Source organism: Symphalangus syndactylus, chromosome 3 (assembly GCF_028878055.3).
Source record: "Symphalangus syndactylus isolate Jambi chromosome 3, NHGRI_mSymSyn1-v2.1_pri, whole genome shotgun sequence".
Lineage (NCBI taxonomy): Eukaryota > Metazoa > Chordata > Mammalia > Primates > Hylobatidae > Symphalangus > Symphalangus syndactylus.
The window spans coordinates 146,378,793-146,522,971 of record NC_072425.2 but is presented as its reverse complement, the minus strand read 5'-3'; the positions used below and the strand labels follow the sequence as shown (position 1 = coordinate 146,522,971).

Genomic DNA, 144,179 nt, shown 5'->3' with positions numbered 1-144,179 from the left:
TAATGCCTGGAGCCAGATGCCGGAGATACTACCAGTGCCACCTCTGATGAAAGAGCCACCTTCCACTAAAATGCCTACCAGTTACTTGTTCCCCCATATCTGGCCACCTCCTCACATAGCTCACTTCTTCAAGTCCTAAGAGCAAGGATCTGATTGATAGAACCTAGATTACATGACTGCAAACTTAGTTGACTTCTACCTTGGAAGAGTAGTGTTAAAATATAGGAGATCTGAAAAAATACAGGAAGGATACTTTAAAATGCTGGCTGCCAAGATAAGAAATGGCTATCCATTTTACCCTTCTTCTTGTACAACGGAGTCTAGAAAACTAAAAACATGTCTCAGATGCCGTTGCAGGTATGACTCAGGGTGTAATTTAGGATTCACCAATCCCATGCTCCTACGTAAGATCTGGAGGGCAGAATTGAGGTGGAAGCCATGCTTTTGTTATCTCTGTTGATTCTCCTAGCTAGTCTTGGTTGTGTTGAAGTTTGGGGTGTGTATCTGTGTAAGTGCTTTGTTTTTCTTGTTTTGGTTTTTATTTTTTGTTCTTTGGTTAGAGTTGGCAGGATTCCTACTATCCAATCCTTAGCTTTATTGTTGTTAAAAGGCAGAATTAAGGGAGCATATATGTTTTGCTATTTGGATTTAGGAAGCATCATTTGATTAGGGAATTAGCTATTGCATAATGGTGGCTTTCTGTGCTGTGGATGGTGGATAAAATGGTGTATTTCTAGAGTCATCATTTATAGTAGTGAATTCCTGATTCCCAATTTTCCTCCTTGTTGAAAAGGTAAGCAGGAAGCTTCCTTCTCTGACTGGCAAGTTTAGTAGTATTGTCCTAAAATTCATTTCTTCAGCCCTTCCAAGGATTTTCATAAGCACTCACTCCCTGTATTTAATGTCTTTCTGCTTAAAATAGATGATTTCTGTTATTTATCATTTAATCTTTTCTAACATAGGCATTAGTGCTATAAATTTCCCTTTATCTATTGCTTTAGCTGCATCTCACAAATTTGGTATGTTGTATTTTCATTTCTATTTAGTTTAGAATATTTTCTAGTTTCCTCTGTAGTCTCTTTTTTTACTCATGAGTTATTTACTTGTATGTTATTTAGTTTGCAAATATTTAGAAATTATCCTAGTGTCTTTTTGCTATTGGTATCTAATTTAATTCTATTGTGGACAGACAACATACTTGGATTTGAATTAAATGTATTGTGACTTGTTTTATGGCGTAGAATATACCTTATATTGGTAAATGTTCTGTACATCCTTAAAAATAATGTGTAATGTGCTGAGGGCTCTATAAATGCCAGTATGTCAGGATGCTAGTGTTGTTAAAGTTTTCTGTATTCTCATTGATTTTCTGTCTATACGCTCTATCAGTTATTGAAATAGGCACGTTAAAACCACTAACTATAATTGTGTATTTGTCTATTTTTCTGTCAGTTTTTGTTTCCTATATGTCAATGCTATGTTATATTAAATGCATGAACATTGGGGATTGTCATGTCCTCTAATGAATGGCCTATTTTATCATTATGAGCAAACCCTCTTTATCCCTGGTAATATTCTTTATTCTGAAATCTACTTAGTCTGTTAATAATATATTACTTTGGTTTTCCTTTAACTAGTGTTAGCATGGTATGTCTTTTTCTATTATTTTTACTTTGAACTTAGCTATGTCTTTGAATTTGAAGTGGGTTTCTTGTAGGCAGCATATAGTTGGATCATGCTATTTTTTTTCAATCCAATCTTAAAATCTCTGCCTTTTAATTGGGGTGCTGGAGACCATTTCCATTTAATTGTTAGGCTCGAATATTTCATCCTGCTATTTGTTTTCTATTTGTTCCACTTGTGTTTATTTTTTCCTCCTGTGATGCTCCTTTTAGATTATTTTTATATTTCCATTTGAAGTTCATCTCATAATGATAAAATGGCCTGTTCAACAGAGGATATAAAAATTCTACATGTTCATGAGCCTAATAAAATAGCTGATATACACCTACACATATATTATATTTAAATGTGTATAAATACAATTTTTATATATACAGATTAAGTATTCCTAATTTAAAAATCCAAAATGCTCCAAAATCTACAACTTTTTAAGTGTCAACATGACACTCAAAAAAATGATTATAAGAGAATTTTAGACTTCAGATTTTTGGATTATGAATGTTCAACGTGTATCATGTATATGATATGTTAATATATGTATTATTAACTATTTTAGAGATTAAGGTTTATAGTATATATCTGTAACTTATCACAGTTTATCTTCAAATAATATTATAGTACTTCACATAAACCTTACTACAATATACTTCCATTTGTCTCCTCTTACCCTTTGAGTTATTATTGTCATACGTTTTTCCTCTACATGTGTTGGAAATTCTACAATGTGTTATTATTTTTGCTTAAATAGTTACTTTTTTAAAGGTTTGTAAAATAAGAAAAAATCTTTTGTATTTATCCACATAGTTACCATTTCCAGTCTCCTTAATCATTTGTGTAGATTCAAACTTTTGTCTGGTATCTATACCTTTTATATACACATGCCATAAACACCCCTATTATTATTGTTGTTGTTGTTGTTGTTTTATTTTATTTTATATTTTATTCTATTTTTATTATGCTTTAAGTTTTAGGGTACATGTGCACAATGTGCAGGTTTGTTACATATGTATACATGTGCCATGTTGGTGTGCTGCACCCATTAACTCGTCATTTAGCATTAGGTATATCTCCTAATGCTATCCCTCCCCCCTCTCCCCACCCCACAACAGTCCCAAGAGTGTGATGTTCCCCTTCCTGTGTCCATGTGTTCTCATTGTTCAATTCCCACCTATGAGTGAAAACATGTGGTGTTTAGTTTTTGGTCCTTGCGATAGTTTACTGAGAATGATGATTTCCAGTTTCATCCATGTCCCTACAAAGGACATGAACTTATCATTTTTTATGGCTGCATAGTATTCCATGGTGTATATGTGCCACATTTTCTTAATCCAGTCTATCATTGTTGGACATTTGGGTTGGTTCCAACTCTTTGCTATTGTGAATAGTGCCACAATAAACATACGTGTGCATGTGTCTTTATAGCAGCATGATTTATAGTCCTTTGGGTATATACCCAGTAATGGGATGGCTGGGTCAAATGGTATTTTTAGTTCTAGATGCCTGAGGAATCGGACTTCCACAATGGTTGAACTAGTTTACAGTCCCACCAACAGTGTAAAAGTGTTCCTATTTCTCCACATCCTCTCCAGCACCTGTTGTTTCCTGACTTTTTAATGATCGCCATTCTAACTGGTGTGAGATGGTATCTCATTGTGGTTTTGATTTGCATTTCTCTGATGGCCAGTGATGATGAGCATTTTTTCATGTGTTTTTTGGCTGCATAAATGTCTTCTTTTGAGAAGTGTCTGTTCATGTCCTTTGCCCACTTTTTGATGGGGTTGTTTGTTTTTTTCTTGTAAATTTGTTTGAGTTCATTGTAGATTCTGGATATTAGCCCTTTGTCAGATGAGTAGGTTGTGAAAATTTTCTCCCATTCTGTAGGTTGCCTGTTCACTCTGATGGTAGTTTCTTTTGCTGTGCAGAAGCTCTTTAGTTTAATTAGATCCCATTTGTCAATTTTGGCTTTTGTTGCCATTGCTTTTGGTGTTTTAGACATGAAGTCCTTGCCCATGCCTGTGTCCTGAATGGTAATGCCTAGGTTTTCTTCTAGGGTTTTTATGGTTTTAGGTCTAACATGTAAGCCTTTAATCCATCTTGAATTAATTTTTGTATAAGGTGTAAGGAAGGGATCCAGTTTCAGCTTTCTACATATGGCTAGCCAGTTTTCCCATCACCATTTATTAAATAGGGAATCCTTTCCCCATTGCTTGTTTTTGTCAGGTTTGTCAAAGATCAGATAGTTGTAGATATGTGGCGTTATTTCTGAGGGCTGTGTTCTGGTTGTTGTTTTAGAGATGGGGTTTCACTCTGTTACCCAGGCTGGAGTGCAATGGTAATCATAGGTCACTGCAGCCTCGAACTCCTGAGCTCAAGCAATCCTCTCACCTCGACAATCTGGGTAGCTGAGACTACAGGCATGCACCACACCCAGGTAATTTTTTTATTTTTTGTAGAGATGGGGTCTCACCATGTTGCCTAGGCTGGTCTTGAACTCCTGGGCTCAAGTGCTCCTCCTGCCTTAGCCTCCCAAAATGCTGGGATTACAGGTGTAAGCCACTGTGTCTGGTCTTGAATTTCTTTTGTTACCAATGCAATTCTTAATGCTTTGGTGAAAAGAGTGGCTTACAGGCATGATATTATTTTTATATGCATTATCAATTATCTTTTAAAGATACACAAATAAAAAATATTTTGTATTCATCCATGTAGTTACCATTTACAGTGCTTTTCATTCCCTTGTGTAGAACCTGATTTCTGTCGTTTTTCTCATTTTTCTTCTGCCTGAAGAATAAATAGGTCTGCTGGTGATAAATTCTTTCTGCTTTTGAATGTCTGAGAAAGTCAATTTCACCTTCATTTTTAAAAGTTAGTTTTGAGGGGTGTAAAATTCTAAGTTGAAAGGGTTTCCTTTTCCTTTTGGTATTTCAAACATATTGCTCCATCGTCTTCTGGCTTACAATGTTTCCATCAAGAAATTGGCAGTAATTATCTTTGTTCTTCTGTATAGTAATGTATCTTTTTTCCTGGCTGCTTTTAAGATTTTCTCCTTATCATGTGTTTTAATTAATTTCACTATGATGTGACTTGTGCTGTAGTTTTCTTCATCTTTCTTAGGTTTGGGATTTGCTGAACTTGTTGGATCTGTAGACTTAACATTTTCATTAAATTTAGAAAATTTTCAGCCATTATTTTTCCTTTTTTTTTTTTTTGAGACAAAGTCTTACTCTGTCACACAGGCTGGAGTACAGTGGCCCAATCTAGGCTAACTGCAACCTGAAACCTCTGCCTCCATGGTTCAAGCAATTCTCATGCCTCAGCCTCCCAAGTAGCTGGGACTACAGGTGCACGTCACCACACCCAGCTATTTTTTGTATTTTTAGTAGAGATGGGGTTTTGTCACATTGGTTGGGCTGGTTGTGAACTCCTGACCTCAAGTGATCTGCCCACCTTGGCCTCCCAAAGTGCTGGGATTACAGGCATGAGCCACCACACCTGGCTATTATTTCTTAAATATTTTTTTTCTGTTACCCACCCACTCCTTCCTTCCTTCAGGAGCTCTGATTACATATATATTGTACTGTTTAAAGTTTTTCCACAGCTCCCTGATGCTCTTTTTTTGTTTTTCAGTCTTCTCTTATGTTTTTTCTTGGGTAGTTTCTATTGCCATGTCTAAATCTTTTCTTCCCCAGTGTTTAATTTGCTGTTAATCTGATTTAGCGAATTTCTCATCTCAGACATTATGACTGTTATAATAATTGTTTTAATAACCTTGTCTGCTAATTCCATAATTTGTGTCATTTCTGAGTTTATTTCATTTAATTGATTTTTTTATACTTTAAGTTCTAGGGTACACGTACACAACGTGCAGGTTTGTTACATAGATATACATGTGCCATGTTGGTTTGCTGCACCCATCAACTCGTCATTTACATTATGTATTTCTCCTAATGCTATCCCTCCCACAGCCCCCCAACCCCATGACAGGCCTGGGTGTATTATGTTCCCTGCCCTGTGTCCATGTGTTCTTGTTGTTCAGCTCCCACCTATGTGGTGTTTGATTTTCTGTCCTTGCAATAGTTTGCTCAGAATGATGGTTTCCAGCTTCATCCATGTCACTACAAAGGACATGAACTCATCCTTTTTTATGGCTGCATAGTATTCCATGGTGTATATGTGCCACATTTTCTTAATCCAGTCTATCATTGATGAACATTTGGGTTGGTTCCAAATCTTTGCTATTGTGAATAGTGCCACAATAAACATACATGTGCATGTGTCTTTACAGTAGAATGATTTATAATCCTTTGGGTATATACCCAGTAATGGGATTGCTGGGTCAAATGATATTTCTAGTCCTAGATCCTTGAGGAATTGCCACACTGTCTTCCACACTAATTTACACTCCCACCAACAGTGTAAAAGCCTTCCTATTTCTTCACATCCTCTCCACCGTCTGTTGTTTCCTGACTTTTTAATGATCACCATTCTAACTGGCATGAGATGGTATCTCATTGTGGTTTTGATTTGCATTTCTCTGATAACCAGTGATGATGAGCATTTTTTCATATGCCTGTTGGCTGCATAAATGTCTTCTTTTGAGAAGTGTCTGTTCATATCCTTCACCCACTTTTTGATGGGGCTGTTTTTTTCTTGTAAATTTGTTTAAGTTCCTTGTAGATTCTGGATATTAGCCCTTTGTCAGATGAGTAGATTGCAAAGATTTTCTCCCATTCTGTAGGTTGCCTGTTCACTCTGATGGTAGTTTCTTTTGCTGTGCAGAAGCTCTTTAGTTTAATTATATTCCATTTGTCAATGTTGGCTTTTGTTGCAGTTGTTTTTTGTGTTTTAGTCATGAAGTCTTTGCCCATGCCTGTGTCCTAAATGGTGTTGCCTAGGTTTTCTTCTAGGGTTTTTATGGTGTAAGGTCTTACATTTAAGTCTTTAATCCATCTTGAGTTAATTTTTGTATCAGGTGTAAGGAAGGGATCCAGTTTCAGCTTCCTACATATGGCTAGCCAGTTTTCCCAGCACCATTCATTAAATAGGGAATCCTTTCCCCATTTCTTGTTTTTGTCAGATTTGTCAAAGATCAGATGGTTGTAGATGTGTGGTGTTATTTCTGAGGCCTCTGTTCTGTTCCATTGGTCTATATAACAGTTTTGGTACCAGTACCATGGTATTTTGGTTACTGTAGCCTTGTAGTATAGTTTAAAGTCAGGTAGCATGATGCCTCCAGCTTTGTTCTTTTGGCTTAGGATTGTCTTGGCAATGCGGGCTATTTTTTGGTTCCATATGAACTTTAAAGTAATTTTTTCCAATTCTGTGAAGGAAGTCATTGGTAGCTTGATAGGGATGGCATGAACCTATAAATTACCTTGGGTGGTATGGCCATTTTCACACTGTTGATTCTTCCTATCCATGAGCATGGAATGTTCTTCGATTTGTTTGTGTCCTTTTTTATTTCATTGAGCGATGGTTTGTAGTTCTCCTTGAAGAGGTCCTTCACATCCCTTGTAAGTTGGATTCCTAGGTATTTTATTCTCTTTGAAGCAATTGTGAATGGGAGTTCACTCATGATTTGGCTTTCTGTTTGTCTATTATTGGTGTATAGGAATGCTTGTGATTTTTGCACACTGATTTTGTATCCTGAGACTTTGCTGAAGTTGCTTATCAGCTTAAGGAGATTTTGGGCTGAGACACTGGGGTTTTCTAAATGTACAATCATATCATCTGCAAACATAGACAATTTGACTTCCTCTTTTCCTAATTGAATACCCTTTATTTCTTTCTCTTACCTGATTGCCCTAGCCAGAACTTCCAACACTATTTTGAATAGGAGTGGTGAGAGAGGGCATCCTTGTCTTGTGCCAGTTTTCAAAGGGAATGCTTCCAGTTTTTGCCCATTCAGTATAATATTGGCTGTGGGTTTATCATAAGTAGCTCTTATTATTTTGAGATACATCCCATCAATACCTAGTTTATCGAGAGTTTTCAGCATGAAGGGCCGTTGAATTTTGTTGAAGGCCGTTTCTGCATCTATTGTGATAAGCATGTGGTTTCTGTCATTGGTTCTGTTTATATGATGGATTACATTTATTGATTTGCATATGTTGAACCAGCCTTGCATCCCAGGGATGAAGCCAACCTGATGGTGGTGGATAAGCTTTTTGATGTGCTCCTGGATTCAGTTTGCCAGTATTTTATTGAGGACTTTTGCATCGATGTTTATCAGGGATATTGGCCTAAAATTCTCTTTTTTTGTTGTGTCTCTACCAGGCTTTGGTATCAGGATGGTGCTGCCTCATAAAATGAGTTACAGAGGATTCCCTCTTTTTCTATTGATTGAAATAGTTTCAGAAGAAATGGTACCAGGTCCTCCTTGCACCTCTGGTAGAATTGGGCTGTGAATCCATCTGGCCCTGGACTTTTTTTATTTGGTAGGCTAATAATTATTGCCTCAATTGTAGAACCTGTTATTGGTCTATTCAGAGATTCAACTTCTTCCTGGTTTAGTCTTGGGAGGGTGTATGTGTCCAGGAATTTATCCATTTCTTCTAGATTTTGTAGTGTATTTATGTAGAGGTGTTTATAGTATTCTCTGATAGTAGTTTGTATTTCTGTGGGATTGGTGGTGATATCCCCTTTATCATTTTTTATTGCATCTATTAGATTCTTCTCTCTTTTTTTCTTTCTTAGTCTTGCTAGCAGTCTATCCATTTTGTTGATCTTTTCAGAAAACCAGCCCCTGGATTCATTGATTTTTTGAAGGGTTTTTTTTGTGTCTCTATCTCCTTCAGTTCTGCTCTGATCTTAATTATTTCTTGTATTCAGCTAGCTTTTGAATGTAAATTTGCTCTTGCTTCTCTAGTTCTTTTAATTGTAATGTTAGGGTGTCAATTTTAGATGTTTCCTGCTTTCTCTTGTGGGCATTTAGTGCTATAAATTTCCTTCTACACACTGCTTTAAATGTGTCCCAGAGATTCTGGTATGTTGTGTCTTTCTTCTCATTGGTTTCAAAGAACATCTTTATTTCTGCCTTCATTTCATGATTTACCCAGTAGTCATTCAGGAGCAGGTTGTTGAGTTTCCATGTATTTGTGTGGTTTTGAGGGAGTTTCTTAATCCTGAGTTCTAATTTGATTGCACCGTGGTCTGAGAGACAGATTTCTGTTCTTTTACATTTTCTGAGGAGTGCTTTACTTCGAACTATGTGGTCAATTTTGAAATAAGTGCGATGTGGTGCTAAGAAGAATGTATATTCTGTTGATTTGGGGTGGAGAGTTCTGTAGATGTCTATTAGGTCCACTTGGTGCAGAGCTGAGTTCAAGTCCTGGATATCCTTGTTAACCTTCTGTCTCGTCGATCTGTCTAATATTGACAGTGGGGTGTTAAAGTCTCCCATTATTGTTGTGTGGGAGTCTAAGTCTCTTTGTAGGTCTCTAAGGACTTGCTTTATGAATCTGGGTGCTCTTGTATTTGGTGCATATATATTTAGGATAGTTAGCTCTTCTTGTTGAATTGATCCCTTTACCATTATGCAGTGGCCTTCTTTGTCTCTTTTCATCTTTGTTGGCTTAAACTCCGTTTTATCAGAGACTAGGATTGCAACCCCTACTTTTTTTTTTGCTTCCCATTTGCTTGGTAGATCTTCCTCCATCCCTTTATTTTGAGCCTATGTACATCTTTGCACGTGAGATGGGTCTCCTGTATACAACACACTGATGGCTCTTGACTCTTTATCCAGTTTGCCAGTCTGTGTCTTTTAATTGGGGCATTTAGCTCATTTATATTTAAGGTTAATATTGTTGTGTTTGAATTTGATTCTGTCATTATGATGTTAGCTGGTTATTTTGCCCGTTAATTGATGCAGTTTCTTCATAGCATTGACGGTCTTTACAATTTGGCATGTTTTTGCAATGGCTGGTACTGGTTGTTCCTTTCCATGACTAGTGCTCCCTTCAGGAGCTCTTGTATGGCATGCCTGATGGGGACAAAATCTCTCAGCATTTGCTTGTCTGTAAAGGACTTTATGTCTCCTTCACTTATGAAGCTTAGTTTGGCTGGATATGAGATTCTGGGTTGAAAATTCTTTTCCTTAAGAATGTTGAATGTTGGCCCCCACTCTCTTCTGGCTTGTAGGGTTTCTGCTGAGAGATCCGCTGTTAGTCTGATGAGCTTCCCTTTGTGGGTAACCTGACCTTTCTCTCTGGGTGCCCTTAACATTTTTTCCTTCATTTCAACCTTGGTGTATCTGATGATTTTTTGTCTTGAGGTTGCTCTTCTCGAGGAGTATTTTTGTGGCATTCTCTGTATTTCCTGAATTTGAATGTTGGCCTGCCTTTCTAGGTTAGAGAAGTTCTCCTGTATAATATCCTGAAGAGTGTTTTCTAACTTGGTTCCATTCTCCCTGTCACTTTCCGGTACACCAATCAAACATAGATTTGGCCTTTTCACATAGTCCCATATTTCTTGGAGGCTTTAATAGTTTTTTTTTTCACTCTTTTTTCTCTAATCTTGTCTTCTTGCTTTATTTCATTAATTTGATCTTTACTGATATCCTTTCTTCCACTTGATCGAATCAACTATTGAAGCTTGTGCATATGTCACAAAGTTCTCATGCTGTGGTTTTTAGCTCCATCAGGTCATTTAAGGTCTTCTCTACACTGTTTATTCTGGTTAGCTATTCATCTAACCTTTTTTTTCAAGGATTTTAGCTTTATCGCGATGGGTTAGAGCATGCTCCTTTAGCTCGGAGAAGTTCGTTATTACCGACCTTCCGAAGCCTACTTCTGTCAGCTCATCAAACTCATTCTCCATCCAGTTTTGTTCCCTTGCTGGCGAGGAGCTACGAGCCTTTGGAGAAGAGGTGCTCTGTTCTTTGAAGTTTTCCACTTTCCTGCTCTGGTTTCTCCCCATCTTTGTAGTTTTATCTACCTTTGGTCTTTGATGTTGGTGACCTACAGATGGGGTTTTGGTGTGGATGATCTTTTTGTTGATGTTGATGCTATTCCTTTCTGTTTGTTAGTTTTCCTTCTAACAGTCAGACCTCTCAGCTGCAGGTCTGTTGGAGTTTGCTGGAGGTCCACTTCAGACCCTGTTTGCCTGGGTATCACCAGTGGAGGCTACAGAACAGCAAATACTGCTGCCTGATCCTTCTTCTGGAAGTTTCATCCCAGAGGGGCACTCACCTGTTTGCGGTGTCTTTCGGCCCCTACTGGGAGGTGTTTCCCAGTCAGGCTACACGGCGGTCAGGGACCCACTTGAGGAGGCAGTCTGTCTGTTCTCGGAGCTCGAACGCCATGCTGAGAGAACCACTGCTCTCTTCAGCGCTGTCAGACAGGGACGTTTAAGTCTGCAGAAGCTGTCTGCTGCCTTTTGTTCTACTATACCCTGCCCCGAGAGGAAGAATCTATAGAGGCAGTAGGCCTTGGTGAGTTGTGGTGGGCTCCACCTAGTTCGTGCTTCTCGGCCCCTTTGTTTACACTCTGAGCTACTCAAGCCTGAGCTATTCAAGCCTCAGCAATGGCAGACGCCCCTCTCCCCTGCCGGGCTGCAGCTTCACAGGTAGATCTCAGACTGCTGCGCTAGCAGTGAGCAAGGCTCTGTGGGCATGGGACTCACCAAGCTAGGCACGGGAGGGTATCTCCTGGTCTGCCCATTGCTAAGACTATGGGAAAAGTGCAGTATTTGGTCAGGAGTGTATTCCAGGTACAGTCTGTCATGGCTTCCTGTGGCTAGGAAAGGGAAATACCCTGACCCCTTGTGCTTCCCAGGTGAGGTGATGCCCCTCCCTGCTTTAGCTTGCCCTCCGTGGGCTGCACCCACTGTCCAACCAGTCCCAATGAGATGAATCATGTACTTCAGTTGGAAATGCAGAAATCACCTGTTTTCTGCATCGATCTTGCTGGGAGCTGCAGACTAGAGCTGTTCCTATTCGGCCATCTTGGAAGTCCTCCCATTTAACTGATTTTTTTTTCATATCACAAGTCATATTTTACTGCTCATGTGTATGTCGGGTAAGTTTTGACTGTATGTTAGATGTTGTATATTTTACTTTATTTGGTGCTGAACATTTTTATAGTCCAATAAATATTCTAGGCTTTGTTCTGGAATTCAGTTAAATTGCTTGTAAACATTCTTATTCTTTTGAGTCTTGCTTTTACATTTAGTTTGATGACATCAGAGCAGCATTTAATTTAGGACTAAATTTTCTCCACTGTTGAAGCAAAGCCCTTCTGAATATTCTATCCGATGTTTCGTGAATGATGAAATTTTACACTCTGGAAGATGAGAATAGGACCTATTGTCAGCCTTGTGTGAGCTCCAAACATTGTTCACTCTAATCCTTTGATGTGATTCTTTCCCTCTCCTTAGGTAGCTTCCTCACATGCATTTACTAATCTTTTTTCTGGCAAGGACTCAAGAGGGATCCTTTGTAGATATGCAGAGGTCTTTCACTGCGTGCAGCTCTTTCTTCTTGGTCTTTTGCTCTACAAACTTGAATTTTCATGTTCTCCCTACACCTCTATCTTCATCTCCTCAACTTAGGGATGTCACCAAACACTGCTTGGGTTCCTCCTCCCTGAACCAAGTGAGAGTTCCCCAGAAACTCTCTCTAGACTGTAAGTTGGTACAATCATAGGGGCCCCTCATTTATTTCTCATCTCTTGGGGAATACATCTCTTTATTACCAGATTTTCATTTTTAAAACCATTGTTTCTTATATTCTGTTTTGTTTTTTCGATATTTTAGGTTAGAGGGTAAATTTAGTCCCTGCTATTCCATCTTGACCAGACATTAATGTCCTTATTATCTGCCATTGATCCTTGACTGATACATATGCCAACCTTGCTTCTGTTGGATAAATTCTGCTACTTGACCTCTGCTACCATAATACCTTCATCATCCTTATTCAATCAGAGAGATATTGTCAATGGTAACATCTTCCACATGCATCCCCAGTCTACAGAAAATAGCTGCTACAATACAACACCGATCCATTGGTGCTCCCTTCACTAATGTCATATCTTAGGGCTTTGGAAAATGGAGTATATTTTGGGCTGTCTCAAGGACATATTTATTGGTTATGTGAATGGACCACATATTAAATTCACTGCAACATTCTTTTTCTTTCTAAAGTCTTGGAATTTCTTCATCTCTACATTTTCTCTAACACTGTATAGCATCTCAACTTCCATTTGGTATAGATCTCTGCTGAGACTAAGTTTTAGCCAACCAAACAAGAAGTCATTAGAATTACCCCCAAGTGTTTGAGCTAGTGCACTAGTGGAGATCCAAAATCTTCACTAAGTGAACTCATAATAATGAATTTGATCCCATCGAAAATTGTTTAGATCCACTCTCATGTAGCCTATCATTTATTAAAATGCATATTTCCAAGTTTTTGACTATATAAATTAGCAAAATCTTGTTATTTTGCTTCACTTTGCCAGAATGACATTGTAATTGTCTTTGGTCATATCTTGTAATCTGACTTTAGTCACAGGTATGAGGCAATGAGAAGTGGGTAACAGTATATGAGGAAAATATTAATTTCTACTACTAAGATAATGTCCTTTAGCAAGGTAATTTCAGATATAAATCAGGGCAGGAAAAGCCTTAATAAAGAAGGAAGGAAGGGTTTCTCCTGCTGAGACTTTGGAAATTGACATGCTCTTAAATGTCCCCATACTGGCCAGACGTCAGTGGCTCACGCCTGTAATCCCAGCACTTTGGGAGGCTGAGGTGGGTGGATCATGAGGTCAAGAGATTGAGACCATCCTGGCCACCATTGTGAAACCTCGTCTCTACTAAAAATACAAAAATTAGCCGAGTGTGGTGGCGTGCACCTGTAATCCCAGCTACTCGGGAGGCTGAGGCAGGAGAATTGCTTGAACCCTTGAGGCAGAGGTTGCAGTGAGCAGAGATTGCACCACTGCACTCCAGCCTGGATGACAGTGCAAGACTCTGTCTCAAAAAAAAAAAAAAAGAAAGTCCCCATACTGATTCTCCATGCTTCACTCTTTCTCAGTCAGTACCCTAACTTCCACATAAGAATCCTCTTAAGGCTATGAATTCAACCTGTTTCATAGTTCAGCATCCCACTGTGAGTTCGATTTTTCAGCTACATCAGCCCTATGGCTGCAAAAGATAGCATAGAAACTATCTGTTTGTAGGATAGTCTAATAAACTTAAAGTTTTAACTTCTGATTTATCATTTTCTTTCTTTAAAGCCCCCACCTGAGTTAGAAGCAGCAAGTTCAGTCCATACTACTTGCATTCCTCAGCCCCTCCCGTGTCGTGGAGGCCACCAAAGCCTTAAATAGGTAGATCAGGTGACAATGTAAGTAATTATTTCATCACTCTCTGTCATGGGCTGCCAGAATCCCATCCTTCAGTACTAACTAACTAAACATGACCTTGCCTTCAAACTCAACCATGTCGGATAACCAACCACCAAGTCCCCATTTTATTGGGGATCTGTTGCTAATAACCATTCTAAGTACCAATCAGTACATCTGTCAGGGTCTTTAGATGCAATCAGCAGAATCTATTCTGACAATTTAAGCAAAAAAAAAAAAAAAAGATTTAAGAATATTAAGTAACTCCTAGAATCTCCTGGAGGCCAGAAGAGCCAAACTCTGAAGGTAAACAGCCAGAAACAGTGTCCAACTATGTGGTCTCATAACAGTTTACTGGATATGAGAAACTCCACCTCTGCCACTCCCAAAGATCCAGAGACCTCTGCTACCACACCTGCTTGAAGACTTGAGATCACTCACATGAAGCTGTTTCGTCATATTGCTTGTTTCCAAATCCAGGTCTCAGGAGGGTGTGTTTGATTGCCAGAATTTGGATCATTTGACTGTACCTAGCTCCATGAGGTCTGCCGTTGTGCATCTTCTGGCTTCTACATTGGGAAGACAGATTTCATAATATGGAAAATTACCAAAATGTAAGAAGTTTAAAGTTGTGGAATTTTTAGCCACTGTTACCCATAGTGCACATTTATAGTTTGATACACTTGTATGTATACACAGAGATGCACAATTTTAGTTGCTCCAAATCTCTGAACTTTGAAGATCAGTAAAAGCCTCCATTTGGATTTACTTTTCTCTGCTTAAATGGAAATGTGAGGGATATGAAAAGAAGCCAAAGTAGGCTGCAAAGCAGTCTTGCCTGAGACAGGAAGACTAGATGTGGTGCCAGGAGTGCCCCTCCCTCCTGGAAATTCCATCGCTCTGTCACCATGCAATATACCTGAGTGACCCTTGCTACAATATTGCATACTTGTTCCTCTATTTATAAAGCAGAATTTCTGGGTAGGAGCGCCCTGGCAAATGTCAGGCTGCCTCTGTGCCAAGATAGGATTAGGGTTCTCTGCATCTTGGTCACATCAATTGCTCCCAGAAAAGACAGAGGCCGGCTGTGGCTAAAATTACAGTAACCAGCCCCACCTGACCCCCCAGTAGCCAGCCCATCATGCCCACTTTTGGAATAGCTAATGTTCTCTGCTCCTTCTGGGGATCGGGTGGCTGAGGACTGCAGCCAGGGCTCATCTATGTGGTGATGAGGACTCCAGGGTTTGCAGCGGAAGCAATATCACCTGGGATTAAAGGATTGCTGCCTCTTTAAATCTGATCTCTCTCAGAGTTATTAGTAGGCTGTTCTTTGCCAATTTTTCTGCCATCATTCATTCAGGACTATAATTTTGCCCAGAGAAAAAGATCTCTGGATTCAGAAGTCTTTTCAAGCCAGTAGGGGTATGTGGAAAGATCATTATTAGCAAGACACATCCATCAAATCCCTTCTTACCACTTGCTCCACCAGGACTCTGGGAAAAAGAAGCAGGAGGCACAGCCTCTGCATCTGGGGCATATAACTCAACCCAGACATGGGGGCTTGGACAGGTCTTTAAAGGGCAGACATGTGACAAAGGAGAGCAGGGAGCAACTGACTCATAGGCAGACCACAAAATACAATGCTGACACCAAACCCATTGCTGTCCACCTCCACCCAGGTCCTCATTACCTCATTCTGGAGCTGTTTGAACAGCCTCATCTCTGGTGTCTCCACCTTCCACAGCGCCCTTCCTTCGTGCTCCCCAAGGACCCATTATTCTCCTGCTCAGGGACTCCCTGTGCTTCCAAGGGTGTTTCTCAACCTTTTGGTTAAAAACATTCAGAGCCTCCCACATAATAGAAATTGTACTTTTATAATCGTGACAGAAATTGTACTTTTGGTTATGAAAATAACCAAAAGCTACTTATAACTCAGGAAATCTTTTATATTAAGTCATATCTTATTAATCCAAGCAGCATCTACATCATTCTAAATAATACATATTTAAGTGGGACATTATTTGTTCTGCCCAAAGACGGTGATTGTTGCATATTAGGATGTCAGTAATTCTCTTTCTTTTGTCCCGTCTTCTGCTGGAGGGCCTACTATTTTCAGCACAAGGTTGAAATTTGTCACAATTTAGCCACCATCTACCTTCCTGACTAGAACCCCCTTGACTCCCTTTTATGAGTTGTTTATCCCATTAGGTTCACTCGCCATTCCTAAAGCTTGTTTCTCCATTTCCATTGCTCCACTTTGCTCACAATGTTCATGCTCACAGAGCCTCTTTTTGCCACCACCTCCCTGCAATTGTTATCTACCCCAAATGCTCCTGATTGTTTGAAGCATAATTTAAATTCAGTCCACCATCAGAATAATCAGCAGGTGTTTGTTAAAAACATAGATTCCCTGGGTTCTTGGGATCTCCCACTTCCTTAGTTCTGGGATAAGGCCCATGAATCTGTATTTTGATTGCCCCAAATTGTTCTTATGTCCTGCAGACTTAGGAACCACCTTCTAGACTTTTGTATTTCACAATCAATAAGGTTAACATGTGCATGTGCACGCACACACACACACACACACACAATTGAGCTCACTGTAGGCTGCCACTTCATTTTTTTGTTCAGTAAGAATACTATAAAGCATCAGAGGAAAAGGAAATTGCTCTTTATGTCTCCTGGATAAAGCTGTCACCCCTTAAGTATTACTTTGAGTCCTGTGTATGGACTCAGCCCTGGACCTGGCACTGGAGAATAGGGTAGTCACTCCTTGAGGGTCCAACAGCCTGGGAGGGGTGGGGGAACAGGGTAACAGTTATCCAGTGAAGAACAATTCAAAATCATTTTAAGGTGTGCTAAGAAGGTGGGAGGAAGAGTTGGCTGTTAGGAACAGGGGTCTGGGGGAGAACTTCACCAGGAAGGTGGAACCCCAACTGAGTCCCTGGAATGAAAACACCCAAGAAGGGGAGGAGAAGGAGCCAATTGTGAACGTAGGGGGTGGCCTAGATGAGTATTACCAGCCAAAACACAGTCTGTCTTCTCAAAAGAGAACTTAATTTGCTTTGTCCTGAGAAAGAACTTAACTAACCTGATGATGAGGGGAAACTAAAAGCAGAGATCTGCTTTATCAACCAAACTCTAAAACTGGGCTCTGTAATTCTGCTGTGTACCTATAATTGAGCAACCTGTGTAAGGTTTATGTATGGTATAAGTGTAGTAGAGCAGAAAGACACAGAGGTAGGGTCTAGGAGGTTGGGGGAAGTTCCATGTCTAACTCTGCAAGGATGAGTCACTTGGCTTCACTGAGCCTCAGTTTCTTCGTGTCAATGGTTGGAATAACATCTGCCTCTCAGAGATGTTGTTGTAATTAAACAAGTGACTCTGCTCAACCACTACCCTTTCTATAAACCTGTTCTGACCCCAACCTTGGGATCCCCTAGTTAGACATCAGCACTTTGCCCTTCATGCCCTATTCTACTGTGTAGTGATATCTAACACATTTTTTTACATACTTCTATCCTTTTACCAGACCGAGAGCTCCTTGAGAAAAGAACTATGTCTTGCTCATGTTAAGCTGTAGTGTCTAATGTACTGTATGGCTGGCACAACTAGAAGTTTAATAAATATCTGCTGGATGACTGAAAGAATTACTGTTCTTCATAATTTAGATGTATTAGATATAATGTAGATATATGTTATATAATTATATATATTTATAATTATATAAAATACATCTTTGTATATTAATTACATATATATAGCATAAATAATACTTTATATTTTTAAGTATACATACTATATAAATTATGTAACATAATATACAAGTGATATATAATTTATATAAAATATATAGTGTAAAACACTATACAAATTGTAATAAGTATTCCCACTTCTTTTTGCAGAATTTTCTTGCACTCTTTATGGCTGACTGAGTCTTTAATAACCAACTTTTTCCATGCAAAAGTTTACTAATGAGAAGTAAGAGTGAAGACCATAGTGATAAAACCTTCCCTTAAATAAGAGAAGCCCTTTGAATCTTTAGGTGGTGAAAGATGATCTTTCAATTTGTGAGACCCCTTACATTTTGTAATTACAGGTTAATATAAAGACTGCTATACTAAGGCAGGTTCCACTCATAAAGATAATAGTAATATAATGGCTAAAGATTCAGCAAAGCCTGGCAGTTAGCAAATGTATTCACTGTGCTTTAGTTTATACTTTCATTCCCAGAGGCAATTAGTCACTTAAGTAAATATTTTGGCCTAATTATAGATAATAATAAACAAAAATGTACTCACATTTTCTCGAGTTTGTCTGCATTCAAAAAGCTCCCCAAACATTTGTTATTGTCTCTAATTACAGTGAGAGCCTAACTTAGGTAACTAATTGACCTTATGAATAGAAGATCTTAAGAATAAAACAAATTTAATAAAGTTGCAGGATACAAAATTAATGCAAAAAAGCCAGTAGAGTTTCCATATACTAACAATAAACTATCTAAAAAAGAAATCAAGAAAATAATTCCATTTATAAGAGCATCCAAAAAAAACCCCCAAAATACTTGGGAATAAGTTTATGGATGTGAAAGATCTGTATACTGAACATATAAAACATTAATCTAAAAAAATGGAAGAAGACAAAAATACATGGAAAGATGTCCCATGTTCATGGATTAGAAAAATATTGTAAAAATATCGATATTACCCAAAGCTATCTACATATTCATGCAATCCCTATCAAAATTCCAACGACATTTTATATAGAAATTTTAAAATCCTAAAATTCATATGGAATGACAAAATACCACAAATAGCCAAGATAATCTTGAGGAAAAAGAACAAAGCTGGAAGCATCACACTATGTGATTTCACAATATACTACAGAAATACAATAATCAGAACAGTATGGTGCTGACATAAAAAGAGGCATCTACACCAATGGAATAGATCAGAGAGCCTATAAATAAATCCACACGTTTATGGTCAATTGATCTTTGACAAAGGCACCAAGAACACACAACGGGAAAAAGACAATTTCCTCAATAAGTTGTATAGGAAAACTGCATATCCACATGCAGAAATATGATATTGAACCCTTTCTCACAGCACATAAAAAATAAGATGGATTAAAGCCTTATATATAAGACCTGAAACTGCAAAACTACTGGAAGAAAACATAGGGGAAAAGCTTCTTGACATTGGTTTGGGCTATGATTTTTTGGATATGACCCCAAAAGCACAGATAACAAAAGCAAAAATAGATAAATGGGATTGTATGAAACTTAAAACTTGTACACAGCGAAGGAAACAACAGGGTGAGCAGACAACTTACAGAATGGTAAAAAAATATTGGCAAACCATACATCTGATAAGAGGTTAATACCCAAAATATTGTCAGGGATCTGAGGGGGAAGGAGGTGGGATGGAGTGGGGGTGGGCACTCTTGCCCTGAAGCCCCTGGAACAGGAGCTGGGATGAGAACCGCCCCTAACTTTCTCTCCTTCTCTGCAGAAGGGGCTTGTCCTAAATCACACAGGGCTAGGAGAGGGCCATCTAAATTATGAAGAACAGTAATCCTTTCAGTCATCCAGCAGATATTTATTAAACTTCTAGTTGTGCCAGCCATACAGTACATTAGACACTACAGCTTAACATGAGTAAGACATAGTTCTTTTCTCAAGGAGCTCTCGGTCTGGTAAAAGGATAGAAGTATGTAAAAAGAATGTGTTAGAAAGCATTCAATATCAACAAAACAAATACTACAATTAAATAATGGGCAAAGGAATTGAAAAGACATTTTTGTAAGGAAGACATACAAATGGCCAACAGGTATATGAAAAAATCTCACTAATCATCAGGGAAAGGCAAATTAAACCACAATAAGATATCTGTTAAAATGTCTATTATCAAGGCTGGGCATGGTGGCTCACGCCTGTAATCCCAGCACTTTGGGAGGCTGAGGCAGGCGGATCACGAGGTCAGGAGATTGAGACCATCCTGGCTAACACGGTGAAACCCCATCTCTACTAAAAATACAAAAAATTCGCCAGGCGTGGTGGCAGGCACCTGTAGTCCCAGGTACTCGGGAGGCTGAGGCAGGAGAATGGCGTGAACCCGGGAGGCGGAGCTTACAGTGAGCCAAGATCACGCCATTGCACTCCAGCCTGGGCGACAGAGCGAGACTCTGTTTCAAAAAAAGAAAAAAAAAGTGTATTATTACAAAGATGAAAGATGAGTATTGGTGAGGATGGGGAAAAAAGGGAACCCTTGCACACTGTTGGTGGGAATGCAAATTAATACAGCAGTTGTGGAAAATAGCATGGAGGTTCCTCAAAAACTTAAAAATAGAATTACCATATGACCCAGTAATCCCACTTTTGGGTATAGATATCCAAAGAAATGCGATCAGTATGTCAAAGAGATATCTGAACTCCCATGTTCATTGCAGCATTGTTGATAATAGCCAAATATGGAATCAACCTAAGTGTCTACTGAAGGATAAATGGACTACAATTCAGCTTTCGAAAAGAAAGAAATTCTGTAATTTACAACATGAATGAACTTGGAGGCTATTTTTGCTACATGAAATAAGCCAGGCACAGAGACACATGTAATGCATTTTCTCATTTATACGTGGAATCTGAAAAGTTGAACACATAGAAGCAGAGGGCAGAATGGTGGTTGCTAAGGGCTAGGAGGTGGGAGCAGGGAGATGAAGAGATGTTAGTCAAAGGTACAAAGTGTCAGTTAGACAGGAAGAATAAGTTCTGGAGATCTGTTGTACAATATGCTGACTATGATTAATAATAATTGAAATACTTGAAAATTGCTAACAGAGTAGATCTTAAACGTTCTCACCACAAAAAAGGCTAAAGTATGTGAGGTATGTGAGGTGATAGATACGTTAATTAGCTTGATTTAATTATTTCACCGTATATGTATAAATATATATATCTTAAAACATCAAGTTGTACACTCTAAATAAATACAATTTTTACTTATCAATTATACCTTAATAAAACTGAGGGAAAATAAAGTAAAACCATAGTACAGTAAAAGCTCCATTAAAAAAAGAATATGCTAGGTGCGGTGGCTCACACCTGTAATCTAAACACTCTGAGAGGCTGAGGTGGGAGGGTTGCTTGAGCCCAGGGGTTCAACATGGCGAGACCCTGAGCAACATGGTAAGACCCTGGTTTCTACAAAACATAAACAAAATTAGTCAGGCATGGTGGTGTACTCCCATAGTCCCAGCTGCTCAGGAGGCTGAGGTGGGAGGGTTGCTTGAGCCAAGGAGGTCAAGGCTGCAGTGAGCCATTTCATGCCACTGCACTCCAGCCTGGGCAGCAGACCAACACGCTGTATTAAAAAAAAAAGGTAAACAGGATCAGTATCTATGAACATGTTAATTATCTTTTCTCCATGTGGCTATTAGTTGACTTTTAGTCTTCTCTGATAATGAAGCTGGAAGGGACCTCAAAGATAATTTAATTTTTCTACCCAATACAGGGTGGATACCAAATGGATAGTTGTTGGGCCCTGAGAAGTTTCAGTGACAGCATGCCCTCATTTTCAGATAGCTAGAATTGGTAACAAAGCATCCTTGATTTGGCAGAGACTGGCTAACTGCTCAGCAAACCTATTTCCCCTTCCTGCGAACACAGCTAGATGACATTTCCCATGTTTCCATCAATTAGATGTGGCATGCGAGTAAGTTCTAGAATGTATCCCACTTGCAGGCATGGACACTAAGCTCCCCTCAGCATGTCCTCCACTGCATCCTCTGCCCTCACCTGCCAGCTGTACGCAGAGCATTCAGAGAGGATTGGGATGGCAGAGCATGGAAGAAAACCACATAGAAGAACTGCCTGACTAGGAATATACAGAATGGACTATTACAGGAGCAAGATACAGATTTCACTGTGTTAAGGCACAGGAATTTGAAGGTTGTCTCTTGGAGCAGTTAGTGTGCTTTGACGTGCACGAAACTTGGCGCCTTGAAATAGAGTACCACCATCTCAAAAAAAAAAAAAAAGGACTAAAATATGTGACATTGGCTTAGCAGTAAGATGATGGGCAGCAAAACTACTTCTGGGAAAGGTATTTGCAGTGGCAAAATATTTGGTAAAAGTATTGCCTACAATAATGTGGAAGGCAGGCCCCATGGACACTGAGTGTGTAACTTTAGGGCAAGGGTTGGAAATAATTCTAGTGTCAGTGTGTGTTGGCTACTACTGGCTGCAATGGGTACATATACAAGAAGGAGATGAGTTCAGAAAAAAAAAAAAAAAAAAGGCCTTCCAGTAAAGATGAGATTAGGAGTGTGGCCTTCCCACCCAAACCTATTAGCTTGGCTAGCTTCGAAGGAACAATAAGCTTGGTGAGGAAGCAAAGAAACATATGAAGTTTGAGAATTGTGCTTGGGAAAGAAATTAAGGTATAGTTACTTGTACATGGAACTAACTGGAAGCAAACAGATCAGAATCCCAGTAAAATTTTAAGACAATTGTATTACCGAAAGAAACCCCACAACCCCATACTAAAACATTTTTATGTATTTATGTATTTATTTATTCATTCATTCATTCATTCATTCATTCACTCATTTTGGGATGGAGTCTTGCTCTGTGGCCCAGGCTGGAGTGCAGTGGTGCGATCTCGGCTCACTGCAAGTTCTGCCTCCTGGGTTCATGCCATTTTCCTGCCTCAGCCTCCCAAGTAGCTGAGACTACAGGCACCCGCCACCACACCTGGCTAATTTTTTGTATTTTTAGTAGAGGCGGGGTTTCACCGTGTTAGCCAGGATGCTCTCGATCTCCTGACCTCATGATCCGCCCGCCTCGGCCTCCCAAAGTGCTGGGATTACAGGCGTGAGCCACCGCACCTGGCCCTAAAACATTTTTAACGTTCAAGCATCAAAATAATCCTTGGGTCCCGAAACTTACGTAAGCATGGATTAGCTACTAAGGTTGTTTGGCCCCCAAAGAGGCATACTCCAAAATACTCACTTCAATATAGTCAAATAAAGATGGAAGAACCTTACAGTGAGTGGATTCCAGGACTATAGAGAATAATGGACAAGAGGGTCTCTCCCTTAGTAGAATCAAGGTCTAATCAAAAAACTTTGCTCTCACCCTCTTCCCCGCCTTAATAGGGGGATTTTGTAACGCCTGCCCAATATGCTTTTACAAATACTATAGACCAAAGATTGCTATGTGTCCCCTGTTCTTCTCTTTGTAAATAGGATGACCTACTGAGGTTATCCAGCCACTGCTCCATCCCAGTCTGTTAGGTGTGTGTGTGAATGTTGGGGTATTGCGAGTGGGCAGACAACTTGTCTTTTTAGTTCATAGGTTTTCACACCCCAAGAAGCATCAACCGAATCTGACAGAGAGGTCTATGCAATACTCAGAAACACTGGATTTGAGCTAGACACGATCTAGTAAGTCTGGGCCAGACTTGTGGCTATTTTCCTTGAAAAGCAGGAAGTATATTCTATGTGTGGGAAGAAGAATAAAACAGTATTTGGTGTCTGTAAGGGCAGTTCATGGCAGAGATTGGGTAGAAACAGAATGAATAGATTTCCTCTCATTCCTTGGCACGCAGCTCAACTACATTTTGCAATCTCCCTTGCAACTGGGGGTTGGCCTCACAACTGTGTTCTAGCCCATAGAATGTGGTTAGAACTGATACACATCCCTGCCAAGCCTGGTCCATTAAACCTGTTATCCTCCACAGCTACACTTCTTCCTAGAGGACTCTGGAGCCCTTGGGGATACAGCCTGCTAAAGGGAAGGAGCCTGGGTCCCTCCAACTCCACGGGAGGAGAGCTGCAGTAGCAGCCTAGCCAGGGATAGCCCACTGAACTATTGCCATAACAAGAAATAAAACATATATTTATCATCAGGATACTGAAATTAAAAGGTTTATTATGCAAGTTGACCTACCCTGACTAATTCACTTCTTCATAATAAATTCACTAATTCATGAGCATCCATTTCCCTTCCACATATCAAGCCCAGATTTGCTCTCTAGAAATACACAGAAAACGTTCAGATTTTGTTTTTAACCTGACAGCTGTTCAGACATTGGAAGACAACTGTCATGCTCCCACCCACTGTCTTTCCTTTTTCAAGCTAAATATCTTAAATTTCCTCATCATATTTTTCATTCCTCATATTTTAAAACTGCCATCTTTCTATGAATATGGATGGGGAGGGGACAGGTTCCTTGGGACTGGCTAGAATTTTTCAGAATGGAAATTGTGGTTAGGTAAAATGTCTTGACAGATCATTTTCTGATTTGACATCCTCCATTTCCATTTGGAAAAAGACGTATGGGTTGATTGACACCCTCACAGCAAAATCAAAGCAAAAATGGATTCACTGGGCAAAACAGTATACAAGCTTTGGACAAATAGAATTATGTTAATTCTCTGAGGTGTTCTGCAGAAGCTTGAGTCAATTCGTTGGCAACTATGTCAGGTCAACCAACCAACCAATACACATAGTTCCTAGGTTATTCAGTGCTCTGTATAGTCAAGAAACTGTAGTATGTAAATGTGAAGAGCAAAGTCTTTGGTGTCAGGAAGATGAGAGTGGTAGTTTTTTTTCAAAATTCCTTCCACACTTCTTTCACATTAATAGAGTTTTTGGGTGTGTAGCCTCTCAGTGACCACCATTCCCCGCCTCCCTTGCAGCCAGTTATGGCAGTATGACTAAGTTTGCATCAGTCAAATGTAAGTGGAAGTAATGTGCACAACTTCTTTGACACTTGGACAGAAGAACTTTGCCTTCCATTGACTTTCTTTCCTTTCCCTGGTCTCAGGCCTTCATCAAATTTGAGTACTGTATTTCTGCATTGTGATGGTCCAGAGCAGAGGCCTTAGGAATGAGAGGCAGAACAGACAAGACTGAAAACAGCCCAGATATCCACTAGCAAGAGAATGGATAGAAGATAATAGTATATTCACATGTAGTAGTGAAAATAATTGAATTACAGTTAAGCACTACAAAATGTTCATTCAACATAGAAAAAATATGTTGAATGAAAAGGCAAGTCCCTTTTCATTTGGCCTATAGAGAGTATGATATAACTTTAATAAAACTCAAATAAAGCAAAATTTAATTATATGCTTAGGCATATATGTTTATGCATTTTTTGAAGAAAAGGAATGATAAACATAAGACTCAGGATAGTAATCTCTGGAAGAGGGTAGGGAGGAGGAAGAGAAATTAGAATAGGGGAGGAACACACAGCGGACAAAATCTACTTAGGCTAGGTGGTGAATTCATGGGTGTTTATTGTATTTTATAGTTTACATGTTACATGTTATTTTATGCACATAGCTTGGTTAGTAATAATACTTGGTTAAGAACACACTATCGTCATTGGTTCACACAATTCACTATTTAAGAAAGAAAAGGAGGTCTTGTGTCAAGGTACACATTGCAGCGAAACAGAGACTGTAGGGGCCGGATGCAGATAAAATTAGATCAATTTAACAGAGCTCAGAAAAAGGGAAGAGGGAAAGAAGCAAATGCATAAAAAGTGTGACAAACATGTGAGAAATACCTTGAAATATATTTGTAATCACAAATGTAAAATGGTTAAATTTGTATTAATGGACAAGTTTCCTATTTGTAATAGGCATAATAGGCATATATGCTTATTATGCCTGTATATATATTCTTTTTAACAAACCTACCTGAACCATAAGGCCAGAGGAAGACTACATTTAAAGTTGGCTGAAAAATATATGCTCATTTAAGTGTAGATTTCTATCAGTTTGGATTTTTACAATTATACATATAAATATATAAGAATATATAATTTCAAAAATCCAAATATATATTTTTATATACTTATATATTATATGTATTTATATTCCTGTATATATTATATATATATATGAGCACATCAGAATCACAAAGATACAAACATTAAAATTAACATTTGGCTGAAAAATATTAGGTAAATACTAAAATAAGCTTGTATAAATATGTCACTATGTATAGTAATATGTATTTACAAATATGTATTGCAAAAAATGAACTTTCTGTAAAAAAAAAAATAAGGGATGAAAGAAGTAAGGGCTTAAGAATGAAAAAGCAACTGTTCCGAAAAAAAAGTCTAACAATTCTGAGCTTCTATGAGTCTAATAATGTGTGTATTAGTTTTCTAGGGCTTCCAAAACAAAGTGTTACAGACTAGGAGGCTTAAACAACAGGAACTTAATTTCTCGCAGTTCTTGAAGTTAGAAGTCTGAGATGAAGGTATCAGCAGGTTTGGTTTCCTTTGAGACCTCTCTCCTTGGCTTGTAGATGACTCTTTTCCCTGTGTATTCACATGGTCTTCCCTCTATGTGTGTGTCTGCATCCCAATTTCCTCTTCTTATGAAGACAGCAGTCATATTAAGGCTCACCCTAATGATCTTATTTTATTTACCTGGTATCTATTTTTCAGCCAAATGTAATTAACCTTATTTTAAGTTAATTACCTCTTTAAAGGCCCTGTTTCCAATACAGTCACATTCTGAGGTACTGGGGATTAGGATTTCAACTTATGAACTTGGGAAGAACACAATTTGGCTCATCACCATGTGTTTCAAATGCATTTTTAAAAATGACAGAATTACAAGTGTTAATAGAGATATTCCTAGACACAGTGGGAGATTTTAACATAGCTGTACTGAGATCAAGTAGAAAAAGTTTTTTTTACAATTTGAGAAGTTTAGGATAACAAAATTAACAAGTTAGACATGTAAGAAATAGCACCTAACAATTAGACAAATACCTTCTTATTAATTACACACAAAATATTTCTAAAAATTGACCACCCGTATGCTATAGAGCAAATATCAACAAGTATCCAAAGAATCGATGTTATGAAAATCTTATCTGATCAGTATTTCTTTGAAATTGATAACATAACTAGAAGTATTTGTTTAATATTTCAAACGTACTTCTGAATAATTCATGTCAAAGGTGAAATAAAGATTGAAATTATAAAATATTTAAAACTAAATAATAAAAACTAGCATATTTTAAAACTTATAGGATGCTGATAAAACAGTACTTAGAAGGAAATTCGTAGCCTAACATGCATATATTTAAGTGAAAGACATTCTAGACACTAAAAAGCTAAATAGACAAAAAGTTAGAAATGGTACAAAGGATGCTGCATACACATAGGCATATACAGGAGAGAAAAAAAATTATAGTAAAGGTCAGAGCAGAAATCGATGCTATAAAAATTTTAAATACGTAAGCAATATCAGGATTTAAATGTAAAAAAACTACAAATAAAATAAACATTTAAAAAATTTTAGGAATGTACAAGAAAACCTAGGCAATACCATTCAGGACATAGGCGTGGGCAAGGACTTCATGTCTAAAACACCAAAAGCAATGGCAACAAAAGCCAAAATCGACAAATGGGATCTCATTAAACTAAAGAGCTTCTGCACAGCAAAAGAAACTATCATCAGAGTGAACAGGCAACCTACACAATGGGAGAAAATTTTTGCAACCTACTCATCTGACAAAGGGCTAATATCCAGAATCTACAATGAACTCAAACAAATTTACAAGAAAAAAACAAACAACCCCATCAAAAAGTGGGCAGAGGACATGAACAGACACTTCTCAAAAGAAGACATTTATGCAGCCAAAAAACACATGAAGAAATGCTCCTCATCACTGGCCATCAGAGAAATGCAAATCAAAACCACAGTGAGATACCATCTCACACCAGTTAGAATGGCCATCATTAAAAAATCAGGAAACAACAGGTGCTGGAGAGGATGTGGAGAAATAGGAACACTTTTACACTGTTGGTGGGACTGTAAACTAGTTCAACCATTGTGGAAGTCAGTGTGGCGATTCCTCAGGGATCTAGAACTAGAAATACCATTTGACCCAGCCATCCCATTACTGGGTATATACCCAAAGGACTATAAATCATGCTGCTATAAAGACACATGCACACGTATGTTTATTGCGGCACTATTCACAATAGCAAAGAGTTGGAACCAAGCCAAATGTCCAACAACGATAGACTGGATTAAGAAAATGTGGCACATATACACCATGGAATACTATGCAGCCATAAGAAATGATGAGTTCGTGTCCTTTGTAGAGACATGGATGAAACTGGAAAACATCATTCTCAGTAAACTATCGCAGGGACAAAAAACCAAACACCGCATGTTCTCACTCATAGGTGGGAATTGAACAATGAGAACTCATGGACACAGGAAGGGGAACATCACGCTCCGGGAACTGTTGTGGGGTGGGGGGAGGGGGGAGGGACAGCATTAGGAGATACACCTAATGCTAAATGACGAGTTAATGGGTGCAGGAAATCAACATGGCACATGGATACATATGTAACAAACCTGCACATTGTGCACATGTACCCTAAAACCCTGAAGTATAATAAAAAAAAAAATTAATTAGTTAAATTAAAATAAATTTAAAAAAAGAAAAAAAAAATTTTAGGAATGTGTTGTGGAAACTTTACACCAACAAGTTAAAAAAAACTTAGCCAAATTGGAAAATTCCCTAGGGAAATGGGATGATAAAAACTATCTCAAGACAGAGAATATGAATCAACCTATAGTTGTCAAAATTGATTCAGTGATTAGATTTTATGCACAAAAGCTTTCCAAATATTCTAGAAATAATCTCTATCTTACATAAAAATTTCTGGAGAGGAGAAAAAGTGGGAAGAAAAAGTGTTTCTGAGGCTAATATAACCTCGATTCCAAAAAATAGCAATGATTCAAAAAGATACGTAAGCTCGGCTGGGTGCTGTGGCTCACGCCTGAAATCCCAATACTTTGGGAGCCTGAGGCAGGGGGACCACTTGAGGCCAGGAGTTAGAGACCAGCGTGGCCAACATGATAAAACCCCGTCTCTACTAAAAATACAAAATATTAGCTGGGTGTGGTGGTGCACATCTGTAATCCCAGCTACTCAGGAAGCTGAGGCAGGGGAATTACTTGAACCAGGTCAGGCAGAGGTTGAAGTGAGCCGAGATTGCACCATTGCACTCCATCCTGGGGGACAGAGCAAGACTCTGTCTCAAAAAAAAAAAAAAAAAAAAAAGAAAAAGACATGTAAGCTCATGTTACTCATACATGTCACTCATGAATACAAAATTCCAAATAAGATGTTATCAAATCCAATCTATCAATGTATGTGAAAATCATATCGAGTAGGTTAATTTCTGGAATGCAAGAATGGTTTCATATTAGAAAATCTTAACAGATGAAAGGGGAAAAGTCAGAAAGTCATATGATCACACTCAGAAGTATTTGATAAAATACAGCATCCATGCATGGTTACAAAAACTACAAATTCTAAGCAAATAAGGACAGAACACAATCTTTCAATCTGCTAAAGCACATATGCCAAAAACCTACAAACACCAGCATACTTAATGCTAAAAAGTTAGAAATATTCTCTTTAAAGTCAGGAATAAAGCAAGAATTCCTAATATCACGACTTTAATACCACATTCCACTGAGATCTTATCCTTTTCACTAATACAAAAGAAGGAAGGAAAGGAGGGAGGGAGGAAATTGGAAAGCATAAAAGAAAATTGTCATTGTTCACAGAGGATATAATTGTTTACCCAAACTGCCTGAGAGTATCTGCAATTCTGATAAGACAACTTAACAAAGTTGTATATAAAATCAATACATAAAACTCATCAGTGTTTTAATAGGCCAACAATTTTAAAATAGAAAATATAATTTAAAAAAAAAGTTTTCAGAAACAATATCAACAATATAAGGTACTTAGGAATAATTCTAACAGTGACACACAAGGCATTTGGAGAGAAAATATTTTTAAATTATTAAAAGGAACTTGAAGCCTATATTCCCCCAAATTAATGTACAAATTTAATGTAATTTCAGTCAAATTACCAACAGGTTTTTTTTCCCCCACATAACTTGTTCAGCTAATCTAAATTTCATATTTAAAAATATCCAAAACAATTATGTAGATGAAGAGGCATGAAGAAGAATTAATCTCACCAGACAGACTCACTAGAAAAGCAGATAATAAAATAAGCATGGTATTTATTCACCAGAATAGACAAAAGACAAATGAAGTGAACAGAGAGGCCACCCACAGCCCTAAATATATATAGAAGCTTGGTATGTGACAGAGGTGTCATTCCAAATCTATGAAAAATGGATTGGGTATTTAACGAATGGTACCTATCCATATGGCAGAGAAAATGTATCCCTACCTCACACGATACAAAAAAAGTAGAATTCAGAGATATTAATTTTTTCAAAGGAAACATTTAAAATTTATAGAAGAAGATATAGAGAACTTTTAAAACACAAAGTGAAAAAGAAATGCCACACACTGGAAAAAAGATTTTTGCAACATATTGTAACTAAAACAAAATGTTCATTCAACATTTCCAGGCCCCAAGATAGGCTCTTGGAAAACAAAGATGAATGTTAAAAATCACTCCTACTCATTCGAGACCAGCCTGGCCAGCATGGTGAAGCCCTGTCTCTACTAAAAATACAAAAAAAATCAGCCAGGCTTGGTGGCGTGCACCTGCAGTCCCAGCTACTAGGGAGGCTGAGGCAGGAGAATGAACAATGAATAAATAAATGGGACATTCATTCTAAGTCCAGTCATGGTAGGACAAAAAAGAAGCCTGGGGCAGAGTGACAGTCAAGATACGCACCAGAATGTTAGTCCTGCTTTCACCAATCACCTGCCTACAATTGTGCCTGATATGTTATGAACTATTTTGGGGCCTCAGATTCCTTGTTTGTAAACTAAGAGGGTTGGGCCCACTAATCTCTTTGCTCCCTTCCAGCTATAACAGTTTGTTTTTCTGTAACTAGGAATCAGAATGACATGGATGGAATAAATGAGGCTCAGGTATGAACCTTCTGGAAAGGTGAAGAAATTAGAAGCGGGAGGAAGAAGAGGCATAACATGTACATATATTGATAAATGGTTGATTTGGTTCCTACAGAAAGCGAGGGAATGCTGAGGCAAGAGAAAGACATAGCATGAGCCAAGGGGAGATGGCTTTCAAAGTAGACCTATACAGGAATTTGAGATTTTGTGAAAAGGAGGTGATAGCAGTCATGTAGAAGATGGAGAAAGGGTTAAATGAGGAGACTGTATGGAAGAAAAGCCAGTTGTTTTTGGAAGGCTACTTGGTGAGAGAGTGAGTGAGGTAGCAGCAAAGACAGAATTCCCTGATGTTGTTTGTTATGGAAACAGCAAAGCTTGAAAAGAGGAACAAAAAGGTTCCTCCCTTCACTCCCCGACTGACTGTGTATGTACCATAAGTGAATAGCAAGCAGCAAGCGTAGTGTGTCCTGCACCTGCACTGGCTGCCCTCCTTGGGGTTGTCCTTTCCAACTAATGGCTGGAAGAGCACTACAGATGTTACGGAGGTAACCAGGTACAGCCAGGCTCCCGTGACCCTTGGGCCACCGTAAGTGTCGTTACTGCTTAGGGGTTGTACACTAATATAAAAGAATAAGATAACCCTAACACTCTAAAGTCAAGAGAAAAATAATACTTAACTGAGAAGAAGTTGATTGCATACAGGTCTTGAGAAAACATATTCAGTAAAGTAAGGTCACTCTTTATCTCTCTGGCCTCAGTGTCCACATCTGTCAAAATGAAGAAGTCAAATGAAATGATCTTTGGCAGTTTCTTCCTGTCCTAATGTTGGGTGAGAACTAGAGATCACTATAACTAAAATACACATTAAGAAGGGGCAGTCGGTCACTTTCAAAGTTGGCCTCTACAGACCCAAGCCTCAGGGTAGACTGGGTACCGCGAGGACTTCAGAAACTTAAGCAGGTACTGTCATCAGCTTACAGACCACCTTCATGAGGCCCTCAGAAAGTTTCGTGGTGTGTCTTTTTACCTGGTTTGTTCAGAACGGAAAGAAAAGGGATAAGATTATAAGGACTACCAAAGAGCCATAGAAGTGAACACAGTTGCAGGAGGAGAAATGAGGCCTTTTCAATTTCGAATTTTATATTTCTTAGGAATTTACTGAGAGCCATTTCACTATTTCCTTCCTCCCACCCCCCTGTGGAATTCTTTTCAAATTATACCATGATACTCGCAGGCTTAAGGCAGATTTGCAATGGAGATCAAATGAAACAGCAAAGCAGAAGGAAAAAATCAGAGCCCTATGTATTAAAAGAATCGATTCAAATCACAGCCCCAAACCAGCGGGAGACTAGTATAGAGCTGGAAAATGGAGACTCCACTGGCCTGGAGATGGTCCTTACACCTTAGGATTGCAACTGGCTTGGCCTAAGCCTCCCTCTCCCTGATTATTCTGAAGGGAGTTTCTGAAACTCCAGGTTGAGGAGGCTTTTCACTTTTCTATGAACTTCAAGCACTGGTTAGTCTGTCTCCCTGACCAGGGTGAAAGCTCTGCAGGGCAGGGATCGTGTCTGCCTCATTCAGTTTTGTGTGCTGTAAACAGAAGCTCAATAATATATGTCGAGTGATTGAAGGCAGGAAGGAATGACTGTCTTCAACTTTAGACAGGCTCTGAAATCACTGAGGAGCATGGTAAAAGCAGGTGAAACAGCCAGTTACCCCCACTGTCCAGATTAAAATTGTTGGAGGAGGAGGCTGAGATGTCTGTATTTTGTTTTTGTTTTTATTTTTATTTTTTATTATACTTTAAGTTCTGGGATACATGTGCAGAATGTGCAGGTTTGTTACATAGGTATACGCATGCCATGGTGGTTTGCTATACCCATCGGCCTGTCATCTACATTAGGTATTTCTCCTAATGCTGTCCCTCCCCTAACCTCCCACCCACCGACAGACCCCAGTGTGTGATGTTCCCCACCCTGTGTCCATGTGTTCTCATTGTTCAGTTCCCACTTATGAGTGAAAACATGCGGTGTTTGGTTTTCTGATCCTGTGCTAGTTTGCTGAGAATGATGGTTTCCAGCTTCATCCATGTCCCTGCAAAGGACATGAACTCATTCTTTTTTATGGTTGCATAATATTCCGTGGTGTATACGTGCCACATTTTCTTTATCCAGTCTAACATTGATGGGCATTTGGGTTGGTAACAAGTCTTTGCTATTGTGAATAGTGCTGCAGTAAACATACGTGCGCATGTGTCTTTATAATAGAATGATTTATAATCCTTTGGGTATATACCCAGCAATGGGATTGCTGCATCAAATGGTAGTTCTGGTTCTAGATGATTGAGGAATTGCCATGCTGTCTTCTGCAATGGTTGAACTAATTTACACTCCCACCAACAGTGCAAAAGTGTTCCTATTTCTCCACATCCTCACCAGCACCTGTTGTTTCCAGACTTTTTAATGATCGCCATTCTAACTGGCATGAGGTGGTATCTCATTGTGGTTTTCATTTGCATTTCTCTAATGACCAGTGATGATGAGCTTTTTTTCATGTTTGTTGGCTGCATAAATGTCTTCTTTTGAAAAGTGTCTGTTCATATCCTTCACCCACTTTTTTTTTTTTTTTCGAAATGGAGTCTCACACTGTTACCTGGGCTGGTGTGCAGTGGCACCATCTTGGCTCACTGCAACCTCCTCCTCCAAGGTTCAAGCAATTCTCCTGCCTCAGCCTCCCGAGTAGCTAGGATTACAGGCACCTGCCACCATGCCCAGCTAGTTTTTTGTATTTTTAGTAGAGACAGGGTTTCACTATATTGGCCAGGCTGGTGTCGAACTCCTGATCTAGTGATCCACCCATCTCAGCCTCCCAAAGTGCTGGGATTACAGGCATGAGACACCGTGCCCAGCCTCCTTCACCCACTTTTTGATGGGGTTGTTTGTGTTTTTCTTGTAAGTTTAAGTTCCTTTAGATTGTGGATATTAGCTCTTTGCTAGATGGATAGATCGCAAAAATTTTCTCCCATTCTGTAGGTTGCTTCTTCACTCTGATGATAGTTTCTTTTGCTGTGCAGAAGCTCTTTAGTTTAGATCCCATTTGCCAATTTTGGCATTTGTTGCAATTGCTTTTGGTGTTTTAGTCATGAAGTCTTTGCCCATGCCTATGTCCTGAATGGTATTGCCTAGGTATTCTTCTAGGCTTTTTATGGTTTTAGGTCTTACTTTTTAATCCATCTTGAGTTAATTTTTGTATAAGGTGTAAGGGAAGGGGTCCAGTTTCAGTTTTCTGCATATGGCTAGCCAGTTTTCCCAACACCATTTATTAAATAGGGAAACCTTTCCCCATTGCTTCTTTTTGTCAGGTTTGTCAAAGATCAGAGGGTTGTAGATGTGTGGTGTTATTTCTGAGGCCTCTGTTCTGTTCCATTGGTCTATATATCTGTTTTGGTACCAGTACCATACTATTTTGGTTACTGTAGCCTTGTAGTATAGTTTGAAGTCAGGTAGTGTGATGCCTCCAGCTTTGTTCTTTTTGCTTAGGATTGTCTTGGCTATCTGGGCTCTTTTTTTGGTTTCATATGAAATTTAGAGTGGTATTTTCTAATTCTGTGAGGAAAGTCAATGGTAGCTCGATGGGAATAGCATTGAATGTATAAATTACTTTGGGCAGTTTGGCCATTTTCATGACGTTGATTCTTCCTATCCATTAGCATGAAATTTTTTTCCATTTGTTTGTATCCTCTCTTATTTCCTTGAATAGTGGTTTGTAGTTCTCCTTGAAGAGGTCCTTCACGTCCCTTGTAAGTTGTATTCCTAGGTATTTTATTCTCTTTGTAGCAATTGTGAATGTGAGTTCACTCATGATTTGGCTTTCTGTCTATTATTGGTGTATAGGAATGCTTGTGATTTTTGCACATTGAATTTGTATCCTGAGACTTTGCTGAAGCTGCTTATCAGCTTAAGGAGTTTTGGGGCTGAGACGATGGCGTTTTCTAAATATACAATCATGTCATCTGCAAACAGACAATTTGACTTCTTCTCTTCCTATTTGAATATCCTTTATTTCTTTCTCTTGCCTGATTGCCCTGGCCAGAACTTCCAATACCGTGTTGAATAGGAGTGGTGAGAGAGGGCATCCACGTATTGTGCTGGTTTTCAAGGAGAATACTTCCAGCTTTTGCCCATTCAATATGATATTGGCTGTGGGTTTGTCATGAATGGCTCTTATTATTTTGAGATACGTTCCATCAATACCTAATTAATTGAGTGTTCTTAGCATGAAGGGGTATTGAATTTTATTGAAGGCCTTTTCTGCATCTATTGAGATAATCATGTGTTTTTTGTCATTGGTTCTGTTTATGTGATGGATTGTGTTTATTGATTTGCTTATGTTGAACCAGGCTTGCATCCCAGGGATGAAGCCGACTTGATCATGGTGGATAAGCTTTTTAATGTGCTGCTGGATTCGGTTTGCCAGTATTTTATTGAGGGTTTTTGCATCAATGTTCATCAGGGATATTGGCCTGAAATTTTTTTTTTTTGTCATGTCTCTGCGAGGTTTTGGTATCAGGATGATGCTGGCCTCATAAAATAAGTTAGGGAGGAGTCCCTCTTTTTCTATTATTTGGAATGGTTTCAGAAGTCCTCTTTGTACCTCTGGTAGAATTCGGCCATGAATCTATCTCGTCCTGGGGTTTTTTGGTTGGTAGGCTATTAATTACTACCTCAATTTCAGAACTTGTTATTAGTCTATTCAGGGATTCGACTTCTTCCTGGTTTAGTCTTGGGAAGGTGTATGTGTCCAGGAACTTATCCATTTCTTCTAGATTTCCAGTTTATTTTCGTAGAGATGTTTATAATATTCTCTGATGGTAGTTTGTATTTCTGTAGAATCAGTGGTGATTGCCCCTTCCTCATTTTTTTATTGTGTCTATTTGATTCTTCTCTCTTTTCTTCTTTATTAGTCTGGCTAATGGTATTTTATTAATGTTTTCAAAAAACCAGCTCCTGGATTCATTGATTTTGTTTTTTAATTATACTTTAAGTTCTAGGGAACATGTGCGCAACGTGCAGGTTTATTGCATATGTATACATGTGCCATGTTGGTGTGCTGCACCCATTAACTCGTCATTTACATTAGGTATATCTTCTAATGCTATCCCTCGCCCCTCCCCCGACCCCACGACAGGCCCCAGTGTGTGATGTTCCCCATCCTGTGTCCAAGTGTTCTCATTGTTCAATTCCCACCTATGAGTGAGAACATGTGGTGTTTGATTCATTGATTTTTTGAAGGGTTTTTTGTGTCTCTGTCTTCTTCAGTTCTGCTCTGATCTTAGTTATTTCTTGTCTTCTGCTAGCTTTTGAATTTGTTTGCTCTTGCTTCTCTAGTTCTTTTAATTGTGATGTTAGGGTGTTGATTTTAGATCTCTCCTGCTTTCTCCTGTGGGCATTTAGTGCTATAAATTTCCCTCTACACACTGCTTTAGCTGTGTCCCAGAGATTCTGGTATGTTGTGTCTTTGTTCTCGTTGGTTTCAAAGAACTTATTTATTTTTGCCTTAATTTCCTTATTTATCCAGTAGTCATTCAGGAGCAGGTTGTTCAGTTACCGCGTAGTTGTGCAATTTTGAGTAAGTTTGTTAATCCTGAGTTATAATGTGATTACACTGTGGTCTGAGAGACTGTTTGTTAAGATTTCCGTTCTTTTGCATTTGCCGAGGAGTGTTTTCCTTCCAATTATGTGGGAAATTATGGGATAAGTGCTATGTGGTGCTGAGAAAAATGTATATTCTGTTGATTTGGGGTGGAGAGTTCTGTAGATGTCTATTAGGTCTGCTTGGTCCAGACCTGAGTTCAAGTTCTGAATATCCTTGTTAATTTTCTGTCTCATTGATCTGTCTAATATTGACAATGGGGTGTTAAAGTCTCTCACTGTTATTGTGTGGGAGTCTAAGTCTCTTTGTATGTCTGTAAGAATTTGCTTTATGAATCTGGGTGCTCCTGTATTTGGTGCGTATATATTTAGGATAGTTAGCTTTTCTTCTTGCATTGATCCCTTTACCATTATGTAATGCCCTTGTTTGTCTTTTTTGATCTTGGTTGGTTTAAAGTCTGTTTAATCAGAGACTAGGATTGCAACCCCTGCTTTTTTTTTGCTTTCCATTTGCTTGGTAAATCTTCCTTCATCCCTTCTTTTTAAGCCTATGTGTGTCTTTGTAGGTGAGATGGGTTTCCTGAATGCAGCACACCAATGGGTCTTGACTCTATCCAATTTGTAAGTCTTTGCCTTTTAATTGGGGCATTTAGCCCATTTACATTTAAGGTTAATATTGTTATGTGTGAAACCGATCCTGTCATTATGATGCTAACTGGTTATTTTGCCCATTAGTTGATGCAGTTTATTCATAGTGTCAGTGGCCTTTACCTTTTGGTTTGTTTTTGCAGTGGCTGGTACCAGTTTTTCCTTTCCATATGTAGTGCTTCCTTCAGGAGCTCTTGTAAGGCAGGCCTGTTGTTGACAAAATCCCTCAGCATTTGCTTGTCTGTAAAGGATTTTATGTCTCCTTCACTTACAAAGCTTAGTTTGGCTAGATACGAAATTGTGAGTTGAAAATTATTTTCTTTAAGTATGTCGAATATTGGCCCCCACTCTCTTCTGGCTTATAGGATTTCTGCTGAGAAATCTGCTTCCTGATGGGCTTCCCTTCGTGGGTAACCTGACCTTTCTCTCTGGCTGTCCTTAACATTTTTTTCTTCATTTCAACCTTGGTGTATCTGATGATTTTGTGACTTGAGGTTGTTCTTTTCGAGGAGTATCTTTGTAGTGTTCTCTGTATTTCTTAAATTTGAATGTTGGCCTTTCTTGTTAGGTTGGGGAAGTTCTCCCAGATAATATTCTGAAGTGTGTTTTCCAACTTGGTTCCATTCTCCCTGTCACTTTCAGGTACACCAATCAAACGTAGGTTTGGTCTTTTCACATAGTCCCATATTTCTTGGAGGCTTTGTTTGTTCCTTTTTGTTCTTTTTTCTCTAATCTTGTCTTCATGCTTTATTTCATTAAGTTGATCTTCAATCTCTGATATTTTTTCTTCTGCTTGATCCATCTGGCTATTGATACTTGTGTATGCTTCACGAAGTTCTTGTGGTGTGTTATTCATCTCCATCAGTCATTTATGTTCTTCTCTAAAATTGTTATTCTAGTTAGCAATTCCTCTAACCTTTTATTAAGGTTCTTATTTTCCTTGCATCAGGTTACAACATGCTCCTTTAGCTTGAAGGAGTTTGTTATTACCCATCTTCTGAAGCCTACTTCTGTCAGTTCGTCAAACTTATTCTCTGTCCAGTTTTGTTCTTTTGCTGGCAAGGAGTTGTGATCCTTTGGATGAGAAGAGGCATTCTGGTCTTTGGAATTTTCAGCCTTTTTGAGCTACTTTTTCCTCAAAGTAGCTTTCCACAAAGCCTTTTTGTGGATTTATCTACCTTTGGTCTTTGCTATTGGTGACCTTCTGATGGGAGTTTTTGCGTGGTCATCCTTTTTGTTGATGTTGATGCTATTGCTTTCTGTTTGTTAGTTTTCCTTCTGACAGTCAGGCCTCTGTTCTGCAGGTCTGCTGGAGTTTGCTGGGGGTCCACTCCAGACCCTGTTTGCAAAGGTATCACCAGCAGAGGCTGCAGAACAGCAAAGATTGCTGCCTGCTCCTTCCTCTGGAAGCTTCTTTGCAGAGGGGTACCTGCCAGATGCCAGCCAGAGCTCTCCTGTATAAGGTGTCTGTTGACCCCTGTTGGGAGGTCAGGAGGCACAGGGGTCAGGGACCCACTTGAGGAGGCAGTCTGTCCCTTAGCAGAGTTCTAGCACTGTCCTGGGAGATCTGCTGCTCTCTTTATAGCTGGCAGGCAGGAACATTTAAGTCTGTTGAAGCTGTGCCCACAGCCGCCCCTTCCCCCAGCTGCTCTGTCTCAGGACTCAGGAAGATGGCAGTTTTATCTATAAGCCCATGACTGGGGCTGCTGTCTTTCTTTCAGAGATGCCCTGCCCAGAGAGAAGGAATCTAGAGAGGCAGTCTGGCTACAGTGGCTTTACCACACTGTGGTGGGTTCCACTCAGTCCGAACTTCCTGGTGGGGCTTTGTTTACACTGTGAGGGGAAAACTGCCTACTCAAGCCTCAGTAATGGCAGACACCCCTTCCCCCAACCAAGCTCAAGTGTTCCACGTCGACTTCAGACTGCTGTGCTGGCAACAAGAATTTCAAGCCAGTGGGTCTTAGCTTGCTGGGCTCCATGGGGGTGGGATCCACTGAGCAAAACCACTTGGCTCCCTGGCTTCAGCTCCCTTTCCAGGGGAGTGAATGGTTCTGTCTCGCTGGTGTTCCAGGCACCACTGGGGTACAAAATAACCGTGCTGCAGCTAGTTCAGTGTCTGCCCAAATGGCTACCCAGTTTTGTGCTTGAAACCCAGGGCCCTTGAGGTATAGGCTCCCAAGGGAATCTCCTAGTTTGTGGGTTGCAAAGACCGTGGGAAAAGCATAGCATCTGGGCCGGATAGCACCGTCCCTCACAGCAGGGTCCCTCATGGGTTCTCTTGGTTAGCGGAAGGATTTCCCTGAACCCTTGCACTTCTCAGATGAAACAATGCCCTACCCTGCTTCTGCTTGCCCTCTGTGGGCTGCACCCACTGTCTAACCAGTCCCAGTGAGATGAACCAGGTACCTCTGTTGGAAATGCAGAAATCACCCGCCTTCTCCACTGGTCTCGCTGTGAGCTGCAGACCAGAGCTGTTCATATTAGGCCATCTTGCCCTGGAAACCCCCAGGTTAGATTTTTTTTTTTTTTTTTTTGCAAGATTCCTTTGTGGTTAGTGGTGTGTACTTTTATTGGGATGTACATAATGTCTGACATCACCTAGACTCGTTAATTCAATAAGTTTCCTAGCAGTAGCATTCTAAGTCAGTAATTTCTTGTTCACTTATTGTCTTCTATAAAGAGAAACTTCCCCTCATCAATTATTTAGTTACCTGCAGGCACAGGTTGTATAGAATATATGCTTGATGCTTTCCCTTTGTCAACCTAAATTAATGACAGAGAGAGAGGCTCTCCAAAAACATACAAGTTTATTTGGGAGTGATGAGGATTACAGTTTGGATACACAAGCCATAATGGATCATAGGCATATCTGGAGAGGCTGGGTAGGGCAGACTTTTAAAGGCAAATTGAGGAGGGTTACATACATTGTTTTGAAACAATTATCCTTGGCTACGATTAATAACAAGGGTGGCATCTGTCCAAGGTTTAACAGGCAGTTGCTGGGCTGGTGTCTTTTTCTAAATGGCCTTCAGCAAGAGGATTGCAGTTCAGCAAAGTCTCCTGGGATAGTTTCTATTATCAGGCAATTGTGTGTGAGCCCTCCCCCTTCTTCATGGCCTCTTGGCTTCACTATGTTATGGTTTGAGGTAAGCAACTCTGTTTTGCTTCTGACAAGTTTCCCACCTTTATTTACTAGTTTTCAAAATCATGAGTTGGTTTCCCAGCTTCCCTCTGAAGATAAGGATTTAGTTTTATTTTTAAAATTCTGAACATATGGATTTTTACATATTTGATGTGCTACAATCCATTACAATTATTATTCTTACTGATACTTGCATTGTTCCACTTTAAGTTGACGGAAGCCTCTTCAAGTTAGTTCTTCTGTTCCCTACATCCTTTTGACATGACCTAGTAGCGTTTGATAGCTTCACTGCTTTCTGGCATGATAAGATATTCCAAGAGAAACTTACACAAGGCCTGCCCCAGATCTGGATGATCCATTCCTATAAGAAGTCTTGGTTCTTTTTAGTGGGAAGTAGAATTTAGAGACTATCATCTAGGTGCCAGGAGTTTTCATTGCCACTGAGCGAACCATGCTAGAAAACACTTTTTAAAAATGTAAGATACATCATGGGTTCATTCTGATATCAATGACTTTAAATTTCATGGGAACAATATATTCGATTTCCAAAAAATATTACAAGGTTGGGGAAAGACATGGAAGAGAAACCTGTGGATAAAAACAGACTTAAGGGAAATAGCAGCTCATAAGCTCAGGCTAAATCCTTGGCCCCGGCCAAAAGCCATCATGCTTCACTAGCCCATTTTCCAAAACTGGGAAGGCTACTTCTTGAAGTCCAGAATGGCAATAAAAGAAATCAAGACTCAAAATGTTCTTACCAAATCTATTAAATTTTACTCCTTAATTTTTTTAAATTTTACCTTTTTACAGTTTTTATTTTTTTAAATTATTACATTGTATTTGTATAAATTTCTGGAGTACATGATGTGTAATGATCAAGTTAGGGTATTTAGGATACCTATCACCTCATGTATTTATCATTTCTGTGTGTTGAAAAAACTTTAAGTCCTCTCTTCTAGCTATTTTGAAATATAAAATACATTCTCGTTAACTATAGTCATCCTACTTTGCTACTGAGCATTAGAAATTATTCCTTCTAAGTATATGTTAGTTCTGATTACCCAACCTCTCTCACCCATCCTGCCCACACACACCTATCCCCACCTCCGGTAACAATCATTCTACTTTCTACATTTATGAGATCAATTCTTTTAGTTACCACATGTAAGTGAGAACATGCAACGTTTGTCCTTTTGTTCCTGGTTTATTTCACTTTACATAAGGACCTCCAGTTCCATCCATGTTGCTGCAAATGACAGGATTTTATTCCTTTTTATAGCCAAATAGTATTCCATTGCATATATGTACCACATTTTCTTTATCTATTCATCCATCTATGGGCACTTCGGTTGATTCCACATCTTTGCTATTGTGTAAACTGCTGCAATAAACATGGGAGTGCAGGTATCATTTTGATATACTGATTTCTTTTCTTTTTGATAGATACTTGGTAGTGGAATTGCTGGATCATATAGTAGTTCTACTTTTTTGTTTTTTTGAGAAATCTCTGTACTATTTTCCATAAGAGCTATACTCATTTTCATTCCCATCAGTAGTGTGAAAGAGTTCCCTTTTCTCAGCATCTTTGTCAACATCTATTAGTTTTTGTCTTTTTGATAATAATTATTCTAACTGGATTAAGATGATATCTTATTGTGGTTTTGATTTGCATTTCCCTAATGATTAGTGATGTTGAGGATTTTTTCAGGTACCTATTAGCCATTTGTTTCTTTTGAGAAATATCTATTTAGCTACTTTGCCCACTTTTAAATGGGATTATTTGGTTTTGGCTCTTGAGTTGCTTGAGTTCCTTGTATATTCTGGATATTAGTCCCCTGCTGGATGAATAGTTTGCAAATATTTTCTCCCATTCAATAGGTTGCCTACTCAATCCATTGATTGTTTCCTTTGCTGTGTAGAAGATTTTAGTTTAATATAGTCAAATTCGTCTATTTTTATTTTTGTTGCCTGTGCTTTTAGATCTTAGTCATAAAAATCTTTGCCCAGACCAGCGTCCTGGACTGTTTCCCCTATGCTTTCTTCTAGTAGTGTTATAGTTTCAGATCTTAAATTTAAGTCTTTAATCCATTTTGAATTGTTTTTTGTATATTATGAGAGATAGGAGTCTAGTTTCATTCTTCTGTGTATGGATATCTAGTTTTCCCAGCACTATTTATTTATTGAAAAGGATGTCCTTTCCCCAATACATGTTCTTGGTGCCTTTGGAAAAAATCAGTTGGCTGTAAATGTGTGGATTTATTTCTGAGTTCTTTATTCTGTTCCATTGGTTTATGTGTCTGTTATTATACCAATACCATGCTTTGTGGTTACTATAGTCTGGTAACATATTTTGAAGTTAGGTAGTGCGATGTGTTCAGCTTTATTCATTTTGCTCAGGATTCCTTTTTGAAAAGATAAACAAAATCAACAAACCACTAGGTAGGCTAACCAAGAGAGAAGACCCAGATAAACAAAATTAGAAATGAAAAAAGAGACATTACAACTGATACTACAGAAATATAAAGGATCATCAGAGACTATTATGAACAACTACAAACTAACAAACTGGAAAACCTAGAGGAAATAAATAAATTCCTGGCCATATACAACCTACCAAGATTGAATCAGAATGAAATAGAAAACCTGAACAAATGAGTAATGATTGAATCAGTAATAAAAAGGCCTCCCTCTAAAGAAAAGCTCAGGACCAGATGAATTTAATGCCAAATTACCAAACATATAAAGAACACCAATTCTCTTCAAACTATTCCAAAAAATTAAAGAGCAGGAAATTCTCCCCAAGTCATGCTACAAGGCCAGTATTACCCGATACCAAAACCAGATGAGACACAAGAAAAAAACAAAACAAAAGAAAAACTACAGGCCAGTATCCCTGTTGGAAACAGATACAAAAATTCTCAGCAAAGTACTAGCAAACCAAATCCAACAGCACATCGAAAGATAATACACCATGATGAAGTGTGATTTATACCAGGAATGCATGGATGGTTCAACATATGTAAATAATAAATGTTATACATCACCAATAGAATGAAGGACAAAAACTCTATGATCACCTCAATATATGCAGAAAAACACTGGATAAAATTAAACATCCCTTTATGAGAAAAACTCAATGAACTAGGCATAGAAGGAATATACCTTAACATAATAAAGGCCATATATGACAAACCCATAGCAAACAACATAGTGAATGGGAAAAGCTGAAAGCCTTTCCTCTCAGAACTTGTACAAGACAGGGATGCCTACTTTCACCACTACTATTTAACAAAGTACTTGAAATCTTAGCCAGAGCAATCAGATGAGAGAAAGAAATAAAAGGCAACTGTCCGTCTTTGCAGATGACATGATCTTACATTTAGAAAAACCTAAAGACTTCACCAAAAACCTCTTATAACTGATAAACAGATTCAGTAAAGTTGTAAGATATAAAATTCACTTATAAAAATCTGTAGTATTTCTATACACCAATAATGAACTAGTTAAAAAAGAAATTAGGAAGGCAGTCCCACTTACAATACTTATAATGGCTATCAAAAAATAAAATAAAATACCTTGGAATAAATTTAAGGAGGCAAAAAAAAAATCTCTATAAGGAAAACTACAAGACATTGATGAAAGAAATTGAAGAGGACACAAACAAATGGAAAGACATCCCATGCTGATGGCTCAGAAGAATTAATGTCATTAAAATGACCACAGTACCCAAAGCAATCTATAGATTCTTCCTCAAAATACTGATGAAATTTTTCACAGAAATGGAAAAAACAATCCTAATAGTCGTTTGCTACTGAAAAAGAGCCTGGGTAGCCAAAGGAATCCTGAGCAAAAAGAACAAAGATGGAGGCGTCACACCCTTTAATTTTATTGACATAAATATGATTAGGAAAATATTGAGAATCCCAAATGTGATTGGTTTGAAGAATATCAGAGGGATTTAATTGGATGGTGGATGCCAATGATAAATCAGGCAAATGGAATTTTTCATACAAGACTGAAAGGACATGTAAATTTATTAAATATAGCTCAGGAAATTTGGACATCTAAATGCTCTGTCTTGGGAATAAAAATAAGAAGTCTTGCTTTGATCTAGAGTAAAAGAATAGGATGTGGAATGGAGATTCAGTTTTCACTTTGGCTTATGAAATCTATAAGGCTTTATAAAAGTCTTAGATAATATGAAAAGTGTCCATGTTTCATATTGTTTCGGCAATGCTAATTTAGTGCTCATGTGCTCTAAAGTTTTCCATTGCTAAGCCTTTACTGTTCTTTTGGGAACTAAATTGTCTTTTCTAGGGTTTTGCATTTAACTTGCTATAAGTAATTGACATGTGCCAGGGCAATGACGGATTGGAAGCTACTCAAAGTCTAAGGCTAGTTATTAAATCTGGTTTATGTGTTAAAAAGGTCAAAAGTTAGATATTTCCTTTCACACATCCCCATTCACCAAAAGAGGGCTGGATTCTTTTAGCTACAGGAATATGACCCCAAATAACTTTAAATTAGTGCTTTTTATTTCAACATATGTAAAATATATGTAAAATTGTAAAAGATTTAATTTTCAAAAAGTCAAAAATAAAGTAAATTGAACATTGGAAACTCACCTCCCAAAAATTCTGGTATGCTATGTCTATAAATACTTTTTTTTCACCTTTATGAATAAAGTTAGCTGTCTTTGGAGCACTGTATATCAGCTGGTGCTTTAAATAGTCAGATCCTGCCACTAAGTCTAGAATTGGCTCAATTCTGGAAAGTTTTTTACAGCTGCCTCCGAGGGCAGAAGCCTTTAGAAATATGCACCCATTGAAGTCTCTGATTCCCATGACCACTCACTGGTGTTCCAGGGCCCAGCAAGCATAGTAGCTTTGATAACAAAAGCAAATATTTGCCATCCTTAGAAAGCAATACAAAACAACCAGCTCCCACACATCCCAAGCTTCTGTACGGGTGAATGAACACTCCTTCTTGCTTCATATTTCCATGTGGAACATCTGTTTTGACTGTTCATTGTATGTGTGTAATTATGCTCTGTTCATAGTAACTCTTTCATATTATGGACTTTATTTGCATTGAAAACACACTGCAAATAAAAAGAAATGCCAAAAGAGAAACCAGAGAAGAAAAGGAGATGGGGGAGCAGCGAAAGGAAGAGTAGCTCCAGGCTTCTAAGGAGCAGAAGCCAAGTGATCCTGGGGCCAGAGCCAGGGCTCCAAGGCTCGTGAGACCTCAGAAGTCACTGCGACAACGGCTGAGAAGGGGCAGCGTCCACATCCGCAGCTTGGACAGAGGACTCAGCATTCCAGGAGCGTCTACCGAGGCTCAACTTCCACTTGTGCCCCCCCGCTCTGATGTGGGAAGCCATGTCCCCTAGCGAGGCTTGCTGCACCACAGTGAGGATGCTGTCCTGTTACTGTGCTTCAGATGGGGGCTCACCCTCCAAGTTCCTCCAGAGGCTGGCACCCCTCCCAAGGTCAGTGCACATGCCAACACACTCCAATGCCCTCAAATGTTCCTGAGCCCCTGATACACAACCAAAGAGGTGGCAGGGGACCTGGACTTGTTGCTAGTACAGGTGAGTGGATGGAGGGCTTGATCATTCACACTCGAGGGGACGACTGCACCCTGAACAGTGAGAGTAGGCTGTGAGAGATGGCCCCATTACAGCAGCGTAGGGGCAGGGGCGTCCACCCATGCTGGGGGGTGCAGGGTCAGCCTGCCTCGGTACTCTGAGATCAGACTTGGCCAACTCAGACTCCTTAAAGGTAAGCACAGGCCCAATATAAGGATAAAAAACCTCCCAGCTGTGTTGATAACTCTGCAAGTTACCTAGCCACATTAAGGCTCAGTCTCCCCACCTCTGAAATGGGGACAGTAATAGGACCTACTGCAAGGGCTGCTGAGGTGATGAAATGTGATGATGTAAACAACATCCTTGTTGTGGTGCCTGATGTATAGTCTGCATGCGTTAAAATGACACTGGACCAGGCTCTAGCTACCTTTTTTGTGTGTGGCAAGATTGCACTGTTGCCCAGGCTGGAGCGCAGTGACATGATCACAGCACACTGCAGCCTCAACCTCCTGGGCTCAAGCAATCCTCCCACCTCAGCCTCCCAAAGTGTTGGCATTACAGGCATGAGCCACCACACTTAGGACTCTTGCTACTTTCAGCTGAGCAATTTGTGTGTTTAAGGAGCCAGGTGCTTGGGAAGAGACGCCACCAGAAGGAGGGAAGCCCTGGGAAAACCAAGAGAGTTTGGATTGAGGAAATTGACTGAGGATCCCAAAGGGGCACAGATTGGGCCTGACATGCCTGGAGGTTCCTGGGAACCATTTTGAGCAGGTGCACAGCAGCCACTGAGCCCGCCCCATGCTGTCTGCTCTCTGGCAGCCCAGACAAAGAAGAACTCTAGACCTCAGAATCCTGCAGGAGCGATGATACATGTCTTGACAAACAGGGTAAATTCAGGGCAACTGTGAGGGCCCTTGTTACATTCTTGAGCTACAGGAGAGGCCGCTGCTTGGGTTTCGGTTGTTCTTGGTCTCCTCACTAACCTGGGGCACTATTTCCTCCCCTCTCCTGTCCCCCATGCCTCCCCCGCCCTCTTTAAAAAAAAATGTTTAAAGGCTTTTGTCAGTGAATGATCTTATTCATGAAGCAGGCATGATGACAGTTTGCAGAGCTAAATGGGCACTTAACTGTGTGTCTAATAAATCCGCAACAAAAATAAACAGAAAGGAAGAGGGTTTGGGAAAGAAAGGAGGCCAGGCTGGCAGGCATGAAAGGAGCCTGTCATGGTGATTTACACAGCCCCCCTCGGCGGGCGGTTTCCGCCCCGGCCCCTCCTGGCCATGGCTGACCTGCAGATGCCAGAGGCTGACAGCACAGAGCAGCAGGTGGAGGCCGGCGCCAGAGCACACCTGGATGGAGTGCAAGCAGAGTGGGAAAGGAAGCAGGAAGGCTGCCCCATCCACTGCCCATGGGTAAGGCAAAGGCAAAGTACAAGGCAGGGAAACCAGGCTGGTGGCAACCACTTTCCTCGGGATCGGTGCCCAGATTACAGACAGTATTATCTGGATCTGCCTGCTTGTCCCAAACCATTCTCCACCCAGGATTTGGTTGACAATCTGGGATTAGAGGCATATTCAGGTGAATTTAGCAAACACCTCTTATTCCAGTGTTAATCACCCTCCCAGGGGCACAAGAGGCCTACCTAAGGCATGAACCCTCTCTTAGTGTCTTAGCCTGGTGAGGACGTGCTTAGGAATGCATCTTCCATGAATCACCTTTCTTGCCCAGAAAGAACGCCATCGTGCAGCGTAAGGGGAGGCGTAAATATTATAAAACCTTGGCTGGAATCCCTGGCCCCACCCCCAAATTCACTAGATTATAAGTTTCTCCAACAAGATTTTAGTGTATTTGAGGGCAGGAACAGGTTACTTTGCCCCTTCTCCCCCTCCCACCCACCTTCTTCCCATAGTATTAGCACAGGGCTAGGCACAAAATAAATGTTGAAGAAATAGTTGTTGGCATGGATGGTGGCTAACATGCTTCTGGTGATAGGAAGTCCCAGGCACCGCTTTCTAAGGGCAGGGCTGCACCGGCTCTGACCCTGGTTGGCCTTGAGGCCCTCTCTCAAGTCGCTGCGGTCTCTTCCAGTTTACCGCTCTGCAAAATGGAAAGGATGTCTCTCGCTGCTGCTTATTCTGAGATTTTGGCTCCAATCCTGAAAGCTGAGTTCCTGGAGAAGCCTCCAAGACAGAAGTCGGCTGGAGACCACGAGAATCCAGATCCTTGAAGTCCTGTCTTTGGGCTTTGGAGACTTCAGCACAGCAAAACGAACTGAGAATATACAAACTGAAAAAACGCCTCGAGGAATTTACACTCTAGTCGGGAAACAAAACTAATCCACGTCCCCTGGAAATATGTCAGGACCACAGTGATCATTACAAACGGTGCATTAAGAGGAAGCGATGAGGCAGGAGTTAACAGAATAGATTGGAGAAAAGGTGAGGTTAATTAAAAACACTTACAGGGAAAGGTGACTTCAAACCATTAAGTTGAGAAGCCTAAGAAAGAGGCGAGCCAGGTGGCCAGAAGAAAGGACCCTTGACCACAGGGCACACTAGGGCAGAGTCAAAAGAGGAGGAGAGATGCCGCTGTGCCTGGAAGGGACACAGCACTAACAAGGGCTACCACGTGGAGAGTGGGAGGGGACTGGAAGAGGAGATGTTTACACAAAGAGCAACAGAGACACTCACAGCTGTAGGCAAACACAGGCAATTAAATGCGTAGAAATCCTGAGAAACAAGTTTTTGTGCAAAGCACGTTTTAGAGCTTTAACCCCAACACTACCTGCCCCTCAAAGGTTCCTTTCAAATATAATGCGGGGAAAGATTTAGGTAGCACCTATGGAAAACTGCCAGATGATCTGACTACCAGCTAGCATTGATCCGGGTGGGAGAGAGTGGGGGGAAGCCCTTGGGATGATCTTTAATGCAGACTGTCAGCCAGGTGACTGCTAAGTCCCTGCTCACTTTCTGCTGAGCAGACAACAATAGACAAGGCTAACAAAACAATATTTCTGAGGAGGACAGCGCTTCATAGCCTCCAGTCCAGTTCTAAGCCAGACCCAGCCCAGGGGCGTGGGGCAAGGCTGAGGTGGAATAAAGTTCAAGGGTCATGAGAAGGGCGGCTGAACTCTAAGCACTCTGTGGATGGGAGAAAAGGCTCACAGTGCCCTCATACCCCCTCTTCAAGACAGTTCTAGAACTGGCCAGACTCAGAGAAACCTTAAGCCAGCCTCAGAAAGGCTGGTTTTGGATAGATCTGTTCAGACGAGTTTGAGGGCTCATGGCTCATAGCATGAGCCCCATGTGGTTACTGGCTGTCAAGGTAGGGCTGCTGGGGTTGGGCGCAGTGGCTCACGCCTGTAATCTCAGCACTTTGGGAGGCTGAGGCAGGCAGATCACTTGAGGTCATGAGTTAGAGACCAGCCTGGCCAACATGGTGAAACCCTGTCTCTACTAAAAATATAAAAATTAGCCGGGTGTGGTGGCATGCACCTATAAGCCCAGCTACTCAGGAGGCAGAGGCAGGAGAATCGCTTGAACCCGGGAGGCAGAGGTTACAGTGAGCCAAGATCATGCCACTGCATTCCAGCCTGGGCAACAGTGAGACTCTGTCTCAAAAAAAAAAAAAAAAAAAAATACGGCTGCTGTTGTGTCTTAGCAAACCTTTGCAGACCCTGTGTAAGCAAACCAAGGGCACAGTGAGCCAGAACAGGAACTCAGACACGCAGACTTGGAGTCTGGGACCTGCTCCAGGAATTCTTCACTTTTTAGCAGTTAAGATGCACACCGCGGAGGCAGAGGCAGGAATCCCCTACCTCCAAATCCCTGCACTGGGAAGAAAACTAAGTGCAGGGAGCTTTTCCACTGCAGCGTTTCCAGGAGGAGGGAAGGCGTGCTAATGGCAAAGACCCACTGCAGGGAGTCTGGCCTGGGACTTTAGTTCCCAGCAAGGCTCCTGAGTAACCATAGGACCCCAGGAAAGACATTAAGCTCTCTGTGATTAATGGGTTTGTATAAAAGTGGAGGAAACAGCCCATTTCAAAGCCCAAGGGGGCAGCAGAAGGGCAGTGTGCTTGTGTAAGTGCAATCCAAGCCTCCTAGAGGAGAGACACTTCTAGAGGAGAGAGCTAAAGTCCCTAAGAGGTCAGCTTCTCCACGTCAGATGCCTGAGGACTTGTCATGGCTCTCTCCTTTTTCTGGAAAACTTCAAACAGCAGAAGGGTGTTGCGTAACACCCTGAACTTGCAGGGGCCACCGTCCTGGATGCGGGAAAAGGGAGAGGATGCTTTTGTTTGGCAAGGCCTGGAAAGGTAAATGGCCGTGGGAAAGCAAAAATTGAGACACCCAGATAAAGAAGGTGAGAGAGGAAAGTGCACTCCATGCTGGAGGTCACTGCGTAGCCCTGCTCCAGACCCACACGGGACCGCCTCCAACTCAATATGCTTCAGAGCAAAGCTGTGAAGCTGGTTTCTGGATGCCAGTCACAAGCCTTGGGAACTGGGGAAAAAAAGGGAAGGATGAAGTTGGAGGAGCAGGGCTTGGCTCTTAAACAGGGCTCAGACAGCAGGGTCCCTATTCACATCCAAAAGGCCAGCCCTTTCCTCAACAAATTAAAAGTGGAACTACCATATGACCCAGAATCCCACTCCTGGGTGTACACCAAAGGAAATTAAATCAGCGTGTTAGAGATATTTGCACCCCCACGTTTGCTGCAGCCGCATTCACGATAGCCAAGCTATGGAAACAGCCTAAGTGTCCATCACAAGACGAATGGAGAGAAAAAATGTGGTCTATATACACAATGGAATATTACTCAGCCTTTAAAGAGAAGAGAATCCTGTCATTTGTGGTGGCACGATGACCTGGAGGACATTATGTTAAGGGAAATAAGCCAGACACAGACAAATATCACATATTGTCACTTTATTTTTAACTTTTAAGCTCCAGGTATAAGCGTGGGTTTGTTACAGAGGTAAACTTACGTCATGAGGGTTTGTTGTACAGATTATTTCATCACCCAGGTATTAAGCCTAGTGCCCATTAGTTGTTTTTCCTGATCTTCTCCCTCCTCCCACCCTCCACCCTCTGAAAGGCTCCAGTGTGTGGTGTTCTCTGCCATATGTCCATGTGTTCTCATCATTCAGCTCCCACTTATAAGTGAGAACATGTGGTAATTGGTTTTCTGTTCCTGCATTCGTTTGCTGAGGATAATGGCCTCCATCCAGCTCCATCCATGTCCCTGCAAAGGACATGATCTCATTCTTTTTCATGGCTGCATAATATTCTATGGTGTATATGTAACACATTTTCTTCATCCAATCTATCATCCATGGGGGTTTAGGTTACTTTCATGTGGAATCTAAAAAAGTTGAACTCATAGAAGCAAAGAGTAAAATGGTGATTGCCAGCGGTAGGGGGTAGGGGGAGGTTGGAGAGATGTTGGTCAAAGGGTACAAAATTTCAGTTAGGAGAAATAAGTTCAAGAGGCGTATTGTACAACATGCTGACTGTTGTTAATTATGTATTGTATACATGAAAGTTGCTGAGAGAATAGATTTTAAGTGCTCTCACCACAGATAAATATGTGAGGTCACACATATGTTAATTAGCTTGATTTAGCCTTTCCACAATGCATACATGTTTCAAAACATCATGTTATACACCATAAATATACACAATTTTTATTTGTCAATTAAAAAAATAACATTTTAAAAGGCCCAGCCTGGCCTCTCTGGGTCGCCAGGCAAGGCCATGCGTAATTGAGCCTGGAAGACAAGCCAAGGGCTTGGGCTTGGATCCTTCGAAACACGAGGAAAGATCATCAGAGGGTCTTACACTCACCAGTGAATTCAACCCCTACGGGCAAGACACAAAGGCACAGGTCACATGCCAAGGGGTGAGAGTCGGAGGTCAGAAATAGCGCCCAGAACCCAGCGCTCAGGAATACCACTGCATACGGACACGTATGTTGTGCGGTGACAGTCACTGTCAGGCACCTCAGAAGAGGACATCATGAAAACACATGGACACATAGAGGGGGAAAAAAATACACTGGCGCCTACCAGAGGGAGGAGGCTGGGAGGAGGGAGGGGATCAGGAAAAAGAACTAATGGGTACTAGGCTGAAATACCTGGGTGATGAAATCATCTGTACAACGAACCCCCATGACACAAACCTACCAATGTAACAAACCTGCAGATGTACCCCTGAACTTAAAAAAAAAGGACAGGATGTCATGGGAGCCCAGGGCAGGAGATGGAACACCATCCTGGGAAGCCAGCATCCAGACAGGAGGCCTCTCTGGGGTAGCGCGAATGGGACAGAACACTTCCTTAGGATTGAGACAGAACTAACACTGACCCACCGGCTTACTTTGGCCATTGTGCACATTCTTTGTCTCACTGTGACACCACCTGGTAGGCAGATCATAAAACTGTATCATGGGGTGGGCTAGAGGTGGAGGAGACAGCATTCTGCCCGCTTGGTGCAAGCAACCTCGCACAGGCAGCTAGGTGTGGTCTGCTCAAACTGGTTCTCAGAAGCCAAATCCTCCCCTCCTTTGTCTATTCACAAGAGTTAAGAGAAAGAGTGCCTTCTCTGTTGATCTCAGTAACAAAGGGGATGAGGCACTGCCTTGGCAAAGTCAAAATTGCAGTCACTTTCTGATTGTTAATGGAGAAAAGCAGGCGGCCTGCCAGGTGAGGGAAAACACGCGGATCTTTCCTGTTTAACTTTGAAATGAATTATGTGATTGTTTTACAGAACTAGTAACAGGTTTGGCTTCCTTGTTGAGGCCACTGTTGAAAGTCAGTTGGGGTATTCTCCAAGCCTGCAACTGGGCAGAGTTGCTGTGTAATTAGTAACTGAGAGTCCACTAAATGGGCACTCGGCCCTGTAAGGCATCGCAGGTGAGCATGCCGGGGCAGTGATCATAAAGGTGACCCCTGTGAGATCAGGCTCTGGGCCAGAATGCATGGGAATCAGACAAAAGAAAAACGGAGGCAGAGTCCTCCTGGTAGGCAGTCTAGAGCCGCCTCCTTTTTGGTCTTAAATTAACATGGAACACCATTTTTAAATTTAAAATCACCCGGCACATCTAGTCAAGTAGTTATCAGATTTTCCTTTGTTAAAAGTTGCACAGCCCATCATCCAAATGAACACTTAGTCAAGAAAGCCTGGAAAGATGAACAAGAAACCAATAAAAATAATTACCTACCGGGGATTCAGGGGAGGAGAGGGCAGGGTGGAAGCAAGTTTTTTTTTTTCGTTTTTTTTTTTTTTTGGAGATGGAGTTCCACTCTTGTTGCCCAGGCTGGAGTGCAGTGGCATGATCTTGGCTCACTGCAACCTCCGCCTTCCAGGTTCAAGCGATTCTCCTGCCTCAGCCTCCCGAGTAGCTGGGATTACAGGCATGCACCACCACACCTGGCTAATTTTGTATTTTTAGTAGAGACAGGGTTTCTCCATGTTGGTCAGGCTGGTCTCGAACTCCTGATCTCAGGTGATTCACCTGCCTGGGCCTCCCAAAGTGCTGGGATTACAGGCGTGAGCCACTGCTCCCAGCCTGACTTCTTTTTTATAGTTTTGGCTTTTGAAACATATACATTTCTTACCTCTTTAAAAAAGTAAGACCGTTGGACGCCCCAAATGTGAAGCGGCTGAGAAGGGAGCTGCTCTGGCAGCAGGCGGTGGGGACAGGTGGAGGGGAGAGCCCAGCTACTCTGCCCTGTCCTCATCCCGGAGGCTCGGTTCCGCTCCCACAGTTCTCAGCACTTGGACACCAATGGCCTTGCCCAATCCTTTGTTTTATAGACGGGGAAAAGGCGGCCCCCCTGAGTCTGGTTCACTCTCGGGGCCTCTCTTCCCATAGGACACATTCAGGAAGGGTTAGATACACTCCTCAGAAGACACAAAACACTCAGTCCTTTCGAAAGATTTATTTTTAATTAAAAAATAAAAGTTATCTGAACATATCTGCATTGCAGCTTCAGGGATGGAAACTTAACCCATTTATGCCGAAGGTCACAAATGTTTTTTATGAAAAATCAGATCTTGGCGATGACCTTGAGCAGTAGGATAGAAATAACTCCCACAAGCTTAGCGTTCCAATAATGGAACACTAGGCATAAATAGGTAAATGAAGCAAAAAAAAAAAAAAAAAAAAGCTTACCAGTTCTCGGGTCTTATGACCATCTTTTATAATGGGTACAAAGGCACACGTGTCTTCAAACAAACTTGATTCAGAAACATTTCTAACTCAGAACTCCCCCCATGTTTTTGCCCACCCTCACCCCCCAAAAAAATACAACCAAAAACATTAAATTCTTTTTTAAAACTACAGAAATAAGTGCTGAGTCAGCAAGGAACCTGGGCATGCTGCCCACATGCCGCCACGTCTCTCTGCTTTGATGACTGGCTGCCCAGAGGTCGGGAGGGAGAGAGCTAAGCACTCTCCACTGCATGCTGGGATATAGGGCTTGCAACACAGACCCAGCCCTACAGCCGTCACCCTAGCTGGGGAAGGCAGCTCCTAGGTGCTCTCTCCCTTAATCAAGGGCATCCACGGCTAAAGCAGCCTTTCAGGAAGAGAAAGGCCCAAGACAGGTCTTTGTCAAATGCTTGCGATGATAAGGCCAATGGGAACTGTGGGAGGGAGGGAGACGGGTAGTCTCTTCTCCCCCAGTTTACCGGGCTGCTGGAAGGTTTTCTCTCCCTACCCTCCCTGCCTTCTCTCTTTTCCCTTCTCCCAGTCTCCCTCTTCCCTCCAAAGGGTTTTACTTTAGCTTAATGGTGGGGGTTCTGAAGAGGGAACTGGCAACTCCTGGGGCGGGTCTGGTGGCTCTGCCATCTCTAAGGGGACATCACGTGCTTTCGGTTCCTGTGTTTCACAGAGCTCCTCCTGCCCCTGAGAGGGCTCCAGCCGCTCCTGACCCTGGGCCTGGCTGTTCATCTTCTCTTCAGCTTCAATCTCTTCTGATGTGGGGATGGAGTTCTTCTTGGGGCGACCTTTGGGTTTTGTGGGTGCTTCCTGTCCACCTTTAAGAACCTACGTGAGTAAAAAATCGTTATTATATCTAAGAAATAACTCCTTCCCTCTGCCTTTCCACTCCCAGTATAACCTCACATTGAATCTAAACCATCTGTTCCGGCAGTGAAATTGCAGGATTTGGTAAACTATATTCTCAAGCCATCACCTCTGGTCTACAAAGACACCTCCATTCTTTAGATGCTCAATGCACTTTTGGTCAATATTACATATTTTGGCATTTAATACAGTAATCATAAGCAGTTTCAGAATTCAACAGTAAGGAAAGAAATGAAAATTAAAATGTTAATGCAATAACTGTCAAGTTGACAAGCTAAAAAGACAATAGTATTTGTAGCAAGCAGGAAAAAAACACACAGTGTGAAAGTGTGATTGTTAACAACCTTTTCAAGACAATCTGAGAGTTCAGATCAAAAGCCTTAAAATGTGCATAGCTTTTTGATACAGAAATTCCTTAGGCTAAATTCTAAAAAATTATCTAAGACTGAGGCAAAGATTGATCTGCAAAAATATTCATCACAATATTGGTGATAACAGCAAAAGTTGGAGGGGGGTGATATCCTAAAAGTTTAGCTATGTAATTGGGTAGAATTATAGTAAATCCCAAAGACAGAATACTTGACAACCATTACAATTACTATATAGGAGAATGTTTAATAACATGGAAAATATTATTAATATAGTTTTGTAAAAAACCAGATTCTTAGCATAATCCAATTTGGAGGCTAGACAACCTATACACCACCTTGTTTGCAGGATCATGGATCATTTTTAATCTTTACATTTCTTCTATATTTTCTAAACTTTCAACAATGATCAAACATAAGTATTTCTGTAATCAGAAAAAGTGTTATAAAACATGTAGTCTTGTAGTGTTTGAAGAAGTAGTACAGCAGCATTTAAAAAGCATTTTGGCTTTGATAGTAGAAAAACTGGGTTAAATTCCAACTCTGCCACTTATCATCTTTGTCTTTGGGAAGTCCTTTAAAGGCGCTGAGTGTCCGTTTTCTAATCTGTAAAATGGGAATAATAATACCTTGTATTACAGGGTGACAGTGAGGGTGACCAACAGATAGTATGTATGAAAGGACCAGAACTGCACCTGAATGGTAGGTTTCCTTTGCCCAGAATATAATATATATACCATCCACCCTCCTTCTCCTGGCTAAGTTCCCCTGGAAGCCTTCCTGATCCCCCAGGTCTAGGTTAAATGCCCTCTGCTATGTGCCTTAGGAGCAGCCTCTACTGTCCTGGCCAGAGCACTTTTCAGAAACTGTGGTCACTGCATGTTTACCTGCTGCCCCTCTCACTCAGCCCCTGCACATAGCAGGTGTTTGACAACTGTTACCAAATGAACTAGGCTTTCTCAACAAACCTTTCCGTAGAGTCGAGGAAAGATATAAAGCAAGCCAAATAACTGGACCCTAAATGGCCTCGGCTGACTTCAAAGGCCTGTCACCCTTATTATTATCCCAATTTGTGACCCACACAAGAGTCCCAGGAGGTAGACAGGGATAATTTAAAAAATATTTATATTTTACTTTGGAATGTAATAGACACTCCTTCCTCCACTGGCTTGGCATAGTCGTTGATTTTCTGGGCAGTTAGTGAGAAGGGCTTCCAGAGGACCTGGATTAGCACAGATGATTAGGGGTGGGAGATATTTTTGCTATTTATAAACCTAACTTAATCTTGTCTTCTATATTTGTATATAAGCTTCTTGAAGACAAACCCTGCTTCTCTCCATTACTCCGTGCTCCAAGAATCAAACTTCCAGCTAACTTCTATGCAGTCCCTAGATATTTACTGACTGTTCCTCTTTCCTTCAAGAGCAGCAGAGAACCTCCAGGTGCTAATTTTAAGGATGAAACCATAAAACTTATTTTTTATACAGCTTTGAGATATAATTCACATACCAAATCCATTTAAAGTGCACTATTCAGTGATTTTTAGGATAGTCACAGAATTGTACAACTATCATCGCAAGGCAATTTTCGAACACTTCTATCAATCACCCCAAAAAGAAACCCCATAGTATTAGTGGTCAGTCCCTATTTTCCCCCAGCCCCTACCCGATCTGCCCACAGCCCTAGGCAACCACTAGTCTGCTTTCTGTCTCTACAGATGTGCCCATTTTGGGACATTTTATATAAACAGAATCATATAATATGTGCACTTTTGTGACTGGCTTCTTTCACTCAGCATAATGTTCTCAATGTTCATCCATGTTGTAGCATTTGTCAGTACATAATCCATTTTATGGATATACTATGTTTTGTTCATTCACTCATCAGTTGATGGACATGTGGGTTGCTTGCTACTGTGAATGAAGCTCTTATGAACATGGGAAAGAAGTGAAATTGAATTGCTGGATCATTTGGCAACTCTATGTTTCACGTTTTGAGGACTGTTTTCCAAAGCACTATTTTACGTTCCAGCCAGCTGCATAAGAGGGTTCCAGTTCTCCACATCCTCACCAACGCTTGTTGATGTCTGTTTGACCACAGCCATCCTAGAGGGTGGGAAGTGGTATCTCACTGTGGTTCTGCTTTGCATTTCCCTGATGACTAATGAAGTTTAGCATCTTTTCATAGTGCTTATTGGCTAGCTGTATATCTTCATTGGAGAAATTGTCTATTCAAATCTTTTGCCCATTTCTAAATTTGGTTGTCTTTTTATTATTGAGTTGTAAGAGTTCTTTAAATATTCTGGATACATGTCCCTTATCAGATGCAAGCTTCTCCCATTCTGTGCGCTGTCTTCTCATTTTTCTAATGATGTCCTTCACAGCACAAAATTTTTAAATTTCGATGAAGCCCAATTTATGTTTTCTTCTGTTGCTTGTGCTTTTGCTGTCATATCTAAGAAGGTTTTGTCTAATCCAAGGTCATGAATACTTACTCATATTCTAAGTTTTATAGTTTTCACTCTCACCATTTAGAAGATGATTCATTTTGAGTTAATTTTTGTGTATGAAGGAAGAAAACCAAGAAGTTCTCAGTAAACACCTCCTTTTAGCTAAAAATCTGCTCAACCACTGTCCTTTCCACATGAAGAGCTAACACACAGATATTAAGCGGAGCTTTAACGAGGTAGAGATGCTGACAGAAACCACCCCTGGGGAGAAGACATTCCCTGTATTTCTTTTCACATAAGTCATTATCTGATTTTGATTTCAGTCTGAGTGCAGACTTTTGAAAGCACCCAATTGTGCCAAGATGGAATTTACATGTTGAAAGCAGATCCACTCAGTATGAAAGAGGTTATACAAAAGTAAGTTGCCCCACGTAGTAATCAAACTAGAAAAGGGCAGGTCTGTGGAAGCCACCTAATTGGCAAAAGAAAGTCCAGCCCAGCAATTAGAGAACACCACCCACACGGTTTGGATGGACCCCACCTGGCTGTTTTCCTACTGCCTGAAAAAAAAAAATCCCCAAAACAATTAGACCATTTTCTAAATGGAATAAAACATTCCAGCACAAGCAATAATTGGGAGATAACTACCCTCTTGGCTGCTTTCTGCACTCAACCTCTGGCCCCTTGCCTTCCAGCACACCTGAGACATGCAATTATCTCAGAACCACTCTCCATCAGGAGCTGCCCATTCACATGCACCCTGTGGCCCTCCTCCCAGGAGCCCTCTCCCCATTTATTCTTAGAGCCAGTTTAGTCCCGTTGGTCCAGAGAAGCCAAAAAGCTCCTTGTCTAAGAGGTCACATGCCTCCTTCTGCCTCCCAGAAGAACACCTAGCACACCATCCAATTTTATTAGCCGTGCCTGGTGACGGCCCTCCTCCAAACTCTGCAACGAGGTATTCAGACGTTCTGTTACTGAAGGTGTTAAGACCGGGCCTTTTGCTTCCCTCTAAGCAGCCTGGGTAGGGGGCAGGGAATGTCAGTGCAGGAATGAACTCCCTCCTTCTCTCTACTTTTCAGATAGATAGGAAACTGAGCTGACAGAGTTTGTCAGTATCAAAGAGCAAGCCAAGGGCAGAGCTGGGATTTGAACACAAACCTCCTGACCATTTGAATCTAACAGTCTTAGCAGTATTGCATTCAGCATAATGCGCGAGAGATATGTAAAATGGGCCACTGTTCTATGTCTGGTATTTATTTGCAATTACCCAACCTCCCAGCAGACTCCAGGCAGTAGACTTATTAGTGGGGGTGATCTTTGTTCCTTTTTCTCTGTCTCTCTCTGCAGCTTTATAGGGCAGCGAGGGCCACATAACTGATGACTGTTTCCATGAAGCTGAAAAAACAAGTTTGGATTCCCCAGCATGAATCTCCTCCCAGACACTGCTGCTCGCATTAGCTGACTTTCTCAGCCTAAAGATGTGATGTTCCACCGGACCTCAGGCAGGGTCCCACATGCGAAGGCGCTGACTGGGAGATGACTGGGGAGCAGGGACTGAGAAAGGACAAACACTCAGGGCTGCGCCGAGTCCCTGAAACTCACAGAATTCACTTTTGGATTATGTATCCTGGCCTCCAAATATTTGGATTCTCTGAAGACATGGATTTTGTGGATAGGTAATAAAAATACTAATAATGATAATAATGGCAATAACATCTCTTGGCTGTATACTATATGGCAGGTCCTATTTACGTGTTTTACAGAGATTAGCTCAGTTAATAACACAACCCTAAAAGGTATGTGTGTTAGGCCTTTTACTGGACAGGAAACAGGCACACAGAGGTTAAGTAACCTGCCCAAGATTACACAGAGAGCTACTGGTAACAATTCATGGAGTTGTTAACTATTTGGGGACTTTTCATGAGAAAGATAATGACCATGAATAGTGTGGGGCCCACCCAATTCTGTGACTAGGAGAGAAAGGAGGTATCTATCTGTTTGGATCCTCTCACAGAACAGAATTGCATTTTAGAGCTCAAAGAGACCACCGAATAATGAGGCTCTTTCAGCCTGTTGTAAAACACTGTGGGTCCTGCGGGAACTAAAGCCAACAGCCATGGAATAGAGGGTGAGCATCCCATGTTAATGTGCAAGATTAAATTTACCCAACCCGCTATAGGTTACCAATGCTGACCGGTCAGAACTCGTCAGAGACGCTATCTTGGTTCTGGCAAGGTTACCCTTGGCAGCCATGTGAATAAGTCTGAGAATCAACTGCTAATCTTTTTCCAGTTCCAATTAGGTTACTAGCCTTGAGACATCTTTATTACCCAATTATCTTTTTCTTTTCCTCCCTAGTACCTAAACAGATAGCCTTGAAAGAGTTTTACTGGGAAACTAGATGAAGCAATCAGGATCACAACACAGCCTTGCTATTCCACTCTCTGCGCTGATCCTACAAATCTCCCTGCTGCTGCCCTGACCGCTCTGTGTAATAATAATACCAGTTCGCAGGTCTGTCTCCTGCACTTGACTGAGTACCTTTTTATAATGTTATTTTCTGGTGGAGAGACTCATGTCTTATCTTTGCATCTCCACGGCCCGATGAGTGTTAAATGCTCAATGAATTATCTCAAAAGTGAACTGAGAGCTTGGGCCTCTTGGCTCCTAAAGGGACCTGAAGGTGACTGGCTTGCAGAATGTTCTGAGGTTAAATCTGCTAAGTTACTTCCATTTTGGTTTACATGGCATTGATACCCATCAATAACTGGCCCACAACTGTGCCAGCAATGCTGTTGCTGGTGAAAAACAAGTGACGTCAGAGACGAAGGCACACGCATTGTCCCACAGGCACTGGGCGGTGCTGGCAGAGGAGGCTGCTTGTCGATTCCTTAATCTTCTGACTCACAAAAAGATTACTGATAACCAATTTAAACAATGCCTCTGCTACTTAGGAGGCATTGATTTCAATGCTGATGATTGACGAGGAAGGAGGTGGGTGGTGGGTGGATCTTGCACAGAAAGCAGTGAAGGGACTTGCCCAAAATCAGCCTGGGAAGGGCAGGCATGGGAACACAGCCTGGTGCTTCTCACTCCCAAGTCTAGTACTTTAGAGACCACTCCCCCAAAGGGTGTCCATGTGTGCTTAGCACTTTAGAGTTTTTGGAAGACTATCTAACCAAATCCATTCTTCCTTCAATTTCTTGGTTTTTCATTATTTATTTATTTATTTTATTTTTATTTTTTGAGATGGAGTCTTGCTCCATCGCCCAGACTGGAGTGCAATGGTGTGATCTTGGCTCACTGCAACCTCTGCCTCCTGGATTCAAGTGATTCTCTGGCCTCAGCCTCCCAAGTCACTGGGATTATAGGCGCCTGCCACCGGGCCCAGCTAATTTTGTATTTTTAGTAGAGGTGGGATTTCACCACGTTTGCCAGGCTGGTTTCAAACTCCTGACCTCATGTGATCCACCCACCTCAGCCTCCCAAACTGATGGGATTACAGGCGTGAGCCACCGTGCCCGGCCGCCTCCTTCAATTTCAACTTCTCCCTGCCACCTTCTCCATTACCTGTCTTCTGAACTCTCATGGGCTTATAAATCCGTAACAACCAGCACTTAATTATAACATGCTTGGCAGCTACCTCCTGGGCCTTGTTTCTCTGACTAGATCATAAATTCCATGAAGGCAAGGGTGATATTTTATTTCATTACTTCTTATAGTGCCTAGGACAAGGAATGGCTCACAAGAGACACAAAATATATATTTGCTGACTCATGCAATAGCCATGTGTTTGAACACATAACTGGGATCTCTGTCCTACTGCTTTGGAAAATTTTGATTTAATAGTGCTTTTTTAAATGAAAAAAATAAATGATAATGAAATTGAGTTCCTCACAATGTAGGGATGTATATATTCTAATACTTAAAAATCAAAGATGGAAATATTCATTAGCTAGGCACTAGAGCAGGATGATGGAAACTGTGCTCATGATACCAGGCACTTCAGAATAACCAGGGGTCTTGTTAACACGCACATTCCCAGCCTTGGCCCAGACCTCTGGGACCAGAATCTGGGAGGGGGCCTAGAGTTCTGCATTTAACCTGCTATCCAGGGTACTCTGAGGCCCACCAAAGTTTGAGGATCACTGCGTTAGAGGATGTACAGCCAAAAGAACAGATGCATCCTCTATGTCATTATAAACAAAGAGTACCGACTTCTATTTTTAGCTCTTGGTGGGAGGAAGAAGGAAGTTGTTTGAAAAGGCTAGCAGGTAGGGTTAAAACTAGCAAGTTACAAGAAATACCTAATGTAGATGACGGGTTGATGGGTGCAGCAAACCACCATGGCATATGTATACCTACGTAACAAAACTGCACGTTCTGCACATGTACCCTAGAACTTAAGTATAATAATTTTAAAAAAACTAGCAAGTTAAAAGCCTGTAAGCTTTTCTTCCTTTGATTTCTAAGGAAACAGAAAAAGAATATCCCTCTGTTTAGGAAATCCAGGTCCAGATGAATAGCTCAACCTACAGATCCAACAGCTTCCCTGCAAGCCAGCAGCATAGAAGGCCTTCCAATCTCTGCAGCCCAAACTGCCACATGGTCCGGCCTCCCTCCCAACAGCCCTGGAGTAAAAGTCCTTCCCATCAAGATGGGATCATGGTTAGTCACTCCTTTCTTACCATTTTCTTCCATTTCATCCTGCGATTCTGATACCAAGTCTTCACCTGCAGCTGAGTGAGTCCCAGCGACTGGGCCAAGTCCAACCTAGAAGGCACAAGATACAAAGGAAAGGTGAGCAGGATGGGGAGGAGCGGGAGAGATGGGATCCTGCTGACAGGCTCCAGACAGGCTCCAGCACTGGCTACCAAGGCTCAGACCTCGCCCATTAAACAAGGTCTTCCCCAAAGCGCTTTTCTTTCCTTCCAAGAATCCAACAGAGGAAACTCTGGGAAGCTGAGAAACTGAGAAACAGATGCCCGTGCCTGAGGACACCTGGCCCAGTCGCCATCCTGAAACATTCATGGTCTGCAAGGGACCTGAGAAGGAGGCCTGGGCCTTCATCACACAGTCCTTTTCCTGGCTTGACAAGAGCATTCACTCTGACCCTCTGGCCCATCGTCCAAACTGGAAACAAAAGGCAAAGCCAGACGTTGCCAATGGGAATCCACTCATCATTCCAGACCCAGCCCCGGTTCCACCTCTGGCAGGTGATTCTCCTGGCTCCCACAGCTCGTCTCCTCTGCACCCTCCCACAGGCCAGCAGTCACCCAGATGGTCCCTCGTTTCCCGCCGTTCTCTAATCACTCCGACTGTGTTATTTCTGCCTCCCTAACTCAGCAGCCAGGGCAGCGTATACCTTGCACTTCTTTTCTACCTATGAAAGTGCCCATCACACTGCTAAATCCAGAACCGGTGCTCAAAAGATACTTCTTAATGGATTGATTCAATCGCTGTAGCTGTCCTAAATTGTTATAACAATTAAAATTATAAATAAATATTATAAAGATTCCAAAAGAAACATTAAATCCACAGCCCTTCCTGTTTTCCATTCTACTGCTAATCATGGTGCTGTACTTCTCTGTAGTCTTCTGAAAAGTCCTAAAGTCAAAGCCATTTCTGGGGCTAAATCTAACACACCCACCATTTCCTGAGCACCACGGCATCCCAGGCTACATGCTAAGCCCCTGACATGCTGTCTTATCTATCCCATTCACAACACAGTGAAGTAGTATAATTATTCCCATTTTACAGATAAGAGATTTGAGGCTTGGAGAGATTAGACTCTCTCAGCAACTGTGGCCAAATCCTGTCTGCTACCTGGTTGTGTAAATAAAGTTTTGTTGTAACAGGCCAGGCACAGTGGCTCATGCCTGTAATCCCAGCACTTTGGGAGGCCGAGGCGGGTGGATCACCTGAGGTTAGGAGTTGGAGACCAGCCTGGCCAACATGGTGAGACCCCGTCTCTACTAAAAATACAAAAATCAGCTGGGTATGGTGGTGCACCTGTAGTCCCAGCTACTCAGGAGGCTGAGGCAAGAGAAGTGCTTGAACCTGGAAGGTGGAGGTTGTAGTGAGCCGAGATCGCGCCACTGCACTGCAGCCTAGGCAATGGAGTGAGACTTTGTCTAAATAAATAAATAATAAATAAATAAATATTACTTCTGTGCCACAATATCAGAATTAGGTAGTTGTCACAGACCATATGGCCCACAAAGTGTAAAGTATTTACTGTCTGGCTCTGCCCAGAAAACCTTTACCGACCTCTGGCAGATGATCGTAGAGTTAAGAAGTGGGGCGGGATTCAAACCCACGATGTCTGACCTGTACCCCAGCTCCTGCACTGGGGCTCACACCCACTCACAATGTATCTGCACAAGTTGAACCTGTCAAAGGGAATCACAGGGATGCTTCATCCCAGGAAGCAGCAAACAACCAGGTGGGACATGTAGAATGAGAAAGGGAAGTCTGCAGTCAGACTTCCCACATCAGTCCTTGAGACAACAACCATTGACCTAATAGGATAAGAACCCCAGGTCTACCTCAGCACCAACTGGAGAGCCACCTCCTTAAGTCAACATGAGCTGCCTCACTGCCACGCCAGCCCTGCTCAGCAAAGCAGTGTGGACTTTGAATGCAGCAACTTGGGACAACCACCCTTGACAGAGCTTGGGCAGCGACCCCCACTTTTTGAAAGGCCCTAGGTTTCTGAGGATTGCCGTCTGTGAATCTTGGGCCCACAGTCAGTCTCACTTGCCTGCTCCATGGGGAGTCTCAGGTGTGGGTTTTCAGCTGCAGCTCTCTACCTGGGGAGATCTGACCATCAGGGAGGCCCACAGGGACCGGCCCTGACAGTCTCAGGTGCAGCTGCCCAGTTGCCCTGCTCTGACCAGGCTGCATAATTTAAAGCCCCAGTAATACACAGAGTGTTCCTTCAGGGGACCCTGGCAGTGGTCTTAAATCAGTACTCACATCCATCTGGTCATCCCTGTAGAAGGGCTACTAGAAGCTGGCAGTTTTATTGAAAGCGATTAACAGGCTAAAGCCAATAAATTCCCAGTGCCAACAGCACTTGGCTCTTCCCACAAATGAAACACTGCTTCCCAAGCAGTCACTCATTGAGAACCAAGAACCCAGGGGGCCACCCCACAGACTTCTGGTCTCCCAGGCCTCCCTGGAGACGGGTCCTCCGTGGTTCTGGCTGGCGGTGCCTTCCCGAGCCCAGTTCACCTGAGGCCATCAGGTGCATTAGTCAATGGAAGGCTCAGTTCACAGCTCTGCAACTGCATTAGCCAACAGTGTTAGCTCACTTGGGAAAAATGCAGCCCTGACTCACTCTGGCTACAGAAACATGCTTCACTGTCATCAGCTTTCTCTCATTACCTGCCACCGTTACAAATTCTCACTTCCTTGCATATTCGCTTAAATGGGGTCACCTAGGAAACTGGAGAAACAAACACAGAGGAGGAGGGTGAGAGCTGTGGGAGGAGGGAGTGCTCATGGCCCTGGTCACGCAGGGAGGCGAGGAACATCTGAGAGGGCGGGTGAAGATGGCAGCTTCCATGCCAGCCAATGGTGTCCTCCCAGACAAGCGAATCAATCCTGTGTAGGTGACCTGAGCGATGCCTCGGCAGGTATCAGGGAGCCCCAGGAGATTTAAGAACTAATATTTCTGAAAAGAAAAAAATTCTCTGACTTCTGAAAAATCAGCCTAAAATGTTAGCCATGCCTGCTGAAGCCCGTTTGACATACCACCGTGCTACCATAGACAAAGGTGCCCACTCCACTGGGTGCACAAGTTCATGAGGCTCTCAATTATATGCTAGGGAAGTGGAAACAGCCATATCACACCTGGAGATCCCATCTATTAACCTCTGGTTCACAGACCTGCCTCCTTCATCTGCCCAAAGACACTCCAAATGCACAGGTCTAGAACAGAACGCAACCTTTCCCCACCTACGTCTACTCTGTCCTCTGTCTTCCAGCTTCAGTTCATGGTGTCCCTATCCACCTGCTGGCCCAGTCCAGAAACCACAGAATTCTCAATTCCCTTCTTGCTTCCTCCCGCAATGTTGGTTCTGCCAATTCTCTCTTCAAGATTGTCCTCTTCTCACACATGGACACAGGGAAGGGAACCTCACACACCAGGGCCTGTTTGGGGGTGGGGGGATAGGGGAGAGATGGCATTAGGAGAAATACCTAATGTAGATGATGGGTTGATGGGTGCAGTAAAGCACCATGGCACGTGTACATCTATGTAACAAACCTGCACGTTGTGCACATGTATCCCAGAACTTGAAGTATAATAATAAAAAAAATTGTCCTCCTCTCTGTTCTTGCCTCTCTGTTCCCACTGCCACCCTTTAATTCAAGTCTTCAGTGATGATCACCGGATTCTCTCCTAACTGGTCCCCGCTCCGTGTCTGGCCTCTCTCATCCATCATTTATGGTGCCACCACAGAGACAGTTCTAAAATGTAAGTCTGATCATGTCACCTCCAGCTCACAAAGGCAGTGCCAACTGCTTAAACAACCAAGTTCACATTTCAGCCAGGCATACGAGGTCCACCATTTGCCTGTTCACACCTTTTAAGCTGGAGATGTCCTGGCTACTTGCAGTTTCCTCCACATACCCGGCGAGACATGCTTCTTTGCCTTGTGTGTGCCAACCCCTCAGTGCAGGACGCCCTGTCCCTCCTGGAATCAAAGCTCTTCTTAAATGTTACCTCCTCTGAGAAGCCTTCCCTAACCCCGTCTCCCACGCTCAGCAATATCCTGTGTTCCTACTGCACTCAGCACCGCACAGGCACCAGCGCCTGGCTTGCTGTGTCTTTGTTCCTGTAGTCGTTCCTTCCCCATGATCCCTTTCTGTCACAACAGGACTCTCTCGACTGCTTTCTGGACCCGAAATCCCTGCCACAGTGCTCCAGTGGCACCCAGAAGACCCTTACCAAACAGCTGATGGTGCCTCATTAACAGAATCAGAAGTTAAATTCCCTTTTAGTCGGTGATATGCAGACTCCTCTGTCACTTAAATTTGTATCAAAGAGCTACTACACAGCTTAAGACATTCATTTGAGGTTCCTTCCCCTACTTTTTGATAGGACTGGTGTCCAAGCTGATATGGCCAAGGCAACAGGCAAAAGAAGAGGAAAAAGGACCTGAAAAATCTCCCCAGTAAATAGGATCACACATTATTAGCTCAGCCACCTCCAGAGTCAGTTTGAAAGAACAAGATGAGACACTGAGATACACACTTTTTTTTTTTTTTGAGACTGAGTCTCGCTCTCTTGCCCTGGCTGGAGTGTAGTGGCATGATTTTGGCTCACTGCAACCTCCACCTCCTGGGTTCAAGCAATTCTCTGTCTCAGCCTCCCAAGTAGCTGGGATTACAGGTACCTGCCACCACGCCCAGCTAATTTTTGTATTTTTAGTAGAGACGGGGTTTCACCATCTTGGCCAGGCTGGTCCTGAACTCCTGACCTCATGATCCACCTGCCTCGGCCTCCCAAAATGCTGGGATTACAGGCATGAGCCAACACACCTAGCTATTTTTTTTTTTTAGGAAACGGTCTCACCTAGAGTGCAGCAATGCAAGCTGATGCAATCTTACCTCACTGCAGTCTCAAACTCCTGGGTTCAAGTGATCCTCCCATCTTAGCCTCTTTAGTGGCTGGGACTACAGGTGCATGCCATCACACCTGGCTCGTATTTTAATTTTTGTAGAGATGGGGTCTCACAACGTTGCCCAGGCTGGTCTCAAACTCCTAGCCTCAAATGATCCTACTGCCTCAGCCTCCCAAACTGCTGAGATTACAGGTGTGGGCCACAATACCCGGCCCAGACACACACTCTGGCATATGTTTCAGTTAAAATAGTAAATTAAAGAAAAGGAGGTGAGGCATTGAGGCCTCCAAGAAAGCAAGGGTCACAGCCTCCCCAACATGGATCTCAGAGGGGTTCAAAGAAGGGGCTCTCAGCCAGGTCCTCCTGGGTCTCAGTCAAATGGTTCTGACTTGACATCCAGTAAATTCACCAAAATGTCTGACCTCCTCAACTGGATCACTCCAGCCCTTCCCAAGCAATAGCCAGGCCAGCAAACTGAGTCAGTGGGGAATCAGCTGGAGGCCGTGGAGAAGATTGAGAAGATCATGAATCCCAATTCCAAATCTGGTCCTGCTGCCTCCAATCCTAAGAGTGAGTGGCTTAAAAACCAAGCCTGTTTCCCAGCTGACCGCCTGAGCAACCATTTGCTAAACTTAACCTTGTTTATGATACTGAAATAGTTAAGTTCCAATATGGAGATAGAGTGGTGAGTGTAAGTTCAGCCACAGGCAGGCTCCAGGGACTGTGTGGTGGATTCATGTGGGCTGGGTTCTGTTAACCAAGGTTGAGATGACTTGAACCAAGGAGTGGATTCCTGCCACAGTGTCCTGCCTCACTGTAACAGTGCTCTGGCTCCACGGCCCACAATGTGAGCAAGTCTCCCGTTCTCAAGGGCCTTCACCGCGGAGAGTCCCTTCCCTGTGTCCTCACCTGTCTGGGGTAGACAAATACTTCTGCTTCTGGAATTTCTTCTCCAGGCCCATGAGCTGCAGCTCGGTGAAGATGGTGCGACTCCGGCGGGGCTTCTTCTGTCGGGTCGTGGGCTGTTCCGTCTCTGACTCGCTGCTGGCTAGGGCCTCGCCCCCTGGGGCCTCAGCAGAGACCGCCTCGGTGACCGGGTGGCAGGACAGTGCCTGGGTGATTCCCGGGGTGGCGGGGACGAGGTGGGAGATGACGGTGGGCTGGCGGGTGATCACCGAGAGGAGCGGATATGCCCGCAGGGAAGGGGAGCCTGGAAAAGAAGCAGGGAGGCAGGTCACCACAGGGAACGGTGTGGGGAAGCAGGCCAGGACCTGCGGAGGGCCACTGGCTGAGGTCTGTCTGACAGGGAGGGCCCTGCCCTTAAGGAGGTACAGATGGAGGAAGGGGAAGGAGAAGTAATCAAGACCTACAGCTGCAGGGCAGGCACAGAGATCTGCTCTGCTCAGTATGGGAGGATGAAGCCCACGGCCCAGAAGAGGTTCCTGCAAGTCCTCTGGTTTTAAGCAGATCCTTCCCCTCTCTCTCCCTTCGGAATCCCTAAATTCTTGGTCCATGGGACCAGGCAGATGAAAAGAAGTAGTCAGGAAAAGCTAGAGACACATATTTCAGAAACCCGAAATAGATTTGTAATATGCAAACTTCCTGAGAACCACCTGTGGTCTTTATAAAAAGACATGCTTGTAGCTATGAATTCTTCCTGAGAAGTCTGTGTACCTTGAATCATAGCATTTTTCAGAGCTTGAAAGGATGCTTTCGGATTATTTAATTCAACTTTCTCATCTCAGAGGGAGTAAATTGCCCCAGGAAGGTTAAGTGAGTTGCCTAAGATAACGTAACTAGGAAGAAGCAGATGGAGGAGTCAAACCAAGTTCTTCTGGCTTGAAGTCCCATGCTATCAGCACATCATGAATCACGTGGATACATCATTTAGAAGAGGGAGACAAACAGATTTTAAATAACATGAAAGGTCAGATCGGTATGACTGGCACCTCCAGCACTATGTTAAGGAGGATTCTCAGGCTGGCCAGCGCTTCGCTGAGGAAAAGGTGCTGGGGCTGATTAACAACGTCTGCTACGGGCATGTGGCCAGGGCAGGGTATGGTGGCATACATACCAGTTATATGCCACTCCTGCGTTAGGAATTTCAAGGCCAGAGTCCTTTTCTGTCCAACAATCTGTTAAATCTGTAAAGTTCAAGTAAAGAGCTTTTTCCTTTGATTATTCAACATGGAGCTTAAAATGTCTGGATCATTACCTATGTGAATCATTTTATCTCTCAGTTTCATCATCCATAAGGTGAGTAAGAAAAGTAGCTGATTCCAAAGAATCCTTCAAGCTCTAATATACTGATGCCACAAAAGGACCTCTCATCCTCCCCATTTGATATCTGATGAAAATGGAGAAGACCCAGGGGCTGCCCTTTGGGACTCAGTCCAGCCCTGAAAAGTGACTTTAAGGCCACAGCCAGCATCTGAGCCAACCAACATTCACACTAGCTCTGAGTTGAAACTGACTAACATCACAGAAGCATCCAGGTACTACCTGTGCTCCAGCTCTCTTCTCTGGGTTGGCATTTCTCTTCTTATTCCTTCCCATGCCTTTGTTTGGCCCCTAGTCACAGTTGTTAAAACAAATAACTTCTCTTGTTCTTTGAGTACACTTCCAGCAAGGCCCAGCAGAAACCACAAAGTGGTTAAATAACAATAAATCACCACTTGCTACAACTGCCATTAACCCTCCAGCCAACTCCAACACTTGACGTTTTGTGCTGTGGATTCTTTTTAAGAAAAAAAGCATCACCTGGGAATGATATTTTAGAGCAAGAAAATGAGGATGTGTGGGCCTGTGGTTTGGATCTCACAGCACACATCCTGAAATGATACTTCTTGAAAAAGAAGTTGGAAGCTTCTTAAAAAGGCATAAGATGTTTCTCATCTCAAATCACCTTACTCCTTTACGTCTGTCACTTCTTTCAAAAGAGACTATCTTTCTTTAGCAGGCTAATGTGTAATCTAGAAACGAAGAAGCTTATCATTATAGGAAATGGCTAACAATCCACCTCTAAGTAAGGCTTTGTATCACCTTTCTCTTTTGTAAGAGAGTTAAACATTTTTTTACCCAATATTGAATAATATTTTGAAAGTGTGGTAATATCTAGCACTGGCAAGCATATGGGGAAATAGGCATTCATATATTGTTGGTGGGAGTGTAAAACAGTATAATCCTTGAGGACAAATTAAGCAGTATCTACCAAGTCACTGACAGGGAATTTCGCAATTTGAGGTCTGTGCGTACAAAGATTTATGTACAAGCATATTCACTGCAGCCTTGCTTATAATCATGAGAGGGGGAAATAACCTATATATTAATATCTCTCAACAGGAAAATAATTAAATAAATTGTGGTACATCCATAGTATGAACTACAAAGTAACCATTAAAAAGTACTATCTAGGCCAGGTGTGGTGGCTCATGCCTATAATCCCAGCACATTGGCAGGCTGAGGCTGGAGGACTGCTTGAAGCCAGCAGTTCAAGACCAGCCTGGACAACAGAGTAAGACCGTGTCTCTACTTCTTTTTTTTTTTTTTAACTTACTTTTTTGTTTTGTTTTGTTTTTTTTAAAGTAGAGACAGGGTCTCTGTTGCCCAGGCTGGTTTTGAACTCTTGGCCTCAAGCAATCCTCCCATTTCAGCCTCCCAAAATGTTGGGATTATAGGTGTGAGCCACCATGCCCAGTCGGAGATTCTGTCTTTGAAAAAAAAAAATAGATATAAACTGATGAGAAAGAGAGATGAATAGATGGATAAACTATATATAAACTAATACGAGAAAATACCTAATATATTATTGAGAAAAATATGATGTAAAATCATTTGTATTATTCTTTAAAACTATGATTTTTTTTTGTCTGCCTTTATAAATGCATTTTTAAAAGTCTAGAAGGCTAGTTATCAAACTATTAACAGTGATAACCTCTGGGGAAAGGCTTGGAATAAAACAGGGTGAAAAGGAATCTACACATTTGCATCTAATCCTGCATTCAATCCAGCCATGAATATTTACTGAGCATCTACTATGGGCTACATTCTGCTCTGGAAGCTGGGGAGATAGCAACAAATACTATAAAGTCCCACCTTCATGGAGCTTACATCCATTTGGGGAGGCAGACAGCAAACAAATAAACAAGTAAATATGTAAATAGTGCCAGGTAGTGATAAACTATGATGAAAAATACAGCAAAGTGTGAAGATGGGGCAGGTGGGGCAGAGGGCAGGTATTGGGGATGAGGAGTCAGGGAAGGCCACGGTGGGAAGATGGCCCTTCTGCATATAAGCGCCCCCACGCAGAGGAGGGCCTGGAGAAGGCACGGGACAAGCACCCCAGCCCCAGAACCAGCACAGGCAAAGCCCTAAAGGCCGAATGAGCATGGGTTGAAAGACCAGCAGAAAGGCAGAGTAGGCAAGGGCGGAAGTCACAGAAGAGAAAAATGGGAAGAGAGCTGTTGGAGCCAGATTACGCAGGGCCTTGTAGGTCAGAGCAAATCACTTGGGTTTTATTCAAAATGTGATTTTTAAAAAAGCCATTGGTAAGATGTGAGCTGAGGGAGGACATGATCTGACCGATGTCTTTAACCATCCCTAAGGAGGTTGGACTGCAGGGGCCAGGGTGGGAGCAGAGAAACCAGTGAGGAGGCCAGGCTGTATTCTTCTAGACCAGAGGCAGCAGCTACAGCAGTGAGAGGGGGTGCATTTTATAGCTAAGGTTGAGAGGACTTGTTGAAGGACTGAATGTCAGGTATGAGAGAGAGAGTTGCCAGGAGAGGCCTGACGTTTTGGTCTTAGCAACTGGAGGAAGGATGGTGCCCTTTACCAAGATGGGAAAGACTGGGCAAAAAGCAGGATTGAGTGAGAAAACCACGATTTCTGTGTTAGACAAGTTGCTATTAAACATCTTGCACGTGTTGAGGAGTCAGTCAGATAGAGGTTGGGTTAGAGACACAACTCCTGGGAGCCGATGTGGCATATTGGACCATGGGATTGCATGAGATCACCAAGGGAGTGAGTGGAATAAAAAAGCGAAGAAACACAAGGGCTGAACTCTGGGGCACGCCAACATCTGAGGTCACAGAGAGGAAGGGGAGCCGGCCAAAGACACTGAGGAGTGGACAGAGAAGCAGTAGGAAAGCCCATGTCCCTCGGCATCCCCAACTCTAGATGATACTTCTGCACTGTTCACATTTTGCACAGGTGCGTATCTTTTTTAAAAAATTTTTTAAAAAGGAAAGTTACATTAAATGAGTTATAAGTTTCATTCCCATTCTAAAGTTTAATTTTATGTTCAGTTTGTCAAAAAGAATAATCTTTCATTGACCCTTGATCCCAAGGAGTGGTTAAAACTTCTTCTAAAAGCTAGGCAAAGAAAATCAGTCTAGAAATCCCAGAAATTGAGTATAAAATATGTTTAGTTTTATGACACTTCTAGTAAAACAAACACTGTCGGTGTTCTCCTGGGAAAGGGGGGCTCTTTAGCCCATTCGGAATCCAAAGGTCTAGAGAATTTTCTCCCTTTATGTCAATTTTCTCCCTTTATGTCAAAAGATGTTTGGGTTCTTGAATCATATTCATTATTTTAAAAGAAACATCATTTAATGTGGAGAAATAATAGTCTTTTCAACAAATGAGGATGGGTGTGGTGGCTCACACTTGTAATCCCAGAACTTTGGGAGGCCGAGGTGGGCAGATTACTTGAGGTCAGGAGTTTGAGACCAGCCTGGCCAATATGACAAAACCCCATCTTTACTAGAAATACAAAAATTAGCTGGGCGTGGTGGCACACACCTGTAATCCCAGCTACTTGGGAGGCTGAGGCACAAGAATCCCTTGAACCCGGGAGGCGGAGGTTGCAGTGAGCTGAGATCACGCCACTGCACTCATAACACTCCATTTCAAAAAGTAAATAAATAAATAAAATAAAAATTTTTAAAAATAATTGCATTTAAAAAACGGTGCTGGAGCAATTGGACATCCAGATGCAAAAAATAAAAATAAAAATAAATAAAATAAAAAGAGCCTTGACCTCAAAAATTATTTTAAAAATTCACTCAAAATAGATCATAGACCTTCGGTAGAAACACAAACCTATAAAATTTTTAGAAAGAAACATTAGAGAAAAATCTCTGTGACGTTGGGTTAGGTAGAGAATTCTTAGCCATGATACCAAAAGCATGATGCATAAAATAAAAAGGCAAAAAACTGGTCTTCATCAAAATTAACAATTTTTGCTCTATAAAAGACACTGTTAAGAAAATAAAAAAAGCTGCACCCTGTGAGACCTGACAAATCTCACACCTGACAAATGATTTTTACCTGGAATATATAAAGAACTCTCAAAGTCTGAGAGTTAAAAAATAACCCCATAACAATGTGCCAAAGTTTTGAAAAGACACTTTACCAAAGAGGTTCTATATATGGCAAATTAGCACATGAAAAGATGCGAATGAAGGAGATGCAAATTAAACACCACAGAGAGATACTGCTACACAGCTGCTAGAAGGATTGATGCTTTTAATGAATTTACAATATCAAGTGCTGGTGAGGATGTGGAACAACTGGAACTCTCCTTCATTGCTGGTGAGAATGCAAAATGGTACAGCCTCTTTGGAAAGAGAATTAGTAGTTTCTTATAAAGTTAAACAAACGGTTACCGTATGACCTAGCAAAACGCCCCCCCCAGATGTTAACCCAAGTGAAAAGAAAACACAAAACCCTGTATACAGATGTTTACAGCAGAATTATTAGTAATTATCAAAAACTGGAAACAATCCAAATGTCCCTCATTTGGGGATGGATAAACAAAAACTGGTACAGACACACAACGAAATACTACTCAGAAATATAAAGCAATAAAATGACTGATTCACACTGGGAGGCTGAGGCGGTAGATCTCTTGAGTCCAGGACTTTCAGACCAGCCTGGCCAACATGGCAAAACCCTGTCTCTACTAAAAATACAAAAGTTAGTCGGGCATGGTGGTGCATGCTTATAATACGAGCTATTCAGGAGGCTGAGGCATGAGAATCGCTGGAACCCGGGAAGTGAAGGTTGCAGTGAGCAGAGATCACACCACTGTACTCCAGCCTGGGCGACAGAGCAAGACTCTGTCTCAAAACACAAAACAAAACAAAAAACTATTGATGAATAGTGGATGAATCTCAAATGACTATGCTTAAGTGAAAGAGGCCAGACTCAAAAGGCTACATGATTCTATTATAGGACATTAAGGGAAAGGCATAACTAGGAATAGAGAATAGACTGCCAGAGGTTAAGGGTTGGGGAAGAGCTTAACCACAAAGGGGAAGCGCAGGAGAACTGGCTGGGGATGGAGGAAATGCGAGGGGAGGTGCTAAGATTGTTTTGTATCTTAACCACGGTGGTGGTTATATAATTTTTTGTATTTGTCAAAACTTGTTCTTCTACCAAAATAATGAATTTTTACTAAATATAAATTGAAAGGAAATTTCAAAAGAAATTAAAATGTTACACACATTTGCTACAAAATAAATTTAAAACAATTCAAAACTACATAAAGTAGAAGACTCCCCTCACTACTTTCAATCCCGTATCTTACAGATAAACTTACAGAATTTTCCTACGTACATATATATATGACCTAAATCCAGTAATATGTATGTTAATCTATTGAAATCTATAGTTACAAAATGCTTATTTTACAAAATATAAATGTGTCACATTATTTTTTCTGAATGGATAGCCAAAAACCCTAACACCATATATTGACTAGTTCAGTGACTTAAAATGGCAGGGTTAAGATATAGTAAATTCCCGTGATAAACACGCCCTTCCTTTCTTTCTTTCCTTCCTTCCTTCCTTCCTTCCTTCCTTTCTTTCTTTCTTTCTTTCTTTCCTTTTCTTCTTTCTTTCTTTCTTTCTTTCTTTCTTTCTTTCTTTCTCTCTTTCTCTCTTTCTCTCTTTCTCTCTTTCTCTCTTTCTTTCTCTCTTTCTTTCTCTCTTTCTTTCTCTCTTTCTTTCTTTCTTTCTTTCCCTCTCTGGCCCAGGCTACAATCTACTCGGCTTGCTGCTGCCCGCCCCACGGACTGCCTGGGACTACCGGCGCCCGCCACCGCTGCCTGCCTTTTCTCCTTTGGATGCAGGCACGCGTTCGCCATCTTGGCCACGCTGGTCGCCAGCTCCTGACGCCGAGTACTCTGCCCGCCTCAGCCTCCCGAGGTACTGGGACTACAGACGGAGTCTCGCTCACCCAGTGCTCGGTGTTGCCCGGGCTGGAGGGCGGTGGCGTGGTCTGGCCTCGCGGCAGCCTCTACCCCCCGGCCGCCTGCCTTGGCCTGCCAGGGTGCTGGGATTGCAGCCCCTGCCCGGCCGCCGCCCCATCTGGAAGGTGGGGAGCGCCTCTGCCCGGCCGCCCCGTCTGGGAGGTGAGGAGCACCTCTGCCCGGCCGCCCCGTCTGGGAGGTGAGGAGCGCCTCTGCCCGGCCGCCCCGTCTGGGAGGTGAGGAGCGCCTCTGCCCGGCCACCCACCGTCTGGGAAGTGAGGAGCGCCTCTGCCCGGCCACCCACCGTCTGGGAAGTGAGGAGCGCCTCTGCCCGGCCACCCACCGTCTGGGAAGTGAGGAGCGCCTCTGCCCGGCCACCCACCGTCTGGAAAGTGAGGAGCGCCTCTGCCCGGCCACCCATCGTCTGGGAAGTGAGGAGCGCCTCTGCCCGGCCGCCCCGCCCGGGAAGAAGTGAGGAGCGCCTCTGCCCGGCCGCCCCGCCCGGGAAGAAGTGAGGAGCGCCTCTGCCCGGCCGCCCCGTCCGGGAAGAAGTGAGGAGCGCCTCTGCCCGGCCGCCCCGTCCGGGAAGAAGTGAGGAGCGCCTCTGCCCGGCCGCCCCGTCCGGGAAGAAGTGAGGAGCGCCTCTGCCCGGCCACCCATCGTCTGGGAAGTGAGGAGCGCCTCTGCCCGGCCACCCACCGTCTGGGAAGTGAGGAGCGCCTCTGACCGGCCGCCCCGTCTGGGAAGTGAGGAGCGCCTCTACCCGGCCGCCCCGTCTGGGAAGTGAGCAGTGCCTCTGCCCGGCCGCCCCGTCTGGGAAGTGAGGAGCGCCTCTGCCCGGCCACTCACCGTCTGGGAAGTGAGGAGCGCCTCTGCCCGGCCACCCACCGTCTGGGAAGTGAGGAGCGCCTCTGCCCGGCCACCCACCGTCTGGGAAGTGAGGAGCGCCTCTGCCCGGCCACCCACCGTCTGGGAAGTGAGGAGCCCCTCTGCCCGGCCACCCACCGTCTGGGAAGTGAGGAGCGCCTCTGCCCGGCCACCCACCGTCTGGGAAGTGAGGAGCCCCTCTGCCCGGCCACCCACCGTCTGGGAAGTGAGGAGCGCCTCTGCCCGGCCACCCACCGTCTGGGAAGTGAGGAGCGCCTCTGCCCGGCCACCCACCGTCTGGGAAGTGAGGAGCGCCTCTGCCCGGCCACCCATCGTCTGGGAAGTGAGGAGCGCCTCCGCCAGGCCGCCCCGTCCGGGAAGAAGTGAGGAGCGCCTCTGCCCGGCTGCCCCGCCCGGGAAGAAGTGAGGAGCGCCTCTGCCCGGCCGCCCCGCCCGGGAAGAAGTGAGGAGCGCCTCTGCCCGGCCGCCCCATCCGGGAAGAAGTGAGGAGCGCCTCTGCCTGGCCGCCCCCGTCCGGGAAGAAGTGAGGAGCGCCTCTGCCCGGCCGCCCCGTCCGGGAAGAAGTGAGGAGCGCCTCTGCCCGGCCGCCCCGTCTGGGAAGTGAGGAGCGCCTCTACCCGGCCGCCCCGTCTGGGAAGTGAGCAGTGCCTCTGCCCGGCCGCCCCGTCTGGGAAGTGAGGAGCGCCTCTGCCCGGACACCCACCGTCTGGGAAGAGAGGAGCGCCTCTGCCCGGCCACCCACCGTCTGGGAAGTGAGGAGCGCCTCTGCCCGGCCACCCACCGTCTGGGAAGTGAGGAGCGCCTCTGCCCGGCCACCCACCGTCTGGGAAGTGAGGAGCGCCTCTGCCCGGCCACCCACCGTCTGGGAAGTGAGGAGCCCCTCTGCCCGGCCACCCACCGTCTGGGAAGTGAGGAGCGCCTCTGCCCGGCCACCCACCGTCTGGGAAGTGAGGAGCCCCTCTGCCCGGCCACCCACCGTCTGGGAAGTGAGGAGCCCCTCTGCCCGGCCACCCACCGTCTGGGAAGTGAGGAGCGCCTCTGCCCGGCCACCCACCGTCTGGGAAGTGAGGAGCGCCTCTGCCCGGCCACCCACCGTTTGGGAAGTGAGGAGCACCTCTGCCCGGCCACCCATCGTCTGGGAAGTGAGGAGCGCCTCCGCCCGGCCGCCCCGTCCGGGAAGAAGTGAGGAGCGCCTCTGCCCGGCCGCCCCGCCCGGGAAGAAGTGAGGAGCGCCTCTGCCCGGCCGCCCCGCCCGGGAAGAAGTGAGGAGCGCCTCTGCCCGGGCGCCCCGTCCGGGAAGAAGTGAGGAGCGCCTCTGCCCGGCCGCCCCGTCCGGGAAGAAGTGAGGAGCGCCTCTGCCCGGCCGCCCCGTCCGGGAAGAAGTGAGGAGCGCCTCTGCCCGGTCACCCATCGTCTGGGAAGTGAGGAGCGCCTCTGCCCGGCCACCCACCGTCTGGGAAGTGAGGAGCGCCTCTGCCCGGCCGCCCCGTCTGGGAAGTGAGGAGCGCCTCTGCCCGGCCGCCCCGTCTGGGAAGTGAGGAGCGCCCCTACCCGGCCGCCCCGTCTGGGAAGTGAGCAGCGCCTCTGCCCGGCCGCCCCGTCCGGGAAGAAGTGAGGAGCGCCTCTGCCCGGCCGCCCCGTCCGGGAAGAAGTGAGGAGCGCCTCTGCCCGGCCGCCCCGTCCGGGAATAAGTGAGGAGCGCCTCTGCCCGGCCGCCCCGTCCGGGAAGAAGTGAGGAGCGCCTCTGCCCGGCCGCCCCGTCTGGGAAGTGAGCAGCGCCTCTGCCCGGCCGCCCCGTCCGGGAAGAAGTGAGGAGCGCCTCTGCCCGGCCGCCCCGTCCAGGAAGAAGTGAGGAGCGCCTCTGCCCGGCCGCCCCGTCCGGGAAGAAGTGAGGAGCGCCTCTGCCCGGCCGCCCCGTCCGGGAAGAAGTGAGGAGCGCCTCTGCCCGGCCGCCCCGTCCGGGAAGAAGTGAGGAGCGCCTCTGCCCGGCCGCCCCGTCTGGGAAGTGAGGAGCGCCTCTGCCCGGCCGCCCCGTCCGGGAAGAAGTGAGGAGCGCCTCTGCCCGGCTGCCCCGTCTGGGAAGTGAGGAGCGCCTCTGCCCGGCCGCCCCGTCCGGGAAGAAATGAGGAGCGCCTCTGCCCGGGCGCCCCATCCGGGAAGAAGTGAGGAGCGCCTCTGCACAGCCACCCATCGTCTGGGAAGTGAGGAGCGCCTCTGCCCGGCCACCCACCGTCTGGGAAGTGAGGAGCGCCTCTGCCCGGCCGCCCCGTCCGGGAAGAAGTGAGGAGCGCCTCTGCCCGGCCGCCCCGTCCGGGAAGAAGTGAGGAGCGCCTCTGCCCGGCCGCCCCGTCTGGGAGGTGAGGAGCGCCTCTGCCCGGCCACCCATCGTCTGGGAGGTGAGGAGCGCCTCTGCCAGGCCACCCATCGTCTGGGAGGTGAGGAGCGCCTCTGCCCGGCCACCCATCGTCTGGAAAGTGAGGAGCGCCTCTGCCCGGCTGCCCCATCTGGGAAGTGAGGAGTGCCTCTGCCCGGACACCCATCGTCTGGGAGATGAGGAGCGCCTCTGCCCGGCCACCCATCGTCTGGGAAGTGAGGAGCGCCTCTGCCCGGCCACCTATCGTCTGGGAAGAAGTGAGGAGCGTCTCTGCCTGGCCGCCCCGTCTGGGAAGTGAGGAGCCCCTCTGCCCGGCCGCCCCGTGTCTGGGTAGAAGTGAGGAGCTCCTCTGCCTGGCCGCTCCGTCTGGGAGGTCTACCACGGAGGCCAGAAGCAATGTGGGGGCTGGACGTGGTGGCTCACGCCTGTGGTCCCGGCACTCTAGGGGGCGAGGCGGGTTGATCACTTCGGACTAGGAGTTCGAGACCAGTCTGGCCAACTTGGCGAAACATGAAGAATACAACAGACAAACCAACCAACCAACTCAATGACAACAAAACAGGTCTACCCTGGAGTCATACTCTAATTTTTTCTATTTTCCTCCCTTTCTGACCCTTTATCCCACTTTCTTTTTCTTCCTCTTCCTTCTCCCTCTTCTTTGTCAAATAGAGGATTGAGTTATTATCACTGATCCATATAAAGTCCCTCTCTCATTTATTTTAACTCCCACCCCCATTTCTATTCCCCGACTTCCCATGTGCAACCTTCCTAATATGTTTGATACGCATCTTTTTGTTTGTATGTATTTTTAGAAAATGTTTATTGTTTTTGTATGCAAAAAAAATTAATAAAAAAAAAAAAAAAAAAAAAAAAAAAAAAAAGATATAGTAAATTCCCAAAGAAATGAAGTTGGGAATTTTTGCTCATCAGAATTCTGGGAGTCTGCTGGGGAATTTCCATCCGCAGAATTCCGGGAATCTCCCGCTCTCCAGAAAAGCAGCCAAACCAGGGAAAAAACTACCCTTCCCAAGGGCTGCCCTCTGTGGAGGTGGTCGCAAATTGGGAACACAATGTATGGGGGGGGCAGGGAATGGTGGGGGAAGAGAAAGTTAGAAAACCACGAGAGATGGGGACACATTTATAGAGGCTGCTGTGAGTTTGCACCTTGCAGGAGAGTGAAGGCTATTTAGACAAGATTTCTGGAAAATATTTTAGGGAGTATACTTTGTGAAATCCATGAATATACTCCTTTAAGAACAAGTAAAATAAAGATCTTCATATTCAAGGCTTCCATAGTCATATTTCTGACTTACATCCACTAGGCCATATGGGGCCCTAGAAATAGTTGGGTTATATTATGTATACATGGGTCTACTCCCAGATTCTGTTCTGTTCTACTGAACTAATACATCATCCTATTACAGGATCACCCCACTTTAATGACTGTGGCTTTTTAGGGAGTTTTCTTATCTGGTAGAACGAGTCGCCTCTTTATTTTTCTTACAGAATTTTCTTGGCTATTTACATTAATTTATTTTTCCAGTTGAACTTTCGTTTTTTTTTCCTTAGAGACAGGGTCTCCCTCTGCCACCCAGGCTGGAGTACAGTGGTGCAATCATAGGTCACTGTAACCTTGAACTCCTAGGTTCAAATGATCCTCCTGTCTCAGCCTCCCAAGTAGCTGGGACTACAGGCACGTGCTACCACACTCGGCTAATTTTTTTTTTTTAGAGGCAGGGTCTCCCTGTGTTGCCCATGCTGGTCTCAAACTCTTGACCTCAAGTGATCCTTCCACCTCAGCCTCCCAATGTGCTGGGATTACAAGTGTGAGCCACCATGCCCGGCCTCCAGTTGAACTTTAGAAATCAACTTGTTAGACTCTAAAGAAAGTCCCATTAAAAACTTGATTAGAGTTACTGTAACCTTATAGATTAATTTATAGAAATGATTCTACTGATGATCCTGTCCTTTAGTAGGCTGAAAAGCCATTGCTGGTTATTTAAAAACGACTTCTAGAGATCTGGGCAATTTGGTTCCATAAAGCTTAAACCTAATGAAAAATCTTCATGAAAAAAAACAAAAACACAACTTCTGATAAATAAGTGACTTAAAGCAACATCCTAATCACCAAAGTCCATTGTTTCAGCAATCGACTTAAAGCAACATCCTAATCACCAAAGTCCATTGTTTCAGCAATCTTGACCCAATGTTCCGATGCAAATTCTGCTCTAAGAGCGTACTCTCCTCCACTGGCTGAGAGCACCCCCCTGAAGTTGGAGGTGCACACATAAAGCTGCTGTGATGCTGAGAAACATTTCGGGATCTTAAAAGGATCACCATTGTCAATAAATAGAATCGCGATGAGGCACTGTCTTGAGCTCTTGGTATTTGATATGTGTCTCTAAAGTTCTGAAGAACAGGCATGGCTGGAATGGGAGTTGGTGAGTAATGTGTGTGCTACAAACCACTGGATCTCCTGAAAAGCAAACCCATGGGGAGCAGAAAAGTGAGACAAAATATACTTGAGCCAGCTGCTCGCTGTCTTTTCTAATTTTAATATATGACTTGATTTCCAACAAAGTAGCATTGACCCAGAGCTTTAATTTCACCAAGCGCTTGCATTCCAACATTTCCTACTCTTGCAAAAAAGTACTGTGAAATAAATCCCATCATAAATCTGTATTTTGACTAAAAATCAAACCCAGGTTTTAAAAACAGTGCCAAATTATAAATTAATGCATACATTAGGAGACACTTTGGTTACTGAGAAGACAGATAACGTACAACTCTTAAGTATGTCTTTCTCTTTCCTGAGAATTATCACGATGTGAAAACGTTGACTGGGGACAGCTGCCCTGCTACCCTAGATCATTTACATACACTTGTGAAATTCAAGCACATTATCTGCTACTGAGAATGTGATGACTGTAATAAACCAAAGACATTGTTTAAACACACAGTTTTAGTTGACAGAAGGAGTGTAAACATGAGCCCATTGAACACATTTTCTAATAGTTGTTTTTCTTCAACCAATCTCCTTAACCAATGTTTCCCTCTGGGATGGAGGGCACATAACTGTGTGTATCATTTACCTAGAAATACTTCCCTGCCAAATGTTCGGCCTTTTTGAGAATCTGTTTTTGGGTTCTGGAAAACCTGAGTACATGAGTGGTTGGCGGATGCCGGAGACATCCAGGGAGCTTGGGGAGATGCGGAACGCTTGGTAGGCTAAACAGAGTATTTTCAGTCATGCTGGTTCTGAAAGCTGTCAGTGAACTCGTGAATGTGAACATGCTTGGGCCCGGCATGTACCCACTCCAGGGTTGCTGGTTCCTGGCACAGCTCCTCCATCTAAGTCCTCCTTCATGGCAGAAGCCAGGTCCCTGCAGCTACAGCCATACTTGAACCTCAGAGCAAAATCCCCCAAGTACAGTTTCTGCCCTCACACACCTCCTGTGGGCTTCTCTTCCATTCTTCCACCATTCTAGTCCCCAAATTGACTCTCCACACCCACATTTCCGGTTTACACAAGCGAGGGCCAAAGGTCCGAATGGAGAAGAATTTCTAAGCTGCCTGCTTGACTGCTCTACGTTGCAGGAATGGGTGACCTATATATACACAGAAAGCTTCAGAGGGACATAAACAACACACACACAAAGACACTGGTCCAGAAGTATGCAGATAACCTGGAAGACGGACGCCATGGACAACTGGGCAGCTATAGCTGAGTTTCCTAGAAAAAAAACATAACATCACCCACACCGAAGTATTCCCCTAAGCTCCCATTCCTACCAACTGGCTGGTAATTTGGAGTAGTGGAAAAAATAAGGCCTTTATTCCTGACTCACACAGTGACCCTGAGCAGGTTACCAAAACTTTCTTGGTTTCAATGTCCTATAAAGTTAGGCCAATAACAGTTCTCCCTCCTAGATTATTGTGAGGATTAACGGCATTAATGTATCTGAAGTGCCCAGGGGGCACTTGGTTCCCTTTCTTTCCCTCCCTTCACTTAGTTTCATAATGCTCAGTGATTGAGCCAAATTACAGTAGATTAATTTTCTTATCAAGAAAGCACACCTACTTGTGAAGCATGCATACGTATCTTCTTATCATCTGTGCATTCACATGCAAAGCAAGATTCAGCAATAGCAGAGTCGACCAGTTTCTCTTTGCTCAATGGAAGTCTTCCAATGCCCTTGCAGCCATGTACCCAGACTGACAGCAACCAGGGAGCTCAGAGAAGTCAGCGGAAGGGCTCACCTGGCCGGACATCTTCCTAAAACTACCAACACTCCCCAAATAGTTACTTGGGTTTAGTAGAGCTGTTAAAAAAAAAAAAAAAAATCCACAGAAAAGTTTGAGGGTCCCAAGGCATGGCCCTTCTCAAGGTTAGTAACAGGCAAGGAAGGATGGAGTTGGGGGTCACAAGACAGAACCAAAGCCAATTTCTAAAAACTGCAGGCGGCGGGGCCAGGTGCAGTGGCTCACACCTATAATCCCAGCACTTTGGGAGGCCGAGGCGGGTGAATCACCTGAGGTCAGGAGTTCAAGACCAGTCTGATGGTGCACCAACATGGTGGTGCACACCTGTAATCCCAGCTACTTGTGAGGCTGAGGCAGGTGAATCGCTTTAACCCGGGAGATGGAGGTTTCAGTGAGCCGAGATTGTGCCACTGCACTCCAGCCTGGGCAACAGAGTGAGACTCTGTCTCAAAACACAAAACAAAACAAAACAAAAACAAAAAACAGCAGGGAGAACAGATACAGGGTGGTTAAAGTAAGTTACTTTGCCCTGCCTTATGCTGAGAGCGAGCTGAGTGTTGGTGGTCACCAGATGTGAAAGTTCCATGACCGTGTCCCCATACGCATAATGTGTAAGTGTGTAAGCCCAGGAGAGAGGAGGACAGAGGGAGGCAGGAAATACAAAGAGATTCTGAATAGCCTTTTAACTGTGGCTCACCAAGTTCCTAGTCCAGTAAGAGTGAATGAAACAGATGCACTCTCTACAGATTCCGGTTTTGTGTGACTGAAGAAAACAGAAAATGTTTTAAGAGGCCAACTCAAAGGCTGACAAAATGTCTTAGCCATTAACTACCTCATTTAAAAAAAAAAAAAAAAGAGGAGGAAGGGTATTTTGTGAGTTAAATGTAAATGAATTAGAAACATGGAATAAATTTATTCTAAAATCCACATTAGACTGCCATGATAGAGACTCTGGAATAACCCTCCAGTTAAATAAAAACTTAAGAAGGTTACAAAGGTTTAAAAATAAAGGACAGAGAGGCGGAGTGGGGAGAAAAGATTGGGGAGATTTAGAAAAATGAAGAAAGTTTGGAAAATAAGCAAAGGACATCAGAGAGACCTTGGAAGGCTGATTGCTTCACACCTTTTCAGATTCTTCATTTTGCAGAGACAAGCCAAGTCTTATCACCTTATCCCTGCAATATCACTAGAACTGTAGACACCCACAAAACCACTCAGCAATGCTGGGAGCTAAGTGAGATCAATTAAGCCAGCCCAACAGGTAGGTTTCTAGACTTTCTCATGCTGCCTAAAATGTCACATCACCTAATTCGGTCATCATCCGGCCCGCAGCCTCCACCACCCTTCACCTCCGTTGGCCAATGAGCACATGGACATGGCGTGGTCTTTCTCCTCCCGGCCATGCCGTTTTCCATATACACCCACACCTGCTTTCATCCACGCTTCACAAGCACTCCCTGACGGAAAGCTGCCAGGAACAGCTGCTGTTTAGTACAAAGACAGAATCACTCACTCCTACCTTCATGCACCCACACATTCTGTTTGTGTCCTGATTCACTCTTACTTAATTAAAACCTTGAATTAGGAGTTAAGTTGTTTACCCATCTGTTTCTCACGAGATTGAAAACTTCTTTAGGAAAAAAATTTGAAACTCCATCTTCCTGGTGCTTAACTCCATGCTTTGTTGAATTGATTTTACCTGGAATCAGGATATCAGGGCTAGAGATGTGGTTCTGACACCTTTGGGCTCTATGACCTTGGTCATGTTTCAAAGCTTCTGTTTTCTCTTCTATAAAAAGGCAATACTAATACTTCTCTACAAGCTTGTTGGGGGATAACATTGCAAATGAGTATGAAAGACAATGAAGAACTATTCCAAAAAAGGCACTGATTTTTTTCAAACACCCAACTTAGCAGACCCAATGAATGTTCCATATTGTAAAGATGTCTCTATTCACCAAGAAGTCACAACACTGCTTTGTTGTGCTAACCTCATCCATCCCTCTGCCTCATAGCTTGTGCTCAATCATTTCTAGCTGACGTCCTGGCATTCATGGAGGCAAAGTCCACACACAAAGTTTCCTGGGAGGAATCCTCTGGTTCACTGTAATTATCATTAGGGAACTCTGTTGAACAGCTACTCAGCTCTGTGCTGACTGGTAGAGACAGGAAGAGAAGCAATTCCTGATCTCTGCCCTCAAAAAAAACTAATTATTTAAAGGTAAAGAGGGAAATGAAGAAGCATGTGGCAAAGCCTGAGTGGTGTAGGAAGTGTAGGAATTCAGGGCAGACTGCTGGGTTCTAGAGAGCACAGTGCCTGCTGACAGGGTGAGCTGTGAAAAGAGCAGGAACCGAGTTCCAAGAGGGGAAGGAAGGGATGGATTCCAGAGGCACTGTCGAGGAAAATCCAATAGTATCTGCAGGGTGGGGAGAAGACAGGCAGACACACAGGAAGGGGGAGACTCAAGATGCTCACGGTGACTGCTGGATTTAGGGCCATTGAGAGAAATCTGATGTCTGCAATGTGGGAACGTTTTGGGAGAAAACACGAGGCTTACAGTTTGAAGTGACAATCACACATCCAAGTGTCAGAGACAGTTACAAGCTGATGCTCCCCAGAACGGCTCTGAGACGAATGCATAAATTCACTCAAAACCAAAGTTGAAGAGTTGAAAGCAGAATTCATCTCCCAAGAAGAAAGATTTAAGAAACAAGAGGATGGACTGGGCTTGGTGGCTCACACCTGTAATCCCAACACTTTGGGAGGCCGAGGTGGGAGGATCACAAGGTCAGAGTTCGAGACCAGCCTCGCCAATATAGTGAAACCCTGTCTCTATTAAAAATACAAAAATTAGCCAGGCATGGTGGTGGGCGCCTGTAGTCCCAGCTACTCGGGAGGCTGAGGCAGGAGAATCACTTGAACCCAGGAGGTGGAGGTTGCAGTGAGCCAACTGCACTCCAGCCTGGGTGGCAGAGCGAGACTCCATCTCAACAAAAAAAAAAAAAGAGAGAGAAACAGAGGATGAAGGACTGGACCTTGGAGTACCTCTTCATCAACAGGGCTGGAAAAGGAAATCATCAATAGAAGAGACAGGCATTATATAGCGTAAGAGGCAGCAGCACAAGCCAGAGTACAGGACCAGTAAAAATGGCCAAAGAGAATTTCAAGAATGATAAACATTCAACAAAGTTACTCATTAACCTTTTCACATAAGTTTTGAAATTTTCTCCCCTTCTCTGACTATGGCCCTGGAAGTGGACTATAGTCCTGGTTTAGGAATCTCCACCAGGCATGCTGGGGAGATGTGCATAATGTCAGGGCACTGGACCCAGTTACCAGAAAAAGCCACTGGAGATTACCTTTCTGCATGTGGCCCCCTGGGTCCACAGGCAAGTTCCTGATTACCCAGAAGAATACATCTGCCAAACTCAGAATGTTTTATGCAAAAAAATATGTAATTTTAAAAATCCAATCTGGGCCGGGTGCGGTGGCTCAAGCCTGAAATCCCAGCACTTTGGGAGGCTGAGGTGGGTGGATCAAGAGGTCAGGAGTTCGAGACCAGCTTGGCCAACGTGGTGAAACCCTGTCTCTACTAAATATACAAAAATTAGCTGGGCGTGGTGGCAGGTGCCTGTAGTCCCAGCTACTCGGGAGCCTGAGGCAGAAGAACTGCTTGAATCCAGGAGGCAGAGGTTGCAGTGAGCTGAGATCACGCCATTACACTCCAGCCTGGGTGACAGAGCAAGACTCCGTCTTGGGGGAAAAAAAAAATCCAATCTGACTTCATTCTTCTCCCTACACATTCTAATCCTGACTTAAATCTCTCTATGGCTTGCCTTAGCTGCAAATAATTAAAAACAAAGGGAGATAAAAGAGAATAAAATCTGGCTGGGCAGGGTGGCTCATGTCTGTAAGCCCAGCACTTTGGGAGGCCAAGGCATGTGGATCATCTGAGGTCAGGAGTTCAAGGCCAGCCTGGCCAACATGGTGAAACCCCATCTCTATTAAAAATACAAAATAAGCTAGGCGTGATGATGGGCACCTGTAATCCCAGCGACTTGGGAGGCTGAGGCAGGAGAATCACTTGAACCCAGGAGGTAGAGGTTTCCGTGAGCCGAGATGGTGCCATTGCACTCCAGTCCGGGCGAAAAGAGCGAAACTCCATCTCAAAAAAAAAAAAAAAAGAGAGAATAAAATCCAATTCAACTAAGTAAATTGTGGAATCCCTACTGTAGACACAAGAGATCTACACACCAACTGGGGATAAAACAATACACGAGAAGACCATGTCCTGGCTGGGCACGATGGCTCACGCCTGTAATCCCAGCACTTTGGGAGGCTGAGGCAGGAGGATTGTTTGAAGCCAGGAATTCGAGATTAACCTAGGCAACATAGTGAGATCCTATCTCAAGGGAAATTTTAAAAATTATCCAGGTGTGGTGGTGTGTGCCTGTAGTCCTAGCTACTTGGGGGGCTGAGGCAGCAGGATCACTTGAACCCAAGAGTTGGAGGAGGCAGTGAGCTATGATTGCACCATTGCAGTGCAGCCTGGGTGTCAAGAGTGAGACTCTATCTCTAAAAAAAAGAAAAGGAAGAAAATTTAATTAAATAAATGCATAAAAGACAGACCAGCTCCTTGTCCAGCGTAGGGTCTAGCCAGGATGGCAGATGATTTAAAAAGTAGTAGGTCAGGTGCTATAAAGAGTATTTCGGGGCTTGGAACAGTAGCTCATGTCTGTAACACTAGCACTTGGGAAAGATGAGGCAGGAGATGATTTGAAGCCAGGCATTCAAGGCCAGCCTGGCCAACATAGCAAGACCCCATCTCTATGGGGAAGAAAAGAGTATTTAGGAAGATGTAACCAAGTATAGGCTGTCAGGATTCTCATGAAAGAGTGGCATTTAACTGACATTCTAAGAATGAGGTTAGCTGAGATTCCAGTGTGATCCAAACTGAATGATATAAAGCAACAGGTAAAAGTTTAAGATATGCCGGTATAAAAGTATACAAATTTGCCAAATTATAACTGTCCAAAAAAAAAAAAAAAAGTAAAACCAAAAACCTGAGGAGTACAGAAAACAGAGGAAAAGGCATTTGTGCCTCATTTCAACTTCTGATGTTGGAATTGGTTCCGCAGAGTAAGGACAAGCAGGAAGAGCTCTTTGCTGGAACATGAAGGCAAGTCATTAAACTGGAGCACCTGCAAACAAACCAGTGTCTGGCAAGGCCCCCAAAATATAGTCAGTAATCAGAAGATTTCCCATTGCTGTGATGACTGGCATCATACAGGCATTTCCGTCAGGACATTTCCATCTCACACAGCCGGCTGTATGACTTCTATGGAATCCCATTGATTTTCTCTTTTTGGTATTCTATTAATTTCTGATAGATGTGTATCCTTAGTGATTACGCATCTAATGCACACAGGGGTCATAAAACTATGTTGCAAAAAGGATTCCAACTTTGAAGGAATCTACCTGTTGAAGTAAGGAGGAAAGGGAAGCTCTGTGTTTGATGGAAGGATCTTGTTAGATAGAATGAGAGTTCCTCTCCCTTTCTCTTTCATTTAAGCTGTTAAGAATAAATGGCAGCCGGTGTATCCCCAAACAGTTGAGGGAAAATTTTTACATGAGACATCAATACTTACTCATGTTTGAGTCTTGCTCTTGAAGACACTACTATAATAAGGGGTAACCATAGGAATAACAGCAATAAGAGTTTGCAACACAATGCACGTCAGTTCGCAGACCATGGTATCCAATTGGCTACCAGAACCAAAGGCAGTTGCTCCCTACAGCAAGAAGGCCTTTCTCTTGCACGGAGCCAAATCCTGTCTATGAAGGTTGAACTCTGGCCTTGACAACCTCATTAAACTTGCTCTGCCTCTGGGCCACAGTGAGGTCTTTCTTGCTCTGAATATTCCTCATCTGTAAATGAGGGAATGAGATGATGTTGAAGGTCCCTTTTTGGTACCAAGGTACAATGATTTTAGGACTAATATTACACTAGGAAACAATATGTCTGTCTAATATTTCTCAGTCCCATTTAAAGTCTTTGCCTTTTACTTCTATCTCCCACAGTGTTCTTCCTGTACTTTGCACAGGATATCAACTGAACGAATATTAGTTGAATACGTGTGCAAAGAACAAAACATTAATGCACGCGTATAAACTTCTCCAGCTCTGCTCAATCATCTCAGTTCACAAGGAAGTGAAGTAATAAACTATAAACTATTTACTTACCTGATATTCCCACGGGTGATCTAGACTGTAACTACGAAAGGCAAAAGACTACATTTGCACCACGCACAATTAAGACTTTGCAATTAGGTGACTTATAGCTAATAACACACTAAATAACAGAACAGAGATTATTTTTTCCAATCCAGTCTTTGATGGATGAGGCAGAGGGCATAAAACAAAGTCACATAGAAGAAAGCTGAGGTCTGAACTAGAAACAGAGCTCGGGCCTCCAGAGGAGAGAACGAGTGTTCTGTTCACATGACTGTATTGCCTTTCTGGGCAACAGCCACCAAATACTGAGTGCTTGCATGGCCTTGGGTTCTTATTTTCCTCCTTCATGTGGTCTATTTTTGGGAGAGCTTGAGTGTACCTGAGATTCACAGCTAACGATGTGATGTATTAACAGCCAATCCAAAAAGCTTCTGCTTGGAAAATTTCCCCAAATTTGGCTAATATATGTTTAGGCGGAGAGGGGGAAAGGAACAGTAGACCTTGGATTGCATTACAACCCAAAGGCCCACAGCACTGACACTGATTTGTTCACTAAAAAATAATATTGATAGGCCGGGTGCAGTAGCTCATACCTGTAATCCCAGCACTTTCGGAGGCCGAGGCAGGTGGATCACCTGAGGTCAGAAGTTAGAGAACAACCTGGCCAACATGGCGAGACCTCATTTCTACTAAAAATGCAAAAATTAGCCAGACGTGGTAGCTAATGCATGTAATCTCAGCTACTTGGGAGGCCGAGGCATGAGAATCGCTTGAACCCGGGAGGCAGAGGCTGCAGTGAGCCGAGATTGTGCCACTGCCCTCCAGCCTGGACGACAGAGTGAGACTCCATCTCAAAAGCAATAATAATAATAATAATATTGCTAGTAATGCTGCACCTGTGGTGAGGGCCTCAGGAAGAGTCAACCGCCCACAAGCAGAGAGGCTCGACAAGATGCTAAATCAGCCTGGTGTCTTTTAGATTCCCCCACAAGTCTCAAGGCCAAGGACAGAGGGACAAAAGGAAGGAAAGCTCACTGAGCACCACTAGGGGCTGGACTTTGCACATACATCTTTCACTCCACAGAGAAATTATCCAATCATGAGGTCACATATCTGAGATTTGAACAGAAGTCTGTTTGATTCATGGCCATCCTCCTTTAAGTATGTATCATGCTACCTCCCAAAATTCTAAAATAAAGTCCTCACTTAATATTATAGAAAGGTTCTTGGAGGCCGGGCGCAGTGGCTCACGCTTGTAATCCCAGCACTTTGGGAGGCCGAGGCGGGCGGATCACGAGGTCAGGAGATCGAGACCACGGTGAAACCCCGTCTCTACTAAAAAATACAAAAAATTAGCCGGGCGCGGTGGCGGGCGCCTGTAGTCCCAGCTACTCGGAGGCTGAGGCAGGAGAATGGCGTGAATCCGGGAGGCGGAGCTTGCAGTGAGCCGAGATTGCGCCACTGCACTCCAGCCCAGGCGACAGAGCGAGACTCTGTCTCAAAAAAAAAAAAAAAAAAAAAAAAAAAAAAAAAAAAAAAGAAGGGTTCTTGGAAACTTTGGCTTTAAGCGAAACCAATATAAGAAACCAATTTTCCCACAGGCTAATTGATATAAACAAGAGTGAAGTTCCTACAGCACGTTTCTAGCGACAAAAACATCAAACTTCTAAACAAAGGCCAAGACATTTCTAATATTAAACACTGAAATAAATATGAACTATATAAACATTGAAGAATGAGTAATAAAATCAAGTGGGGTAAGTATTTACCCAGTTATTCCAGTTCAGGGGCGCAGGTGGCCAGAGGCTGTCTCAGCAGCTCAGGGTGCCAGGCGGGGGCCGGCCGTGGACAGGACACCCCCCCATTGCAGGGAGCACTCACATGTACACCCACGCTCACTCACACCGGGACCATGTAGTCACGCCTGTTCACCTCATGTGCGTAGCTTTGGGATGTGGGAGGAAACTGAAGGACCTAGAGAAAACCCACGCAGACATGGAGAGAACGTGCAAACTCCACATGGACAGTGGCTAGGCCAAGATTAATTTTTTTCATCAACATTATAATGAAACAACATAGAATGAAACGATGTTGTTTGAGGACTTTCTGTACAACTTACCAGAGACTTTTCTTTCTGACATTCTGTCTTCCAGGCAGTTGATGTGCATTCCAACATAGTTAAAATCTTGTAGGGTGCATTAATGAGCTATGCCAGGTGTTAGTTATACTACATGAGCATAGGTCCCCGTAATTCTCACGACAGGGTGCACAATTCCCAAAAGAAAAAGGCAGTATAAAGGATATGTTTTCATTTGTGATAGAGATCGCATCAACTTCTTCCCAATAGGAAACAAAATGTTTCAATGTAGAAAATTTCAAACTGTAGAAATGTATACACCAAAAAAAGCTATGTATGTTCCCACATACAGAAAAACGAAGCAACTTCTACAAGATAAAGGAAGCCCTATTTGGAGACGTTTCTCCCCGACTGGGAGAAAGAAGGCACTCTAGTTTCCGTGCTGGGAAGAAGAGGGCAAATAGTTGTGTTTCCTGGGAAACCACTTGGGCTGAAATAACATGACATTCTGAAATCCATCGAATACAGAAATAATGACCCCATTACCAAGTCCAAAGAACTGAGCCAAGCCACACCCGTGGGCAGAGAACTCAGATTGGCAGCCAGCTGTTCAGGTATTTTCTCATTTTCCATGAGCCATTTCCTTATTGACCACATGAGAAGCAGAGAGGCCTTTTTATAGAACTTGCAACCATTACGCCTAGAGATAGATATCAATAGTGCTTTGGGTTTCCCCTAATTAGTCAATTTACTTCCTCAGCTGGTAACAAGCTACCAAATGTGGTACAAAACAAAGTGCAAAAACAAATAAATGTTTCCTCTTCTCCCTAGATTCTAAGCTCAGGATTACAGGGTCAAAAATCATCATTCTCTCTACACAAAGAAAAATAAGGTCAATAAACTGCAGTGTCGAATTTTACCAAGATTATTTCAAAGCACAGAATTTTAAAGTATCTATTTTTAAAATGTAGGATCTCTTCTGCCTTACTTAATAAGATGGGTATCAGAACAAGGTTTTGAAACTGCATCAGAAAATAGGAACTTATGAAAATGACAATGTAATATTTGACATATTTTATAGGCACTATTATAAACTGCAAAGGCCATACAAATGGAGGCTACTGTTATTATCTGACACAGGAACTCTGGACTGGCACAGTCCTTCGCCAAACATCTCCTCTCTTGCAGTCAGCATCGGAGAACCCAATTCCCACACCAAGTATAACAACCAACACAGACTCTGATTCTGCAGCAGACCCACACTCCTCCAACAGCTGCAGTCTGCTTTCATCTCTGCTATTCAGGTTTGGCACAGAAAAGAGGACTTTTGACAAAAGCAACTTTTAGGCCCTGAAAGAGAAGAGTTCAAAATGCAGTTTGCCCTGCAGGCACGCGTTCCTTTCACTGGGCCCCAGCTCTCTTCTAGTGACCCAAGCCCACCACTCTCCATCCAGCCGCCACCTGATCCTTTCAGGAGAGATCTGCCTTCCCTCTGCACCGCGCAGCTGAGAGCAGGAGATAAGAAATATTGCGGGGACGTGGCCTCCCTGTCCTGGGGAATGGAGCTGAGTCAGGGCAGAGCAGTGACCCTTCCCATCTAGCTGTGTCCATTTTATTATCCCACAACTTAGCAAAGCACTGGCAGAAGACAGGAGTGCTGTAATATCTTTTAAAATAAAAATAAAGACACTGGGCCAGGCACGGTGGCTCACGCCTGTAGTCCCAGCACTTTGAGAGGCCGAGGTGGGTGGATCATGAGGTCAGGAGATCGAGACCATCCTGGCTAACACGGTGAAATCCCGTCTCTACTAAAATTACAAAAAATTAGCCAGGTGTGGTGGCGGACGCCTGTAGTCCCAGCTACTCGGGAGACTGAGGCAGGAGAATGGCGTGAACCCGAGAGGCGGAGCTTGCAGTGAGCTGAGATCGCGCCACTGCACTCCAGCCTGGGCGACAGAGCGTGGCTCTGTCTCAAAAATAAATAAATAAATAAATATTAAAAAAAAAAATAAAGACACTGGATAGATGTACTCCTATGATACTCCAAAAGCCTCCAAAAATAGCCTCAAGCAGCAGCCGAATTACACCAGGCCAAAATCTCAGTGGAAACCATCCACCTAGTCGGTTACATTTGTGGGTCCATAATGAAGCTATTAGAGTCAGGTTCAGGCTTTCACATCTCTAAGGTAGTATTTAAATATAAACTAAAGGTGACAACTCATTAGCCCATTCATTACCCATTAGAGCTTCTAGCAGATCAGAGTTCAAGGAGGAAATGACCAGCCCCCAACATATCAACAAACTCCAAGCATTTTTAATGGACTCTACTATTTCTTAGTATTCAGAACTAGTAAAAGCTATAAATCCTTAGTGTCAAGATTCTTTGGGCATCATAGCCAAAGATAATCCATTGGAAACTCTGAGCCAACTCCTTCCTCCTGAGAAATTTCTGGGAAAGTTTCTGTAGGAAGAAGCTGTCATGCCAAACTTTTCCATGCCCAAGCACTGTTCCTCTTACTTCTCAACACACTAACATTTTGGTAGTCTTTCTCAACCAACATTCCCGCCTCCGCCCCCTAACCACACCCTACTCACTCCTCAACAACCACTGAGTGTCAAGGCTAGGTAAACAATCTACGACACAATTCCCAAACACTACAAGATGGAATGGCAAAACTCAAGTCACAGTGCTAAGATTTAAAAAGCACATCCGGACTTCCTCTGTGTACCAGTCCCTGGCCCTGAACACACCTGAAGGCCAAGTTCGAAGGCCTTGCCTTTTAAGTTCCCACACAGAGAAGAGCCAGCCCATCCAATCCCATCCTTCCTATAAAAGTCAAAGATGAAACAGGGGTCTTCAAAAGGAATCCATTATCTCTGAAATTGGCTGAGTCATTCTCAGCATGGACTCTAAGGAGCCTAAGAAGGGGATTAAAAGCCCTAGTCACGTCATATCCCATCAGAAGCCTCAGGAAACAGTGTCGTTTGGAAGATAGAGGAAAATTAGTGGGACTTAAGTCACCAACTTACTTCTAAAACACTTAGGGTCATCTATGACTTCAGCTTAGACTTAAAGGGGAATGTTGGCACCTTTTCTTCAGGAGGAGGGATACAAAGGAAAGTTGGTGCAAGGGAAGAAAAGTTCATTAAATTAAGTCCTGATAAATATCCAAATGTATTTTGTGCAACACAAGATACATTCATTCCTTGGCCTACAACTCTTTGAGCAATCTAGTCTTAACAAGGGGCCAAAGAAAGCTTCCAGGGCCCAGTGCTCTGTGGTTTGGAAAATGGTTTGCAAGCATCTGATGTTTCCTGGGGAGAAGGGAGACATATCAAGAGTAATGGGAGACGCATTTAATAGCCAAGTTATGACCAGTGGGCCCAGCAGAACAATCCTTATTGCTTACTCAGAATCTCTGAACCACTGTATGAAGAAAGCTTGCTGCCTGGAATAGTCCTGTAAGAGTATCCCCCATGGCATCCTGCAGGCTTTGCTGAAAAAATAAGGTGAAAGGCTCTTCCTGATGGCTTCTGGGGCTTAAAGGGGGAAAGAACCATGAGGAGAAATGGCCAGGCTGACCCCGTACAATGGAGTCATAGAAAATACCAAAGAATCTGTATTATTAGGCAACAAAAACACACCTGAAACTCATCATTATCATCAATAACACCATGAAAACATGTAGTAAGAGCCTGATTACAGGACCTAACATAGGGAGTTAACTGAGAAAGTTCCAAAGCACCAAAACCACTCTTGCTTGGAAAATTTACAATGGGGGAAAGGAGAGGATCATTCCAATTTTTATATTAAAATAAAAGATTTAAGGTTAAATAAAAAGTGAAATAAATTAAAATTAAATTAACAGTACTAAATAAAAATGTAAATGAGCAATATTGCAGTACTTACCATGACTTTTAAAATGAGATGCTTAATGCCTAGAGCAAAAAAGAACAATGAGGCCATGCATCCATTAATTGCTATCTCATTATTTAGGAGTTTTATTGACAGCACTATTGTTCTCTTTAGTTATTTTTGGCCTAAACGCTTTAGCCCTTATGAAAATCATTAGTAATAATGTATTTGGGCTTCTCACACCTAGCTTAGGTAGTATCTTCACATACCTTTGATGCCAGTCACAATGAAGGCACGGTATCTTTCTTAAGCAAACCCATGGCTGCAATCACAACAGAGCCATTAACAGGCTCTGATTCACTCCCTGTTTCTCCCCACTGCCGTCATTTGCATGCCGTGCTAATATGGGATTTGAGGACATGGGTTAGGTGTAGCCATAGTGTTATGGAAGTCTAGGGAAAGGATTTATGGAAGTTTCTCATCTCAGACTCGGAGAGAATCTCATCCAGTAGAGAACGGCCTTGAGATGTGCACCCAACCTAGTGGCTATCATTAATGCTCAAGAAAAGAAGGCAGGGGAACGGGAAATAAGGTTTATTGGCATACTGAGAAGTATTACCAGAGTCCAACATTAGAATGAAAGACTGTACTTATGTAAATCCTTTATCTCAGTAGCTCTTAGATAAGCCATATAAAACAGCTTAGTCACAGGGCCTAAATTAAATTATATCCAGAACTGAATTGAGTCAAAGGTCATACAATACTTACAAGCCTAGAACTAATGTAGATAGAAGTAAAACCATGTCAGAAAAAAATCACAATTTGCCTTTTCCTTAAAAGTCTCTGAAGAATGTATTAATACATTCTAAACTCCAAAACCTCCCTTCGTCATTGTAAGGTAAGGAAGTTCAAACTGACATCAAACCTAAATAACCCCTGTGGTATGACTGTCCATTCTGTCTTTTTTTTTTTTTTTTGAGACGGAGTCTCGCTCTGTCACCCAGGCTGGAGTGCAGTGGTGTGATCTCGGCTCACTGCAAGCTCCGCCTCCCGAGTTCACGCCATTCTCCTGCCTCAGCCTCCCCAGTAGCTGGGACTACAGGCACCCACCACCATGCCCGGCTAATTTTTTTTTTTTTTTTTGTATTTTAGTAGAGACGGCGTTTCACTGTGTTAGCCACGATGGTCTCGATCTCCTGACCTCGTGATCCGCCTGCCTCGGCCTCCCAAAGTGCTGGGATTACAGGCGTGAGCCACCGTGGCCGGCCTACCGTCCATTCTCACATCCCTGCTGTCTCTAGAAATAAAGAACATTCTTCTCCAAGGTGCCGACGACACCTTTCCCACCATTTTCCGTTCCACCCGCCTCTCTCAGGCCCCTAAGCTTCATGCCTTGACCACTGAGATATTTTTTTACCTGGTTCCCCTGTCTCTGGCCTTTACGGTTTCCTAGAAAATGCTTTCCAACATTGTATTCCCTGCCTCAAAAACCTTCTGAACTCTCCAGGGTCCAGAAAATAAAGTTAAATTCCACGAAACGGTAGTCAAAACCCCTGACAAATTGAACTGGGCCCCAATTCACCTTACCAACCAAATAATCTACTCAGCATAACCTGCCACTTACTCAATATTCAAGAAATACATTTGCCACGCTCTGGCCTCTCTCTGCTGCTGACTCTGGTCCTACAGATAGTGGTTACAAGCCCAGCTCACGAGCCATACGGCCCGGCTTTTGAGTTTGGCTCCACCACTTAACTTGCGTGGCTTTTGACAAATTTCTTTAAGTTTGATAAGCCTTGGTTTTTCTACCTGTAGAACAGAGATAATAATAATGCATAGCTCAAAAATATATTGTGAGAATGAGATAATTCATGTAAATGCTTAGCACGGTGCCTGGGAAGTAGCATGTACTCATTATTCACTTTTTAAATTACTAAATTAAATGAATTCTTTGCAGTTCTTTAAGGCAAAACTCAAATTCTACCTACAACTAGAAACTTTTTCCAAACATACCTAAGAATTCAAACTCTACTGCACTTAAGTTTCCAAACATAATTTAGCATCAAATAGCTCTCTGGTTCTTTTTAAGCTTTATAGTTTGGTTTTCCTCTACCCAAAATAAAAGTTTCTTGAGAACATACACTGTGTATTATTCTCCTCTGAACCTCTTCACTTATTTTAGGGCCAGACACATAATTGGCACTCAATTAACAGTCCCTAACTGAGGTAAGAGGTGGGAATTGGACACCGGACCAAAGTGAGGACTAGCTGCTACAGGGCCGAGACAGAAGCAGCTTTCCATAAGACACACCCACCAGTGTGTGCCACATCAGTTTTCCATTGCCATGGCAACAGCTAGAAGTTACCACCCCTTTCCACAGCAATGACCAGATGACCCGGAAGTTACCACCCTCTTCCTAGAAATTTCTGCATAATTGTCCCTTAATTTGCATATAATTAAAAGTGGGTATTGATGTGAGTGCAGACTGCCTTTGAGCTGCTGCTCTGGGCACACTGCCTGCTCTGCAAGGAGCAGGACCTCTGTTGCTGCTGTACACTGCTGTTTCAATCATCGTTGCTGTTTAATACCAATGCCTTGCCCTTGAATTCTTTCCTAGGCAAAGCCGAGAACCCTTCCAAGCTAAGTCCCAATTTGGGGGTCTTGCCTGTCCTGAATCACAAACATTCCAAGTACCAAAGTAACTCCCTATTCAAAATCATCTACCTATGTTTTATAAACTACCTTTTTTTTGTTTGTTTTTGAGACGGATTCTCGCCCTGTAGCCCAGGCTGGAGTGCAGTGACGCGATCTTGGCTCACTGCAAGCTCCGCCTCCCAGGTTCACGCCATTCTTCTGCCTCAGCCTCCCCCGTAGCTGGGACTACAGGCACCTGCCACCATGCCCGGCTAATTTTTTGTGTTTTTAGTAGAGACGGGGTTTCACCATGTTAGCCAGGATGGTCTCAAATCTCCTGACCTCGTGATCTGCCTGCCTCGGCCTCCCAAAGTGCTGGGATTACAGGTGTGAGCCACCGTGCCCGGCCATAAACTACTTCTTTGGCACTTATAAACACTTTATATGTTGCTTAAATTTTGCGTGTTAAATTTCACGCTCCAACCGAGTTCCTCAAAAGGACAGGAGTCCTATTTTATATCTGATGCTCTTCCAGAGAGGCGCCATTCCTATGAGTCTCAATCCCAGCTGCAATTCAAAAGACCTTGTGAGCTTTTAAAAAATATTAATGCTGAGGCTCCACCCGCAGAGATTCTAATTTAATTGGCCTATGGCAGGGCCTGGTGATTCTGTTGTGTAGCCAGAGCTGAGAAGTAACTCAGCACTCAGCACATATCAAAAGTCAACAAATTCTTGTTGACTTCCTAATTGGCAAGTTGCAGACTATAATGAAGGCTCTCAGCGCTTCTGTCTTTGGGTATGTAAACCCTTTTTCTCTAAACTTTCCTTTACGTGGGCTTCATCCCGATTCTTACTATTTTCTTCCTGATACCATCCAGTCCATGAGCCCGCAATTCACTTACAGAATTGCCATGTAAGCAAAGCTCCCCTGAAAGTGCTATTTGCTGAGCATAACTTCTTCATGTCCATATTATTCTCAGTAATATCCACTCTGCTATTCTGTTAATTCTTTTTTTTGGAGACAGAGTCTCACTCTGTCGCCCAGGCTGGAGTGCAGTGGCACGATCTCAGCTCACTGCAAGCTCCGCCTCCTGGGTTCACACCATTCTCCTGCCTCAGCCTCCTGAGTAGCTGGGACTACAGGCACCTGCCACCAAGTCCGGCTAATTTTTTGTATTTTTAGTAGAGATGGGGTTTCGCCATATTAGCCAGGATGGTCTCGAACTCTTGACCTCGTGATCCATCCACCTTGGCTTCCCAAAGTGCTGGGATTACAGGCGTGAGCCACCGGGCCCGGCCCACTCTGCTATTCTTTAGACACTCCGCTCCACATAGAGTGTCACCATAGCACCAACAGAGAGACTGGGACATCTGTGTATTACAGACCTATTTCAAGCCTGTCTAAGAATGTACTTGGAAAGAATCTTGTTATAATTTGGGCTTGGCTATACTGTGGCTGCACAGTGTACACTGTGAGGAGAACATGATTTCAATAGTTCAGGATCTGAAGAGTCTCTGGACCAGGCAGAGTCAGGCACAGCAGAGGGCGGAGAGTTTAATGGATGGCTGTGTGCAGAACTGTGGGGTGAACCCCGCTGTGACTCAACCCTCTCAATCCCAGAAGCAGACATGTATCTTCACCCCACCTGCTGGCAGAAAACTGGGGGATTCTTCTCCAGTGGAACCAAATGGCCACTGCAAATGACCTACTGCACTGGTGTTTATAGGCTCCCAACTAACAGCTTGCTCCCTGCCTGGACCCTACAGGGAGGCCTGCTGGCCCACAGGGAGTGCACATATTCATTCATGCACACACACAGCCCCACACACCCCTCCCACTCAGTGTCTCAGAGCTTCATTCCTGCAGATAAAGAGACGGCCCAAGTCACTAAACATCTGAGGAAAGCCTCAAACATGAAAGACAGAAATCAAACAAACAGGTGGAAAAAAGGGAACTGGCATAATCAGAGGCAATTCAGGGGGTAGAAGAAAAACTTATAAAGAAAGCTATCATTAACATCCTCAGAGAGACGAGAAAAAAATACTGTATCCAGGAAATAGTATGTGATTTCAAAAAGGAAACAATTCGAGAACAAGAAAGAACTTTTGGAAAATAAAAATATGATAGCTGAATTTTCAAAGTAGAAGACAGCTGGAAGATCAAATTGAGGAAAAAATAAAAAATAGATTAAAACACAAGGATATAGAATATAATATTAACAACAGTAGAGCAAAGACGAATCTGTAGAAAGTAATATTAACAACAATACTAGGTACTGTTCCATAAACATTTTCTATTCATTTGTAAATGTACATTGACATTTGATCTTTGTAAAAAGGTACCATCAATAATTCCATTTTACAGATGAGGCTATTAAGGCCCACGTAAGTTAAGTTAAGGTTCTAAGATAGGACACAGAGTCAGAATACAAAGTACAGAAATGGGAAGAGAAAGATAAGCAAATTAGTGGATCAACCTAGGACTTGTAATATCCAATTGGTAGAAATTCCAAGAAAAAATGATGGAGGAGATTATAAATGAAAGACTATAATAGAATATTTCTTAACTGCAGGTGAATAAGATGAATCGGCCAACTTAACAATGAATGAAAAAAGACTCACCAAAATGCAGATCATTTTAAGGTTTCAGAAAACAGGATGGAAATCAAGTTCTAAAAGTTTCCAAAGAGGGGAAAAAATCAAACCAGGCCACGTGCACTTTTGATATCACAATAAAAGCACAATAAAAGAACAGTTACTGGTAAAAGTCTCTCTAAGGCAGAACTTAACCTTTACCAGCTCTTCCAAAGTTATCAATCCTAAAAATGGTGAATGGACAGCAATTATCCCATCAAATATATTCACTTTTCACCACGTCATCTAAAAGATGTTCCTGTTTCATAAAAGAGAAACAAGCCTATGGTTTAGTCAGCTTGGTTACCAAGCCCCTGGAGGGTGGGGGGAATGTGTATGTGGTGGGGGATGGTAGAGATCCTAGAACAGGTCGTTTAAAAGTTGTGCTTGAGCCCTTAAAAACAACAGACTGAAGAATTCACTCAAAGCAAGTACTTAGTTGCTTTACTTTTTAGTAGCATCCTAGACTAGTAGATAGACTATCTCTCACATCCTTAAACACAAGGCAGAGAATCGTGGGTGGGATGGAAAACATGAATCTCTCCCCTGAGAGGACGTGAAATTTCAGAGCATGCTGACATTTGAAAGGTGGGGAAGTTATTCCATTATACTTCGGTTTTGAAAAGTAAATTTGCAAAGGGAGAGAGAGATTGCCCAAAACTTCCATGATTTCTCTGAGAGCTCTTGTATGATCATATGGGTATCTACTGGCCCACAAGGTCTAAGTTATTCTAGATTCTGGATGGTGAATGCCACTCCCCTTTGATTAGTTTGGGGGCAACAAAGGTCACAGCCCATCTCTTAGGGTTCAAGTTCAATCGTATTCAATGGGTATTTGCATGGAAACCTTCTCATGTAATAAATAGTCAAAATATTTATTGAGCACCTGTGGTAGACAAAATAAACATGGTCTGCTCAAGGAGCCTGCAGTCTAGAGAGAGAAAGATAAACAAATAATCCAATAAAGAAGTATAGAAACAGATATTTAATCCCGACTTGGGGTAAATACTGTACCATGAAAGGAATAAACAGGGTTCAGTGATGGAGCATGTCTGGGTGAGGTTGAGGGTGGGGAGGCTGAGACAGTCTCCAAAGAGGAGACATTTCAGAAGAAATCCAAAGGCTGAAAAGCACCAGCCAGAGAAAGACTGTTCCAGACAGTGGAACAACATAGGTTAAGAACCAGAAACACGGAAAAGCTTACGTTCTAGGAACAGCAAAGAGGATGTGGATGAACTACAGGGAAGAGGCAGGCAGAGCCAGGTCATGCAGGAGCAAAATGGACACACTGTGAACTAAGCACCCCTGTGCGGGTTGATTCACGGCTATCTTCTAGGGCCTGTGAGGGGCTGTGGTCCTTGTTTTATTATTCCTTTTTCAATATTTTTACTAAAATGTATCTAGAAACAAAAAAGGTATTCTATCAAATCTCATGTCACAAAAAAAGTAAGGTGTTGCATGACATCATCGGGATTTTTAAAGCTTAAAATGGACTAACATCAACAGAACCGGATATATCTTCCAGTGACTTTCGGGAATCCAATCTCTTTAGCTTCTTCTCTAATCACTGAATGTATTGTTCTAGTCCTTCTGTCAGTGCCCCAAATGCCCCAGGCCTTTTCATGCCATATTCCTGCAAAGGTTGTTCTGTTTACCCGCTTCTCCTTCTTCACCTGCTTAGCTTTCATTTGTGCTCCAACCTTTTTTTTTTTTTGAGACAGAGTCTTGCTCTGTGTCAATCTCCTGACCTCGTGATCAGCCCGCCTTGGCCTCCCAAAGTCCTGGGATTACAGGTGTGAACCACTGCGCCCGGCCTGTGCTCCATCCTTTAACGGAGGCGCCAAATCCTCCAGGGTGCTTCTCTGACCCCATCCACACCCTCCTCCAGTGCAAGTGAGGGGTAAGAGCCTTTCCTCCGTGTTTGACGAGCATCTTGCATGCATTTTTATCACACCCCTACCACACTCTATGGATAATTTCTGTTTATGCATGTCTTTCCTACTGGACTGAACTTGAATCCAAAAACTGCATCTTAGTGCAGAACCATATTTTCGAAACAACATTTAGTAGAGTGCTGAATATTTAGCAGGTACTCAAAGTTTACTGAACTGTATTATCCACTAATGAGTAAAATATGAAAAACATCGGATTTCACAGCTGTCTGTGAAGTGGGGATGAGTAAAACATGGGATTTGGGCTGATCCTAGCTCAAGTCCCAACAGAAGTGCAAAACATAGACTGTGCATAAAGTGCTACGTCCAATTTTGAAGTCAGGTTTAAAATGACATGTAACTGCAGAAGAGGGCATTGAGAACAGGGATGGGTTTGGAAATAATGTCATCTAAGGAATCGCTAATAGAACTAAACGAGCCTCTAGTGGGGGAAAGCTGTGTCTTCTTCAACTTGTATCCCTAGTAAATAGCGTCATACACAAAACAGGTGCTCAACTTGGGTTTCTCGAATGTGTTACATGAAGATGTAGGAGTTTGGTCTGATGTGACTGAGTAGGGTTATAGGAAGCTGTCCTCTCCACCAGCCGTATTCAAGCAGAGGCTGAGACCACCATGGAGAGGCTGAGAACACCATGGAGGCTCTGTAGGCTCCGTGGGTGAAGGCTCTGTAAGCTCTGTAGGTGGAGGCTCTGTGGGTGGAGGCTCTGTAAGCTCTGTGGGTGGAGGCTCTGTAAGCTCTGTGGGTGGAGGCTCTGTAAGCTCTGTGGGTGGAGGCTCTGTGGGTGAAGGCTCTGCAGCATGCGGGAGGTTAAACAAGTGACTTCTGAGGTCCCATCCAGCAAGCTGTAGGACTTACAGTCTATACTGGAATATACGCAAGAGCAGAGGTGCGTGCCCAACATATCCTAGAATATCCTTCCTGTAGTAGGATATAAAGTAGACCACTGTCAGCTTTATTAATTAGCTGCCCACTAAGTGCTTCCAACTCCATGGGTTGGATACTTGAAAACAAAAGAAAGTCACAGTTGCATTTTTTTAACCTGATTTTTAAAATATTCCTATAAAACTGGTTCTTTAATTACTCCATTGGTCCCTTTGCTCCCATTCTGTCATCATCAACATCATCATCATCAATTATTTTATGTGAATCCAAAACCTGAGGGTCGATGTCCTAGTTTGCCATGACATGCAGACTCAGCTGAACTAAAGAGGCAGTTATGAACTCAATCACCATTGAGGCTGGTTAGCCCAGGACTGGGGGTCCACCTCCTTCAGGGTCTCTTCTCAGATAGCAGAGCCTTGGGAGGTGCCTGCAGTGTCCTCCCTCCCCCACCTCTCCAAGCACTGTCACAGCAGCCACCTCTCCTACACTAGCTATGTTACTGCAATACAACTGTTGCTTGCACATCTGTCTCCCCACTAGCTGGAGGCTCCTTAGAAGCTGGAACTGTGCCTTATTCACCTTGTATCTCTACATAGGTCACCCAAGGAACAATACAGCCCGGGAATATGAGTGTGCACTCTGGTGTCGGGTAGACCTGAATTCGTGTTTAGACTCTGCTACTACCAAGTTGGGTAGCCCTGAAGGAATTAGTCTCTTCAAGCCACTTTTCTAAACTGTGAAAATGAAGACAAAAGTAATAAAGACAAAAGTAATAACCTTGCCATAGGATCACTGTAAGAATTAAATGAGATTTGTGTGACTTTTATGAATGAAGAGCTCCTTAAATGTTTGTTTAAAATAATGGGCACAAGGAATTTCAGATGAATGTGTGTTTATCATGATTTAGTACCATCCATTTATTATTTTTTAAATATTGATTTAGAGTTACCATAGGCAAGGCACTGTGCTATGCTCGGTAGGTAACAAATATGTTTAAGAAAAAAACCTCTTTGTCCAGGAATTCATAATCTAGTAATGAGATAGATAAGTAACATACATAGGTACCTGTAAAGCAAGACAATCACTTACATGTGGACTAAAGAATATAAGCGTTCTAGAAATTAGCAGCAAGAGCAAATACTTCTGCCTGGAGTGGTCAGGGAAGGAGATGTTATATGAGCTGGACTCTGAGTAACAGAGAGAACTCTGATTGGTAGAAGGAAGAACTGCAAGCATTCTAGGGAGAGGGGACATCGCAACAGAGGCACAAATACAAAACCATGCAGGACATGGAGACTAGGGTCAGAATGCAAAATAGAATTTCTAAACTTGAAACCATTTTTGCCTATTGCAAGTCATCATTTCTTCTGTGTTCTCCCGAGAGCCTAAAGGATATGTCAGCACTCTCTGTTCTGTCATCTGTATTCCCGAAACAATCACATTTTATCTGTCATCTTAAAGCTTAAAGTTATATTGTCAGTTATGGAACTGCCACAATACTAGTGCTGGTAATAATGGCCTGAACTAAAAGTGTCAATGAAGAAATAGACAAAAAAGAACTATACAGTTTATAAAGACTAATCAGAGGTAAGGAGTGAAGGAGATAAATAAAGGGTACTTGGAGTCCCATGCCTATGTGAGGGGACAAATGGGGGTCCCATTAAATAAATAGGGATGGATGTCAAAAGAAAGGGTTCCCTAGGAGGCAGCAGTAGCAGAAAGGTGATGAGTTTGGTTTCAGACTTGCAAACTCTATCATCACCCCTTCTAGAAAATTAACCCAAGTCAACTACCCTCAAGAGTGTGAGTAGCCTACTCTTGGCACATTAAGGAGAGTTATTTTATTGTACTGTAGTCGGGATATCCCAGAATTGAGCCATATCCAGAGGAAAGAAATGCTTCTGTCCAAATGCTCTGAGGCCTTAAATCCCTCAGAGCATTAAAAGGGACTGGATTTCATTGCATCAGATGGAAAAGTCTCTCAGATCAAGCGGTGGTCACAAGGATGCAGAAGTCGGATCAAGGGGCTATACAAATGGATGTATATATAACCCACATATTTTTTGCATACTTCCAAATTGCATTGTTTATGCAGCTGTTCGCAAACTCAGCGTCTCTGTTTATTTTTGTCCTCAGAGGAAAAAGAGAAGAGAGTTCTGCCTATTAGGCACAGCAAGATCAAAGAGCCCCCTAACCAGGCTGAGAGAGTGCTCCATTCAAGCCTTCTATCTGAGCAAAGATCAAAACAAGACTGATGCCCTCGGAATGGCTCCTCCACCAGGAAGCTTGCAAGGGCACCTGTCGGAACCCTCCATTCACTGCTCACACCAAATGGACAGGCTTTGTGTCTTCCTGGGAATGAAACATGAAATAAGAGCAAGGCTCTCAGAAGAGAAAAGAATTTCCCACCAGGCTTATTAAGACAACATTACTCTCACAGGACAGGTAACATCACTGTTGTTTTATGAACCAAGTGGGAGGCAGGGAAAAGCCCAGAAAGGTCAACTGACAAACCAAAGGTTATCCAGCAATTTGAAAGCGGACTTAGGAAGTGGGCAGATGGCAGACGCTTGCTTTCTCTCTTCAGCAAAAGGGAAAAAACTGATGCCCTTGTGTTTTCTTTCTCCACCTCTGCTATGTGTCACCCTCTTAATTGGTTCTAATCACCCAAAGCAAGGTGATAAGTGTCACATGGAGTGATACTGATTCCCACCATCGTTTTGGTTGGCGCATGAGACAGGCATGCCTTTGTAATCTGTGGATGGTGCGCTGTTCACCCCGTCAGCCTGCAGCCTCCCTTGCTGCCCTCTCCAAGCTGACTGGGGTTTTCTTCAGGACGTGGCAACGTCATTCAGAACCGTGACCAAAATGGCTGTGCAGCAATGTGTGTAGGTATGGGTCTCCACAGTGCTCCTTGTTGAAAATTTCAGGACAATATAGATACTGGATTATTTTTCATGAAATCTTTGATAGAATCATTCAATAGAGTGGGTTTCCAGTGCAGGACTCCAAACCCTTATTCTGGAGGTGTCCTTTTATACCTGCGGACCTTTCTGTGCCTTTCAGAAAAGTACTAGTTAGCCTAGGCAACATAGCAAGACCCTGTCTCTGAGATAAATTTTAAAAATTAGCTGGGCATGGCAGCACACATCTGTAGTCCCATCTGTCTACTCAAGAGGCTAAGGCAGGAGGATCACTTGAGCCCAGGAGTTCAAGACTGCAGTAAGCTATGATCACACCACTGTACTCCAGCCTGGGCAATGGAATGAGATCCTGTCTCTAAAAAATATTTAAAAAATATAATTTGCCATGTGATCCAAACTCCAATTGTAATGAAAGCAACCAAAGACTATTTCAGCAAGAAGCAGGATGAGGGCTAAGTTACTGTTTTCCCATCCAGGCACTGGCAATTCCACATAAAATCTATAGTAGGAAATGCCAGCCAGTTGTATGGCAAACATAAAATGGACAGTCATGTGGGGAAGCAGGGCACCACCACCTCTAGCTGGGGAAACACTGCCAGAGTGCCAAGTGGGGACTGTGGCCTACGGCATGTTGGGAAGTGGTGGTGCAAGAGTAAAGCCTGCCTCTCCTGAAGGCTGAGAAACCAGCAGCAGCCTCCTGGAGGAACTAGGAATAACATCCAGAGACATCTAGATTTCACACAAGCCTTTAAATATGATCTAGGGTAAGGCCATCTCATTCCCATGATAAAACTTAAGTTTGCAACACTGCCCTAATATATCCACTTCAATTTCTTGCACCACCTATTTTGTAAGCAAGAAGGAGTGGAGTAGAAGAAACAATTTCTAAGTAAATGGCTGACAGTGGCCACCTGACTGGGAAACCCAAAGAGGCTGGAAAAACCCATTTGAGCTGGGAGCTCTGTAAAGCAGCAGAGCCGCAGGTGAGGCCATTGCAACACAAGGACACAGCTGAGCATTCTTTCAAGGACACCATTAGCATTCCACCTGGTCTTATTACATGCCTACTTCTCCAAATATGCATTTGCATATAGAGTTGATTTGCAAATACCATTCTCCATCTCTGAATACTTTCTTCACTGTGTGCTGTTTGGCTCCTCACTTGGCCTGAATCACTTCCTTCCTGGAATGTCTTAAGTTCTGATAGACTTTAAGCTCCTTGAGGACGAGGACTCCTGGGGTTTGCGTTGTTGTTTGTTTGGTTTGGATCTCCCTCTGTGTCTACAACGGCATCTTCCATAGTTTAGGCATTCAATTAGCAGTTGTTGACTGAGTGATTAATTCACTGATTGCTCCTTTAGAGGATCTGCTGGGAACCTGAGACAAAGCGAGTTAACCAACCAGTTAATCCTCTGACCACTGAAGTCTCCCCAGTATTTACAAAATAGTGGATTGATGGCTTTAATTTCTGAAACGTTAAATTTCATTAACAGCGTTTTCAAGAATAGCTCATTTTTCTCTGTATAAAATCCTATAAATGAAAGGGCACCATTATTAGCCCTTTCTTTTACAGACGGGAAACAGTGACATTTCAATATTAAACGGCCTGTCTAGTCATGCACTGATTTTTACATTCACTCACTCATTTATGCATTCAAACAGCTGTTGGATGCTTATCAGGCCTATAATGGTGTGGTGCCCCTGACAGTTTACATGTACACTTTGTCTTTTAATCACCATAACAATCCTGTGTAGTGAGTATGCCCTTTTTTTGGAATGAGGAAACAAATGCTCAGAGTGTCTAAGCAAGGTGCCCAAGCTAACATGCTAAGAAGTAAGGGACTGAGAATTCAAGAGGTCTGCGTCCCCAAAGCTGCAGGCTTCTACTGGTATACAGCGATGCCTCTTAAAGAAACCCTAATACACATAGTTGGACGGAAAGCCAAGCTTCACACCTCTAAAACGGCAGTCATTTCACCTCATCCCATACACTATGATGATTTATATTTGTTCATACACTTCTGTGTAAGGATATTTATGTCTTTGCATATTTATGTTATCTGAAAAAAAAACCACTGTCAACCACATGTTCTGGAAGTTGGCCTTCATTTCTTTGAATGCTTTTTTTTTTTTTTTTTTTGAGACAGAGTCTTGCTCTGTTGCCCAGGCTGTAGTGCAATGGTGCGATCTTGGCTCACTACAACCTCTGCCTTCTGGGTTCAAGCGATTCTCTCACCTCAGCCTCTGAAGTAGCTGGAATTATAGGCGCCTGCCACCACACCCGGCTAATTTTTGTATTTTTAGTAGAGACAGAGTTTCACCATGTTGGCCAGGCTGGTCTCCAACTCCTGACCTCAAGTGATCTGCCCGTCTCAGTCTCCCAAAGTGCTGGAATTACAGATGTGAGCCACCACGCCCGGCTTCTTTGAGTGCTTGATCCACTTATCACAAGTCTCTACCTACAAGTGCTATGGACAATTTTGGCCAAATGGATCAACTTGCAGAAACCTCTGTGTATAAACTGCAGGCTGGAGTTAGTTGCTCTTTCTGATCTTGTCTCTACATATCCTATGTCAATTTATAGTCACTACAACCTCTTTCCAACCACAAAATTGCATGATTAAATTATTGAAGTATAAAATTTAAAACAAAAATTTAAAGAAATAAAGCCACTTTACCTATTTTCCAACCCCTCTGGTTTCCTCCAGGACTCACTAACATCCATTATCCAACTTCCTCATAAACCTCAAACTGTCTATACTTTGCTTTAAGCAAAAAAAAAGGTGCTCAAGTCTCTGCCATACTAAAACGATGTCTTAACTTATATCCATCTCTATTTCCCTCTTTCCTACCTTAGCCAAGTTTCTTGCAAGACTATATTATTTCCACCGTCTCATTTCCCATTAACTCCTAAGTTTACTGCAATGCTGATTCTGTCTCAACCATGCCAATGAAGATGGTAATGCCAAGGTCATCAACAACCATTTTTATATCCAGAATATGTTTCTTAGTGCAGAGCAAGAGCTTGCACTGCTAACAAGTTCCCAGATATCACTGGGGCTGCTGGCCCATGAACCACATTTTAAGGAGCATGGCTCTGACCACTTTGCAGTCTTTATCCCATTGGATCCCTCAGCTGCCTTTAACACAGCTGATCACTTGTTCCTCTGGAAATTCTCTTCTTGACTCTCTTCTCTAATCTTTCTTTATCTCCCTGGGTAGGCTTTTGCTTAGACACCTAATTCTCTCCGGACCATTATATGCTGGGAGTCCCTCTGCTCCATCCTTGACCCACTCCTGCCACCGCCCTGGGTCATCTCTTGCCTGGATGATGGCAGGAGCCTCCCAACAGGCTCTCCCGCCTTCAGTCTTATCCCTGTCAAAGTCATCCTCCACAATGATTCTCCCCAAACCCAAATCCAATTATGTTACTCTCTTGCTTGAACCCATTCGGTGATTCCCCAGAGCCTACAGAATAAAATCTCCATGGCACAAGCCTTCTTGAGCATAGAATGTATACTTTACATTCTGTTAATATTGGCCTACCCTTAGTTCCCAGACACATACTATCTGTTTCCAGCCACTTTATCTTTGGTCACATTTTCCCCTCTTCTCAGAATGTCCAAAGCCTCACTCCAGAAGTCTCATTCTCTCACTTATCCTTTAAGATTCAGCTTAGGTTTTCTCATCCAGAAGATCTTCCCCAGCCTCCCCCACAGACTGGGCTAAGTCCCACTTCCTTCATGCTCCCATGGTGCCGCCATGCTTATTACCTTCACAGCACTGCCCAGGGTATTTAAATTGACTTCTAATATGTTTGTATCCCTTTACTACTCAGTAACTCTTTGAGAGGATAATGCATCATTATAGCTACTCCCTCAACCTGGCAAAAAGTAAGCACTCAATGAATGTTTTCAGAGCTGACTTAAACTTCTACTTCTCCTCTCCCAAATGAAGGTGCTCACTATATGAGCAGTCATAAGTATCCTTTGGCTCTAAAGGTCTATGGTTCTAATCAAAGACCAAGTCTCAGCTGGGCATGGTGATGCACACCTGGAATCCTGAGGTAGGAGGTGGGACTCGAGGCCAGAGGCAGGGCTCAGACACCACAGGTCGAAGTTGGACATCAGACCAAATTGAGGACTAGCTAAAACAGGTCTGGGGAGGGAGGCAGCTTCCCATAAGACATGCCCACTAGTGTGCCAGGTCAGTTTACCATTGTCAAGCAGCACCCAGAAGATACCACCCCTTTCCATGGCAATGACCCAATGACTTGTAAGTTACTACCCTTTTCCTAGAAATGTCTGCATAAATCACCCTTAATTTACATATAATTAAAAGGGGGTATAAGTGACTGTAGAACTGCCCCTGAGCTGCTATTCTGGGCGCACTGCTTACGGGGTAGCCTTGCTCTGCAAAGAGCCGTCCCTCTGCTGCTGCTGTATACTGCCACTTCAATAAAAGGTGCTATCTAACACCACCAGCTCACTCCCGAATTCTTTTCTGGGCAAAGCCAAGAACCTGCCCAGACTAAGCCCCAGTTCTGGGGCTCACCTGTCCTGCGTCAATCCTAGCTGCTGGAGAGGGTGAGGCAGGAGGATTGCTTGGGCCACAGAGTTCAAGACCAGCCTGGATAACACAGTGAGACCTCATCTTGTTTAAAAAGAGAGAAAGAGAGATACAGAGAGGTAGAGAGAGAGAGAAGGTCTCTAGATTGAAGAGAAGCAGAAAGCAGCAGCCAACCTAAAGTCAAACCTGCTCTGTTGACACTCCAGATGACTTGTCATCCCACTTTACCTCTCTGGTCAATATGAAGGTCTTCCCATGAGAACAGCAATCCAAGTAAGAAGCTGTCTATTTAACTGCACTCCCAGAGAGCCTACAATACTGAAGTTCTATATATTATGAATTCAGTATTCCACTGACAGGCTAATCCATTGGGCCGATCTGAGCTGACCCAGGCGACCATCATATAGGTAATCTGTCATGATGTTCCTTGAACATTGAGAAAAGTGTTTATGCTTTTTCCCTTGCTGAAAATATCCCTCGGTTGAACTGCAATTCCAGAATGGTGCTCATGGAGGTAAAGAGTACAGCATGACTTTCTCTGAGCAACTAACTGTATTATAAAGGAACAAAACACAGTTATCCCCAGGCTTTTGAGGTCAAGCAAATTCACAGCCATGTAGATCCCTTCTCTCACTGCCCTGCTTAGCTAGTTGGTTCTCCTAAGGTTCTATTAAGCCAACTATTGGAACTAAATCAAACTTAGCTTTTACTAACAATGCTGAACTGTGTTCTACACAAAGTGAGCTAACACATTTCCTGACCTCCCATGCAGAATTTTGATAAACCTAGCTAACCAAATGATGGATGAACCAGAATCAAAAATACTCAAACATGGGGTTCTAAATTTCCAATGGGAACAGCAAGCAATAAGATTTATTTGTTAGTTCACCTGTTGCAACTATTCCAATGCTTTGCCATGAACTGTGAATGTTTAAACTCTCCATTAGAATTACGTCAGCAAATATTTATTGAGCATGTGCTTGGAATAGGCACATGTTCACACACAATCATATCTGGTGTTTTCCTAAGTGTCTTATTGGATATTTAAGAATCTTCAGGCACTACACTAATTAGCATAATATCTCTGTCCAAAAAGAGAAACAGAGTTCAAAAGAAGCGAAACAACTCATCCTTGCCACTCCAGGGGCACGTTACAAAACTAGAAGTAAACCCAGCCTAATTGAGTGAGCCTCTTTTCCTGGTAAAACACAAAGCCCTACCTAATTTCATCAAGAGACATGGATCATACTCTGACCCTCCAAGGCAGCAATGATGAAGAGAAGAAAACAAAACAGCTATAAATGTATGGAGCAACAGTAAGTCCAAAACCACATAACTACAAAAACACCTGAGTCACCATCACAGTCTGCATCATGCTTCCATTATACAAGTATTAGGTTGAGTTTACACAGGTTCATTTTAAAAACGCAACTTCCAAAGATGCAGTTGAGATCGTGTTATCATTAACAGCCTACCACATCTTATACAATGACATCCACAGCACTAGATAGCTAAAGACTGGTGATAAAAACAATTACCCTGAAGGTCATGAGATCCTCAACCATCAGAAAATGTTCAGCTGTATTCAACATAGTGTTCAGAAAAAGAACTCATTTTAGACATGTTCTGCCTCTGCTAGATCATTCCTCTCGGCCTTCCTTTTCATCTTGTAGGTCTCAACTTAGAGGCTGCCCTCCCTGGGCCCTTGCCAACTGCTCAGCCAAGTCTCGGTCTCAGTTAGGTGTCCCTCAGCACACCCACCTTCCGTCATTATGGAATTGGTCATACGATTCTGGTAACTGTGTATTTACCCATCTGTGCCTCCCACAGGAACGAGGGCAGGGGCTCTGACGCTCACATCACCATCATCTGTGCAGTCCTCACATAGCGCCTGGTGGGTAAATGCTCCACTATTTTTTTAATGAACTCTAGTTGAAACGATAAGTGCTGTTAGCTTTCCTTTGTTTTAATCAGAAAGTTCAGTGCGGATCACTGCATCATTTAAGGGTTAAATTTAATTCGTGAAAGCTTTTAAGGTAGATACTAAGTACTTGATAAACTTGTTTAGAATACAATTTTTTATAAAAATAATCATAGCCACCTACACAATTTCCTGTGCACAAAAAGAGGCAAGTGAGCTCATGAATAATTTTATTTCAAATGGGTCAGCACTGTTAAATGATACTCTACACATTTTTAGGGCATTTTCCAATATCTACTAGCACAAGCCAGGTTCTTTCATGAAAAGATGCTTAATACTAGTTATATGCATTAGATAACTTAATTACTTCAGTTTCTTAGCACTTTTCATCTCTGAATTTTTTTTTTTTTTTGGAGACAGCGTCTCTGTCACCCAAGCTGAGTGCAATGGCATGACCACAGCTCACTGCAGCCTGGAACTCCCAGGCTCAGGAGATCCTCCCCACTTAGCCTCCCAAGGAGCTGGGACTACAGGCGCATACCACCACTCCCAGCTAACTTTTGATTTTTTGTAGAGATGATGTCTTACTATGTTGCCCAGAGTGGTCTTGAATTCCCAGGCTCGAGCAATCCTCCTGCTTCAGCCTCCCAAAGTGTTGGGATTACAGGTGTGAGCCACCGTACCCAGCCTTGTTAGTTTTTAAAGGTTTTCTCATTATTCTTATCATCAGCTTTATGGGACACTAAGGTGACAAGAACTACTCTGCCTTGGTTGGGCGCAGTGGCTCATGCCTGTAATCCCAGCACTTTGGGAGGCCGAGACGGGCGGATCACAAGTCAGGAGATCCAGACCATCCCGGCTAACACGGTGAAACCCCATCTCTACTAAAAATACAAAAAAATTAGCCAGGTTTGGTGGCGGGCGCCTGTAGTTCCAGCTACTCGGGAGGCCTGAGGCAGGAGAATGGCGTGAACCTGCAGTGAGCGGAGATCACACCATTGCACTCCAGCCTGGGTGACTGAGTGAGACTCCGTCTCAAAAAAAAAAAAAAAAAAAAAAAAAAGGCCGGGCGCGGTGGCTCACGCTTGTAATCCCAGCACTTTGGGAGGCCGAGGCGGGCGGATCACGAGGTCAGGAGATCGAGACCATGGTGAAACCCCATCTCTACTAAAAATACAAAAAAATTAGCCGGGCGTGGTGGCGGGCGCCTGTAGTCCCAGCTACTCGGAGAGGCTGAGGCAGGAGAATGGCACGAACCCGGGAGGCGGAGCTTGCAGTGAGCCGAGATTGCGCCACTGCACTCCAGCCTGGGTGACAGAGCGAGACTCCGTCTCAAAAAAAAAAAAAAAAAAAAAAAAAGAACTACTCAGCCTCTACTTTATGGGAGTTCATTTGTGTGTGAGAAGAGATAGGATGTAAAATCCAAGAGCTGGTAACTCCACCAGTCTTTCTTCTGGGGCATCTTGGGGCAAAGAGTTCAGGGGTTCTAGAAGACACAGTCACTGTCTACAGCTGCAAGTTCAAATCCCACGTCCTGTAGCTCTCAGTGTCCTCATCAAATTCCAGCATATTCTATTACTCCAATTCCTTTTTCATGTTTCAACTGTTGTGAAGAGTTGCTATGCACTGTTTAACAGCTGCCACCTCACCCCGTCCCCCCATCCACCACATGGGTTACACTTTAGTCATGTAGATTAACTTGAAATGAACCATTGTCCCTCATGATGAAGTACAGACAATATGAACTTAGAGAATTTTCTTAAAAAGTAGACTGTTCACTACCTACAAATAAATCCTTTAATTTAAGAATTCCCAAGCTGGAAGAGATCACTGCAGAAAATATAGTCTACTAGCTAGGTGTGACAAACTGCATATTATAAATACTTAGACAAAAAAAAAAAAAAAAAGGTGAGTGGGGAGGAGTGGCAATATCAGAAAACCACAGGTGTGGGGCCAGGGCCATCCCTAAATAGGAGAAAGTTCAATTGTGAGGAGAAAGCCGGGAGACGTCAAGTAAGAGAAAACATATTACCTACGTCAAGTAAGAGAAGAAAAGGGCGGTAAAGAAACACGAGCAGTTTAGTAAGGTTCAAAACCGTACTATTTTGACCATCTACTAAGTGCAAAAATGCATGCTGGTGGGAGGGGCTCCAAGAGGAAGGAACAGTCTTTGCTGGAAGGACGCTCAGAGCCCCACGGGAGAGACAGTCAATCTCAGGCATTAAATAAGCCAGTGCTACCAGAGCACACAGAGACAGGGCAGCTGATGGATGAATCTGGTAGTTATTATTACACCCCTAGCTTCTTGCAGATTGTGTCTCCTGGCTTTCTGCTGTAGAAACAGACAGAAACATCTAGGATTCTATATTTTTCAGAGGTGAAATCTTTTGTCCATACGAGATTCAGGAGACTGAGCTCATTCAATCTCTATAGCAAACCCTGAGCACGGGTGTTATTATACCCATTTCACCACGAGCAGCCTGCCCAGGTCACCCAGTGAGAGGCAGAACTGGAAGCTGAATCCAAACCATCAGGCTCCAAGTCCTGCTGCCTTCCTATTACTTTCCTGAGACAGATTTTACATGTGCAGAGATTCTCTTTAAGGAAAAGACAGTCCAAACCCACCCCTAGGCAAATGCAGAGCTGACCAGCACTGAGGGATTAGAGGAGCATATTTCTTCCATGCTGAACCATGGCTATTTCAGGATGGGCGCAGAGAGAGAGGGCTGAACGTGGCACTGGAGGGGTGTGACCGGGAGGGCCGGAGGAGATTCCAAGAACACGAAAAGCCTCACACCCAACCCTAAATGCATGGAACTCATGGCCCACTAACTCAATCTAATCCGACGACCTCATTAAAATCACTCTTGCAAAGCTGCTGCTTCCTTCAGACGGAAAGCCTCAGGATAGTTTGTGGACAAGCTGTCAGAGAGGCCTGTGCCATTATTTGTTGACACAACAGCAGGATCCTTCAAGGGTAGTGCTGGTCCTCGAACATCACTGGCGACAGCAGAGTTGTATGAAAATGGAAATATTGTCAATCCCAGAAACCAGCCTATGGGAACTAAATAGACTCTCTAGGCTCGGCGCAGTCAACAGGGTGGAGAAAAGCATTTTAAAAATCAAATCCCAAACTGTCATTATGGATTTGATTAGTGACTTTGTTTTTTAAATTATATGAAATAAATTAAGATGCACAGAAGCAAAAAGTATATTATTATAAAAAGCAACTTGTGGCTTCTAATTTAGAAATGGCACTGCAGATTCATATAGCTATTTTAGAGTCATTGTATTTCAAAGGCGTTGCAAGCCTCGGAGTGATCTTGGTTGAGCAATTTAATTACTCGGCTTTGGTTTTCTTTCCAGTCAAAAAAAAAAAAAAAAAAAAAATGCTGAGTGGACTATAGCTTCCTGCCTGTCCTAAACCTCGGTGCCTTTGCACAGCTCTGTGGATTATTTCAAAAGGTTTCTAAAGTCTTTTGAAGCTAAAAAATGTTAGAAATAAAGATTTCTTTTCCAGTCTGCAAATGAATGTGAGTAGGGCAGAGGCCATTTTACCTATATAATGCAATTCTTTTGTTACTCTGGATGAAAAAGCTTTTTTAATGTTTAATTTAGAGAAGTACTTCACATTCTAACTAAAATTATTTAATGTTTTAAAATTCATTTTATTAAAATATTTATAAAATGTATACTGTTAAATTAGGAAGACTTATTTTCTAGTGGCTTTACAATAAATGCCTTGATTTGGTTTAGAAATTAAAATAAATCATTGTTCAACTCTGGGGAAAAAAATTAACCAAAAAAAAGACACTAAAAATAAACCCACTTCATAGGTAGTTAGCATGTGTCCCAAAATAAAAACTACATCTGTTTGTTCAAGGCGCAAATATTACAATTTTCTTTTTCTTTTTTTTTTTTTTTTTTGAGATAGAGTCTCGCTCTGTCACCCAGGCTGGAGTGCAGTGGCGCGATCTCGGCTCACTGCAAGCTCCGCCTCCCGGGTTCGTGCCATTCTCCTGCCTCAGCCTCTCCGAGTAGCTGGGACTACAGGCGCCCGCCACCACGCCCGGCTAATTTTTTGTATTTTTAGTAGAGACGGGGTTTCACCGTGGTCTCGATCTCCTGACCTCGTGATCCGCCTGCCTCGGCCTCCCAAAGTGCTGGGATTACAAGTGTGAGCCACCGCGCCCGGCCTACAATTTTCATTAAACTGTATAACTATTTTTCTCATAGAAAAATTATTTCACTTAAATGAGTCTGCCTGATCATTAGTTTTCTAAAAAGGAATTTAACAAGCATGTTCAAAGCAGCAAAAACAACCACAAAGCCCATCAACAGAACAGATAAACAGTGTGGTTTATGTACACACTGGACACTCTTATCAATGAAAATGAGTGAACCGTAGGTACACACAACAGCAGAGAGGAATCTGGGAAATGCAATGCTATGTGAAAAAGCAAGTCACAAAAAGTACAGTGTGATTCCATCTATACAAAGTTCAAAAGTGAGCAAAGCTCAACAATATATGATTTAGGGATAACACGTGGCAAAACTACAGAGGAAAGCTGAGAACTGAAATACTGGTGACCTCTAATGGGGAAGAGATGTGGACAGCATCAGGGAGAGGAACCCAGGCAACCCAGAAGAAATGTTCTCTTTCTTTTATTTAAATTCATTTCTTAAATGTTTTATAGGGATGAGGTCTCACTATGTTGCCCAGGCTGGTCTCAATCCTGGCTGCAAGCAATCCTCCTGCCTCAGCCTCCCAAAGTGTCGAAATTATAGGCATGAGCCACCCTACCTAGCTGAAATCTTTTTCTTAAACTGGGTGGTGGGTAGACACAAGTGTTCATTGTATTACTATTCTTTTTATCATACATATATTTTATAAACATTTTCCTTACTCAATATTTAATTTTTAAAAATATTAACAGTAAGATAAAATTCATTTAAATCATAGCCATTCTGGAATAGTCCCTAAGGTTGTGGATAAAATATTGAACTGTGTCCCTGCCATTAATCACTTTGCAAATTTGGACACTAATACATTCCCTAGAACTTCAGCTATGTAGGAACTTTACTGCTCCAGGAAAAAAAAAAGGACGTCCTAATCATTCTAGGGATAGTTTTATATGGCCTACAAAGAAAGAACTAGATAAGGAAAATCAAATCAGTAATAATAGAAAATCAGAAAATATTTAAATTAAATATTTAATATTTAATATTTTTAGAAAGCATTACTGAGGATCTATCTACTCTGTACCCAGCACCATACTTTTCAAAATAAGAAATTCTTGAGTCTAAGCCACATTAGACAACAGAGTTCCCGAAGGGTGATCAGGACCGGATTTGTCTTCTGTTCCTCCACTCTTTTTGTTGTTGTTGTTTTTAAATATAGGGTTTTCCTCTGTTGCCTAGGCTGGAATGCAGTGATGCAATCATAGCTCACTGCAGCCTTGAACTCCTGGGCTCAAGCAATCCTCTGGTCTCAGCTAATTTTTTTTAATTTTCATTTTCAGTAGAGACAAGATCTCTCCATGTTGCCCAGGCTCGTCTCAAATTCCTGGGCTCAAATGATCCTCCTGTCTTGGCCTCTCAGAGTCCTAGGATTACAGGCATGAACCACCATATCTGGCCTTCTATCTGTTTCTTTACCTGTCAAATGAGAATAATAATAGTATCTCCTCATATGACTGTGGTATAATTAAATAAGTTAGCCGGGCGCAGTGGCTCACACCTCTAATCTCAGCACTTTGGGAGGCTGAGGCAAGTGGATCGCTTGAGGCCAGGAGTTCAAGACCAGCCTGGGCAACATGACAAGACCCCATCTCTACTAAAATACAAAAAAATTAGCTGGGCATGGTGGCACGCATCTGTAATCCCAGCTACTCAGGAGGCTGAGGCCCAAGAATTGCTTGAACCCAGGAAGCAGAGGCTGCAGTGGGCCGAGATCATACCACTGCACTCCAGACTGGGCAACAGAGTGAGACTCTGTCTCAAAAAGTAAGAATCAAACAAAAAAAAAGTTAATTCATATCAGGCATTCAGAGCAGTTCCTGGCACATAGTATTATACCAGTGTTTTCTGTTATGTGTGTGTATTGTTGTTATTATTATTGTTTTTTCAACATCATCTGTGATTTGGAGTAAGAAAATCAGGTGTCACCTGTACCACACATACTTTTCTTGGAAGTGGAATTTTACCTACCAATATCAGTCATCTCCTCTGACATTAATCGACCTTGCACTTGTGCACACTCCTCTCCATTTTATGGTAAGGGCCAGATCTCAAGGGTTCTTCAGCCTACTGGCTGGTAAGCCCGACAGTGCACAGGAAGTTGCAGCAAATCAGGTTAATTTCACATCTCTCACTCCCCAGTGGGTTTCATTAGCTCAAAGGCTACCTTGGAGATACAAAGCCTCACCCTGACCCAAGAGCCTCAATGTAAATAAGAGAGCAACTAGAGAGAGTCGTGCTTCATCCTTCTTGAGAGGTCTGGCAGCTCCTGACCCTGAAGAGTTGAAAATTCCAAAGGCACATAGTCTTATGCACTTCCCCAGCAGATGGACCATCCCAATTAAGTGTTCCATCCAGCTATGCAAGCCCTTCAGGACAGAGCTGTGGCGATGTGATTGTGTAACTTTTATTACCATTACTATTACTTCTAGGGATGGGCAGCAAGTTAAAGTCAATTAAGAAGCATATAAACTGTCACCCAAATCTCAAACTGAAAAATGCTAGTGATGCTGACACACCCAGCCTCTCGTCAGGGGCCATCCTCAGATTCCTCCTCGGAAAACCGGTCAGGGCTGCAGCAGCAAAGAGAAAGTCCCAAAAATACTTTATTGAATTCTATCACTTTACTATAAATATTTTTGACCCCCCTCTCCGTGCAGAAAATCCTGTGTTACTTCTAGAAAGGTCTGGAAATTTATCCTTAAAGCCCAGAGGCTGATCTCACTTTAAGAGAGTCCTTGCAAAATTCCCCACTAAACTCCCACTGTCGGGTCTTTCTCATGTCGTGGGATGACAACAGAACCCTGGATCAAAGGAGGTATTTTTGTGCCCTGGAATGACATCATAGTTTGTGGATCAGTAAAAACCTTATTTCGTAACTGAGGAGCTTTGCTTCCAACAGTCTAGTTGAAGGGTTGGCGAACCTTTCTTGTAAAGAGCCAGCAAGTCAATATTTTAGGCTTTATGGGCCATGCTGTGTCTGTCACAACCTCTCCCTCTGCTGCGACAGCATGAAAGTTGCCACAGACAACACGCAGACGGGTGCATGTGCTGTGTTCCAATAACATTTTTATGTACGGACACCAATCTCTGAATTTCACATAATTTTCACAGGTCACAAAATGTTCTGCTTTTGATTTCTTTTCCTCCGTTTACAAATGTGAAAACCATCCTTAGCTTGTGGCAGTAGAACAATTCGTAGTGGGCCAGATTTAGCCAATCCCTGGTCTAGCTTTCTCTGGAAACACCATAATACACGTAATTCCCTGGAGACTGCACGGAGTCCCTCCCAAAAAGCAGCAAATTAATCCTGCTTCATCAATCACTGCTCCCCAACATACTGGGGAGGTAAGGTGTGTTTCATCAACAGCAGAAACTGACGTATTGAAACATCACAGAATGAGGCAGTGGAGCCTCTGGAAGAAAGGTTTCTGACAGGAGTTCTACTTTAAATCCTGCTTCCACGCTGCCTGTGCATCAAGTACACACAATTTTCTGTGCGCCACTGCATGAATACCATTATTGTATTATAATACAATCGTCATGATCTTTTGTGACCCAGGATGATGAAATTTTTGAATGCACCATTAATACATATGATGATTGGGCTACCTGTGTGGCTGGGCAAGCCATTGCCCAATCAGAAGTCATTGACTGCTGTCAGTTATGAGGAACGCCTCTGCAAATAAGCACGTACTCACAGGGCCATTTCCAAATGAAATCTTCCATTCTCATTTTTCAATTTGTTTTTCTCCTGGAGACAACAAATGCTGAGCAAGCATTTGGATCCCTGTTTCAGTGGACTAACTTGTTTCCTTCCCCTCACTCTCCCTTCCCCATTGGCCAACATTCCTTTTCCACTCCCACCCCATTCCTGCCAACTCCCCTCCTACTGGAACACAAACACATGCATTTTGTTTTTCTGAATCCATAGGGTGAACAGAATATTCTCAACAAGATGCCAACGATCCACGTCTCTGACTGAGTCCTGTTTCAACAATTCAGAAAACTCAGACTCTATGGTTCTGAGGACCCTAGAGGACAAAGTTGGCCTTCTCACTCTTCATAAATACATGCCACTCCGTCTCAGTGGTGATGACACATCCACCTGTCTTATCCCACCTGGCCGCCACCCACCACAGAACCTGGATGAGGCCACTAGAGATTGCCTGTCGGAATCATCATTATAAATGGCTGGACAGAGGCCCTGTTCACTGGCGATGCCTTTGCACCATAGAAGGTGAGAACTCCTCATCAACAGAATTCTTCTCACACTGTGGAGGGGATTCATCAATTAAAGTATTTCACCAGCAGATACTAAACTTCATAAGACACCAGTGATCAGCTGAGAAACACAATTCCAAAAAAATCCATATGGAACTCTTCCTGAGGCAGTGCCTCCACAAGACAGCCATCCATCATTACCACTTAGAATGCATTCAGAAGCTAGCCCCACCAGTAATTTAAAAGCTGTCACAAAGGCACTTCATTTGGAACTCACTCTGAATCACAGACCCAATAATATACTAGGAAAGTGATTAGTTGCCAGATTGCTACCTTTTTCCATGCTACCTAATTGGAAAAGAACGTCTCAATGGAGTTAGTCTCCTCTCTCAGTGCTCGGAAATAAGAAAAAAAGAATAGTTTCATTTTTTTCCAAAAGAAAAGACTATCCCTAACTCTTGAAAGAAGAAAAGAAATCAAACGTGTTGAGAAATTCTGCCACTTTTCTAGGACAGTTCTCGAGAATCTTACAGCTGCGTGATGAAACATTTCCTAGGGGCAATTAATCCTAGGCAACTCTTGTAAAAAAAATAAATAAATAAAGTAACAAAGCACATCTTGTGATGTTGTAGCATTGACCTGTTTGTGCCACTCATTTATGAATTTATAAAATTCTGAATTCATATTAAAAACAGAAAGGTGGGAGGAATGAAACATACCTAATTCACGAAGACATGAACTCAAACAACTCACAGACCACCCAGGTTGCAAGGGGCCTCAAAAGCAGCTAGTGTCGCCGTAACCCAGAAAAATGCCCTGGAGTAAAATGGGGTTTTTTAAGATTTTAATTTTTCTTAAGTTTAATTCACCAATAATGGTAATCTTTCCCTAAAGGGCTGTACTTCCGTGATGAGGTTACTATTGTAAGATACTTATTTTTAATAGAAGCTATCAAATACTAAGCACTTTGTTACCACAAACTATACTGGGAGTTTTATATACATTATCTCATTTAACCTCCACAACTAACTAAAGATTATTATTATCTTTATTTTACAGATGAGGAAACTGAGTGTCATAGAAGTTAAGTAATTTACCTAAGGTCACACAGGCAATAAAATACAATAAAACCCAGGACCGTCTGACTCAAAACCCTAACAGCAGGATTACTCCACTAAATGGTTTCATGCATTTGAGTCATGGGGTGCAAATTACATCAATCTCATATGTAAGCTGTTATCTACATTATAGTGGTTCCCAGAGTTGACTTTTCATTGTAATCACACAGAAAGGTTTGTAAAAATAGAGATTCCCAAAATCCACTCCAGCTCAGCCAGACATAACATGAAAAAGTAATCTCATTCTTTTAAGTGATGCCAATCAACGGCCAGACATTTTTTCTCACTGAACCTAATGAGTATTCCATGAAAAATATCTGAAGTGTTAACTCTCAAGGCATTTGGTTGGCTTTAGTTGTTCAGCACTTTCTCTCTAGTTATAATGAATGAATGAGTAGGAATTCCACCCTTGATGCCCCTAGGAAAGCTTTATTCAAAGAATGACAGCTGATGGAAGCACCGTGACCCAGAGAGTGGTAGTGAATGCTACACAGACACCGACACAGACCCCAGGGCAGTGAGGAGTGGAGAGTCACACAGCCAGATGGCAACAGGTCTGCAATCTCCCAATCACCTCCCTTCCCCCCAAAACCCCACTGCCTCTTGGAATCCCTCTGGAATCATTCAGAAACCCCAATCACCACAGGAAATGAAAGACTAACTGGCACACATTAAATTAGTATAAATATGTGTAAAAGAGTTGGCAGGTTCCAAATAAGTTCCAACAGAGCTGACGCATTAACTGGACCTTGCCATATATATTTTTTATATCTACACACACACATACACACACACACATAGTTATGTTGCCTATATGTAAAGAGACAGACATGTTCTAATTTACACATTTTCATATAATCATATCCAGTATTGGAGTCTATATTGAAAGAGACAGATGCAAGTTCCAATCTCAACGCTGCCACTTATTCATGTGACCCCATTCCCATTTCTTAACCTCCTTGAGATTCACTTTCCCTGCCTGAAAAGCAGTGGTAATAATAGTAACTATTTCACCAGAACACATTTATGTATACAAGCACCTAGCACAGTGCTGGGCACATGGTTACCATTTATGATTGTTTTTACTCCTATTTAGCAGCTCCCTAAGAAATGAAACATGCTGTTTAGCGCTGATTGTTCTAACCAGCAAAGGCCCAATCTCCCAGTAGAAAAAAAGGCAAGCACTCCAATAGAATGTTCCTTCATGCCTTGCTCTAAACTGATGATTGAAAACAGGTTTCCAATAGCCACAGCTGTCTAACGTGCTGAGGTTAATTAATGAGTTACCATGATATCCAGGGATAACAGTATTACCAACACCTTCCTGAAATATCTCCTCTGGGGTGACTTACCCATTATTTCAGTAAAATGTTTAGTCATGGAAAAGAAAGGTCTTAGATTGGAACCATATTAAAACACCTTCCTCTCTCTTTCAGTGAAACACGTTTAAAATTTACCCTAAATATCCTAAATCCTTGCTTGTCTTTTCCCAAGTAGTTCCAGACAGAGGATTCAAAAGTGGATCTGTCAGATTTGGGGCCAGTGAACAGACTCTCCTGGGTTGCAGGAGGAAGTCCTCCGCATTTTTTCTGACTTATGTAGTCCCACGGCAGCTCTTTGGAATATCTTCCTTGATAATGTTTCCTACATTCACAGCCCCAAGCCTGGCTAGTTCATTTTACGAGGAATAAGGTTTCACTGGAGAGTTCCAGGAGGTCGAAAGAGTAAGGCACAAGCAAAAGTGTCAGTCTGTTTAATTGATCCCAGCCAGAGTGTGCGACTACCTGGGTATAATAAAATGCAGAAGGACTTTGTCCCGAAACCCACGAAAGTCTGAACCCTGGTAATGAAACTGATAGAGCCACCATCCTTTCCACCCCGTCCAGTTTGGGCGCAGTCCTCGTTCTTAGCACCAAACAAAGTCTGGCCACACTGGCCACAGATCCTGTGGGTGGGGTGAGGCCCCCCTCCAGAGCTTTAATTTCTTTATTTGTCTGTGTATTTATTTAGGCAGACAGGAGGGGTCGCAGGAGCGGAAATGCTTTGGAAAACTCTTGATTGTGCAAGCTGTTTCCTCCACACTAATACTTTCCCTTTGGAAGGACACAGAAAGATAGAGCTCCCAAAAGGCCATGTTTTTGCCAAAATGTCTAAAAGCAACATTTCTAAATTGGGACTACTTTGCTGAGAAAAGAAAAATGTCTTTGGTGTTGGGCTGAATAAAGTTTCTGCCACTATGGTTGTCATTAGGGAGTAAAATGTGGTCCAGGTTTACTCCTCCAAACAATAGGATGCCCACTGATTACTGGTAACAGACATCGCTGTGAGATCACCATGGTAACATTCACCCCTTCTAACAGTCCCCAATACCACATATTGAACAAAGTTTTAAAATCAAATCATGATTATGGACTATAAAGAGAACTTGGACAGATAATATGCCAATATCATGTAGCTAAGAAGCTACATGTTAACATTTTTAGATTATTTGGTTCAATCACAGCTGTCCTTAGATAATTTCTGTAAATGAAACTGTCAATAGCAAAGGACCACTGGTGAAATCCTAAGGGTAGTATATTGTCATATCAACAAATACTCATAAAAGCAAGGTGCAATCAGAGGCAGTTTATAATGATTTTAAACATCAGTAAGAAGAAGCAGAAAAACCCTGACAACTCTCTCTTGCATGACTGGGGGACCAAATACTTCACTAGTCATCCTTCAAGAGCATGTACCCAACTCAGGGACTATTTATTCCATGCCAAAGCATTACTGGAGAAACAGCAGTTATCTTGGTGATAAATAATACCCTCAACTAGCCAGGCAAGGTTAGTAAGATCCAAAAGCAACTTTCAGAAGCCACAGTGGTTGTTTCAGTGTGAGTTGTACATATGTTTAGTTATAAAGTGTTCTCAGTTTCCCACTGTGAGACTATGTACAACAAGCTCTGTATTTAAAAGCTACTGTTTCAGGATAGAAAAGCTATTAAGAAAAAGATCAAAAGTTCCACAAGATTAAGAGTTCTGTGGACATGTGTGGTCTCTTGTGCTATCACTTTTCAATGTTTATGTTATGAAAAATTTCAGATGTATGGAAAAGTACAAAGAATAATGTCAATAGCTTCTATGTAGCCATGACCCAAGTTTCGTCACATCATAATACTTGGCCATATTTACATTAGGCTTGTCTTAATAAATAAATAAATTACATAGGAAAATAAAAACCTGTGGCTAGCACTCCCCACTCCCATGCCCCTGCCTCTCTAAACAATATGTAGTATTAGTTTGTGCCTTTTCAACCATTTAAATAAATGGTATCAGACAGTACGTATCAATCTACAACTTTTTTTTCTCAACATCATAGTCCTAAAATGTATCCATATTAATACAAGTGTATCTGGTTCATTTATTTTAATTGCTGCATAGAATTTCATTGCATGGATATAGCATATATTATTTTAACCTTTTTCCTTCTGAAAGGACAGCTAAATGGTTTTTGATTTTTTACTAACATAACACACAGGTGAACATTTTTACAGGTATCTTTTTACCGTCATACACTGGTTTCTCCAGGCACATACCCAGGAGTGGAAATGCTGAGCTCTAGGGTATGTGCGTCTGCAGCTTTGCCAGGTGTTGCCAAATTGCTCTCCAAAGTAATCGTACCATACAACACTCCCGCCGGAGTGTGGAGGATGCCTGTTGCTCTATCTCCTTGTCATCAACCGATTTTGTCCTTTCATTTTGGGCTACCCGGTGAGTGTGAAATGGTATCTCATATTAATTCGGGTGTTCCCACTCATCCGCGAGGTTGAGCATCCTTTCCTGTTTACTGACCATTGAGATCTTCCTTCCTGTGAATTGCCTGATTGCAGCCTTTGCCCATTTTTCTTATTGCTTCATAAGCGCTCTCTTTATATCTTGTGACTTCAGGAAAGTCACTTAGCTTCTAGGATTCTACCATTACCAAAGGAGATGATAAACCTATTTCGTAGGGATATTTTGAAGCTGATCAAAAAGCACTGAGTCTAGTGTCTATGACATGCTAGGTAATTTCTAAAAAGTCACTGTTACTATTATTGCCATGTCTATGAACATGGTTTAGGGTATAAAGTATTTCTAGCATTTCTCTCAAGTTTGTGGCTCCCCTTGGGTAAGTACTGTAAGACTCAGAAAAAGGAGTCTCAGCAACTCTTCCTGCCCATGATATTTCCTCAAGATAAGAAGATACAGTATCAGCATTCCGTTGTCTATAAGTTACCATTAAGGAACTGTGCAAAGTCAGCTCCCCTAGATATTGCTTAAACTAATCATGGAAGTTACACTTCCTTCAATCCACACGAGAATGTGACCTCTTTTGGGAAAAGCCCATCAGAGCTTTTCCCTGAGCCCATCCTGAGTCTCAGTGATGGTTAATTCACCGAGTGAAAAGGACTCTGGGAAAGAAATAGGTGGGCAGCGGAGGCTGGCAGGTTATCAATATCAGGGACTTGCCAGTACCAGATACTTCCCAGGACAGAAATAGAGCCACCATTTCATGAAATTTCATCAGGCCTAAGACCACTCCATTTCTCCACATGGTAAGTAATCCTTGAATAAGAAAAACCAAAGGATAATCATCACATCACTTACCAAATGCATATGTTTTTTTTTTTTTTTTTTTTTTTAAAAAAAAAAAAAAGATCAGAAGTGCTCTGACATCACCTAGGCAGCAGCCAATCCTATTCAATGCACATTGTGAAAATACTCATCTGGACCGGTGCGCTGGCTCCCAGCACTTTGGGAGGCCGAGGCGGGTGGATCACAAGGTCGGGAACTTGAGACCAGCCTGGCCAACATGGTGAAACTCTATCTCTACTAAAAATACAAAAATTAGCCGGGCGTGGTGGCGGATGCCTGTAATCCCAGCTACTCGGTAGGCTGAGGCAGGAGAATCACTTGAACCCGGGAGGCGGAGCCTGCAGTGAGCCGAGATTGCACCATTACACTCCAGCCTGGGTGACACAGCGAGACTCTATCTCAAAAACAAACAAACAAACAAACAAAAAACAAAAAACAGAAAATACTCATCTTTCCTCAATGCCCAGAAGAATATGTTCCTAAGGACATGTTGGTAAGCTGGAGAGACGCGATAAAAAGGAATCCTGCAAGCATGTCTGCTTGTACATGGAACTTGTGCGTGGAGGTAGGCTGTGTCATCTGTGTGCACTCTGCCAGGAGGAAGCTTACAGAGCTGCCCTCCAGACCTCTCAAGTAGCCCTGAAATCAGCTTCAACTGGTGACTGGCAGGGGCCTTTTTCAGATGTAGTTGAATATCACCTAATGTTCAGAATTCTCTCCCTCTGTATTCAATTTCAACTGGCACTCAAGAAACCAGAGTCTCTCCTTAGTGACTGCAGACAGAGGCCCTCTCTTCTCTCTTCTTCAGAACAATCATATGTAGGATTCGACTCAAGCCCAAATATAATTAGGCCGTCTTCTGATATCTATCTAGGTGCATGGCTTTCTTCCTTAAATGTGTGCCAAGTTTCCACTTTCAATAAGTTAAATTGCCATATAAAAATGCCCTGGTGATGATGAGTAATTAGATACGGTAATGGAAAATTAACTGTGTTTTTATTTAGAGCATTTATTTTAACAAGACTTTTCTTCTTCTAACTGTTATTAAGCTGTAATAAAAATAAATTAAATCCTGAGGGTTTGCAAAGGTTTTCTGGCTAAAAAACAAACAAACAAAACACCTGTCTTCCCGGGGAGTATTTGTTAATGCCACCAAGTTTCTACAAAGCCCTGGTCTGAATCCCGTTACTAATAAATCCTAATGCGAATTCTGATTTTGTCGTCTGTGCTGTGGAAAGAAAACTACTGTTCCATCCTCTCAGGCAGCTGAAATGGAGGCAGGCACCGACAGGCAGGCCCAACGTGCTTCTCCACACGTGCAGTCTTGGTGCGAATGCCCTCAGTCCTTCTCTTCTCATTGTCGTGCTGCTTCCAAGAGAAAGTGCCACCTGCAGCACAGTGGTCTTTTGCCTGTCCCTTGAGCACCTGTGGGCTTTAGCAATTTCTCGGGTAAAAGGTGGCTAATCCAGCTGTGAGTGTATCCCTAGAGCCACACTAGAAATACCAATTCCACAAGACTAGAGTGTAAAACAGAACTGCACGCCCAACAGAGGACGCAAAATGAGGCTTTAATTTATGCATCCCACCTAAGTCCTTGCAGCCCTCTAACCATATTCCAGCTGAGAGCTTGTCAATGGGCTTAGCCATAGACCCACCAACTCTATCTAGTCCGCTAGCTACAGTTGTGGGCAGGACGTGTGGCAAGGAAGACCCTCAGGCTCCACAGCATGCGTGTTCACAAGCTCAGTACAAATTAAGAGGCCTCGGCTGGGTGCAATGGCTCACGCCTGTAATCCCAGCACTTCAGGAGGCCAAGGCGGGCAGATCACCTGAGGTCAGAAGTTCGAGACCAGCCTGTGCAACATGGTGAAACCCCGTCTCTATTAAAAGTACAAAAATTAGCCAGGTGTGGTGGCACACATCTGTAGTCCCAGCTACTAGGGAGGCCGAGGTGGGAGGATCGCTTGAACCCAGGAGGCAGAGGTTGCAGTGAGCCAAGATCGCCCCACTGCACTCCAGCTTGGGCAACAGACCAAGATCCTGTCTCAAAAAAATAAAACAAAAACAAATGAAGAGGCCTCAGCCCACGTGATGTACCTACCTTTGCATCTCTGTTGCTCCTCCTACCTGACCTCAAAACAAAATGCAAATAACACCTAAAATTGCTTCTGGTTGAACATTTACACAGTCATCCAGAGTGAAGGCCTAAATGCTGTGCAGAGCTTAAGCTCTGGATCTCAACCATGAAGAGGCCCCAGCACGCGTCTAAGTAGAATCAACTTTAGCCATTTAGTGCCTATGGAGAGACAGAATTTCACAAGCCACCTTTGTTTTGCCTGTACAGCCCTTCGGAGGAACGCCGTGCTATGAGGCTGAATCTGTGCAGCCTCAAGAATTTCAAAGAAACCCACTCTTTCTTTCCTTCTTCCCTTCTTTTTTTCCTTTTAATCTCTCTTTATAATTGAAATAATCCTTTGCAATCCTTACTCCTTTTCCTATAGATATTTAGGATATGTTACATTTAATCTTTTCACTCTGATTTCTAGGATATGCTAAAACTAACAACTTTGTACTATCCATGTTTCTATCACAAATTCAGTCTTGGATCCAGAAATACAACCAGCAAAAAACAAACCTATCTGTAGGAAATCAGCCTCATAATAGAGTTTCATTTGAGTTGTATGTAGCAAAGTTGATTTGACAATTTTGCTGGTGATAACACCCTGTAGGTAGAGTTCAAAGAGAAAATTCCACATAGTAAGCAAAAGTATTAAATGTTCCCCTATCCCAATTCCGAACTGCCTCTCACATACACTAGGAAAAAACAACAACAAACAAACAAAACAAACAAAGAAGGACTTAGCAATGGTTCTACAAGTAGTTGAGAGGGATTTTTTTAAACACCCTAACTGCTAGTCAACAGATTAAGTTTCAGAATAATAGACTCATGACAATGCCATCACCAAGCAAATATAAATATTTGTTGAATGAAATTATTGAATTAAATGATAGTGAAGAGTGGACATTTGGAGGGGCATTTCAACCCGTGAATGAAATTTCTAATCATTTTCTCATTTGCTCTGAGAAAAATCAGAGCCAGAGAAGACACTGCTAATGAACTATTCGTGAGTTAAAACTGATTCCACAGTGGGTGCGATGGCTCATGCCTATAATCCCAGCACTTTGGGAGGCCGAGGCAGGTGGATCACGAGATTAGGAGTTCGAGACCAGCCTGGCCAACATGGTGAAACCCCGTCTCTATTAAAAATACAAAAATTAGCTGGGTGTGGTGGTGGGCGCCTGTAATCCCAGCTACTCGGGAGGCTGAGGCAGGAGAATCATTTGAACCCAGGAGGCGGAAGTTGCAGTGAGCCGAGATCCCGCTATTGAAAAAAAAAAACAAAACTGACTCCTAAGGAATCCCTTGGCATCTCTAACAAAAGAGTAGTGAGATAACAGCTAAGGATCCCAGAAGAGCTCAGTTCCAAATATATTCTGACCCTGGATGAGTCCCAGATCCCGTGCATCCCTCTATTTATTTACCCTTACAATGGGAACAGGAGAAGCAGTTATGAGTAATTGCTAATAAAAGCCTATGTGCCTCTGGCAGAAATACAAATGCTTGTTGATAACGATCATTTTTCCCAGACCTTGGTTTATGTTTCTCCATTAACATTCCAGTGTCCAACTCTCAGGTTTCCAAGATCCTACGGGTTTGGGTCTCTGACTGAAAAAGACCAAGCTGAGATTTGGAGAGTCACCGGAGCCAACTCCATGAAGCACCAGCCAGCTCCCTAACTCCCAAACGAGACACTATACATGCCTGCACCGCATTTAATTTTTTGCTGGGATGACACCCAATGTTTGTGATAAAAATGCATCCAAGGACACCACCCCAAAGCACTTACTTCTCTTGGATCCACCAAAGGATAAAATGTTCTCGATGCTACCTCCTAAAAGATAAACACCCTTCCCCAAATGTCCCTTCTAACTGGCTGGTTGACTGTCCCCTGGGTGTGACTGCACGGGTTAGTCCTGGGTGTGTAACCAAGTTGGAAAAGTCTTCCTGATTTCTGAGTTCTAGGACAAGGAGGAGAGTGGCATAGAGTGGACTGAAACTATACCGAAGCACTGATGTGACCCTGGAACTTTGCAAAAAATACCTTCTGCTTGAGGATATTGATCTATGATTTTATGAGCCCCTCCAGCTCTGTAAGTCTAACCACCAAAGATCAGAAAGAGGTGAGAGATTCAACAGAACCATTCTGCCAGAGAAGGGGAAAGGAATTAGATTATACGTTAGTGGAATAATTAAAAGTCTCATCCTGTTCGCAGGTTGTAAAATGTCCAAGTATCTACACTCACCTCCCCACAAATATGCATGTGCAAATGTAAGGTAATTCTAGGTTCTAAGTATAAAAATTGTAGTAAAAGTAATCAGTACCATAGGTTCATTTATCAGCATCTTCAAGTGAAAACCCTTAGGGTAATTGTAACAATCCTTATTTTTGTGAAGCAAGTTATCCATTTATTCTCAACACGCCTCAAATTTAGAAACTGCCTGATTCTAAAGATCAGACAGAAAGGCAGAGCCTTCAAAAACGACCACGCCGATGCTTCCACAAACTATTCGACCCCAGCTTTCTTCAAGTGGGCTTTTCCACCAAGACACATTAATCACAACCGGAAAAAAAAATAAAGCGCCCTAAAGTTAAGCGTATTTATGATATTCTAAAATGCACCTCTTTTTTGGCCTTTGTAATGACGGTCGATGCGCTGAAGTTTGAGAGCTCATTGCTGATTTCTCACTGGCATTACACTTCCTTCTGAGGAGGGATTACTGTTTACAGATTTAAAAATAAAACCAACTTTTTATATACTAACTTAATTCTAAGCATATTCCACCCCTCACCAATGGCCTGAATGACACAATTGTTTTCAAATGGAGGAATTATTTTGGGCTTAGCTGTTTAGATTTTAGTTTAAATGTAATGATAAACCTTTCTGCGGTGGGGCTTACAGGGAGGATTCCCTTTTGCAGTGTCTATTAGGATGATTTACGAGACGTACTAGGAAACTGAAAGAAATTTAGAGACAGCTTTCTAGGACTAAAATTACTATGTTTATAATAAGAAAGGGTCTGTTAAACAACAATTTTTGGAAGGTGAGGATTCCATCAAGGCTAGAATGTCTAACAATAAATTCCTGTCAGGTGATTATCTGCCTCAGATGAAAACTATTTCCATTTCTCAGTTTGCTTGAATACATGCTATTCTGCCTGATATTTGGTATCATAAATTGACCTTTAGGTTACTAAATCCACACAGCATGAACTGTTTCATTATGCAGTGTTTTTTTTTAAATTCTGTAGTTTTCTTTCCATCCCAATTTTATGTACCTATCATGCTGGTAACTTTTTAATTTTGAGGACTTTTTTTCTCTTAGTTTTCATTATTTTACCTGACACAATTCACTTCTGTTATTCTTATTTAAATCTTAAATCAGCAAATGAAAGGCTGAGAAAGTTCAATAACTTCAATTCCAATGTATGCCTTTCACTTGAACTTTTTATGCATTGCTTCCACCACCAGTGCTCAACATTTAGATCTAGCAAAAAAAAAAAAAAAAAAAAAAAAAAAGAAAAAAGAAAAGAAAAGAAAAAAATTACAGTGTCCTTTAGGATGCCAGCAACTTATTGTTGTTTTTTTCAATTAATAAGAAAAAAGATTACATTCATCTAATCAAAGATTTTTATCCTGACCTTAACTGTTAAAAACAAATATGCTTTTAAAGTATGGTATTTGCCAACCCCTGAGAAGACACTAATGGGATTCCCATGATCTAATACATGAAAGGCTTTAACTGTAATTGTAAACCCACTGCAGGCTTATGATCTGAAAGTATGAACTACTGTAGCCAGTTTTTATGGGTTTAATGCCACCAGCAAATCCCAGTTTCTATATTTTAATTCTCAACTAGAGCAAAATCACTACACATTTTCAACTAACAATCTGAAAGAAGAAAGTACTGGAATAATGGGGCCAGAAAACCATTGCCAACAACCACCCTCTACCACGAACCATCAGCGGACTTTGCAAAGCACAAGACTGAGCGATACTTAAGTCTGTGACATACGTGCATTTCACTTAAAACACTCACAAAACTACATATGAATCATTTTATTTTCCTCTGATTTATTTCCCACACAAGGTTCAATAAAACAGCACTTACTCAGCCACCTCTGACTGAATGACTATTCTCTGTAGCTATTTATTACTCCTCTTCTGACACGTTTTCTTCTAAGATCCAATTCTGTGACTCCTATAAGCCAGAAAGAGCTGCCTTCAAGTCAACGCAGAGCACAAAGTCACTGAAAATTCTGCCGGCACTAGGCTCTACCTAGGTGCTTAGAAGTTGTTCTGTTTTGTCCTGGGAATGTCCCATACGCAATGTTAATGACTGAAACAGATCCTCTCTTTTTCCTCAAAGGGAATTGAGTTATTATAGCAAAGGATGGTTTGTGCTCAAAACAATGTTCAACCTATCACCCCTATTCAGTATATATGTGTCCAAGGGTCCACAACCACCTACACACAAATGTAAAAATATCAATTCTCAGGAGATCTATCTTGTTTCTGAAATTTCTTATTTGTTCCTTGTTTCATATATTTCTTGGTTTTAAAAATTCAGTATTACAAGGCTTGTTATGGGATATCAGGCCTAATTCTACCTTACAGACAAATTAACTTTAAAAAGGCATAACTGAATACAGTACACATTTTACAACCAAATACATGTAGGAACAATTTGGTTTTAAAAGAACTTCACTGTATGTATTTATCATCTGTTTACTGATTGTCATATAGGGACTATCAGTGGAACCAAGAGAAAACACAAGATTCCACGCATTGAGCATTAACAACTCGAATGTTCCAAAAAATATCTTCCAGAACTGTTGGCCCTGCGTTTTCTCATTGTAAGTGTAATTTAATTTATCTCATGCCTCTCATGCAGCTAACATAATCTCGAAGGTTCTTTTGGTTTGGAAGTACTTTATGCTTACCTTTAATGGAAAGCACACTCAATAACTTTTTTCTGATAAAAAGTGCTCCTACTTCTTTTGCGTTTTATTATACTCATGTTCCATAACCTAAATCCCAACAATGCCGAGATACTTTGAAACTTAGATCTTCTCTTAATGCATTCAAAATTTTAAAAGTACCTTGGATTTATTTTCGAGAGAAACTCTACTACGTTTTCAATATATGTATTAAGTTATCTTTATCTTTACTATTGCTCTTGGCTCCTGTGAAGAGAGAAAACCAGGTGTGAGTAATGTTTTCATTGTTATCATTGTTGGTTTTGGTCACTTAAGACAAACGAGGGTGACCTTTTCGGCTTGACTTAAGACAAACGAGGGTGACCTTTTCGGCTTGTGCCACAAAGAGAATGTATTTCAAAACTACTTTCGCAGAGGGCGATCATTTTAAGCAAAGCTCAGTGAACTGGGGATTTTGTTGAGAACCTCAGGATACTGATTTACTCGTAAAATTCACAGTGGAGACAGTAGGAGGCTGGACAAGTTAACTCAAGGTGAGATGCAAGGCCGCCAAGCTCAAGTTTGAAATTCACACCACCACTTCCTGAAACAATGATTTAGGCGCTGAACCTGGTCAAGTGTTTGAACTTTCAGCAGGGAATGAGGAAGCATTCTCCTCCGAGCAGGGCAATCAGGCGTTGCGCGAGCAGCCCACTCCTAAGGCCCTGACGCCTTTATTTTATTTCCACTCGTGCGATCCACACCTTGCGTGGCCCTTCCCGGCCGCGTCGCAGATGCCTTTGCAATGCCCACCGCTTGCTGAGGCGCAGGAAAAGAATCCCTTAACTTAACCCTTCCTCTCGCCCTCGGGTCGCAAAGCACAGGCGACCGACAGGGACGTGAAAGCTACCGAACCCCACTTATCCCCTACCAGAGCGTCTTACCCGTACAGGAATGCAGGGGCTTGGGTCGCACGACCAGCGACGGGCACACGGAGTAGAGGGAAAGTTTCTCAAAGTAATCGCAGGTCTCCTTGGAGAGGATCTCGTCGATCATGAAAGTCTTGTAGCGCCGCCTGGCTGCTTTGAGCTGGCCGGGCGAGCTCAGCCTCAGCTCGGCGTGGCAGTGCATGGTGAGCCGGGGCGAGCGACCGCCGGCCCGAGCGCGGCTGCGAGTGCCCGGCCGGCCGGGGCCGCGGGGCTGGCGCGACTGCGGGGCCTGGGCCCCGCTCCCGGCAGCTGGGGAGGCGGCGGGGCTCGGGTGGCGCGCGGAGGAGAGCGGGTAGCGGGCGCGCCTGCCGCGCGTCTAGACCCACCCGCAGATCAGCATCTTCGCTGAGCCTTTTTGGGACAACGCAGCTGTCAATCAGCGCGAGCTTCCTGCAGGGCAGGGTGCGGAGTGTGTGCTGAGGGGCGTCCGCGCCCACCCCGCCCCCGCCCGCCCGTGCCACTCCGGCGCCGACCTGCGCGCCTAGTGCCCGGCGGCTCTCACTCGCTGCCTCCCGCTCTGGTGTCTCGCGCTCCTCTGACTGACTCTCTATTTTAAGACGCTCGCTTTGGCTCTCCTCCCCCTCCCCCCCTCCCCGGGATGCGCTCCAGGTGTGTGTGCCGGAGTGTGCGCGCGGTGCGGGGAGCGCGCGCCGCCCCAGCCCGCGGCCAAGGCCCAGGCCGGTAGCTCCCCGGGGCAGTGTCCCCCAGGCGCACCTTAGTGCCTGTCCTGCCACCCGCCGGCCCGGCTCCCAATGTCCGCAACCCAGCGGGAGAGCATGTTCAGGTCTCTGACTAGAAAGAAGTCTAGTCCTCACTAGGCTCCCGGGACTTCGGGCCACAGAGCCAGTGCCCCCGAGGACCCACCGTGCCTTTCTCCTTCCCCGCGTTGACGGTTACCCGAAGACCGCGGCTTCCCAAGCCCTCCACTCGCAGCCTCGCAGCCCGCGCTGAGCCTGCGCTCTCGGAGCGTTAAGACTTTTGCGCTGAAGTTGCAAACTTGACTGCTCCAAGATCTCAAATTATAAATGACCCTGACCCCGTCCGTTACCCTAATAAGAAACTGACAAGGAAAAAAAAAAGATAAGAAAAGAAAAACTAATAAAAGTGTGAGTTATCGCCGGGCGCGGTGGCTCACGTCTGTAATCCCAACATTTGGGAGGCCGAGGTGAGAGGATAGCTTGAGGCCAGAGGTTCGAGACCAGCCTGGTCAATATAGGGAGACCCTGTCTCTACAAAAGAAAAATTAAAAACAGTCAGGCACGGTGGTGCACGCCTGCAGTCCCAGCTACTGGAGAGGCTGGGGCAAGAGGAAACCTGTACTCCCAGCTACTGGAGAGGTTTAGGCAGGAGGAAATCTTCAGCCCAGGAGTTCGCGGCTGCAGTAAGCCGGGATCGCGTCACTGCACTCCAGCCTGGGCGACAAGAGCGAGATTTTGACTTTTTAAAAGTGTGCGGTTTTTTTAAAAACACTGTTTATAAAAACATTTTTTCCTCGTCGGAAAGGGCCAGAGCTGCACGATTCTAGGGAGCCGGCGGGCACTGGGGCAGCCTGTCCCATTCGGGCTTCTCCCAGCGTCCGAGTCTTCCGGCAGAGGGGCTTTCAATCTCCGGATCCCTCGCGATACGACCGGGTTAGAGAGTCGCGAAGACAGGTGTTTATTGAGTGATTTGCCTTTTTCTTTCCAGGCTCCTAGTCTTAGGGTCTGTTCCAATCAAAATCTGTACGGACTTTAGTTGTTCATTGGAATTGCTGCGTAAAGGGGACCCCGCCAAGCCTCCGCGCCCGGGAAGCCTCCGGCAGCCTGACTCGCGCCCGGTGTTGGGCGGGAACAGCCCAGTGCACGCCCGTTTCCACGACTTTATGTTGGAATGAGTGTGCACGGGGTTGGAAGGAAAACGCACGACGGGGACTCTGAGAAGTATAGACGCGGATGGCCTTCCCTAGGACCGAGTTTGGGGCCGGTGACATTTCCTCCCCGCTCCCAGCCTAGAAGCGTCCGCGAGTGCCGGCGGGCTCTCCGCGGAGCTGCTTGCCCAGGGGGCCCTGGTGGCCGCGGAAGTAAGTAAATGTGGGCGCCTGGGCCGGTGATTAAACTCGGAGGGAGGGACACGCCCAGAGGACTAATCATTAGGCTGTTAGAGAAAATAGATTTTTTTTTTTTTTTTTTGAGACCGAGTCTCACTCTGTCGCCCAGGCTGGAGTGCAGTGGCGTGATCTCGCCTCATTGCAACCTCTGCCCCCCAGGTTCAAGAGATTCTCCTGCCTCAGTCTCCCGAGTAACTGGGATTACAGGCGCCTGCCACCGCGCCCGGCTTTTGTATTTTTTAGTAGAGACCAGGTTTCACCATCTTGGCCAGGCTGGTCTTGAACTCCTGACCTCGTGATTCACCCGCTTCGGCCTCCCAAAGTGCTGGGATTACAGGCGTGAGAAAATAGATGTTAACAGGTCAAGTCACAGCCTAGCATTAGACAAGGCCCGCAACGCGTCTTTGAGGAACTTCATTCCCGAAGTATTTGCAAACTGGCCTCCCCTCCCCTCTGTCTAGAATTGTTTTCTTTCATTCTCTTTCTCCATGCAGAGGCGGCTGAAGGGCAGGCGAGAACTGCTGCCAGGGGCCCGGGTGGCGCCGGGGGTCCTGCCGCCGGACTCTGGAGTCTCCAGGCTGGCCCCAGGAGCGCCACCTGCTTCCGCGGCTGGACCCTGAGGCTGGTCCGCGGTCAAAGCGCGGGACCCGGGACAGCTCACCGCTCAGCCCTGGCAACGCCGTCCGACGCCACGACGGAGGGGGATCTCCGGGGCGCAAGCCGAGAGGGAAACCGCTGCGCTGAGTCGGGGCTGGGGCCCAGGGGCTCAGCGTTCGCTCCCAGGGCAATGCCTGGCGGGGAGCTCTAGGCGCCCCGAGGAAAGTGAGCGGCTGGTAGGGAGCCGCCAGTAAACTGAGTGCTTGCAGGCGATCTCACCCGCAGCGCCGACTACGAGGCGGGCTTGGAGCTGGGGACCAGCACCTGAGCGACAGCACCAGGACGCCCGACGAGGGGCCGAGCGCGTCGCGTTTATACTTTCCATCCTCCCGGCGTGTGCCCACGGAATGCTGCACTATTCGGGGTCCCGACTTTGCATTGCTCTGTTTTTCCTTAACGTCTTTTCTTCTCTCTGGTTCTTCCCCTTCCTTCCGCCGCCACTGACTGCTCTCCTCTTCTTGCCTCCCACTTCTCCCTTCCCCGCATTGCTCCCCGCCCGTGTGGGCCTCTCCTCCTCTGTCGAATTTCCCGCTTCTGTTTTCTCTTTTCTGCCCTCCCTTCTCCCCATCGCTCGTCCTCGTTTTCTCTCTCTCTTTTTAACTTCCTTTCTCCTCTCCTTCTTCTCTCTTTCCAAACCCTGGTCTGGACTCGCGTTCGCGTGTTCCTGGTCGCGGTGCCGCCCCTCGGAAGGCTTCAGGGACAGAGCCCAAGACCAGGCGCCAGGAGGGACCCGCCTCGCCTTGGCTGGCCGCGTCGCCCAGCGCTCTCACTCCTCTCCGCTTCCACTCGGCCACAGGCACAAAACTCACAAAATCCAGACACTCCCGCAGACGAGTTCTTTGATTTGAAATCTGCAGTGTTTTAATAGGTGAAGAAGTAAAAATTCCAATTCACCTCCTTGGATTTTCCATCTTTTCTATTTCGCGCTGCAGAGGCAAGAAATCTCAGAAGGGGTCTGCGGGCACAAGTCCGCTGTGCAGTGGAGAGGGAGAGATTCCCGATCTTGGAGTCTAGAGCCTTGCGCTCTCTGTCACTTACTCCCTAAGCTGAGCCTCCGTTTTTTCATTTGTAAATGGTGACCACAAAACCTACTTCACAAGGATGGGCTTTCATAATCCATGCCTTTATACAAGTTTGTTCCCTTTTATTGGAATGCCCTTTACATCCTGTCCCCTCCTTGTCTGCCCCAAAACCTAGAGACTTATCTCAAATGTCACCTCCTTTGTGAAGTGTCTCCCCACTCCCCAAGGCTGCCGATTCCTACTTCTATGGTGGCATATCCTATACTGTATTGTCTTTTGCATGTTTATTTCACCCACTGGACAATGACCAGGTGGGCCTACGCCCTGTGTTATATTATTCATAGAGCACACAGTGGGTTCTCAGTAAATGTGTCATGAATAAATGAATGAGTGGGAAAATAATATGTTAGATGGGACATCAAATCTTAAGTAGTTGTACTCAGTTTGTCTTTCCCTTTAAATGAGCCTCTCTCATTTCAGGTTTTTAGCAATGGCATCTAGCCCAATTCCCTTTTTGCCCCCATCTCCCTTTTCTTTTTCCCTCTCCCTCTTTCCTGCTTTCAGACTGTAAAGGGCTTCTGTGGGAGGAAGCACACCCCAGCTGTCAATCATGAAGTGGGGCTTTGGTCAGAATGGTGAGGGGTTTTGTTTCCAGCATTAATGAAGTGGCTGGAACAGCAAACATCTGCCAACGGGACTCAAACCTTTTCCAGCTGCTGGAGACCCACAGACACTTCTCAGCCTCCTGTGACTGTACCCAGGCAGTGTCTGTCCTGCACCCTGGGGTGGAGGAGCGGGGACACACCACACACAGAGGAACAGGCGGGTATGCCCTGAGCCACACATAGGCAGACATGGAAGGGATAAAAATTCACACCCTCCATGGAGCTTCAGGGGAAGCTCCAAACCCCTAGCCCCTCACACTCACATCCCCATTCTAGCACCTGATTCCTAGGGACACAGCCCAACCAGAGAGAAGGGGACAAGGACATCTTTGCAAAGTTAGGACTGGAAACTCTAGATTTGGTTTCTTTGCCTTCTGTCAACTGGAAACCAAAGAATTTCCTCTTTATCATTTCAACTCACACAAGGCATCTCCACTCTGTTAGAACTCACGAAGTTTAATAAAACAAAATGGTTTTTAAAAATCCTAGGGTGACACTTAAGTTGCTTCTAGGATCTAACTGTAGATGATCTTGGCTTGACTTTTAATTTAACTCTCCTTTTGTAATTTTGGGCTATGTGTCGATATAGATATTCAGAAGCAGCCAGGACATGTCTTATAAGTACACTAATTCACTCCCCAACCATTTTTCTCCGAAGAGTAGAGAGGAGGTAAAATACTTCTTACATTCTAGTAAAGTGTACTTAACAACTTGTATTTCAGTCGCTACGTTTTGAAATACTTTCAGACAAGTAAAAGCAAAATAGGGAAAGCCTTGTAAGTTAATACTCCCCTGGGCCCCAGGGCCATGCCAAAACTGCTGTCTGTGGAGCTCGGCACAGCAGCCTCAAATAACGACTTAAAGGAGGTGTATGTGGAGGCCAGCTTGTTTTTAATGATGATATTAATTTACAAAAACTGCTCTCATACACTGTAAACCATCTTTTTAAGAGAAAGCACAAATGCGATTCACTTGACAAATGGGCTTGGAAAGGACTGAATGATCTTTCTTTTTTTTTTTTTTTTTAGACCCAGTCTCACTCTGTTGCCCAGCTGGAGTGCAGTGGCACAATCTCGGCTCACTGCAACCTCTGCCTCCCAGGTTCAAGCGATTCTCCTCCCTCAGCCTCCAGAGTAGCTGGGATTACAGCTGCGCACCACCATGCCTGGCTAATTTTTGTATTTTTAGTAGAGATGGGGTTTCACCATGTTGGACAGGCTGGTCTCGAACTCCTGACCTAGTGATCGGCCCACCTCGGCCTCCCAAAGTGCTGGGATTACAGGCGTGAGCCACCGCACACGGCAAAGAAAGGAATGAATAGATCTTTCTATCCTTTCTCAAAACATCTTTCTGGAGAAAAAGTCTAAATTGAGAGAAAAAAAAAGGCAATGGCTGTTTCTACAGACCACCAAACATCTGCACAAAGAACAAAAATGCAATAAATCATTCCGATGTTTCTAAATTATTAGAAGCTTGGTATACAGGTTAAAATTTGCTGAGTATCTCCCTTTTAAATTCGTGCTATCCTGACATCAAACAGCCATATTTCTGCCAATACTCCATGCCCTTATACTATTCCAACAGTTATGGCCAGGAAAATAAAAGTTAATCTCTCCTAAGTTTCTCACGATATTGTGAAAATAAATATGAATGTTTGGGGCATCGTTGGTTTTGACTTTTTTTTTCCACCTGATATCCTTTCACTAATGAGAAAGCTGCCACAAGAGAGAAACAGCACTTTTATAAAAATGCAATGGAACAGCGTCCTGGCTGCCTGGGGTAAGAGGAAAGAACTTTTGAGTCAGGCAAACCTGGGTTCTATTCCTAGCACATTTACTTGGTAACTTCCCTGACCTCTAGTCCTCAACCATGTCATGTGGATAATGACAGCCAACTCAGGGTTTGCTGGAGGATTTCACAGGAGATTGTGTACAGGACACTAACTTATGAAATGCCAGTCTCCTCACCACCTTTACTTTTTCAATAAAATAAGCAATTTGCTATCAGAAACCATGACAAAAAAAACTGCATTTTAAAAAGTACCAAAGCCAGCTTCTGCTGATACATAAGTGTGTGAGGTTGGGTTTTGTTCCATGTTCAGAACTCAGGATCAGCCAAGAAATAGTGAGAGGGGCAGGAGTAGGAGGGTAGGATATGGTTAACTGAAGGAAATGGCCCTGGCCGTGAGAGTCCCTAAGTGCTATTTAACATCTGGCCCCACAGCCACAGACTCAGCACATCTGCAGGTGTCAATTAGTCTAACCAGCACTTCACAGGGGACTGGGTCATTTGTCGTTCTGACAGTTTCTGTCTGCCAAAAAAATGCCATGATCCTGCACCCACTGGGTGACAGCACATTAAATCATCTCATAAAACATTTTCATTCCGTCCTTGGCCTCAAGCAGTCCTTGGTTAGGTTTTGTTTCTGTGTAGTCTTCCCTCATCCAGCGAGACAGGATTTCAAAGTGAACAAGCGGGCAGTCAGTCATTAGCATTGCCTGTTATCAAGGACAAGAAGGCTCCCGTGTCAGGCAGCACAGGGAAAGACCTGTGGAGCCAGTCCGCCTTCTGAACACATGAAGGAAAAACAACACTCAAAGAGAGCTTTGGATGATTAATGAAATCTGCTGGCATAATTGTTACTATGCTGATACAAAACAATATTTACAAAGAACACTGGGTGCAATATGCCAATCAGAGAATGTAATGGTCTCTGCACTCCAAGTCCTTAAGAAGGAGGAAGTTTGTACACACTCCTGGACACGGGTGCTAATCATCTACTTAGGTCGAAGTGTAGACGTATGTGTTTATATGAGTGTGTGTGTCTCTCTCTGTATACCTGCACATATACGCCCTGTGCATACTTTGTAACTTTTCTTTCTTCTCCTTTTTTTTAAAAAAAAACAAAAAAGAATGAAGAGAGGGCAAAAAGAAGTGATAAAAAGGGAAAAGAAAGACACTTGAAAATCGTGTTTATTAAACAAATTAAAGAGGAGTCCTCAGTCTCACAGGGGGAAGAAAAGAAAAGAGAGCTGAGGGAGCCGTCCAGCCTGAGGTTTCACATGTGTAGTATCTTTCTGTCTTGTGCTCAGCCATGGTTAGCAGGCTTTCATGTGTGCAAAGAAAAGTAGACTGTTTCCCTTTCTAAGAAATATTCCACAATTTGAAATATTTCTTACAATCGTAGGCTTTTAAGAGAAAATTGACCTCTGTGAGCTATTTATAAAGAATGTTTTTACATCAGCAGAAATTATAATAACACAGCAAATATGCTAGAAGCAAAATACAGAAACCAAAAATGATATGGAAAATTCTGGTATTGAATATTCTTAGGTAAAACACTCAAAAACTTAAGAAAATGCAAAATGTCATCAAGAAAATGATCATCTGAGTCAAGTGAATATTTGCTTAAGTTTTTCCATTTGGGGATTTTTACGTAGAGAAATATTTTACCTCACTTTGAGCAGACAGCCACGAGGACAGTTTTTATAAACCTCTAATGCTGTGGCATTTCCTTCATTACTTTCCAAAGCTGCTAGGATGCTCAGATCTAAAGGGGCTATAAATTACTGAAGTAAATGAATGATATGGTGCCAATTTCTCTGCGTTTCAATTACGCAAGCAGCCTGCCTTTTTAAATGGAATTTGAAGTCATCACAGAAGAGAATCCCCGATTCTATTGCCAGTCCACATCCTGATACGTTTACTTAAGTCAATTATCAAGTTGCTTAGATTATGTCTACAGAAGCTGCCAAAACATCTGGTCATTTCAATCAGTTCAATAAAAGATTCTGCCAAGTCGGGGGGGAAAATTAGTCAAATTACTCATTTGTATAGACAGAACAATGGGTTGTTTTCTCTCGGTAGACTGTACGTGGATATAGCTCAAAAGGTTTTGGTTTTCGCTTCTGAAACCAGAATACAGTTTATAGTTCCTGAAGGAGGTTGTGATTTTTATCAGTGTTTGGGAGGTGCTCTGACAGATCTGTAGTCCAAAACGTAATGGATATGTTCAGGACTTAATCACGTCTCTCAGACAATTCTGTGCTCACTTGAATCCTATGTTCTCAAGGTTGGGACCAAGTCAGAATTAAGCCAGTGGGTTTTTGCTAAATTTTGAAAAATAAAAATAGTAGTACTAGAAATCACAGAATAGTGCCTTTTCCCCTAAAACCCACCGGCATTCCTGTGGATGTATGTCCTCACTTTAACAAAATCTGACACATGATTTGAATTACCAAATACATACAAATATACCGTGTTTCGCTGGAACCTCCGTTGCATAAAATGCTGCGCTATAAAATCAAACTAATGCGATCCTATTATTTCTTCAGTTTCTTCTATGGTGTCTTCAATGGATATTTGAAATTTCAAATGATTATCTTTACTGACCACATAGTGACAGCCCCAAAGAGAAATAAATGCTCAGAGACGGGGAGGAAGAGATTTAGGAGCCCGGCCCAGGCTCCTGTTCCTATTACCCTGTTTTTCCTTTCGCATTTACGTACTCACTCAATGTTTCAGATCAGAAGATTTTTAATGAAACATTCTAAATAACAATTTA

General features: G+C 43.2%; 1 protein-coding gene across 1 annotated transcript; it reads right to left on the bottom strand.

The window, feature by feature from the left end:
- Positions 1-53,882: 53,882 nt before the first annotated feature.
- BARX2 (BARX homeobox 2) lies at positions 53,883-135,515 on the bottom strand. Its single transcript, XM_055270029.1, has 4 exons — positions 135,141-135,515; positions 68,404-68,704; positions 62,551-62,635; positions 53,883-55,006 (listed from the first exon to the last, which is right to left on the bottom strand). The coding sequence occupies exons 1-4, from the start codon at positions 135,325-135,327 to the stop codon at positions 54,740-54,742; spliced, it is 840 nt and encodes a 279-aa protein (XP_055126004.1). The 5' UTR covers positions 135,328-135,515; the 3' UTR covers positions 53,883-54,739.
- Between the last annotated feature and the right edge of the window lie 8,664 nt (positions 135,516-144,179).

Bases quoted from the DNA above. Each gene is read 5' to 3' on its own strand.
- BARX2 (XM_055270029.1), bottom strand. From the start codon at position 135,327: ATGCACTGCCACGCCGAGCTGAGGCTGAGCTCGCCCGGCCAGCTCAAA. The intron at 62,636-68,403 runs GTGAGGACACAG...TGTGCCTTCTAG, and splicing joins TATTTGTCTACCCCAGACAG to GTTGGACTTGGCCCAGTCGC. The intron at 55,007-62,550 runs GTAAGAAAGGAG...TTACTCACGTAG, and splicing joins GGATGAAATGGAAGAAAATG to GTTCTTAAAGGTGGACAGGA.